At 42.5% G+C, this 113,633-nt stretch overlaps 3 protein-coding genes across 8 annotated transcripts; all 3 read right to left on the bottom strand.

Moving 5' to 3' along the window:
- Positions 1–13,334: 13,334 nt before the first annotated feature.
- On the bottom strand, positions 13,335–21,758 carry PSMA4 (proteasome 20S subunit alpha 4). Of its 3 annotated transcripts, none has more exons than XM_031956783.1 (9): positions 21,671–21,758; positions 20,042–20,067; positions 19,742–19,784; positions 19,309–19,471; positions 17,428–17,505; positions 16,502–16,590; positions 15,997–16,127; positions 15,595–15,718; positions 13,335–13,745 (listed from the first exon to the last, which is right to left on the bottom strand). In XM_031956783.1, the coding sequence occupies exons 2-9, from the start codon at positions 20,042–20,044 to the stop codon at positions 13,591–13,593; spliced, it is 786 nt and encodes a 261-aa protein (XP_031812643.1). In that variant the 5' UTR covers positions 20,045–20,067; positions 21,671–21,758; the 3' UTR covers positions 13,335–13,590. The 3 variants fall into 3 exon arrangements, with proteins under 3 accessions (XP_031812643.1, XP_031812644.1, XP_031812645.1); XM_031956784.1 differs by lacking the exon at positions 21,671–21,758 and adding an exon at positions 21,172–21,433; XM_031956785.1 differs by lacking the exon at positions 21,671–21,758 and adding an exon at positions 20,625–21,119.
- Positions 21,759–23,178: 1,420 nt separating this feature from the next.
- On the bottom strand, positions 23,179–35,417 carry HYKK (hydroxylysine kinase). Of its 4 annotated transcripts, none has more exons than XM_012540559.3 (5): positions 35,138–35,417; positions 32,197–32,556; positions 28,230–28,369; positions 26,012–26,195; positions 23,179–24,434 (listed from the first exon to the last, which is right to left on the bottom strand). In XM_012540559.3, exons 2-5 carry the CDS (start codon positions 32,525–32,527, stop codon positions 23,956–23,958), a joined length of 1,134 nt encoding a protein of 377 aa, XP_012396013.1. In that variant the 5' UTR covers positions 32,528–32,556; positions 35,138–35,417; the 3' UTR covers positions 23,179–23,955. The 4 variants fall into 4 exon arrangements, with proteins under 4 accessions (XP_012396013.1, XP_031812641.1, XP_023350536.1 ...); XM_031956781.1 differs by having other exon boundaries at positions 32,197–33,366; positions 35,138–35,385; XM_023494768.2 differs by having other exon boundaries at positions 23,179–24,413; positions 35,138–35,384.
- A 6,390-nt stretch (positions 35,418–41,807) lies between these two features.
- IREB2 (iron responsive element binding protein 2) lies at positions 41,808–76,665 on the bottom strand. Its single transcript, XM_031956780.1, has 22 exons — positions 76,401–76,665; positions 75,083–75,172; positions 70,148–70,313; positions 68,743–68,880; positions 67,707–67,928; positions 64,401–64,470; positions 63,928–64,111; positions 63,067–63,206; positions 60,888–61,059; positions 58,467–58,567; positions 56,225–56,341; positions 55,542–55,701; positions 54,248–54,383; positions 52,443–52,527; positions 51,108–51,264; positions 50,720–50,844; positions 49,808–49,912; positions 49,566–49,708; positions 48,060–48,207; positions 47,853–47,975; positions 46,658–46,843; positions 41,808–45,048 (listed from the first exon to the last, which is right to left on the bottom strand). Exons 1-22 carry the CDS (start codon positions 76,417–76,419, stop codon positions 44,938–44,940), a joined length of 2,898 nt encoding a protein of 965 aa, XP_031812640.1. The 5' UTR covers positions 76,420–76,665; the 3' UTR covers positions 41,808–44,937.
- Between the last annotated feature and the right edge of the window lie 36,968 nt (positions 76,666–113,633).

Raw genomic sequence — 113,633 nt, 5'->3', positions numbered from 1 at the left:
GCAGTCAGAGCGGAGGAGAGAGAGTCTTCCAGGCATGGAGGATGGCCAGAGTTGGGTGCGGGAAAAGTAGCGGAGGAGTGTCAGGTTGTGAAGAGCTGCCAGCATCAAATAAAAGGCTTTCTATTTAATTCACCGGCCCGGCAAGGTCAGAATCTATCTCCCCCTCTCAGAACTTGGCACGGGGCTTTGTCCACGTGTGCTGGTCCTTCGTCCACCCACCCCACCCCCAAATCTGGCCACTGTCCTCTTCTGCATTTTTTCTGTACTTCTGATGCTTCTGTCTGGCCAGAGGAGCCCAGCTCGCCTTTGTATTCTAGCCCCTTTGTGTTCTAATGTTTTTCTCTATGTGTCTACTTATATTTTGAAACTGCATGGATTTAGAACAGGAGGAGAGCTTAGTGCCCATTTAGTTCAATCCCCTCAGCTGACAGAGGAGCACATTTAGAAATTTTGCATTTAAGATTCTGTAGCTAAACCTGCCTTTGCCTTGATTGATTCATCACGAATTAATAGAATATGAATTAATTTAAACATCAACGTTAACCTCCCTCCTCTCCAGAGAAAGCAGTGGGTTTGGGTTTGGGATTTAAGTGCCGTCTGACACTGTTAATGTGTTGGTCGGTGGTTCCGACTTGTTTTTATACCCTACAAAGGGGTACTCCGTTAGGGTAAAGGGATATATCTAAAAATGAAATTAGGTGCAATCAAAAACAAAAGATCTCAATAGAGAATGAAAAATATAGAAGGGAGTGGAAAGAGTACTAGCTCTAGAGTCAGAAAGATCCTGAGTTGTGATTCCAACTCTGCTACATGCAGACAATTCACTCCAGCCCCAGACTTTTATTTCCTCTCTAAAATGGGAGAGGTGAGTGGATTACATGACCTCTACAGTCCTTTCTACTTCTATTTTTTTATCCCAAATTGACAGAAGTGTTTATTGAATGAATGAATGAAGTCTTCTTACATGCCTCAGTTGAGTGAGATAGTGACCTTTCACTCATGAGGGCTGTGCTAGAGGATCAGAGATTCTAGCAGATCTTAATTTCAGAGTTTCAATGAGAGGTCCCTGGACTGTATCTTTTTGAAGAGACCTAGCCCAGTGAAGGCAACACTTCCATCCTGGAAGAGAAGATTTCTGGCTTTAGCAGCTCATATAGAATACTAAGGAGTAGATCTATAAAAGGAAGGCCAGTTTGATTGGATCAAAGCATATGAGAAAGAGGAAGTGTCCACTGAGTCCGTTGGTTGTGAAGGACTTTAAAAGCTAAAGATAAGAGTATATACTTAATAAGTCACTTAACCTTTCAGTGTCCCACTCTCTAAATTAGAGATGAAATCCATTCATTGACAAGAATCATAAGTTCAGACCAAAAAGTAAAGTTATTACAATCCTGGTGCTTTCCCACAGAGACCTGAGGCAAGTCATTTTCCAAATGGGGCTCAGTTGATCCACTTCCAATGTGGGGATTAGACCAGGTGACCCAAAAGGCCCCTTCCAGCTCTGCCATTCTCTGATATCAGCAGGGATGACACACGGCTCCTTCAGATGAGTAGGTAATCCCAGCATTCTATTATCATCAATTAACATTTATAAATATCACTGACTCCATCTGTCGCCAATGCTTAGCAACTTGGACAGTGATTCTCAGTTGCCAGCTAGAAACCTCTTTCCAAATCTCCATAGGTGGTGGATTCTGCTGCTACTGTTCATAATTGATTAGAAAGGTCTATTTGGCACAAAAGACCTGATAAATTCTCTCTGAACTTCAGTGGTGGAGCATCAACATTCTGAGACAGACTCTTCTTAGTTCTTTTTGGAGGAATAAGGCACAGACTATTGGAAAAGCAAACTTTTGGTTTTTCTGGCTGCAAAGAATCTGAATAACATAGAAAAAACAGTTGCAGTGATCTTGTTCTGAACACAGCCATGAAAATGGAAATAATGGCCAACAGAGTCAATTTTTGCAAATAGCTAGTCATAATAAAGGTCCTATCAAATCCAGAGAACTCCTCCACATCCCTCTCATATGCAAGCCCCAATCCTGAACAATTGTCTATGCATATTGTGCAGCATGCAAAAATATAAATAAATAAAACAAGTTCCCCAGGAAAGGGAAAATTACTTTAAAAGGGGTGGGGGGGGGCAGCATATATGTAGAATGGAGTTCTTGTTTCTGGCCCAAGAGGCAGTATGGTACACTACTCCTCCTACTACTTGTGTGAATTTGAACAAGTCACTTAACTTCTCAGTTTCCTCATTTGTAAAAAGAAAGAGTTGTGATCTCTAAGACATCTTCTACCCCCAAAATCATAGGTTCTTAATCTGATATCCATGAACTTATTTTTAAAAATATTTTGATAGCTGTATTTCAATATAATTGATGTCCTTTGGAATTCTGTGTATTTTTTTTTTTTACTTTTTTATTTTATCTTTTATTTTTCATTTCATTTATTTATTTATTTTATCTTTTACTTTATTGTTCAGTTATTTCATTCTGGTCCAACTCTTTGTGATCCTATTTGAGGTTTTCTTGGCAAAGATATTGAAGCGATTTGCTATTTCCTTTTCCAGCTCATACTAAAGATGAGAAAATTGAGGCAAATAGGGTGAAGTAAGTAAAGTATCCGAGGCTGCATTTGAACTCCAGATTCCGGATCCATCGCTGTATGCACTGCGGCATCACCTAGTGGTGCGTTTTACTCGGTGCCATTGAAAACATGACTCCGAGAAATCGCCGCCAGACTCCCTACGGGGTCCCGGAGACAGAGCACCTTAAGAATCTCTGTTCTAAGATGGGGGGCGTTTGGGGGTAAGGCTTGGGCGTCTCTAATAGATCAACTGTTAAATCTCCTGTGTAAATATTCCCTTCAAGTCGCAATGCTACAAAGCAGGGCTTGGTTTCTTGTTTTATTGAAAGGGATCTTTAACCTTAAAAGTGTGTTCTGTGTATTTTCCCCCCAGAAAACCCCTGATTGGGGGGGGGGGGGTTCTGACCAGGACGCTTCGAAGTTTGTACCGTACGCCCTCTCCCCAGCCCTTCTCCAGCGGCTGGTGATGGGAGTGATGGAGGGGGCTCCTGAAGGCTCGACGAGCCTAGCACCCCTTCCTTTCGTCCGATCGATTTAATTTAGCATCTGTTAAACCTCTGTGCTTTGCACTGGGAGTACGAGCAATGACCACGTAGTCCCTTACGTCCCAGGACCAGCCCGCCCTCAGGGGGCTTCCAGTCTCCCGAGCATCATTCGGTGCAGCGCGGAGGCTGGGATTTGGGACTGATTTGTGTGATCCTGGGCACAGTCTCCCAAAATGGAGGTAATAAAGCGCTTGCCCTACAGATCATCTTGGGGACTGATTACTTGTCATTAATGGCATAAATCAGTGATTCTCAAACTTTTGTTTTCAGTATCTTTATCCTATTAAAAATTATTGAGGATCTCTCCAAAGCGTTTTGGTTTATCTGGGTTATATTTATAGACATTTGCCAGATTGGAAATAAAAACTATTTTTGAATTTGTAGACCCTCTAAAAGGGTTTCAGAGACCCCCAGGATTCTCTAGACCATACTTTGAGAACCACTGGTATCAATGATAGCAATATTATGGCGGAGCAAAGCATTGATTGTTCATTGAAAATTTCCAACGCACAAGTAGAGATGAACAAGAATATCGTTCATCTGAGCGGTTGCTCATGTGAAAAAACAAATGCATGAAGGGAAGAGGGAGGGAACAAGAATACCTTGGAGGACTCTCGCCAGAGGGTGGCTCACCTTGAGGCATTTAACCACCAGGTGGCACTACAGGCCTGTGGTTAACAGCCTTCAGGTAGCCAGTCCACTATTGCAAGTAGAACCGGCGTTGGCCATTGGTAAAACCAGTGGGGAGTGTAGGGATTCATTGGAGAGAGCCAAGAGTGGGTAGGAGCAGGACGGGAACCAACATAAATCAAGGGTCCGGGAGCTCAGAGGGGATAGATATGGCAGAGACGGATGGCGGATATTCTAGACAAGGTGCTAGGGTGTTGGGCCAAGATGGTTAGCGACATGGCAGGAGGGAAAATTATCCCAAGAGGAATCTGCCTCTTGGAGAAGCAGAAGGTCTGCCCTTTCAGGGTCATGTTTATTATTCTCCAGATAGAAGCTAAGGTCCTCAAGGACTGATTCCTCCCCACAAGGTAGGCCTTGGAAGGTAAGTAACCATTCCAGGGTGTAATATAGAAGAAAGGAAGAAAACAAAGAAATATAATAGGGAATAATTTTAAAATTTTTTTATAAATGCAAATATTGCATCTATTTCAACAAGGAGGTCCAAGATAGAAAGGGAGGTTCCACTGGGCACCAAGATATTCAGCAGTACTTTTTTGTGCCAGCAAAGAACTGAAAAGAAAGTCAATTCCCATTAACTGGAGAATGGTTAAACTAATTGTGATGGACTAATATGAAGAATTCAGAGAAGCAAGCAAGACTTTTTTGAACCGATGCAAAGTGAAGTAACCAGGAAAAGAGCATACATAATGACTAAGTAATATGAATGGAAACAACAAGCAGAAGATTGAATTCCAATTATAATGGTCTATTGCTGTCCAGTCATTGTAATTGTGTCCCCAACTCTTTGTGGGGTCTTGGCAAAGATCCTTGGAGTAGTTTGCTGTTTCCTTCTTTAGCTCAATTTACAGATGAGGTAAATGAGATTAAGTGAGTTCACCAGCATCACCCACCCAATAAATGGCTCGAGGTCAGATTTGAATTCAGATCTTCCTGATTCCAAGCCCAGTGCTCTATTCACTGCACCACCTATTGCCTTAGCCTGGGTTACTCATTATAAAGAGGAGATGAAAAAATATCCCCCACATCATTTCTTTGCAGAAGTGGAGGACTAAGAGTGTGGAAACCAGCAAACATTGTCAGACTCACTCACCCTTCCATCGACTAATTTGGGTCAGCACCTCCTTTGCAATTTAGAGTCTTAGAAAATTGCCCAAAGGTTAAGTAACTTGTCAGGATCACAAGCCAAGAAGTGTTAGACAGAGATAGAACTCTGCACCAGGTCTCTCTGGCTTCCAGGTGGGCCTCCAGCCACATTATCCCACAGCCCATTCTCCTGATAGTATCAAAAAGAGTTTGGAGTAAAATAGGGCACATGGGAAGAGAATCAGGCCAGATGACATTACATCCCAAGTCAGAAATAAATGGAGTTCACTGGGAGCGTGCATTGCAGTCTCATGTCATTCACCCAGTGATGCTATTTGCTTTGTGTAATGGGGTCAACTGAGCTAAACTGGGAGGATTGAAGAACTTTGCTACCCCTATTCCTAATGTCTATCTCAAGGTGCTGCTTAAAGAATAAATTCTGTGTGAGGTCAGAGACCTGCAAGAGGAACACCCAATCAAAAGGGTTAATTTAAGGAAAGAATTGTGAATGCTTTTCATGAGATCAGTTTTTCCCCTGTACCACAGACCTTTCTCTCTCTCTCTCTCTCTCTCTCTCTCTCTCTCTCTCTCTCGTCTTTCTCTCTCTGTCTCTCTCTCTGTCTCTCTATCTCTGTCTCTCTCTCAGTAAAAATAACAACAATCTTCTCTTAATGAGGCTGTAAGCAATGTAATACCACTCTTTAAAAAATTCAAAATAAAAGTTACCCAAAGGGTACATAGTGGGCATGAGCTGGCTGCAAGCCAGGATAAGAGCAGTCCAGAGGAAGCAGCATAGAGGCTGTCAGCAGGTACAGAGAAGAGCAGAACAGGGGGGTGGAAGAAGAAGAAAAATCTGTGTGGACACGAAGATGGTATAGGAACAAAAGATAGGGATGAAGGAGGAGAGAGAAAGAGAAGGATTGAGGAGAGGGGGAGGGAGGGATGGGGGAGGGAGGGAAAGAAGAGAAAGAGGGAGAGAGAGAAGAAAGAAGGGGAGAGAGAGAGAGAGAAGGAAAGAGAGAGGAGGAAAGAGAGAGAGACAGACAGAGACAGAGACAGAGAGACAGAGAGAGAGACAGAGAGAGAGAGACAGAGAGAGAGAGAGAAAGAGAGACAGAGAGACAGAGAGGAGGGAAGGAAGGAGGGAGATTGATTGAGAGAACATACTAATGACCAGCCTCTATGTTCCATTACTCCTGATACAATGGTGTGACCTAGAGGAAGGTCTAGAGTATGTTTACAGTTTATGAGTGGACCTTGCCAGTTAAGAGTTCTGAAAGAGGAGAGGGCATAGCTAGGTGACATTCGAGCTCCTGGGAATAAAAGGTGTATACTTACAAAGCAAAAAAAGAAATGTGTTTTTTTCACCAAGCAAAGAAACAAAGAAGTGAATATTTTGAAGAATTTTCAAATCCAAAAGGCCCTATAAAAAGCCCAGTAGAGTTGTTACAATAGGAATGGCCACAGCAATCAAAATGTTAAAGAACTTGCCAATATTTTCATCTGGACAGCTCTAAGAAAGGAAACTAATTTGTTTTTTTTATTAGTTTTCAATAACAAAACCCAGCCCCACAAAATAAGGTTCAATGGCATCTCTGGACAGAGAAGTATATCACCCAGCTGCCCCAGAACCCGTTCATCACACGTGCCATCCCTAAGCCATGCTAGAGCAATAACAACAATCTCTCTTGCAGCAAATGACCAGAAATAAAAACAGGCTCAATCTTTATTGCTGCCAAGTTTCCCATTACAGATCCAGTGATTGCTAGAGAAATCTAATTGTGGGAGGGAAAAAACAAGTAAATCACAAGAGGAGAATAATTTATGCCAAATCCTAGCCAGTAATAAGAAAGCTCAACCCAAGAAACCAAACTTCTTTATTTTGATTTTACAATTTGACCTATTATGAGATTGCTGTTGGACACAGGATGCTGGGACACGGAGCCCACTTTGTCCCTCACTGAGAGCCCCACTTGCTCTGGATCCAGCCTGAGTTCACTCCCAGAGGAACCTGGCCTCTATCTAACAGAGAGGGGCTATTAGTGTGTGCCGGAGCCAGCTCCCAGTAATTTGGGAGAACAGATTGGACAAAGTGACGATGCAGGGGGAACAATGAGAGCAGTTGGGATGTTATTGCCATAGTCCAGGTGGAGGGTGATGGAGAGGAGACAAGTTAAAACGACCAAGTGGGGGGGATAGCACAACCCAGCCAACCTCACGATTACCCCAACATGTTCCCAGAAGAATGCCCTGCATGTGATAGGGAGTGGGAAACTGAAAGAGAAACTAAGGTTTCTTTGCAACCCAAGATCACAAATTCAACCCCTATACAAGTGACCAGGGTTGGAACTGTGAGTAACGGGTGGGCTGGGATCACAGGCTCAGGGCAGGGTGGGGATTCCCATAGCTGACCATAGACAGCCCCAGCCCTGGCCTAAAGGTCTGGAATACAGACTCAGCACTGACTCAGAGGCCCCCAAGGAGGGGTCACCTAGAGCACATCATGGACATTGGTCCTTTATGCAGGAACACAGCAAGCACAAGAAGGTCTCCCAGCTGGGTCACACTCATGGTCTCAGGTCCAAAAGGTCCCCTGGTCAGCAACAGCTGGTTACCCAGACAAGACGTGTGCTTCATGGATGAGAAAAGATAAACTCGCATGAACACGATCCAGAAGAGGAGAATAATTGAAAATTTTACAGGCAAAATCTCAAACAAAAATACATTTTGGTCCTAAAACCAACTAGACTTTTGAGAGGAAATGATGCAAACTTAAAAAAAAATTAAAGGGGTATTATAAAACAAATGAGTATGATAGAGGAAAGAACTGGAATGACAGTGAGAATTCCAGAGGAAAGTTCTGGGAAGGAAAATAACGACTTCACACAAAGATACAAAAGTTTATGCTGAAAATTAGAATGGACCAAACTAAAGTTACTGACTCCTAGAGAGAACAAGAAATATTAAAATAAAATCAAAAGATTAGAAATTAGACCAAAAAATAAGATATCTCATTTCAAAACCAACTGACCTGGAAAACAAATCAAGAAAAGATCATTTAAGAATACCTAAAAACTATGACTATAAAAAGTGTCTGAGGGGCAGCTAGTTGGTGCAGTAGATAGAACACCAGCCCTGAAGTTAGGAAGATATGAGGAGTTCAAATCTGGCCTTAGGCACTTAACACTTCCTACCTGTGTGACCCTGAGTGAGTCACTTAACCCTAATTGCCTCAGCCAAAAAAAAAAGAAAGTGTCTGGATATGATATTTCAAGAAATAATGAAGGAAAACTGCCCAGATTTCTTAGAACCAAAGGGCTAAGTGAAAGTAGAAAGAATTGATTAGTTTCTCAGTGAAAAACCCTAGGGATGTCATAGCCAAAACTCAGAGCTTCCAGGTCAAAGAAAAACTACTATAAACTGCCAAAAAGAAAATCAGGTGGGATCACGCAAGATCTGACAACTATAAAAGTAAAGAAACAGAGAGCATGGAATTCAACATTCCAAAAAGCAGAATTACAATCGGTTTTTCTTACCCAGAAAAACTGAATGTATCTTTCAAGGGAAAAATATTCAACACAGTTATAAATAGAAACATAAGAAAAATAAACACAAGCTAGCAATTGGAAAAAAATTGCTATTTGTGTTTGTATTCTAATCGGGAGGAAGAAGAAATATAAAGTCAGCAGGGGTCATAGAAGAAGTTGTTTACGATGGAGGTCAGGGCTGTTATCTTTGTTAGGTTATAGTTTGTTTTGTTATGATCTGCTAATGTTAAAAGAGGAAAAGAAATGATGGAGAAAGAATAGCTTAGGGAAGGAAAGGGAATGGATGTTGGGAGGAACTTATCCCACATAATTAGGGGACATAGATAGAAATCTATAAAAATGGGGAAAAGATGAAGGGATCAAGCATCACTTGAACTTCACTTTGATATAGAATTAAGTGAGCAGAACCAGGAGAACAATTTATAATATAGCAACAGTATTGTAAAAATTGACAATTTTGAAAGATTTAAGAACTGGATCAACACAGTAGTCATTAATGATTCCACAGGATAATAATACTCTCTGAAGAGAGACTATAGCGGGTAAAAGATGAAATGAGGATATGAAGATTCAAGCTTCTCAGTATATAGATTTATTTAGTAATGCATGGTGATTGCCCAACAAATCAGGACCAGTAACCTTCCTCATCCTTGGCACTGAACCCCAGTACAGGGGGAGACAAACTTTTCTACATTAAAAACAATTAATCAAATAAGAACAATTAATTACAAGGAGACAATTAATCAGGAGAAAAACATTAGGTAATCATTAGGTTTCTTATTGGAGGAGAAGATTAGAGATTTTCCAAGTTGGGAGAGGGAAAGTGAACAAGTACAATTTCCTGAAATCAGAGAAGGTGTTTCCCCACAAACCCCACAAAGAGAAGGATGGAAAGGAGAGGACAATGATAAAAGTTAAATCTTGAAAGAATATTTTACTAATTATTTCACCTCATTGCAGATTCAGCCTCTGTTCATAGGAAATATATAAAAAGCAAGCTTCCAGGAAGAATGAGCACCGTGAAATCACTTTTCCATATCATTCCAGTCTGTCTCAATAGAATAGAAAAAGTCTTTTGGATGAGAAGGGGCTCAGTCTTATAATCCCCTCTACAACTTCCTCGGCCAGTAGTCAAGCATCCTTTGCTTGCATAGTTCTAGGGGTAAAAAGTCACAATCTCACAAAGCTACACTTTCCTATTCTAAATAAAAATCTTCCTTCCTATTTTGACTCTCTGGTTCTAAAAGTACATAAAGAGAAATTTAATTCAACAATACATTTATTAAGCATCTACTAAGTTTTGGTTTTGAGGATATGAAGTTGAATAAGGTTTAATAAATATTTGTGGAACTGAACAGAATACATATACTTTGCCATCAAGGAATTTACAGTCTTGCAGTGACTAAATATACAAAAACTATAATACAACTAAGGGACAAATAGGCGGCACCATAGGGAGACTATTGGAGCTGAAGTCAGCAAGTCACCTGAGTTCAAATTCAACCTTAAACCTTTAACTAGCTGAGTAATCTTGGACAAGTCACTCAATCACTGTCTATCTTAGTTTCTCCATCTGTAAAATGGGCGTAATAATAGCACCTACCTCTCATAATTACTGTGAGGATAAAATTAGATAATATTTTAAAGTGTTTTGAAAGCATTATATCAATGTAACATTAAGAAGAAAGCAAAAAGTAACGAAAGATTGATGAAACATATTTTAAATCTGTCTTATTTCTGAGATGTATTTAAGTTTGTGTAAATCAGGAAACCTGGATGTTCAGTTCTCTGGATATTGGTGTAAACTTTTGACCACTCACAGTGGCTTCAGTACCTCAATTTCTTTCTTTAAAGTGATAATATTATTGGTATAGTCAAAAAATGTTAGTTTCTTTTTTAAAAAAATACAACTTTTTTTTTGTTTTCTTTTGTTTTGTTCCATCATGTCTAACTCTTTCTTTCCCATTTGGGGTTTTCTTGGTGAAGATACTTTTTCTTCTCCTATTTATTTAATATATGCGGAAACTGAGGCAAACGAGATTAAGTGACTTGTCCAGGGTCACACATATAGTACGTATCTGAGGCCCAATTTGAACTGAGGAAGATGAGCTTTCCTGATTCCAAGCTCGTCTCTGTGCACTAGCTCCACCTTGGTGCTAAAATCATGTGGCTCAGCATTATTTCTATATATGTGTACACATAGGTATCTGTGTGTACTTTTCTATTGTACTTTTCACATACATATAGACATACAATATAATACATATACATTGATATATAATGTATTATGTATATCAATGTATATATATTAATGTATATATATAGCATATTGTATGTATATGTATGTGAAAAGTACAATGTAAATATAAGCTTTTATTTATGGCAATCTCAGGGGAAGGACAAAAAAAAAATACATTTACCATAGAAGTTGTCTATCTCCAAATGAGAAAACTTCAGCAAGGAAAATGCAAAGAAATATCTGTATAGTGTCAGCTCCATTCCTTGCTCTTGCTTTGGGGAGAAGCTAGTTTGTTTTAGTAGAACCCAAGCTTCCTTTCTCACTAGGCTGCAATCCAGACTCCTCCATTACCCCAGAATACTCCGGCCTGGAAGATCACTTGGCTCCCATATGCACACCCTGGAAGTATCCTCGGCCACTGGCTCCCTCCAGAACCTCATTAAGGAGGCACCCAGCTCTTCCATCTCTTCCCTTCTCAATCAATCAGGATTCCTCCATCATGTCCCACACCAGGGAACTTTCTTTTCCCCCAACTCTGACCCCTCCTCAGGTTCCTTTTTGGTGTAGACTTTCCCCATGAAAATTTTACGTTCCTTAATTCCAATAGACTTGGGAAAGAAGAGAGAGAACCACAGAGACTGAATGTGGATCAAAGCATTTTCACTGTTTTTGTTGTTTGTTGGCTTAGTTTTCTCTCTCATTTTATCCCCCCTTTGATCTGATTTTTCTTGCACAGCATGACTAATATGGAAATATGTTTAGAAGAATTGCACCCATTTAACCCATATTGGATTATTTGCTGTCTAGGGAGGAGGGGAAGGGAGAGAGAAAAAATTGGAACATAAGGTTTTGCAAAGTGAGTGTTGAAAACTCTGCATCAATTTAGAAAATAAAAAGATAATAAAATATTATTAAATATTAAAATTAAATTAAAATTATATCCTTGGCCTGAAGGAGCTCCATCTGGCCGGAGAGATTGCAAAGACTGGACTTGGAGGCAGAGGTCAGAGGCTTGAACCCGGGGTCTCTGGATGACACTGAGTAAGTGTTCTCACCCGTCTGGGCCGGTGTCATGTATAAAAGGAGAGGCCAGCAGAGGGAAGCAGGGAGACATGGAAGGAGCCAGGGATCTGGAACTGGCCTGGATTCAGGGCCCAGCTCTGCTCGTAGGGACCAGGAAGACCTTGGGTCAAAGCCAGAGAATTGCCCTCTTTGGGTGGGTCCAACGGGACCCCCGAGTCCTGGGGTGGGTGCCGGGTGTGGATGATGCACAGGCCCGAGGGGCGTCCTCTCCAAGCCTTCCTCCACTGATGAGCAGTGTTCACCAGAATGGGCTGTTTCTGTTGATCCCGTTTTTCCCACCTGTAATGTCCTCCCTCCTACTCTCTTTGTCCATCTAACTACCCCGGGAAGCCTAGCTCCAACATCTGGCCAGAAGCCTTCCTTGACCACTGCAGTCCACCCTGAGCTCTCCCATAGCCGGGTGCTCCGGCTGCGTCAGGTTCGCCGTGCTGTCCCCTTGACTGAGGGGCCCCCCAGCCCCTCATTCTCCAACATTTCGGCATTGTGCCTTCCCGCAGATCGCCCCTCAAAGACCTTCCCTCAGGGAATCCCAGGAGTCTTTCACGTCCCAGACAAACAAGCTCTCCCGCCAGGGACCCTTCCCCGTCTCCCCTAGCTTCTAGATAATTTTAATAGATTTTCGACACCAATTATCCTCCTTTGGGCCTCTCTAGGTTAGAACAAAAAGCCCTGGAGGCCAGGCCTTCCTATTCCCAGCATGTCCACAGCAGCCCTTTGAGCTGGTTGAACTAAATGACCCATAACCTCAATGACCTGAGGTTTCTTCTATCTCCAAATCTCCCACCATCTGTGATCAGGGAGGATGCCCCAGACACGGGGAGGTGAGACTTGGGCTGCGCCTCGGGGCAGAACAGGCAGGAGTGCTGAGGACCTTCAGGGCGGCATGGGCTGTACCCCGAGGTACAGGATCCTGGCTGGCCAGGCCAGGTGAGCTGTGTGAGGACCAGCCCCGCACAGTACGAAGAGCCTTCCAAAGGCAGATTTAGGATTCAAGGCAAGTCAGAGATGCAGAGCTGGCCTCAACATATGGGAAAGCTTCCAGCCTCCAGTCAGTGGGACTCTGTTATACAAGATCACCTGGGGGGAGGGGGGTAATGAAGTCACCCCCAAATTAAACATGCTAGGAAAGCCTTGTTAACAGACACAAGGGGCAGGGGAGGGAGGGGAGTCACAGACAACTTCGATATAACAGACAAGAGGAGGTAATGGCGAGCTCCAAGGAACGGATTAAGAGGGACAAGGAAGGAGTCTGGTTTCTAATGGGTTCTACAGCGAAGGTCAGAAACCTGAGAGCTCAGGCCCGGCTCCTTAACTAGCTGGTGGCCGAGCCACCCTGACCCCAGACACGCCTCATTTCCATCTTCAGCCCCACCAGTTCTCCTGGATTCCTGCTGTGACTGCTCTGAAACCGGCCCCTACCCAGATGCACATAACTCTCTGGTTCTTGCTCAGCAACCAGTCGGATATTCTCCTACCACTACACTGTCTCTTCAGAAGGCAGATAGAGAGGTCTCCCTTAATGGCACTCAGCTAAAAGCTGGAATAAACACACAGTTCCCATTGTTTCCAAGTTTTATTCAAAAAGCAGACATAAGATGTCCGTGAGGAATAATCATCATTACAGTAAAGTACTGAGGAGCACAGAAATGACAAGGACCCCATCCAGTAAGTAATGTCCTATTTCCTCACCGAAGATACTAAGAAAAACCTGGCTGAGGCTTCTTCCTTGTGGAATTTTAAGAGCAGCTTTTTAAGCTGAAAAGGAACCCTAAGGTTATTTATTTAAAAAAGAAATCCTGATTTCAGATTCTATTTATTTATCCTTTTCTTTCTGTTCTTTTTCCTTCTTCTCCCGTTCTGCTTTTGCTTCTTCCTCTTCATGTTTCTTAATCAATTGTTCCACTTCTTTCTGTTTTAAAACTCTTATTGTCGTCTTTCCATTTTCTCTTGTTAATGTTGCGATTTCAACTATAAACAAAATAAAAGAATGTTTATCCAAAGCAAGAAAATACCATCAAGACCGCCCTTTCCAAGCAGTTCTCAGTGCTGTAAAGGCTACTTAAGCCCCACTCCCCATGTCTTCTCTACATGTACAAGTAGGGTGCTGGCCACACAAGATCTATGTACTCCAGTCACTTCCCTCCACTCCTCACCCCCCAAGCCTAGGGAGCCCAAGCTCTTGAAGGCAGCCTCCCGTGACCTGGGCCAATCCAGAGTGGACCAGCCACAGTGAGCCCCCCTCAGATCTAGATATTCTGCGATGTGCTGGGCTATAGGGGCCACCAGAACTTCCCTGAGGACCTCAGACTTGGAGCCAGAAGTGACCTAAGACATCATACATGTTTAAGGACTCTTACCTAAGAGCACACACACCTTAGAGCTAAGGAAGGAGGCTCAGTTAACTAGGGCCGGGACTGAAATCCAGGCCTTCTGGTCCCCAATGTAGGCAGGGCTCCTTCCTTGCTCTCTCTCAAGCTGCACTACGGCTTCTCTGGGCCTGTCCATTTTCACATCAAGGCCTTCCTACTCTCATGTACCTTCTTGGGAAGTAAATGAAGGTGGGAATGCACAGTGGGGGGAAGGAGACAAGAATAATACGGCACATTTAACAACTCGAGGCGCTAAATTCTAATCCAATTGAACCATGAAAGTATGAAAAAAGTTGTTTTTTAATTGGTATTTCAAAGAGCCTGTGATTTCACTGAAGGGGCACAATCCCAACTCTTCAGTATGAGGCTTCAAGAGCTGCTCTGGGCAGAAACCCTGTCCCTGGGAAGCAACAAGGCTGGTTCGTAGACAGAAACAGGAACCTTCGAGCTTGAGGGGCCCACCCAAAGTTCTATTTGCTGTGGTTGCTGAGTTATTTCAGCCGTGTCTGACTCTGTGACCCCATTTGGCAGAGAGGCAAGAGTGGCTTGTCATGTTTCTTCTCCAGCTCATTTTACAGATGGGGAAACTGAGGCAGACAGGGTGACATCACTTGTCATGGGTCACAAGGCTAGTCAGTGTCGAAGGCAGGATTTGCATTCAGGAAATTAAATCTTCCTGACTCCAGACCCGGTGCTCTAACCACTGCAGTATCGTACCACCTCACTGCTGTAAAGCTATCTTCTCTCTTTTGTAGTCTTAGGGTTTCTGGGCACCTCCCTGACCCAATGAGATGGTGGTGGTAGATTTTAGTGATGGCTTTGAATCCATAGTAAGTTACATTTAGATCTATGGGCTAATTACTAGAAATAACACTGTCCCCATTTTACAGAACTCCTGCCACCACATCCACATCTCTTTACTGTCCCATTTTCCTTCAAAAGGCTAACAAAAATAACCATAAATGACAAAAGTCCAGGAGGAAAGTCACCCCATTTTCCAAGGAAGTTTTTGCAAGTTTAAAGGCTGAAGCTAAAGCCAACCTTGCCAAAACTCCTTTCTTCACTTATTAAATTCTTATCCAACTCCAATTTTCTGTGAAGCCCCCATCGCCTCAACACAATACTTGATCTTGAGCTTCACATTACCCTTACTTTATGCCTCTCACATAAAATTTTATTTCTAAGAACTAGTTAAGATATGACAATCCTTCAGACTACAGACATGGCAGTACCTAGCCCTGACTGCTGAAACCCTGCTGGGTTTCCTGCTGAGCTGCTGGCCAGCCAGAGGCTCCCTACAACCCCCAGGACTATGGCTCTGCCCAGAACAAGCAGTTTTCCCCTAACTACACAAGAGAATAAACTCATCCAATCCTCTGAACTGAGCTGGGAGCTGTCAGCAGCAGACACTCAGCCTGGAGGACAAGGAGAGGACAAGCACAGGGTACCTTTTTCTGCAGAAAGTTTACTAACATCCATGGTTTTGTTTAACACTTTGATTGCTAATGCAAGGGCCGACTTCAGAGTCATCCCGCCTTCCTTGTAGTCTTGCTTTAACATCGACACTGCTGCCTAGAAGAGACAAAGGAATTGATCACTGCCCAGAATTCCCTGAAGCTTCTGGAGAAAGTTCTTGAAGTGTACACACCAGGTCAGGGGACGAGCACTAGCTCAGGAGAACCTTCCTCCCCATGACCTAGGGATTCATCCCCCACAGAGGAAGCTGAGGTGCACTGACTCCAGACTAAGCCCAGATTACAACAGGGAACAAGAAGGCAAGCTCTCTTTCCACAACTCCCTGCTACCTTCTCCAGGTGGAGTTCTACATTTCCCCAATTAGAAGCACTTACCGCACTATTGTTCCCAATGCAAGTGGCTTTCCAGCCTCCATAATTTCCACTGGGGTCACTCTGATATAGCTGGAACCCATAATGTTTATCCCAGCCAATGTATAGCAGTGAAACACCAAAAGGGCGTTTTCCTATGGAAAATAGATCAGTATTAGCAAAGTAAAGTAGAATCCACATAGTGGTCATTAAACTTATTACCAAACCCTTTTCTGCAAACTAAAATTTTCCTAAACTGTTGATCAGCTCTACCATAAATACTACTTTCTTCCAACTACCTAGTTACAAAACAGAATAATGATACAAAGGCTTGGTTTTAAGTGGCATTATTATGTAAATATAAACTAGAATTCTCTTCCTGCAAGAGGCAGGTTAAAAAGCAAGACTACCTGAGATGTTAATATACATAATTTACAACTTCTTTTACTGTCTAAAAAGTAGTTTCTCCTTCATAAGCTTTTATGTTTTAATATTTTTAGGTAGCTTTCAAGTGATCAATAATCAGTACCTCCAAATTGTGTATAAGCTTGTTTGATATCACACAGTGCTGTAACCAGTTGCTCACAAGGAATAGGTTCTTGATATTGTAATAGGTACCTAGTATGCAAAAAAATGGACATATTAATACTTTAAACAAAACCATTTCGCTCTACTGCACGGAGACATACTACACAAGTCAATGGTCATATGGAGGAATCAAGTCAACAGAGGCATTCCTAACATGTTTCCAAATATTACAATTATATATTAAAGGAAGAAATGGCCAGTGAAGAGAGCTGTAAAGAGATAGAATTATTTACCACTGGGATACACAAACCTGCTATTAGATTAAGGCATGCATATAGGTGGGGTCATGGAGAGAACAGTGGACTCGGGTTCAGGAAGACCTGACTTCAAATACTTTGTCACACACCTGCCACGTGAGCCTGGGGAATTTACTTTGCCTCTCTTTCCTCATCCATAAAATGAGGATTAATAATGTTCCCTAACTTTTAAGGTTGTTGTTAAAAAAAAAAACAAAAAAAAACACAAAAGGCTTTTTAAACCTTAAAGTGCTATATAATGTCAGCCACCATTAACAGGAGAAAAGTTCCAATATATCACACGTATCACAATGCCCCTTTTATGGCATAAATAATACTATTATTTCTTAACACACACATACATACATACACACACAAGCACTGGATTGGCTTTGGTCTATGCATATCTAATGATGAAATTATGAATCTTCTATACAGTTCTGTGATTGTCAATGGTCTGTTTATCTTAATAGATCAGAACTCGGCAAGATCCATAAAGTTTTTAAAGTAGCAGTAACAGCTCTTTTTGGAGGGAAGATCTTTTCAGTGACTTTCAATGACACACACCCACATGGGCCACGGATAAGTTCTCCCTGAGTGTTCTCCTCCTTTAAGGAACCTATGAACCTACCTTTGAGCAATGAGCCTCAGTTCGTTAGTTAAAACATTAGCATCAGAAGTTATGCCTGCCACACTGCAAGCCATATCCCTGAAGGAAAAAACAAAAGAAGGTTTTATCATAGATATTCAGTGAAAATTCCTAGAGAGAATATAGGAAATTATTAAGCACTAAATATTTGTGTATGTGAAAAAATACTGCATTTTAATTTGATGACAAAGTTGATTGCCATCTATTATTTTTCAATGTATTTCTAGCTGTCCAAAATGTGTTTCAGAACATCAACATATAAAAGAAATTACAAAAACTTTATCTTTGTCATGGCAAAAGACTTTGAAACAACATTTCATTTTGGAAAATTCAACCATATTATTCCTGTTCAGTTGAGGGACTCCTTCCCATCTGTCCCAAGTTGGCCAGAGTCCAACATCATTTTTCCCCTTTCTCCACAGTCCATTTTCATGGCCCTCCAGGGCCTTGCGTGCCAACTGGACCAGCCACTCATATCTCTTCAATGGGGAGGGAGTTCCCTACCACAAAAATTCTGGGAAGAGGGAGAAGCAAGATCACTCATCTTGCTGGTGCACTTTCCAAACTCTGGCACTGTCATCTCCCCTCTAATAAGATCCTTTCTATACATGAACTCTTTTATGTATTGTCTCATTTAATTAGAATGTGTGCTCCTTGAGAAGAGAAACTATCTCACATTTCTATTTATATTCCCAACACTTAAGCCCAATGCAGCATTTAAATACTTCTGCATTCCACTGTATGACAAATGCTTTATGTTGAATGGGGGAATACAGGTAACAATAAAACTTATGTTGATGTATGTATGCAAGTTTATGTGGCTATGTATATATGAATAAATTTATAGTCTCAAAGAATATGGGATGAGAGAGAAAAAATGGACTTTATTTTTTTACTTTGTGTAGATTAGTTAAGTACTCTTTGGGGCTGGACATCCTCAATTCTATGTCATTTACTCCTCTTATCATATGAAAGGAAAGTTATCCAACTGGCAACTAGATTCAAGCCACAGACCTGTCATGGGAAGGAACTCCCTTTGGGGTTTTATGGAATATTATAATTGAAAGGGATCTTGGAAATCATGTAAACCATTTTAGAGTGGGAGAATTTTAGGGAAAGGGCCCACGGTGCACCACAGTTAAGCTGGGGTGAGGTCAGAGTACACTTGGCTTTCCTGCTCCTACATCACAGCTATGTCAACATCTGGTAGTAGCCCTTTATCAAGGCCACAGGCAGTTCCACCCCAAGTTTTTCTTCCTTTTCAGGCTGTCACTTGGGGACACATGGGAAAGAGCTGCTTGTAATGTGACAGGGAAAGAGAAAATCTTCATCTCATAAAAGAAAGGCAGTGTGACTATATCGGACCAAGGGCCAAAGACATTGATCAGGTCCTGCCTGAGGCACAAAGTGACTGGATGGCTGTGGATCACACCATGTCTACACGCCCCCATCAACTCTAAGACCGTAAGTTGCCAGCAAGCTACCAATCTGTATTCCACTCCAAGAGATCTTATATGTAAGAAATCAGAGCCTGACCATAAATAAGGGGGCGGGGGGAGGGAGGAAGGGGCTTCTAAAAATTCCTAAGATAGCTTCCCACTGGCTTTTTATCTGATGTGAGAATCGTCATTAAGAACAAATCATTAACAAATATATATTAAGTGCCTGTTAGTGCTGAAGAATGAGCTCAATAGACTAGAACCTGACCTTAACTCTGGATAAAAAATAGTAAGAGCAGTATAAGGAGGTGCCTTAAAGCCTCACTTACTATATATTACTCAACTACATTTTTCCAGGACTTGGAGACTACCCTGTCACAGGCATTCTATACAATGAGCCTTCCTTCTCAGAGATCTCACTTACTCATTGAGTTTGTAAATCTTCTCTGAAAAAAAGACTTCATCCAGAAGCTTGTGAATGTTTCGTCTCTCTGCAGCTAGCAAAACACCATCATTTGCTAAAATTCCCAAGCAGGTGCCTGCGTGTCCAATAGCTTCCATGGCATATTCTACCTGATACAAGCGACCTGTAAAATAGAACCAATAAGGAAACTTTCTTGTCACTGCTGACAAAGAGACACAAAAGAAAGCACAGGGTCAGTAACAACACCAAGTTATGGATGACGCCTTGGCTTTTCTGTGCAGAATATTACATCAATCTGGAAAACATATTACCAGAAAGTTCTATTTCTGACAGGAAGCTTAGCTATTTTTGAGAATGTTAAACAGTTTTAAAAAGAACAGTGAACAGTTCTTCCTCACTATGATTTTAGAAAAGCTAAAGAATTTCTACTTACCTTCTGGTGAAAATATAGTGGTCCTCGAGTCATATCTTCGAGACTGTGAAAGAAATATGCAGTGAAATTTTGCCTTTCCAAAAGCATGTGTATAAATTTGCAAACTCCTCCTAACCCACCCCCACCAAACCTAAGTACTACATGCATACTAAATAAAGTTAATAGTTTAAAAATCTTAGGATTACTTCCCCCAATTGTTTTCTACCCATTTTCGTTTTCCCAAGCTCCAGAGGCATGACAAGCAGTGCTCTTTGTCACCAATACCACCGTGAAGCTAGTACTGGCATGTCCGTAACTTACCATGTTTCCTGTATTTTATATTAGTCCTAGAAAAATAAAACAAGTCTATTACTAAGAGAAAACATTGTGATAACAAATCTATTACTAAGAGAAAACATTGGCAGTTTTCCAGGCATTTAAAAAATGTTACAAGAGCTTTTCTTAATGACAGTAATTGATAACAAATGTCTGTTTTTTTTCCCCACTTAAAAATATTACAGGGCAAAAAAAAAAGCACAGCAGCTTTATCAAACTATTTTACTGACCAAAACTAGAAGAGAGTTTTTAAGAAATTAGCAATGGGAGCAAGGAGAGGAAACATTAACTGACCTACTCCGGACTGTTTCACAAATGCCTCATCTGATCCTCACTACATGCCTGGGAGACAGATGCTGTAATTCTCACTTCACAGTTGGGGATTCTCCGGCAAACAGGGTTAAGGGGCCTGCCCAGGGTCGGGCACACTGCTACTGAGTGTCTGAGACCGAAGCCCTCCGGACTCGGGCCCAGCCCTGTCCCTCTGCCACCGTTCCCTGCCGGGATTCTGCACTCTAATTCTCAGGCTATATTTCCGCGGGCCCTTCGTCCGTCCCCTCCCACTTACGGCGCTTCCAGGAGGAAAAGACCCAGGCCAGCTGCTCCGGGGGAGGGCGAGCGAGGCTCTGCCCCTCAGACGGGGACCCTGCAAGCCCCGCCAAGATCGTTTCCTCCGGCGCAAAAGGAGGGAAAAGCGGCTCCGGGTGCAAGAGCAGGAGCTAGGATTACTGTCTTGTCCCCAACGAGGAAACACCACCCACATCGTTACTTTTGTTGCAACTTTAGCCCTCGTTGCTAGAGCCGGGAGCACCTGCTCTTGCCCCCTCCCCTCGGAGCCGCTCTCGGGGGATGGGCCAACCCCACCTCCACAGCCCCACACGCCGCCCGCCCGGGGGGTAGTCGGGGAAACACTCAGGAGGGCCGGACTCCCAAGATCCCTCGGGCGTGTCAGCCGAACAACAAAGCGAAAGCGAAGGTTCTCAGCGGCCCAGACAGTCAGAGAGGGCCCGGCGCCGCCTGCGCCCGCGGGGAGGCAGGGCGGGGGTCGCGGCGGTCACTGGAACCCCGGCTTGTGCCCTGGGGAGGGGGAGGCCCGGGCCCGTTTCCTCCCTTACCCCCGCGCACCGAACACCGGCGGAGCAGCCGGCGGGCTCTGGGCCCCGCGGAGCTCGGCACGGACGGGGGCGCGAACTTGCCGAGCCCTATCTGACGGACGGGGAAGCTCGGGCTCGGAGAAGACTGGGCGCCGGACCGCTTCCCCTCGGGACGGCGGCGCGTCCCGGCCCAGGAAGGCCTCCGGGGTCCCCCACGCCCGGGCGCTCCGGACGCGAGAAGGTCCCCACGGACCCGCTCGGGACTGTGACAAAGGCTAAGGACACGGCTCCCGCCCGCGACCTCGGGTCCAGGGAGAGCAGCTGCGGGCAGGCCGCCTGGGGTCCCCCTCCCCACAGCGCAGGCCGGACGGTGGCCGCCAAGGGACGCTGACGTCAGGCCCGGGGGCGGCGGCGTCTGCACCGTCATGGTGCCGCGCGCGAGACCCCAGGAAACCAAGTGGGGCCGGGAGGGGCGGAGAGGTCCGGCCGCGCCCGGCCCTGAGGGGCGGCGGACACTCACCGAGGGTGCCGGGGGTCGCCGCGGGTCGCTCCGCCGGGTCGGGGACGTGCCTCAGCGAGCCGCCGGCCGAGTTCCGCCGCTACAAATGGCCGCTCGCGCCTGCGCACTGCCGGCGTAGGGGGCGGGGCCGCGCCTGCGCAGAGTGCCGGGGGCCAATCCGAGGCGGGGAGCACGTGGGGAGCGGCCCGGGACCGGGTCGGACTTCCCGAGGGCAGCCCCGGGACGCCCAGGTGGGCTCTCCCTTCCCTTTCCCTGCTTCGTTAGGTTTGCTTCCTCCGCCTGGTGCGCCTTGTGGCTTTCTGCCTCGTGGCCTTTCCCCAGCGGCAGCAGAGATCCGGCTCGCTTCTTACCGGGGCCCCCAGAGGAAGCAGGGACTGCTCTCCCCGCCCCCCACCCGGAGGCGAGCCCAAGGGGGGGCGCCGTGATACACCTTCCCGCCCCAGGCACGGGCACGTGGCGTGAAGCCGCTGCACGCGGCGCGGGGGAGACCGAGCGCCCCCTCCTCAGGCGCTCCCGTCCCACGCGCGGCGCGGGGACTGCGCCCGGGAGGAGACTGCGGCCCGGCACGCTGTCTCGCGCTTTCGCCCGAGTGGTGGTAACGAGTCCCCTCCTGGGCGCGCTGCAGTCCGGGCGCCTTAGACCCCCGCCGGAGGCGGGTCGGAGGGCGGGCCCTCGGGGCGCTAAGCTCGAGGCCCGGGCCCTGGAAGCCTCCAGGCGGGCCGGAGGGGGGCGTCAGCGCCAGGTTAACTGAGGCTGCGCCACTGGGTCCGAGGTCGCGGTCAGCGGTGTGGCGGGGCCCTCCCCCTGGGCTTCCCGCACGGGGGCGTCGCAGCCCCTTACTCCGGGCGCCCCCGCAGCGCCGCGTCTGTAGTAGCGACCAGTCAGTCAGGGCCGGGAAACTCCTGTGGACACTTTGTGGGGAGTCCGTCGGGGGAAGCGTATAAACTCCCCGAGAGATACCTGGTCAGCGGGAAGAGAAGCCTGCGCCTCTAGAAGAGGCGGGAGGCAGGCTTCCGGGGAAGGGCTTGCAGGGAGCCAAGGAGCCGGGTGGGAGCAGCTCCGTAGCTGCTGGTAGATACCTGTGACGTCCTGAACATGCGTAGGACTGCTTGCCGTGGGGGGAGGGAGGGAGGGGGGAGGGGAAAAGTCGGGACAGAAGCGAGTGCAAGGGACAATGTAAAAACCAACCCAGACGTGGGCTCTGTCGAGAAAAAGTTATAATTTCTAAAAATACATAAAAAATTAAATAAAAGAAAAAATCTAGATCTAAAATCTAAAAAAATTAAAAAATTTAATGAGCATGGTTAGCATTTTCTCCATTACTTTCTTAAGGTCAGATAACAGAATAAACCAAGCCCTGATGTGTAGCGTTTGCGGATTTCTGAGGTCTGAAGGCAAGCACTGAACACTTAATAGTAGCCGTCTCTAACAACATCATGGTCTTTTCCAGTGGACAGGTAGTTGCTGGAACTTTCTTTTCAATCAATCACAGAGACGCAAGTTCTAGATCTTGGAATGGCTTTGTTTATTTTTAGTTTTAATACAGGTAGGATTTATTTAGTGCTTGGGGTTTATAAAGAAATTAATGATGACAGATTTTTTTTAGAGGAAGAAAAATTCATCAAATTTCATTAATATATTGAAGAAATGGATTTTCTGTTCCACGTTCCACACCCAGAGAACAGTATTGTTCCCATCACTGGCACCCCACCTCTGTGATATCTCATATCTTCAGATGAAGATGAAGGGTCTTCTCGTATGTCTCAGCGAAGTATCCTTTGAAGAAAGATGTGGACAAGATTAAAGGGTTGGTTCTTGAAGACAGAAATGGAGAACATGAATGAGCTCTCAGAAGTCCAGCTAGGAAGGGCTTGGAACATCAGGATTTTATCTATGGGTAATGGGGAGCTAATGGAGATTTTTGAATGGGGAAATCTGTGATCAAAGTAGTGTTTTAAGGAGATGCTGCCGCCAGACACCGAGCTCCCTCCGCTTCATCCGATATTTCCTAACATCAGTCTCATGAGAATTGGATTATGTGAGAATTCCATAGATAAGTGTTCACTAGCAGTATTAATCACTTCACCTAGTTCAGTCTCAGTGTATGGAAACAGGAAGTTAGGCTCGGCCTGTTTACACCGTAGAAAAGGGAGCTCTCCTTGTTGGACTAGTGGCAGTGACGGCTCACAAGTGGTCTGAGAAGGCGCCTGCGGAGGCTTTCTGCCGTCCTCCCGTCCCACCGGCTCTCGATCGAACGGTGCGCCCCGCCTGTCCTGCTGGTGTCTCTACAGCGCTCCGGCTCTGTAGGACTTGGCGGTCTCAAACCAGATGTCCTCCACGGCCTTCTGACCGGTTTCAAGCAGGTTCTGCAAGTGTCTCCAGCCTGTTTTGGCAGTGATCATGAGGTAGTCCTTGTTCTCGGGGTAGAGCTGGCACGTGTAGGCAGACATCACAAGTGACTGAGAAAACCGGCTGCTCACCAGTAAGAAGAGGGCCCCCCTCTCTTCGGCTGTCAGTGGGATGACGCTCTCGAAGCCGGCCAGGACGTGGCCCCCCGCAGCCAGGGAGTCCTTGCTCTCCATCATCATATACATGATGGTGATGGCTATCTCGAACACATAGTAGCCGTGGCTCATGTCCTCAAAGTCCAGGATGCCAGACACACGATACGCTGGGTCTCCAGAAGCCTCACCGCTGGCCTCCACCAAGATGTTGTAGCCATTTAGGTCTCCGTGATTTATGCCTGAAAGGAGAGCAGGGAAACCTGTGGAGAGGAGGCAGGGGCAACAGAAAGGGGGTAAAGCCCCCCAGATCACTGGTTTTGTCACCAAGGTCATTCACACCATTTATTGGAAAAGTCAGCAAAAAATGAAATGGCCCCAAACTCTTTAAGGCGCCTCTGCTTCACACAAAAGCACAGGCCTGAATTCTGAAAGAACAGAGGCAGATTTCTCTGCTTTCAGCCTTTGTGAAGCCAAGAGACGGGCACCAGAGGAGTGTGGGTGGTCGGAGCAATCACTGAAAGAGCAAAGGGAAAAATTAACCTGTCACAAAGAGTTGTATTTGAATAAAGAACAGACACTATTTCAACAGAAATTCAAAACCCACAGAGGAAATTAAGATGAGCGATTCATTGATTTTTAATGCCAGAACTTCCTGAGGAGAGAATAGTTTTGATTTCATTTCCAAATCTCATCACTCCTGCCGGGGGCAAAAGGCTGACTGAGAGTGGTAAAGGGAATGGAGGGCCCCTCCATCAGAATCAGAATTGTGCTTTGAGCACAATAAGATGACAAAATCCCCAGGTTCTGGGGGCACTGGACTGCTACTGAAGGACCTCCCTGTGAGTCACAGGCCTTCCACATTACTTGCTTTTACATTATTGAAGGAATAAAAGATATGTCATCTTCCACCCTTCCCAATTACTGCTACATAATAACATAATGTCCTTATAAAACATTATTGAAAAGATGGAAGTGATGGAGGAGCAGGCTGGTCCCAGGACAATGGACAAGAAGTCGGGGGGGGGGGGGGGGCAATGAAGACTCTCACTAACTCCAAACAGGCCCATCACCAGGAGGGTATATTTCTCAGCCAGAGCCTCTCTTCAGAACCATCTCCTCAGTTACTGAGGGGTCTCCATCTGCCCGGAGGAGGTGTGTCCACAATGGCAGATCTTTGCAGGCCTGAAGAAGGAATGCTGCACCTTCCACCTGACCCCCAAAGTCCTACTTCAGTACCTCACCATAACACAGAGATGTCTCTCACTTCTGAAAGGCCTTACTACAAAGCCTCTGTCCTGCCAGCTGCTGCCAAGTGAGAAAGGCTCCCAGGGTGGTCCTGGCAGAGCCTGGCACTGTATCCACGACGGCAGGGAAGCCAAGGGAAATTCATAAAGGCTTGGCTGCAGACGATGGCTCTGGCCACAGTGCCCCGGACCTTTCTAACTCCCTGGGGATGGTGCAGAGGGAGCATCCCAAAGCTGCAGACATTGGCTTTCCTATGGAGGTTTTTGTGTGGGCAGCAAGCGTGTGGGCATGTGCCTGCAGGAACCAGTGATTCCTGGTTGGGAACATCACGTACAGAGGAGGGAGAGGGAAGGAGCTGCACTCTGAACTGGTAGAAGGAGGAAGGATGACCATGAGCCTGCGACCCACAAGGATTTTGGCAAAGAGCAGCTGTTTGGGCAGACCTTGTGTGTTTTGTTTCAGGGCCTCGTCCCCAAACCCAAGAGCTCGTCACAGGTTGTGAGGCAGCCCCTCCCTGCCCTAGACAGTGAGGAGGGTTGTTTCTGCGGGGGGGGAGAGGGAGTAGTCTCCTCTGACAGCAGGGAATACTCACATTCTCGAAAATGGTTTAACTTTGTCACGATCTCATCCTTGAAGCGTAGGAGCACCTGCTCCACCATCTCTCGGTTTTTGCTTGGGTCCAAGGCATGAATATATTTTTCTAGAAGAGGAACATTTCTCAGGTTCCAGATGAAGTCCCCCCGATGCAGGCTGCCTATCTTTGGATGGCGGAATTTCTAAGGAAGAACAAAGGACCAATCATGGAACATAATGAGAAGGCCACGTACCGGCAGTGAAAAAGGGAAGAGAGCACTCCAAGGCCTCAAGGACTTTGCAGTCTCCTCGGGCGGAGGCGGGAAACACTGGGACCCTTGTGTGTGATACAAAGTTGATGGAGATAAAAGAGGTCCATAATTCTCAAGGGAAATTAGAGAGAGAGCTCGCTCTTGGGTCAGGGGGTGCAGGGAAGGTTTTTAAAAGGAGACGTGACCTGAACTGGACCCTAACAAAGAGTAGGATTTTAAGGGCAAGAAGAGGAGAAGGTTGGGAATTTACAGACTCACAGATGTATCCAAGCTCTGAAATGATTGATCTGTGCAGTGGAAACAAAGAGCAGAGCCGGTGCCTGAACCCAGGTCTGCACAGAAGAAGGATGGCTCGTGGGCACCGGCCATAGACTGTGTCCGACTGCACCAAGGCCGACGTCACCACGGTAGTGGGAGGGGGACGGCAGGAAGAGAAAGGGGAGAAGGACACACTGGGGGTCATCGAGCTGGGCCTCCGATGCTGCAGCAGGTGAGAGTGCTGATGGAAGGGGAGGTTGGGGAGGAAACACGCTGTCAGCCGGCAGAGCGGCAGACTCGCAAGCAGCAGGCCTTGGACACATCCTCCCTTAGAGCCTGAGGTTTCCCATATATAAAAATGAGCAAAGCACTATGCACATTTAAGTTATAATTATTTAGAAAGGGAAGCTGCAATCACCAAAAGCCAGAACAGTTTCATCTGTACAAGTCGGACCAGACTGACCTTGTTTGACAGGGAAATTGTGGTCCTTCTGGAGAATGCTACAAATGCAACCACCTAGATTTGCATCTGTTTGTGGGCAAATGCAGAGGTGTGGGCCAGGGATGGCTCCTTAGGTCCGTCTGGAGCCTCCTCAGTGGCTGAACCCAAGGAGAAATTTGTGGTTCAACCTGGAAGGAGGCTTTCCCAGAGTGAGGGGCCGTTGGTCTTGGGCCTTTGGTGACAGTGTTTTTGCCAGTGACTTAGAAAAAGCCTCAGGGGGCGACCAATCTTTCCAGCCTCCCTGGATACCTGTTCCCCTTGGACTCTATGTGGCAGCCAAACTGGCTTCTTTGGTACCCACGTGACCTCGTCGCTGAGCCTTGGACCTGGAATGTCCTTCGTCTGCACCTCTGCTTCCTGCAAGATGCAGCCCAAGGACCACTTTTCTGTCCACCCCATCCCCAACACTGCCCTTTACTTACCTACTTTGTATTGTTTATATTCTGTGTATAGTTATACAGAACATGAATATTAATCTTTAAGCCCCTGGCTAGTAGGGAGTGTTCTGTCCACTGTATCTTCCCCTTCAGCACATAGCACACAATGGGCTAAATATTTGTTACTAAACATTTGTTGTCTGAGTGCTGATTAAAAAGCTAGGAGGGACAGCCAGCCCCCTGATAATATAAAAGCTTGGCAGGCTGGGCTATTGGGCCTAATCTAAAGGGTGAAATGAATGAGGATAAATGAAAAACCTTAAAATGGCCTCAGAAATGAGTCCCACTCGGGTCCCCAGGGAGGCCTCCTATGATGGGGGGGGGGGGGGCAAGTGGTCAGGCAGCCTTTGCGTGAAGAATCCCATTCCCTTTTTGGACAGCTCTGCTGGTTGGGAAGCTCCTCCTCCTTACATCCACATCAGGGCCCTTCTGAAACTTTCTCCTTCAGTGCATGACCCCTCCAAGAGCAGCCAGACCAGACCCAAATATGCCCCAGGTTTTCCAGGCTCGGGGCTTTGGGACCTTCCCTCCTGTGCTCCACCTCCAGCAGGCCCGCCTCGCTGAAGGGGACGGCTCCCACACAGTGCTTCCACTTTCCCGTTACGCCTTGCATTATAACTTCTGCTTATGTGTCTTATCTTTCCTCTAGATGGATGCTCCTGTAGGGGGTCCTGCCCTGGCTAGCTAACAGACAGCAGGGACTTAGATCGTCTGGTGCATGAATAAACAGCCAAGGACAAGCGCCCATCCTTGAGAGCAAGCCCCTACCTCCAGACTTCTGTCCATCTGAGCCGCCAGTTTGCCAACCTCATATAAGAGCTTTGGAGTGACAGGAACCTGGGCTATGGGTCTTCCTGGCAGGTATGTAAACAGCCTCAGCAGGTAACTTTTGGTCTCGGAGCCACTGTCTAGTGCACGGAGAGAAACAGAGGATCAAGACTCTGCCCACAATGGTCACCCAGGTGCCCCGAGCATAAGTCACCAATGCCTACAGTGCTGAGTCTCCTCACCTGAAAAATAGGGAGCGTACACCATCCACCTTTCATTCCCTTCACAAGGAGAATAATTTACACACCAGGAAGCATTATTTAATCATTATCTACTACTTTTCATTAAGACAAAGACTATTCTGCCTGGAAATAATCACTAAAAGCATTTTTTTTTTTATGTGAGTGAAGGAAAAACTAGGAAATCAGGTCAATAAAACCAAAAACCTTGTAATCCCGAGGGAGTGGGGGCTGGGAGAGCGCAGTTCTACCATCAGAACCCCTATGAGATAGACTCAGGTCCAGCTTTGGACTTCCTGTAACAAAAGGCTGCCAAAGCCCATCAGGGGGACATGGTGACACTAGTAATACCCAGCTCATCAAGCTGTTAGGAGGGAAGGCTTATGTTAGCCAGGACTGGGACTGCTAGCTAATGATGCACACAAGGGTGGGAGCTGGGGGAGGGTTCAGAGGACCCAGGCTTGGGGCACCCTGGAGGCACCCATTTCCACGCCAGGCCTTCCTCCACTACTGGTTTTAACCACTAGTGAATGATCTCTTATCAGCTCTCATCCTCATTGGACTCTTAACTAACAATTGAAGGTGGGATATTCTGTCTTTTCAGACCTGGACCACAGGAACTCAGCTTCTCTCTTCCCATGGCCGCCATCCCCTTCCTCCTACACCACCCTCTTGGGGCTGAGGACGGGACACCAGCAAAGTTCTTTCATTCTCAGGGATATGTGCAGAGAGTATAAGTGATGGGGGGAAAAGGCCAGAATATACAGCAATACATCTACTGTCATTCCTGAAAACAAAGACTGATTGTGTGTGCATCCAGGGAAAGTCTAAACCAGCTGCCCCAACACCTGTACCTTCACGGCCCCCAAGGTGGAAAGACAAAATACAGGGAGATGACCGCTGACTATGGCTGTCCCCCAGGCCGCCTCCAGGACCTCCCTCTGCCGGCTCCTGGATGCTCCAGGACAACGGCTCCGTGCCCTGGTTCGGACTAGGCCGGACCACTTTGCTCCTGCTCCCTTCTCTCAAGGATGCTGGTGGAATCTTTATTTCTGCAGGGGAGGAGACCTGTCCATTCTCCGGGGATAAGAGCCTAAGGTAAGCTGCCTCTGTCTCACCAGAGAGCACTGAACAATAAGCATAGAGGCTCTCGCTGTCTCCACCCAGTGGTCACCTGCTGTGAAGATGGCTTTACTGTGGAAACCTGCTCTCCTCTCAGATTTAAGGTGGTGCAGCATGCACGTCAAAGATAGAAGGGAAAGGGGATTGCTGGTGTTCTTTAGATCTAAGCTCCTTTAACTGTGGGTCACGACTCCACACGGAGTCTCGTGACAGTGTTAGGGTAGTGAAATTGTGATTTATATAGTGTTCTTTTCTTTTCGCAAATATGATGGTTCTCTGGGAGCAGGTTTCTCGGGGGGGCTTCTGGAGGCAGCCTTAGTTTCAGTTCAGATCAATAATCACCTCAAATGCAGCCACAAGTTAAATACAGTCCTTTATTGTCTCTTCCAAAATAGCCTGGTAAGCTTTCCTTGGTTCCGACAGCTCTTGTTGCTAGTCCTTTGCCTCTGCTTCTGCCAGCTTCAGCCTCTTCTCTTCCAAATCCCCAGTTCTGCCCGACTGCAGTCTCTAGCTTCTCAATCTCCTCAACTGACTGACTGACTGACTGGCCGAGGCTCTAAGAGCTTCTTATATATGATCTCTAAAAGGTGTGAACCCAAAGGTTGACTCCTCCTCCAAGAGTGGGATTGTGGGAGGTGTAACTTTGTGAATCTCCCGGACTTGTGAACTCTAATGTGTGAACTCTCAAAGGTGTAAACTTAAGCATTGTTTCTATCAATTCTAGTGACTTAACACCTTATAAGGATTCTAACAGATTTATTTTCAGTAAATGCTTGATTTATATATCTGTTTACTTATCTATATATTCAGTCATGTAAAAATTTCTCAGGTGAAAAGGGATTGTAAGTGGAAAAAGTTTAAGAAGTCCTGCTTTAGATTACCCTTTTGGGGGAAGGGGTAATGAATAAATATAATTGATACACTGCCCCTCAATTATTTGGCACCTTTCCTTTTTTGAAAAAAACTTAAAAATGCATCTTTTCAAAACTGCATCTCTGGCCGCACAGAAGGGGACCCGGAAGCAAGTGGCCCTTCCAGCAGACACAGTTTTTAAACCAAAAGTAAATAACTGAGTTTTTCCGTTTCATCTGTGATTGTTTTATCTTGCTATTCCTGCATCAAAATGTCTGCTTCTGTGACAGTTAACTGAGTTTGGAATAGGTCATAAAAAGCATCAGCCAGTCTTCCCGGTACACATTAAGGAGGTCTACAATTGCCCCTGAATTGCGCCTGATGCACGTTCTAACGGAAATGGCCATTGATGAGGAGTGGGAAGCCAGAGAGCCTCCAGGTCCTTATCCCCGCAAGAGGGGGATGGAGGGATGAGGGGAGACTTTGCTGCCTCCCGTGAGCCAAGCTCCCATTTCTCCCCTTCTTTCTTCCCCAGGCCCCCTGGTATCACCTCTCTCTGGCCCCGCCTTCCTCCAGACTCCGACAGTGGGAGGCTGTCAGTCACGCAGCAGCCTCCTGGTTGGGTCTCCGCCCGTTGGGGCTCCCCAAACTCGGGTCTCTCTCCCCCCTGCCATCAGAGTCACTTTCCTTGTGTGTGGCTTTGACCATGTGACTGCCCTGATCTGTCCCCTAGTGGCTTCTGAGCTGGTTAGCAGCACCGGGGGCTCTGGGATGCAGGGGGCTTCCTGCTGGCCCACTTCCTCCTGAAGCCTGGCCTGGGTCTAAGTGAGCCCTAGAAGCAGACGTCCTCACTCCGGGTTGTCCGATGGCCCCTCCCCCCCAGTGTAACCTGACCTCCCCGGTGCCCCCTCCGTGGGGAAGCACCGAAGCACCCTTTGGAAGTAGCAGGGCTGAAAAGACCTTACACAAAAAATGGTCCCACCAGTCACAGAACCCGAGGGAGGCAGGCCTCCGTGTCCCAGCCAGACTAAGGCACCTCCCCCCTCCCCCTCCAAGGACCTATCAGCCTCTTAAATACGAACGGCAAGGGGCTCCCTGTCCTCTTAGGGCACCCACTGCCCACCTCAGCCCGCCCCTCGGCATCTCCCTCCCTTCCTCCACTGCCGCAGCCCTGCCCTTTGAGGCCCGATAGCAGGAGGGCAGCACGGCCCTCTCAGTCTTGGGACAAAGGTTCCCCACCCTCCACCCAGCACTGAGAGCAGGCCCGACTTGTGGGCCAAGGAGGCCCTGACTCCAGAGCCTCCAGCTCCCTCACCGGGTGAAGGCACCATGGTTATAACATCACACAGCCTGACGGCAAGACTGGAAAGCCGGGGAGCAGAGCGGCTCTTAGTTTGACTTCCTGCCATAAAGAGCAGGGCGAGGCAGTCATTTTACACAGCTGCTGGAGAACTACGGGGCGGCAGGTTAGTGGCTGACCAGCAGCAAGGCCCTTTGGGGCCTTCACAGAGTGCTTTGCTCCCAGCGTGGAGAGGCAGCACGCCACCTGGTGCCCACATAGGGGCTTGTTCCTCCCGCCCGACTCTAAGCTCCCTGAGGAACCCACGTCCAGCTGCTCCTCTGACTCCCAGAAAGCACTTCCTGGTCACCAGAATTCCCGGCCCTGACTGAGTCTGAACCACAGGCCTCAGGCCAGAACCCCAGAGCCAGAGCTCCTGCAAGGGGTCCTGACTAGCGCTGGGCCACGGACTCACCGAGGGACATCAGAGAGGTCAGGCTGCCTCCTTTGGTGGGGTGCACAGTGGCTGTGGGAAAGCCCTCCGCCTGCAGGAACATCATGACGCGGCTCTGCACCTCTATCAGGTCTGCGTTCCTGCTGGACTCTGTGTTGTTCACTTTGAGGACATACTCCCGGGGGTCGCCACTCAGAACGTGCAGGTGGAAGTTCTGGTCATCATAGCTGGGCAGAGGCTGGATCTTGGCCACCTTGAGCCCAAACACTGACTCCACCAATGCAGAGGCTTGGAGCTCGCTGAAGGCCGGCTTGGTGAGGGCCTGGGACTGCTCTGGCTCCTGGCCTGACATGGCGCCTGGGAGGCAGACTGAGAAAGAGGCTGAAAGAAGGGGGAGATGATTCACTGTTCTCAAAGCAGACTTTGGCCACCCTTTATCCCAAGCTCTCTGGGGTTTCCTTGCTTCGCAATCTGACCCTTCACTTATACTAAGTTAGGAAAGACTACCATGAGATTACCGGTGGCCTTTCCCAAAGTGATTGATTCCCATTGTCAGGAGTTAAAAACATGAACTGAAAGAAGTGAAGGCCAGCAGGTAGGATTTCGGGGCCAGTTACACGGGTGAGAGAGACCCAGCAGGAACATCAAGGTCTTTCCCACGTGCTCTTGAAATTGCACTGGAGGCATTGTTAAGGATTGTTGATCCATTCGGTTTTCTTTAGCCCTACTAAAAACAGGTTCCTTGTTTACATCTTGACCAGAGGCTTTTCTTTTGTCAGAAATGAGCTAAATAATCTCCCTTTTGGTTAATCCCAAAAGAGAAGAAAGAAGCTTGAGTTGAAGATTAAAATGTTCCTTGCCTTTGAATATGCTAAGGCCTTTCAAATCTTGGCAAATAGTTTAGCCTTCTATCAAATGACAGGCATCGGAAGGGACCAGCGCCAGTTTTCAGAGAATCATACATTTTTTTTTCCTGGAGACATCCTTCAGTTTTCTGATTGTGTCTGAATGAGATTCAAATCTCATTTGGATAGGACCCTCAGAGATCCTCTGGTCCAACATCTCCAAGCTTTGGCCTAAATGCTTCCAGCAACAGGAGCTCGATACCTCATGAAAAAATCCACTGGAATCTGCCACTACGCTTTGTGGACAACTTTCAAACCGCGAAACTATCAGCACTGTGCAGCAGACCTAAAAACCAAATATACACATGGGACGTTTCGGTCTGGTTCCTGTCCTTTTCTGGCAAGCAGACCTAAAACTTTCCTAGATCTTCTGCTGACAGGTGTTGAAAATGAAGATCAAAGATTCCTTTATCGTGAGCCCTCATCTGCTGAAAGCCCCAAGTGCTACCGACCCTGTCCCCCATCCCTGTGCTTGTATGCTTTAGTTAAACTGAATTATTCTCTGGCCCTAACACATGTTGCAAAATCCTTCCTCTGAAGCTTTATAAATCTTCACTTCTGGGACTTCCTCTTCATTTTGGCCTGTTTTTTTAAAGGCCAGGCTGGACACCGCTGACTTCCCAAAATTTCCCTTTCTCGCTCATGTTCCCCTCCAAATTGGGTAAAGATTTCTCCTTTCTCAGACTGCAGATAAGTTTTTTTTTTTTTTAATCTAATAATTATAGTGCAAAATTATACCTATGTGGTATTAGGTATCAAATTCCTGCCAGATTTGAAATTCCACAATGATGAAGACGAATTAAATTGTCTCTCGCTGGGCCCTGAGCACAATACTCTGCCCACATTAGGTGTTTAATAAGTGTTTCTTGGGTTCAGTCAAACGAGGCTGGCTCTGCAGCCCTGGCCTTCCCGGCCCGATAGCAGCTGCTGGCGTCTGTCTGCACTCAGGTGGCGGAGGCTTAGGCGCTTCGGCCCTTCCTGGTAACCTGAGAGCAGCCGGGGACGTCTTTGGTTTGAGGTTACTGAATAATCCCCAAGACAGACTTGGGCCAGGACTCTCAAATACTTCTCCCCCGTCCCCTCCCAAGCAGGAAGCGCTGAGATTTTGGCCAGTTTTCAGTGTGTCCAAACTTTGTACCTTGCCCCAACCTTCTGCTCATTGGGAGGCTGTTTACTGCCTGCCGCCAGGCCAGCTCCGAGGGGCCCAGGTCACTCAGTTCAGCAAATACGTTTAAAAGAGAGGAGAGGGACACAAAGCTTCCTTGGGAGCTGGATCTAGAGGGAGAACTAGGCCCAGGGCCCCCACGGAAACCTGTAATGCAGCAGGGAACAGGAAAACATAAAGGAGGAGTAACGGCCATCCTGCCTGGGAGGGGGGCGGGGGGAGGGATGGAGAAGATGGCATTCTGTGGGGGTTCCATGACCCCGCCAGGATCACATCCTCTGGGCTCAGAGGGAGTGCTAAGCACCGATTAACGGTCCGGGACTGAGGCCTCTGCTAACCCTGGGCCTTATTCTGAATGAACTTCGGGGCTCAGAAGACAAGCCAGGAAATGGGGGGGGGTCAACTCTGCCCCCGCTGACCCAGGAGGGTGGACCTGAGATGGTGGTCTAGAGACCCAAGGTGGACTCCTGATCCTCCCTGGCCAGACAGCCTCTTCTCACCTGTAAAATGGGTGTGGGGGGCGGGGTTTGGGAGGCTCCGGCCGAGGCTCCCGCTCCCCAGCTCAGCTTTCCTCCCTGGGGAATGGGCCCAGGTTCCCTGCCTCCTAAGTGGGATCCATGAGCTGCCGGCCTGTAGGATCCCAGGACCAGGACCCCGGGGGACACTTGACAAGGGAGGAAACTGAGACACAAAGTGAGGATGAGAGCTCATCTGTAAAAGGAGCTGGCAGGTCTCGGAGCTCTCTTGCAGCCTTAGGTGGGGAGGGGAGATGAGGCACCTGACCGAGTTCAATCTTCCCTCAAACCCTAAACTAGCCTCACGATCCAGGGCAAGTCGGCCCCTCCTGCCTCGGCTTCCTCGGGTGTCAAATGAGGCTGAGAAGAGCACTCACCTCCCGGAGCGTGAGAAGGGCGTCGGCGCCCCCAGCTCGGGGGACCCACTGCACCCCCGGCCGCTGGGAGATGGGGACCCTCGGCGGAGCCACGTCGGCACAGCCAGCCTTCCCGCAGCTCTCCGCCCTGGGCCCAGCGCCAAGGAGCGCTGAAAGAGGCTCCGGGGACCCCGGGGCGGGCCGCCAGGCCAGGGGGCGGAGCCCTTCCGGATTCCGCTTCTGGATTGACCCGAGTAAGTCCGAGGGCGGGGCGGAGGAGCAAGAACGTGCCCACGTGCTTAGGCCAACTCCTGATTGGCTACATCCTCTCCTCCCGTATGTGATTTTGTAAGAGAACGAGATTCTGATTGGTCAAGATTCCGTTTCCTTCGGTTCCCAAGGTAGAAGTCACATTTCCCATTGGCCCTTCTGCCTTTTCGCCCCAAATTCTCTCTGGGAGGCCCCGCCCCTAAAGAGAAAGTCGAACGCCCGATTGGCTGGTTTTTGAGAGGGTGTTCCTCCCACCTCCAATCACAGGAAAAAGCGGAGCCTTCCCTGGCTTTGAGTCATTTTCAACCTAGGAGCGCAAGGATGCTCTTTGGGCTCACGTTCCCTGGCACGCAGCCCCTTCCCTACCTGGGCCGGCTCCCAGACTGGCGGCCCTCCCCCGCCCCACCTGGCAGCGCGCTGGGGGCCGGCGGGCAGGCAGCCCCGCACTGGGCCGTCCCTCTGGCTCCGGGTCGGGGCCCGCTCCATGCCCCGTGCCTGACTGAGAAGCCCGGGTCTGGGACTCCCTCCCTAGGACGGACCGCTGGCCGCGGCCAGGAGAAGGCCAAGGGAAGCCACCCCGGCGGCGCTACCCTGCCCGCACCGGGCGCCTGAAGCGCTTCATGCTCTGGCCCCCGGCCCGGCTGGCGCGACTCGCCTTCCCCACGTCCGCGCTGGCCTCGCTGCTCCTCGCAGCTAAACCACCGCCTGGTCTTTTCTGGGTTCCCTTCAGCAGCTCAGTGCCTTCGCCCAGCCTTACCTTACACACACACTCACCCTGACACTCTCACACACGCACACTCACCCTGACACACACGCACACTCACACAGACACACACAGACACATTCACAGGCACTCACACACGCGCATTCACACACTCACCCTGATACACACTCACTCACACTCACACTGACACACACTGACACACTCACTCACACAGACACACACCCTGACACACACGCACACTCACAGACACACTCACAATCACAGGCACTCACACACACGCGTACTCACACACTCACCCTGACACACACACTCACACTGACACACTCATTCACACACACACACACTCACACACACCCTGACACGCACACACACACTCACCCTGACACACGCACACTCACAGACACACACAGACACATTCACAGGCACTCACACACACGCGCATTCACACACTCACCCTGATACACACTCACACTGACACACTCACTCACAGACACACTCTGACACACACGCACACTCACAGACACACTCACAATCACAGGCACTCACACACACGCGTACTCACACTCACCCTGACACTCTCACACACGCACACTCACCCTGACACACACGCACACTCACACAGACACACACAGACACATTCACAGGCACTCACACACGCGCATTCACACACTCACCCTGATACACACTCACTCACACTCACACTGACACACACTGACACACTCACTCACACAGACACACACCCTGACACACACGCACACTCACAGACACACTCACAATCACAGGCACTCACACACACGCGTACTCACACACTCACCCTGACACACACACTCACACTGACACACTCATTCACACACACACACACTCACACACACCCTGACACGCACACACACACTCACCCTGACACACGCACACTCACACACACACACAGACACATTCACAGGCACTCACACACACGCGCATTCACACACTCACCCTGATACACACTCACACTGACACACTCACTCACAGACACACTCTGACACACACGCACACTCACAGACACACTCACAATCACAGGCACTCACACACACGCGTACTCACCCTGACACGCACACACTCACACTGACACACTCATTCACACACACAACACATACACACACACACACACACACACAGTGACACAGACACTGTCTCTTCTAAAAGAACCGTGAGCCAAATTCATCTGGAAGAACAAAAGATCAAGCACAGCCAGGGAGTTCATGAAACAAATGTCGAGGAAGGTGGCCTTGCTGTGCCAGATTTCAAAGTGCGTTATAAAGCGGCAATCATCAAAACTAGTTGGTTTGGGCTAAGAAATAGAGGAGTATGGATCAGTGCAGTAGGTTAGGTACACAAGACACAGCAGTCCGTGACTAGGTGATCTAGTGTTTGAGAAAACCAAAGGTATGAACAAATTTCAGATGAAAATTTCATATACTTATAAAAAACGCTCTAAATTACTATCGATTAGAGAAATGCAAATTAAAACAACTCTGAGATACCCCCTTGCACCTCTCAGATTGGCTAAGATGACAGAAAAGAATAATAAATGTTTGAGATGTGGGGAGACAGGGACACTAATGCATTGTGGGTGGAGTTGTGAAATGATCCATCCACTCTGGAGAGTAGTTTGGAACTCTACCCTAAGGGATATAAAACTGTGCATATCCTTTCATCCAGCAGTGTCTGTGCTGGGTCTGTATCCTGGAGATCATAAAAGAGGGAAAAGTACCCACATGTCCAAAAATGTTTGTGGCAGTGCTTTTTGTAGTGGTAAGAGGCTGGAAACTGAGTGCATGCCCATCAGCTGGAGAATGGCTGAATAAGTTATGAGGTATGGTATCTGAATGTTATGGAATATTGTTGTTCTGTAAGAAATGACCAGGAAGATGATTTCAGAGAGGCCTAGAGAGACTTACAGGAACTGGTGCTGAGTGAAGTGAACAGAACCAAGACAACATTGTACACAGCAATAATGAGATTATATGATGATCAGCTATGATATAGTTCTCAGCAATGCAATGATCCAAGATTATTTCAATAGACTTGGGATAGAAAATGCCATCTGCATTATGGAGAGAGAATTATGGAGATTAAATGAAGACCAAAGAATAGTACTTTTTACCTTTTATTTATTCACTTTTTCCTTCTCATGGTTTTTCCCCTTTTGGTCTGATGTTTTTCTTGCACAATATGACAAGGAAATACGTCTAGAAGGATTGTATATGTTTAACCTATATTGGATTACTTGCTGTTTTAGGTGGGAGGGAGGTGAAAAACATTTGGAACACAATCTTATAGAAGTGAATGTTGAAAACTATCTTTTCATGTATTTGGAAAAATAAAATATTGCTGAGAAAAAAAGAAAAAAAGGGGGGGGGGAAGATCCCATGTACATAAGTATTTATAGCAGCTCTTTTTGTGATGGCAAAGAATTAGAAAATGAGGAGATAGCCTTCAATTGGGGAATGGCTGAATAATCTATGATAAATGAATATAAGGAAATATTTTTGTTCTAAAAGAAACAACGTGGATTTCAGAAAAACCTGGTAAGATTTACATAAACTCATGCAAAATGAAATGAGAAAAACCAGAATATTGTACACAGTAACAACATTATGTGATGATCAATTTTGACATACTGTTTCCAGCAATACAATGATCCAGATACAATGACACAGGTCCAAAAGACTCATGATGGAAAATGCTATCTATATCCTGAGAAAGAACTATAGAGTCTGAATGCAAATCAAAGCATACCATTCCCTCCTTCTCCCCCCACCCCCCCCCTTTTTTCTCCTCATGGTTCTCCCTTTTTGTTATGAATCTTCTTTCACGACTAATGTGGAAATATTTTAACATGATTGGACATGTATAATCTATATCAGATTGCTTACTATCTTGGGGAGGGAGCAGAAAAGGGTAAAGGGAGAAAAATTTAGAGCTTAAAATTTTACAAAGATGAAATGTCAAGAACTATATATGTAATTGGAAAAAATAAAATTCTACTAAGTAAAAAAAAAAAACCCATTAACTACTTGAGGGCAGGGTTTGTTTAATCAGGTTTTATAATCTCAATATAGCGGGCACTGTGATACTTGATTATTTTATGGTGGTTCTCTTAGAATCTGGCATTACTGCATAGGGTCTGTAAGATATTGCTATCTTGAAGGTCTTTGCGAAATTGTTTTTCCCATGAGAAACTTGAGAGTCTCTAGGCAAAACACTAAAAAGCAACTTGCTCAACCTGTTGAAATCAATCATCTGTTAGTATGGAAGCTTTTTCTCAGACTATCCTTCTCCCCACCTCCACCCCCCTAAATCCTAACAATAACTTTATCTTGCATAACTTTACTGGAGATTAATTAAGCTTCCATTTACCTCTTCACCTTATCCCTCCCTCCGCCGAGATGTCTTCTCGAAGTCTGTTCTTGGTCTCACTTGGGAAAAGAAATGACAAGTTTGAGTGTCTCTCCCCTTTTGGTGATATGAACTAAATGTTCTGATTAAAAAAATAATTGCAGAACACTTATTAATGGTTGCTAATCGATTGGGCCATCTGGTGAGAGTGCCTAGGCTGGATTTTGAGTGGTTCTGCAACATTCCTGGACTTGATGACACAAGTTCTACGGCATAAAGGAGCAGCAGCATCTGGAAGAGCCCCCTTCAGTTTGTGCTCTGCTGGGTCCTCTCCGTGGCAGTGTCCCACACTTGGAGAGAACCCTTTATCTGCCGGTTTTATGCAACTACCGAGAGCTTCCTGTTATGCTCGGTACCAGAGAGGGCAGAATCGGGACCAATGGTTGAAGTTGCCGAGCAGAAAATCTTGGCTTGATGTAAGGAAAACTTCCTAACATTAGTTATCCAAAACTGGGCTTGCCTCATGTTACTGGGGGTAATAAAGCAAAGGCCCAATGACCACTTGACACTTCATGTACTGAATAGAATTATTCAGGACCCAGCGGCCTAAAGGTTTGAGTCTGTAGTTTCACTAATGAATGTAGAAGGATTTGGCTTCCCTAAGAACCCGGGGTTCTCTGGGGAAGAGGCTGGCCACATTGTGTGAAGGCTCTAAAACTCCAAGGCCTGGAATGGAGATTCTGGCTCTAGGAGAATCAACCCAAAGTACTTAATAACATCTACTTATTTAAAGTGACATGAATGTAGTGAATATTAGGTGGCATAAAACATGACGTGAAACAAAAAATGAGAGGTAGCAAAGTAGACAAAACCGGCACGAAAGTATATTTCTGTATATTCACTATGTGGCTTCCTAAATCCATATACACCAGCAGAGACCCTGATGGCCTTGAATGGCCCCCATGGGAGATGTCAGAATTTCAGATAGGCCTAAAAGGAGAAAGAACAAAGGCATCTAGGTGATGACTTGCTTGGAATCTGTTTTCATTCTATTCTGTTAAATCTTTTTTCTTCTTGTATTCTAAGTGATTTTGTTAATACTTTAAAAAAAATACATTTTACTTACGTTTCTTTGATCCTTTTATGTCTTCTTGATGAAACACAACAAACCAAAAACATCCCATACAACATCTGCAGACACACAGACCTGTGTGCGTGTGAATGCCAGCATGTGAGAATGTCCATTCTGGTGACTTCCTGCTTTGTCATTATCTGGTCTCCAGAACACGTTTCAGTACGTGCCTTTTATCTGCATTCCCAGCACACAGTGTCTAGTGCACACAGTAGGTGCTGCTGAATCAGTTATATCTGACCGTTAAGTTTTTTGTCTTGTCTCGTTTGACCCTTAGTAATTTTATTTACATCAGTCATTGTGCATGGAGATTTTATCCTCCATTAGTTCAGACACATTCCCTTATTTACTGCATGTATTTCTTAACACACTCCATTCCATTATATGCTTTAGCTTCCTCACTGACTTCCTTGCTGATGATTATCTAAAGAAAAAGCCCAATAGCCAATAGCTTAGGATTTGGAGTGATTGATACCTGGATCTGAATGCCACTTTAGACATTCCCTCTCATTAAAATGAGATATATTTAAAGAGATCTGTAGTACAGATCTCATAGGGTTTATTATCATCATCACACAGGAAATTTGTACTCAGTGCTTCACACACCTTTTTGGTTATTATTAAAGTTTGCAAATTAAAAAAAAAAATAACTGTTCTTGTCCTTGGAGAACTACACATCTTCTCAGTTGGTCAAATAAATGAGTAACGAATAATCATGGCTCTCTGTGGTGTAATGGGAAAAATGCCACTCAGGATCACAATCACAGGAGTTAGAACTCTGAGGGCTCTTCAAGAGCTAAGTGTAATGCTTCTGTTGGTTGGAAGAAGGCCAAGATGTGACAGCTGTTTGCCTAAAACCTTGGTCTGATGACTTCAAAATCAATCCTTTGCAGTGATGGTCACTCACTGCTCCTCAAACCCAAGTCCTGCTACTTCTTTCCAAGTCATCTCTCTGGACTTCAACATCCTTATCTAGAAACTAGATTTAATCTAGTTTCTAGAATCAGATTTAAGACTAAGTGATCTCTCCATATTGTCCTTAGAATCTGAGGATCCTTATGAATAAGTGGATAAAACTACGAAGAAGGCTGTGTAAGAAATCTCCAATCTTAAAGATCTTCTTAGTTTGATTTTATCAAAGTTGGATTTCTTTAAACCTTAAGTATTTTTAAACAGAAAAAACAAAATCAGTGATAATACAATTTTCTTTATTAAAAATAATTTACAACATTGGTAACATTATATGCACAATTGTCATCAATTGAACTTTGCCTCCAGATATATTTCTATACAATACTTAACATTGTTGAACTTAAAACTGTTATACTGTTTTGTTGGCTTTAAACAGTAGACATTGATTTGCAATTATTCAAATGTGATTACTATACATATGGTTCTATAGCCATATACTAGATGTCAAATGGATAGAAACAGCAACACTATCACAATTTGGGGAATAAACATCTCCAAAGCCCAAATAATATCTTTTTTTGTTTTGTTCTCCCAAATCAAACAAACCAAGAAAGGCTCAGAGTGTCCATTTTGTTCCCCCTGCCATCCTCAAAGATAAATTAAATGCCAAAAGAAAAAAGTTGCCTTTTAATTGGGACCACAACTCCCACAGTGGCCAAAAAAATTCTCTCCACCCTACTACAGGCAGGTGCAAATGATGCTGGCAACACTTGGACTGACAAAGTGGAATATCTTCCAGATAGCTTAGGCAGTGGCTGGGCTGTCTGAGCTTCATTTCCATAGGATTGTCCCCCCCTCCTCACTCATCTGGGGGGGGTTTGTAAGGACCATACTCCTCCCTTCAAAGCCCAGGGGATGCAGCTCATTTCCTTCTCTTCAGAAGTCAATCACAGAATAAAACAACTCTAGCTATCAGAGGGTTGGTGAACAAGAGAGACCTTTTTCACCAATTTCATATCAAAGAGCAGCAGAACTGTAAGTCATGAAATTGGGTGTTCCACTTAACATAATTTATTGTCAAAGTTAAAAAAAACAAACAAACAAATACTTTAGGTGATGATGTGCTTTTACAACTGTACTTGAATTCACAAACCCCGAGGTGCTTTTGTGATATATCCACAGGATTTCCTTTCATTAAACAGTTTTATTTCTTCTGGTTTCAGTGTGCAAGAGACATCTTCTATGCATAAAAGGGTGACAAACTAAAGAGACACACAGCAGACTCGGCACTGAATGCCAGGATTCCCCTCTTGTAACAACACTTGGTCAACAGCAGTTCTGAGAAGCCCGAACTAGCCAGCAGCTCCCGGGAAAGAAAATTCTACTTGCAATATACAAACAAGAGCTCAAGGTAACTAGAATTAGACAACACAGTAAGGCTCACTAACCACGACAATGGCTACTGAACCGACTAGACATTAAATGCCTATAAATGTTTTATTCCTGGTGGAGAATTCAAAGTGGCCTCATCAAGGCCAGACAGTTGATCTGTTCATGTTTGCAGCTCTACGCGGAGGCTTCAGATGGCCCCAAGTGGATAAAGGTTTTTTTTTTTTTTTTTTTTTTTTCCAAATGATTTCAAATTATTGAAGTCAAGCATTTCCTTTTGAAAATCACCGTGGCTATTATAACATTTAGAATGAAACAATTCCAGCTCTAACACGTTTCCATGTAAATTAAAAAATACACCAACAAGGATACATAAAAGCATGATAAAGTATTGAAAAACAATATGGTTTAAAGGTGATAGGAAACAAATAATATTAGACAAGAATTTGTTTTTAGTGCACATGATGGGGGGAAGGGAGGGAAAGGGGAAGAAGAGGAAGTCATTTAGCTTCAATCTAGTACATTTTATCATCCTAATATATATTTATGACTTATCTGTAAACTCTCACACTGGGAATTCTGTGCAATAGTTACTCAGTGGTCCCTGTCCACTGGTTTAAATAATTGGTAGGGTTTTATCATTCCTATTATATGCAACGTTAAATTGATTAAAAATTGTAATAATATTTCAAAGTGAATAGTACATTACCTTTCCTTTCACTCACTTTTACTTCTTAAAATGAAATTCCTTAAATTGAAAATAACTTATAAAAGCTTCAGAAATAACCATCTAAGCCCTTGGGTAATAGAAAAGTGGTCCAGCTTCTTTGGGTTATATCAAGGAATTCATTCTGGTAAGCAAAAATGGATGCTTGCAAGAGTGTTCAGAATAGGTTAAACATCGCTGCCCTCACATAGGGATAACACAATTAGCATGAAAACTGACCCAAAGAAATAAAAAGGATGACTCAAAGCACCAGAAAATGTTTTTAAATAATTCTAAATGTGTCCAAAATACTAAAATAAAAACTACCTAGACTGCTCAGCCACTTCACACCTAATCATTTAGACTGAACATCTGATATCATTTCAGGCCATCTCCAAAAGCTTGGAGAAGATCATTTTTAGAGTTGTCTGGTTAAATATACAGTTCCTTGCTCAGATCTTGAACAACAGTAAAAGATGAGTTTTTAGTCAATGATAGTACTTGGAAGTAAGTTTCCCATGAAGGCGAATAACTTCTGTTTCATCTGTGATTCTGTTATCATCCCTTGCAGCTTTACCAGCAACTTACTAACATCTACAGTAACATGTTGGACTGCTCTGGAATAGACTAGTCTGTCTCCCCTTCCTCCTAGATAAAAGCAGGCCCCAGTCTGGAAAGGCCCATCTTCACCTACACAAAACTCTTTTATTTCTCAAGATCACATCCCTTGTATCTCTCTGGCCTCTATTTCCAAACTAAAGCAGACACCTACCTAAGTACACCAGCTTTGCTTACCTCAATTCTAAGGCTACAGAATAAAAGTCCATTCAGACCCCCGTTTCTCAGCTTCCATAATTCGATAATCTGATTTGGCTTCTCCTACGTCAATCTGTTACTCTTAAACCAACAAACAGTAGTACCCAGTTTTAAAGGTGCAAAACTAAAGAAAACAACTGCAGGAAGGCTGCTCTTACATAATAGTCTTCACCACAATTCAAGTTCAAACTCCGCCTTGTTTATTTACAAAATGGTTTGATAAAATATCCCCACCCCCACCCCCCCATACTTACAGCTCTCTTCCACAACACACTTAGGCTGATTTTAGCAATGTTAATAGCACCATTCGTATAGTATTTAAAATCAAGAAAGATCTCATTGTGGTCACTACGATGATTCACAATCATTTACACCCATGGAGGAGATAACTGAGCATACAGCACTGTTTGGAGCTCCATGGTATGGATTCCTGGGTCCATCACACAAGGCATTGGCAGCTACCAATTACGGAAGGGATCCACGTTCAGTAGATACTAGGAGAATTTTCGAGCCACATAGTTTAATAATCCGCCATGTTTGTATAATGTTATTTCCACATCATTTTCAAACGAAGCAATCACGCTGAATACTTTTCCAGTGCTTGTCTTTAAAAGCAAACAAAACAAATGGCAGCCAGTAAGATCATACTGTCATTCCTCCTAAATAAAGCATCTCTGGCTCTTCTCCACCCCCACAGCCTACAAAAAGTGATTCTCTCCCTGGGAGCTGACAACACTCTTGGTCACAATTGACTTCCTATGCACTGTTAGTCTATTCTCCTGCCAGAATAAACCCCACTAGGGCAGGGGCCAGGTGAGTCTGCAGTCTCTGTGATAGAGCTCTGCATGGATCACGGGTCAATTGTCAAGATTGCCGGACAGTGTTTCTTATTGCCTTAACTTTCTCTGCCATCAAATTCTTCTTGCTATCAGACGTCTCCCACAAATCTTTTAATTACAAGTGGGCATGAGGAGCCTTTTCTATTCTAGAAGAGGAGCTACTAAACCCAAGTACAGATGCTTAGTGAAGGCTTCAAGCAGCGTGGAGGTGATCCTGGACTCCCACAGGCCGTGCCATTGCCAAAATGTGTAACGTCTTAGCCAAGATGACAGTTTTGTGGGTATGGATATGGTAACAGACCATGCCATCCGCATAGAGCCAATCTGGCTAACTGTGGGGAAGCTCCATCATGAGAAAGGCGGGCGCCTTTTGGGGAGGACTTGGTTCGGCTGTGGTTGGAATGAAGGAGTCTACTCTGCCTGGTGGGTCCCTGCCATGTGCCCTACCCCCACCCCGAGTTGTAGGACTATAGAACTATGGGAATTTCCTCCTCCATGTAGCACAGAAGATTCTAGCACAGAGGAAGAGGATTTTTGCAAACTTCCAGGGACCTTGTAATGTCAGTTATTGGTATAATCAACTGGAATTTATTATTTACTACAAATGTGCTGGTTAACTTTTATTTTTAGGGAGGAGCTAAAATTGGACCTTCTCCTCAATCCAGTCTCAGGACTAGTAGAGGGATGCACCCACTCTGTAACAAGATGCTCATTTAATGGTGGTATATACACATCTTAAAATTAGAAATAAAGATTTGGAAACTAGGAAACAAGCAGAGTTTGAAAACAGTTAAGAACAAGGGCAAGAAAGCCAGGATTCTTGCCTGTCATCTGACTGTTCACAGATTGGGTTTCCAGGTTTTGTCAAGTTTGTAGACAGACTCTCCTCAGCAAAATGAAGGCAATGGACCAGAGCAGTCTTTAGCAGTCTGGTGAAATTAGCAGAATACCCAAAAGCTTAATGTTTCTGGACGGCCACCAGACAAGTGGTGGGACAGCCAGGCCCTGCTATGCTGTGAGGTCTATCTACTCCTGCCCCTTCTGCGTGTATTAATCAGCTGAGAGCCTTTGAATGAGGCAGGACATCTGAGCTCATCAGAAATGGGCATGAATGATACTGGTTCCAGGACAGCCAGGCTGGCTTTCAGAAGAGTAAAATGCTTCACTCCACAGCATCATTTTTGGCTTGCTTTGCCCCCTTGCTGGCACCTTGGGCATGCTCTATGTAAGTGAGGCTGTCAGAATGTAGCGATGTCACAAGAATTAAGAAAGTAACCCACGATGCCCCTGACAGCCACTAGGGATAAGTGTGGCTATCTGTGAGCAGGGCTCCGCTCTGGAAGGTACACAAACACAGATTTAATCTTGCAGATACCTTTATGTTTAAGGTGACTCCCGGTGACAGATCTTCAGGGAATGAAAAAGAAAACTGCTCTCTGCCAGAGAGGCCCAAGGAACTGGCATTTTCTCCTGGAAGAAACTGCAGTGGAGCGATGCCGATTCCAATCAAGTGGTCTTTGTGAATCTTTTCATAACTCTCAGCTACCACAGCTTTCACACCCTATAATAAACAATTTTTATTTCCTTCAAATTCTAAGAAAAGAGAAATGATATATGGCATGTGCTACAAGAAGATTCTTCAGTGATTTCTCTAAAGCTCCCTAGAAGAGTCTTCTATATTCTGACACGGAGATGAGACAACTTCTCCCCTCCTGGGACTGGCATGGCAAAGGTGTTTTCTAGATGCTCTAAACCATTTTCCCAACACATGAAAATGTTCTTCTCCACGCTACTGAAATTAATTGTAGAAGAGAGTGTGGCAATCAATGGCTTTTACATACACTATGACATTTTTTCCCAGGCCAGACACTAGATGAAACCATGATGGTAGCTAAGTCTACTGATAACCTCTTATTATTCCCTGGGAAAATCTGCATTTAAAAAGTGGATCTATGATTGAAAAAAACCAACAAAGATAGAAGGGACCTAAAAGAACAAAATAGCAATGGCCAAATGAGAGGTACTAAAATCAATCTACCTGAAAACTTGGGCATGGCAGTCAAAATAAAAAAAACAAATAATAAAAAAAAAATAAAAAAGATTTTGGAGCATGATCTCCCAAACTGTCCTCAATGCTGTCCTACCTATGGGTCATCACAAGTTGGGTTTTCTCTAGACACAAAATGAATAAAGATTTGATAATCCTTCTTGAATGTGAAGAGGAAAGCTGATGGGAAGGCATGATAACTGACATGGTTTATCTATCTATCTGTCTGTCTGTCTACTTATTTTTCTTTCCTTCTTTGCTAAAAATAACAAAATCCCTGGCTCCAACTTTATAAATACATTAAGATTAAAAAAAAAAAAAATGCTCCTCTGGTCCTAGTAAGAGAACATTAAAATGTAACCACAATCTTCTAAAAAGTCAAAATGAACAACTAATCAAAGGCAAATATCACAGACAGCATCTAGACAGCATTTCACATTTTAAAAGTTGCAAATGGATTTAAAGTAATTTATACTCCCACCTCTCAATTCTTCAAGAATAGTTGTATAAAAGTATAAAATACCATCAAATATGGTCCTTTGGCAGCCCAGTCTCTTGAATTTCCAGAGCCATATTTCTTCCCTGCTAAAATAATCAATGGAATACCTTCTCTCTGGTATAATTCTGCAGCCTCAAATACATCCAGCTAGAGATTAAAAACAAACAAAAATTAGCCATTAAGTCATCAGGCTAGTAAATAATTGTTAGCTTGGTCTGAATCTATCCTCACCGTTTGACCTGATGGAAAATGGATTGTTTTAGGAGCTGGTTTTCCAATAAACTTATTTAGGAGCTTGATATTTGCAAAGGTTCCTCTCGTCATCACAGCATCATTACCCCTTCGGGCTCCATAAGAATTGAATTCACGAGGTGTAAGGCTATAAAACAAGATACAAATTTCAGATTCCAAACTGGATGGGAAAAAAAAAAAAAAAAAGATACAACCTACTCCTTCCCCTCCAACCCCAACTCCAAGGTTGAGATAAAGGAGAAATCACTATTGATTACTGGGATGTTTACAGTAAACATTTAAGTTGATTTTGCTTTATGTTTTCCCAGCAAAAATCATTTGATCTCCTTGGGCCACAGTTTCCTCATCAATTAGATGAGGTTGAACTATGACTTCCAGTGTTTCTTGAAAAAGAGACTGTAAACTCTAAAGATTAATCTGTCCATCAGACCTTAGGCTAGATACACAAAATTATAACAAGTAAAAATTTAACAAAATTGTTGGTTTTATTTCTACAGTTTAGAGCTGAGAGAAAATGGGATGAAGGCTTTCTCAAAATACTTAGAAATTTTTGACCAGAGTGGAGATCATCCTAAGCATACACAAAATTTTAGTTCTCACTGTTACAATATTAGAAGTCTCCAAAAAAATCCTAAAATTCCTTCATGGAAAGGATCTTAGATTTAAAAGTGTCTATTTTAAAAATATTCACTTATACTTTTCTTTAAAAATTGTTTTTGTAAGACCTAAAAGCAGAAGTATTATAAGAAAAAAGTCTTTTTCTGTGGAAAATGACAATAAAGTGGTCCTTCTATAGAACAGCTATTTACTTTTCACATGGTATTTTCAATAAATTCTTTCAATGGTCACTAAATCCTTCCTAAGCTAAGAAGAGAGCAAAGAGTTCTGTGCATAATTTTCACCCTGGTGCCATGGTAGCTATTAGGTAACCAGGTAACGTCTTATTAATCATTAAAAAGTGAAATAATATCTACCTACCCCCAGATTATTATCTCATGAATTAACAGTTATTTTCACTGTAAATTCCCAAGCATTTATCAGGATGCAGAGGACTATCACCCTTGGATGTCATCTATCCCAGGGTGCCTGTGACCAATTGACTCCAAGTTTGTATGTCATGATCCAAGTAAACACAGTATACAATTCCATGCATTTCTCTTAATGAGCGTGTAATAGGATCTAAATGATCAGTCTTTATTCTGGCAGGGCACACTAAACTAGTCTTCTTAAATGAACAAGATTTAGAAAGAAAAAAAGAGAAAATTGCTATTTTTTTTCCTGAGTAGCTGTCTACTTGAACAAGGGCCCAATGTAAGTGAGCTCCACAGTCAAAGGACTAACTCTACTTTGAGCCAAGTGTACCCACAAGCAGACATGTATGATTTCTCCTGAGAAACAGCATAAATGGGGATGGTCTCGGTAGGAAGCAGCCTCAGGGCTGGTTGGAAAAGTTCCCCTTTAGATCATGCCCTTTCAGATACACACCCTCTGTTTGTCAGATACTTAGCAGCAGCACTACTCCTGGCAATGCTCCCAGCAGGTGAGATATGATCTGTTGTGACAGAGTCTCCCAAATAGAGCAAAACGTGGGCATTTTCAATGGGCTGCAGTGCAACTGGCTCTTTGGCCTATAAAATAAGCAATGAAGATGTTGAATGGTCACAAATGACATAACTCCCACTAGAGAAACAGCACTGCATTTTAAAAGTGTGTAACTGAATACTTACAAGTTTATCAAAAAAGGATGGACATCTGATATAAGTGGATTTTGAATCCCATGGGAATAAAACAGAATCTGGTGCATCTAAGGAATTCCACCGCTTATTTCCCTTCTGTGAAGAAAAAGTACATTAATAAATAGGCAAGTTTATGGAAGGCTTTTCCTAGTGCAGCCCCAAGGATGGTGCCCCAGAAAGCTGGGATGCCATGAGGAGACCAGGCCGCTTCAGCACAAGTCAGATGGAATGGAAAGCTACTGATGGGGCTTCTATTTTTCTGAATGTTTGTCCACGAGGTCAGACGCAAGACAAGGCTGACTTCTGTCTACTATAGAGGCCGTAGCGGGACATACATAACACCTACAAACCTTCAAAGTGAGGAGTATCTTTACCAGATCTTTACCAGGAGATAAGAACAGAGGACTACCTCCCAAGGTAATTATTACAGTCCACCTAAAGCTACTTTCATATAAGCTAATGCCTCCTTCTCTCCTCTCTCTTATTTACTCCAAGTTCATTATATATGGCCCCTGGCAATGCTCAAAAATATCAGGAAAGGATCCAACACCAGGACTTTTGCCCCATGGCCCCAGGCTCCTGGATCTCTCAATCGCCCAGCCCCATCCAAGTTCACGGTACTTTCTTCAATGTAGTAAACTGAGTCTCTCTGTGCCAGTGTTCTTCACACATCCAAATAATAGCAGTTCTTTTCATTAACTAAAGGTGATCAGATTCCTTTCTGAGAGCCTTGAATTATTTTAAAAGGAGTCATAAAAGAGATGAAGTCATGTCAAATCTGACATCGAAAACATTTCATTCCCAATGGACATTTTCTAAGTAAAATGCCTTATGACATTCACAAATCCAGGTGTATGGCAGAACAGTGCAGTTACACTCCACTATTTAAGAATGCATCCTTACCTCCATTTTTTCATTTAATTCTTTAAACATGGAGAATATCACATGCTCTTCTTCTACTTTATGAAGCTCTTCTCGATTAGGCCAAATATCATGTAGGTAGATGTTTTTGCCTTGGGGATCAGTGCCTATTTTAAAATATGTTTAATGTAAGCAAAGAATGATAAAATGCTTATTGCTTTTCAAAGCTATTAATCATTACCCAAGTAAATAATTTACAGATTACTTCAGATCAAGCAATAGAATGTATATACTACAGTATCCGTGTTAATTGATATATAACTAGAAAGAAAATAAGTGTACTAGTCATTTTTATCTCTAATAAAAATGATACTATTTTAGAGAATAAACCCCACTATCAGAAAGACTATATATTAAGAAATTAAGTTACCTAAAGGCTCGGTCTGGAAATCAATATTCACTGTTCCTGCGATGGCATAAGCTACTACTAGAGGTGGTGAGGCAAGGTAGTTGGCACGGACACAGTCACAAAGACGACCTTCAAAATTCTTGTTGCCAGATAACACTCCACAGGCAACTAAGTCACCCTAAAAAAAGGAGGAGGGAACTTCATTTCAAGAAAAGAAAGATCTTATATATATAAGCACAAGTGAGAAAGAACAAGATAACCAAAACAGGTTCTATTACTACGAGCATATAATTACTGCTTAAAAAGGAACCTTGGGAATGGCCACAGAAGGGACCCAGACCATCCTTTCATTTTATAGTTAAAGGAACCAAGGAAAAGAGATCTTCCTTCTACAAATTTCTGGACTCCCAGCCTCCCATTCTCTCTGATCCCAACAAAGCAGATGAAGAGAAGATAGACATTTAAAGTTAGCCCTTATTTCACGGACCCAACACTTCTATGGAACAAGGAAGCAGCAGTAACTAGGATGCTGAGAGGGATGGAAGCCATGACACAAGCAAACCGGTTAAAAGGTGGGAACATTTAAGTGGCAGAAGACAAGGCCTGAGAGCATGGACGACATGATCTCATCACTGTCTTCAAGTTATTTGAAGTTATCTCTCAAGTTATCTGAAGGGCCATTGTGCAAAAAGGGTTATTAAAATAATTCTGCTTGTCCCCAGAGGGCAGAAATTGGAACAACAGGTAGATCTACAAAACAGATTGAGCTCTGATATAAATAAAAAATTTCTGAGAGTAAGGGCTGCTCCAAAGTGGGATGGGCCTGTGAGGATAGCCGAGTTAGCTCTCTACTGGAGACCTTCACGCCAAAGCTGGCTGACCATTCACTGGGGATGTGGAGGAGGGAATTCCTTTCAGGTAGTTTGACAAACTGCAAACTTGAAGACAGATTTCAAGACTCTCTGCAACGCCCTGATTCTGCAGTAATGATTCCAATAGGCTAACTCAGAGGGGAGGCCCCATTACTGAAGATGGACCTCCTGATGAGGTAATCACTTATAAGCCAGGTTAGAGGGGGAATTTCTATTCCAATCAGAGACTGGAGTAAAGTCCCTTCTTGGTCCCTCCTAATTTGGAAATCTGACTTCCCCTACAGGTATCTTTTCACACCTTGCAAAAGCTGTTTACCCTCACTGCCTCCACTTCATCTTGTTTCTATGACAGCAGTGACTCTAAAGAAGATTACAAAATTCTTTCAAGATTGTGAAGTTACTCACAGATTTAATAACTAGGAACTGGTTAAGAAAATTCTAGGAGCATCTTTCAAACTTGTCTTTGCTAATCTATAAACATTACCTCTTTTATTGCATTCAGAACAGCTTCTGGCAAGGGAGCTGTGTTTCCAACACAGGTGGAACATCCATAACCAACTACTTCAAATCTACATTAAAAAAGAGAAAAATTATTATAGAACATTTAATACCAGGAAAGAGTAGATGCATTTCCCTCCTTTTCCCACAACCCCTGCCCCATTATGGATATTTATTAAACAAATTAAATGAAGTCACTTAATCTGCCACACATCAGGCATGGGTTTCATTAGTTTTTTTCCATCTTCATAATCTCACCAAATACCAAACTCAGGAAAGACACTTGAAGACCACAGAAGCCCACAGAATTTCCCATGATTCTTGAGAAAGAGGGAACTCCTTTACTTAGTCCCATTTACCTCTGACTCGTCAGGCACATCATTCTCCAAACTAGCCCTTCCTACCATCCTGCCTTCATCATCTTCATCTTTTCATTGCCAGCTCATTGCCAGCTGCTGACAAACCCATCCAAGTCTCTCAGTCCTTAAAAAGGCCTTTCTTGCCTCTATACTGTGCTCTTAGCTACCACCTATTCACTCCTATTTCTTCCCTCTTCCTTTTTCAACCCTGGCAATTTGGCTTCCAAGTTCCTAACTCCACTGAAACCAGTCTCTGTAAAATGACCAAACAAGTCCAAAGTGCCAAACCTCAAGGTCTTTTCCTTAAGCCTCATCTTTCTTGACCCTTACACAGCACTGGACACTGCTGACCACTCTTACTCCTCCTCTTTGGGCTTTTATTACCCAAATCTATCTGGCTCCTCCTCCGCTATGTCCAAAGGCAGCTTTACCATTATAGTGTCACACTACCCAGTGAAGCTCTGCCTTGGGCTTTCCTCTGCTTCCTCCTCTAGTTCCTCTCACCATCTCTCAAGGGCTTAATGATCTTTATCAAAGTGAGTATCTTGGATCAATCAACCTGTCTGTGTCTGTTCTGCTTTCTGAGTCTTTCTAAAGTAAGTGCCTCAGAGGCATCTCGAGCTCATCATGTCTCATACAGAACACATTCACTTTTCTCCCAAAGGCGCCATTTTCTAAACGTCACTATTTCTGTTAGGGGGACCGCCATCAAGATTCACAACTGTGGATTTGTCCTTCCTTGTTCATGTTCTTCCTCAGGGAAGGGGAAGACTGACCACTTCCTCACCTCCCCCACCCCCAATCACTTGTCAAGTCCACCAGCATAACTGATGTCCCATCTGTCTTCTCTCCATTTCCAGGGACCTAGTTCATAGTAAAACGACTTCCTAACTGGTCTCTGTGTTTCTTAGACCTTTTTCTAACTGATAAAGCAGTAGTCCTACTTCCCAATCCATTCCATCGGCTCCTGTTGCTCCTAGGATCCTGTTGCACATCTAGGATCAAATACAGACTCTTCTGGGTGGTAATGAAAGCTGACTCTCCCCTACCTTCTATCTCGAGAACTCGGATTCAGCCACAATGGCCTTTTTGCTGGATTCTTCCAGCTGTTCCTGCTCCCCTGACATAATGCCTGGGCTTCTGCCTGTGCTTAGCGGTGCCGTCCCCCAAAGGGAATCTCCTGCGGGTGGGGAGTGTTTCATGCTCATTGGTGCATCTCTGTACACCGCCGGCCCAGCATCAGCAGCTCACCCACTGTCCAGCACTGGAACAGGCCAAATCAGAGCTGCCCAAATCTGACAGTCCATGTCAGAGTGTGCAAAGTGCTCTTCTCACTTGTGAGCAAGGCTGGCGTGGGAACCACCGCCTTCCCCTCCCATTCCCTCTCTGGAGGCTGGGCAGCTTACTCTGCACTGCAGTAATTGCCACTTACCCAAGCTTACTGAGATACGGTAACACTCCACTTGAACTGAGGTAATGTGTAACCATCCCACTGCCAGGAGATAAGCTTGTTCTGATATAAGGCTTAACCCGGAGACCAGCTTCAACAGCTTTTTTCGCCAACAGACCTACAAAAAGTCAATATGTTACTTGAACACCAGTTTTCAAATAATAATAAGCCTCAGGACAAAAAAAAAAAGATATTTCAAAACTACATTAATTCTGCCCCAAGACTGGAGTAATAAAATGATCTCTGAAAAGAGATGACAAACGTCTCTTCCTCTTTAAGGGAGAAAGGAGAGGACATGGCAATACCTTTTATTATGTATAAAATGAACCCAAGACTCTTTCCATTTATTGTAGACTTCATCTTCCTCCTCTATTAAAATGCTACTGTTATACTTCATCATGATATGGAAATGACTCTGAGCTTCTGAAAGATACACATGGAAAGCAGCACATGTTCCAACAGGGTCTTCCCCAAGCCAGAAAGGTTTTATACAGCTGCCCATCAAAGACCAGCCTTCCTGAGCTTAGAAAGGCTCATCAGCAGGCTGGCTTTAAGGTAACTTATTTTAGGATGACAGCAACTTTGTTGAAGACTGCCTATCACCAAGTCACAGAAGGACTGAGAGCTGTACTGGCAGAGGGAGTTATCCACACCAATGAAATCATGAAACCTTGAAATACACCAGACCTGCTGCTCTGGAAGGTCAACTTTTTCCACTAAAATAACCTACAATGTGGTAGATTCCTGCCTTCTGCATTTATAACTTAAATATATATGTATAGATATACAAAAACATTTTAAAAAATTCTCAAAAATAATAACTAAAGTTTTACATTCGGTTACACGTAAATATATTCACTAATTGCTTCCTATTTGTTTGGTCTTTTAAACTTCTCGGACACAGACATCATTTCTGATGCTTCTTTTAAACACCTTTATAGCATCAGGGATAGAAAAAAAAGAGGAAGACTCACAACTGATTACCATGATTCTAGACTCAAACATGCAATAGCCTAAGGCTTACATAGTCACCTACTTCTCAACAAATAGATGGAGAATCATCAGAACTCTGTTTCCACATAATGAAACTAAGTCTATTACCAACTGTCCAAAAACATCCTGGATCCTATTAAAACCTGTAAGAAAGCCTCTTGGGTGTGAGGTGCCATGTGAGGGATGAAGTATCTGCTGGTGGTGATGCTTCTGCATCATGTCCCAGGTAGTGATGGGTAGCTGGATGACCAAAGATGGTGCCTGGCCGTAACCTAAGGCATACCTGCAGCAAGCATGACGGATGGATTGCAGTTATTGGTACAACTGATCACTGCAGCAATGACAACAGACCCGTGAGACAATTTATACTCAATTCCTTCATACTGAATAGGCACGACATCATTTTGTTTTTCAGCGGCAATCTGAAAGCCTTTAAATCCAACCTGCACAAAATTGTACAAATCCATTAGCTTCCTCTGCCCTTGTCTGTAACACTTGTCATTTCTCCCCCACTGTCCCCTCACCACTTAACCAACACTAAGATTGCAGGATTGGAAGGAGATATCTTTCTACAAATGAATCAATTTCCAAATTATCCTTGCTAAGCTTACCCAGAACAACTGCCTCCATTTTACTAGACCAAGGGCATAGAAGACCCATAAAAGCCTTCCATTATGGCAATCTCAAAGCAGTCATAAAGACTTAAACAAAAGGAGACTGTGGGGTAGGGCTAGAAAATCATCAGGGACAGGGTACCAAGTGAGCCCCAGTGAACCCACTCTCCCTGTGAGGCCGGGGCAGCTGATCAAAAGAAATGGTTTGGCTGGGTTACTGGAGAAAGAGGCAAGCACTATTTAGCTACTGACAGTCCTATTACACAAAACATTGGTATGCTGAGTTTATTATCTCTTTGTAATAATTACCTCTCCCTAATGAGCACAGAAGGTACAACCTGAAATGATTTACCTTTTCATTTAGGCAAGCTTGGAAATCACTTTTCATATCACTCACAGCTACTCGATCCTGGGGCCTTTTTGGACCACTGACAGATGGAATTATAGAGTTCAAATTAATCTGTATTATCTAGGAGAGGAAAAAGAATTAGTATTCATAGTTTCAGTCTCTAGTGTAGCGTACCATTTATTTCAGCAGTCTGAATCCATCCATATGATCGTTTTTAAAATGCAGGAGCCCAATTTTAATTAATTTTCATAGTGTTAAAGGCAGCCATTAAGAGTCCTACACCATCCCCAGGAGCAGCTATCTAGAGTCAGTACTCCAAAGTTCAGATGTCCCTCTGCTGACAACTCAAAATATTAGCTTCCCCATTTTTGTATAAATGAAACCTTGGATTCAATATGAAAAGTTCCTGAGAACTACTAACTTCGTTGATTTTTCCTTTGGGATAAAATTTTTAAAATGAAAGGATAAATTTAATTTAGCAAAGCCAAAGGTGTCATAAATTAGCCATGGTTTTTACATTGGTATATTGAGAGCAATTTAAAGGTTTCTGGTCACTGATTGTTCTTTGGGTCTATCTAGGGGCCTCCTTCCCTTCATTTCCCTTCCTTTCCACCACAGGATCACAAGTAACTGAAGAGCTACAAAAGATCTGAGAGATCAGACAATCAATCAGGCCATCTAGCACCATTTTCCACCCCATGGAAGAAGTCTCCTCTTCAGATCAACTCTGGCCACTTGAATACATCCAGAGATAAGGTTCTTACCACACAGAGTAGCTCAGGCCATTGTTGCACATCTTTATTATTAAAAAGTTCATCCTTAACACAGCATCAGTCAGAGAAACCATGAAGCTGGGGCTGGAAGGACTGGGTAGTTCTGCCCTTTGGAACTACCCTGACTCTAAACTTCTCATTGACATGACAGCCTTTCAAATGCTGGAAGTCATGTGTCAAGTCCAAGTTTCCTCTTCTTAAGGCTAACTGCCCTCACTTCTTTCAATTGTTCCTCACAAGACATAAGTTTTCCATCCTTTAACAGCCTGGTTACCAGACTCAGTGCCCAGTCATGGTACCCACAACTAAATATACCAGATGTCTGACCAATGCAGAGAACAAAGATAATTTGATGTTTTCCAAATGCATCAGCTTCTTTCAGCACTCACAAATAGCTAACATATAGCTCTGCAGTCAAGAGAACTCCAGGACTTTTTTCCACAGTAATTGCCATCAATCCAAGATACCCTATCTTGTACTCACATAATTGATTTTTTTTTCAACAAATGAATAATATGTGTGACTTAAATTTCTATCATGTTAGTTTTAGCCTATCAAGACCTTTTTGAACCTTAACTCTGGCAATCACTAAACTCAGCTTTATTTAACTATACATATGGTAAACATATCCTTCCAAGTCTTTTTATCAATTGTTGGGAAAAAGTGAACAAGATTGGACAGTGGTCTGTAGAATTCTATTAGGATACACACTTCCAATTAATGTGGAGCCATTAGTCAACATTCTGTTGGTAGGGACACAACTATAATATTCCACTCATGCTTCTTCATCTTGGTCACAAAGATGTTTTACCCTGCTCTCATATGAAAAACAACCACTTTTATTTAAGTCCTGGAATTTCTGCAGGAACTGATTTATTTATTTCCTAATTTGGACTGTATATAACTTATTAGTAGAATGGGAGAAATGAGAATTTTGGAAGCTTTAAGACAAAAGAGAACAGATGACCCAATTGTCCAATTCCTTTATAGTTCTTCAGATACCTAGGATCTTGGCAAAGGGGTGAAGTGAGCCTTCAGAAGAAGCCCCCAGATTGCACTCAATACCATGGCCAAATTATGACACAGTTGACGTAGTTTAATTAAATCTATACCTGCATTAGTTTTGATTTAGGAAAATTAAAGTTGGTTGCTGTCAAAAACCTTTTATATCTCAAAAAAGTAACTTTTCTCCTAATAAATGCTGGTTTTTAAGACAAGAAAGTTGACATATATGACTTCCTACTACCTAACACATAAAAAGAACTAACAAAACTAATAAAAGAAATCATTTCTAATCAAACTTTTTAATCAAATGCAAAAAACTGATATGCCAAGCTACAAAACACACTGGGGAAATGTGAAGTAGGAGGCCCCAAGCAACAAGCACCAAATTCCCTAAGTGCTGTCTTAGTCTCAGGCTTGAGTTTAGTACTGGGGACATCAAACATAAGCCACCAATTGCCTGGGTGTACCTGGGAATACTCGGGCTCCACTGGAGAATCCTGGTCACTTCTAAACAACTTCACAGCTTTAAGGTATGTTTCCATGGACGCAAGCTTGTCTTTGTCAAAACCTGATTAAAAAAAAAAAGTAAGGAATAATATTTTTAGGCCAAGAAGGAGTTAACTTTTAACTAAAATGAAACCGCAACACTGAATTTTCTACAAGTCATTTCTTGACAGAGTCTTGACACTGGATAAAAATTGTGTACTTCACACACGTGTCATCAAAAACACAACAGTATTCTTTCCATTATCCTGCCAGTTCAGAAACATAACAACTAAAACAGGAAAGAAGGCAGTGCTTTATTTGCCAAAGACAATCAGTCCTTGACGGGTCTACAATGAACTCGCTTCCCAGGATTCTCTGCCCCAGGGATGCTGTTGGCTCCTATGAGCTTCAGATCAATCACCCTTAATTACCAAGGGTTCAGCATGTGCTGAGCGCTGGACACCATGCAGAGGGTCAGAGATCAGCCCCCCAGAAGCTGACCTGCTCCCAGGAGAATGCAATACAGGGGGAGGGACAAGAAGAGATGGCCCCTGGAGGCTACAGGAGACGGTACCTAAGTGCTGACTCAAGAGAAGGAAGGTGAGAAGCAAAGGGGATTCCCATTCAGATGTGGCAAGTGGGCTGTGTGAAAACAAGGAGAAAGATGGTGACCACCTTCAATTTTGAGGAAAAGCTCGGCTGGGAGACAGAATTGATGAAGAGAAGAAGAGAAAAGCCTGAATTTGCTTCTGGACAATCAGGCTGAGGAGTCTGTGGGGAAGCTGGAGAGTGACAAGGACAGACTCGTACCTTTGGAAGATGACTGGCAGCTGGGTAGATAAGGTTAGAAGCAAGGAAGTCCATTAAGAAAAAGGGAGATAACAAGCATTGATTAAGCATCTATTATGTGCCAGGCACTGGAATAAGTAGCTTTTGTTTTTTGATTTTTTTACAATTATTACCTCTTTTGATTTGCACAATACCCTGCAAGATAGTTGTTATTCCCATTTTATAGCTGAAGAAACTGAGACAAAAAGGTTAAATGACATGGGCAGGGTCACACAGTGGATATTATTTACAGTCAGATCCTAGGAGATCTTTGTGATCACAGGCCCAAGGCCCTACCCGGTGTGACACTGACCTGCAGCTGCTATTTTAATAGTCTAAGTGGGAAGAAAAAACAGCCAAAAAAAGCTCTACAATGGCCTGAGCTGGGGTGGCAGGGGGAGAGGGCGGGAGCTTCCATGGGAAGGCGATGGCCAAGCAGGCAGGACGGGCACAGAGACCAGAGGTAGCCACCAGGACAGGCAGGCCCAGAGAGCCCTGCCATGGAGGCCACACTGCAGCCTCCAATGCCGAGTGGAGCCCAGGAAGAACACCAATGGGGAGGAGCCCCTGCTGAGGAGCACAGCCAGGACTTGGGGCCACAGGGGCAGCTGGCGGACACCAGTCTCCCCAGAGAGTCGGCAGTGCCATTGCAAAGGGGAGGATGGAAGCAGAGAGAGGGCAAAGGCAACTGTGAGGAATGGTAGGAGAGGCACAAGTGGGTGAGTGGAGGGCAAAAGCCTTAAATCTGGCAAAAAGAAGGACTCCTGGGCCTTTGGGGAGGGGCTGGACTCAGGGGAGCGCACAATGGAAGACTGATTCTCTCAGGACAGAGGAAGGAGAGGGGGCTGGTCACTGGGGCATGAGGAGAAAAGCCAGTTCTTTGGTGAGCATTTATTAAGCGCCTATTGTATGTGTCAGGCCCTGCTCTCAGTACTAGGGGAAAGAGGACGCCGGAGCTGTGGGTCCCAAGGGCTCTGGTGACTGAAGCAAGGATCCCAGGCTGGGGCTCCACGGTCACCTGGAGGGGATGGGGCTAAGATGCCCAAGATGAAATCAGGGAGGCTCCGGGCATGAGGGAGCAGCTGAAGACAGAGGGACCAGGAGGAGGGAGGTGCGGGGGATGTGCCGAGCGTGAGACATCTGTTGGGCAGTGAGGGCCGTGCCGAGCCTTAGAGAGAGGTCCCTGATTGACCAAAGGTTCTCACAGGTGGGATCCTGGACTTCCTCCAGCCTTTTCCCACAGTCCTTTAGACTGAGGTGCTCCCGGTCTGGGCCAGAGCCTTATGTCCCAGAATGGGGTGTCCCATACAGTGTCTTGGTTGCAGTAGGCACTTAATAAATGTGCTCATAAGGGGAGGAAGGGGAGCAGAGAGGAGCAGAAGCACGAGACCCTGGCAGCAGCTCCTATGCCATCCGGCAGGTTGGTGCTCTCCCTCCAGAGTGCGCTGCCTGAGGTCTGGTCCCCCAGGCGTGGGGCTGCAGCTGGCCCTTAGCCTCATCCCCACCCCTTCTCCAGTACTCATCTCAGGCAGTGTCCGCAAAGCACTGGGGAGCTCACCTGCAGACCCTCTTACCTGTGTGTTCTAAGTGCATTAAAGTCACATTATCAACAGGGAAAAAGCTCAGAATAGCACCATATTCCGGACACATATTTGCTATCGTTGTTCGGTCAGTCACAGACAGCTGAGCAACTCCACTCCCAAAGAACTCGACAAACTTTCCGGCCACTCCGGCTTGTCTGAGGTGCTGCATGGAGAAAGGCAGAGATCGGTTACAGCCCTGGCCACTGTGTCTGCCCCAAACCGGTTAGCATCCACAGAGCCATTACTTCAGGCTCCCAGTACCAGGAGACAGGGGCTAGGGTGGGTAACCAACAATGTAAGCGCATTTTAGCCAGCACAGGTTACAAGACCATGAGCACAAAAACATCTTTATAACAGCAGTGATTCAAATCTTAAAGACCCAATTACTTCTTGAGTTACAGAAGTCAATGGAGATAAGCAAAGCAATCATTCCGGTCCTCATCCCAATGACGTAACTGAATTTAACAGCAAGCTTTGACTTTTGTTTGCTAGAAAAGCAGAAGCACACCCCCCGCCCCCCACCTCGCCATTCCTCCAACCCCCCTTTCAGTGAAATTGTCTTTGGGGGAGCCGAGGAAAAAGCACCAGTTACCTGACACTCCCCTACGAGACATACTATTGTTTAAGGCAAGGAGAAATTCCTTACATTTTATTAACTGTAAAGTTTTCTAAAATCTTTCCTAACTAGTCCCGAGTGAGGTGGAGTCTGAGCTACCCACCCCTATCTCACAGATCAGGAGAGGCTGAGGCTTGCCCACCACAGAGGCCCAAATGAACCTTTCCCCAAAGGCCCATTCTCTTTCAACTACTGAATCACTGAAGGCTTAAGAGTCACATTGTCTATTCCTTTCCTCTCCTTTTGTATAAGAGGAAATCTGGAGGCTAGAAGTGAGTTTAGGAAACCAAGTACTTGGAAAAATATTGATTGGCATGCATGATTTCTTCATGTGTCCAATAAAAGAGTTCAAAAGGCCTTCGTGATAAGCAAAAAAGATAATTAATGCTGAAAATCCACTTGGGAAGCAAACAAGAGAAAGATACCAACCAGTAGATCTGATTATCAGAACCAGATAAAAAAAATGCTGCAGAAAAACAAACAATTCTTTTTAGAGTTGGATAAAGAGGAGGGAGGGAAAGGTGAGGAACGGTACCTTAGACCTTCTCTAAAACCTAATGAGTGGATCCCTCCTTTCCTAGGAGAAATGACCTTGTCACAAGGGTCATTTTGGTCTCTATTATCTTTTGAGATCTGGAGCTTTAAGAACATTTCTCTAACTTGTCAACCTCTCAGCTAATTAAGGACCAGAAATTACCCCCAAGGCATTCCCAGGGATGGGAGCAAGGCAGAATTGCCAAACCAGTGCTTTGGGAACCTGCACTTTCAAAGGTTCAGTTAAAAAGGTAATGATAATTGAAAGCTAGAAGGAAGCAACCTCGTCCTATTCATTTATCAATTTTGAATTTATATGGGGAGAGGCAAATGCCCAATGTGAAACACCCACACGTGTCAAAACCCCAAGCTGTGGGCTTTGGTCCGAGTGCAGGGGACCAGCGCTGCCCTGCCTCCTTGGGAGAACTCGAACCAGTTACAGACTTTCTGGTATATAAAAGGAGAGGGCCTTAAAGCCTCTGACATGGGCGAGGCGCTCCCTGTGAGCCATGATGGACTGATTCTGCTCTGTACTGGTCTCAAGAGAGGTCAAATTACCACCAGGGTCACACAGCCAACACATGACAAAGGAGACTTTGACCTAAAGCCAGTTCTACTCATCATTCCCTGCAGCTTCTCTGGCTAAATAACAGGAAATGGAACATTATTAACTTAGGTATTAACCTAATTCAGCCATTTCTCTATAAAGGCATTTACAACTAATAAAGCATTAAAAGTAAGTTAATAACTTTCTCATGGTCCTGAGCTGACAGATACTTACAGGGAGCCTCCTACTCAGACTTTGGCTAAAAAATTCTTCCCTTTGTGACCATTCCAGTGAAGAAGCTATCCCTCAGTCCGTCCCTCGCCATGCCTGACCAGTCAGCAGGACAGGTCAGTTCACATACCACTGGCTTGTCTTTCAAGAACCAAGCTGCCTCCATTGGAAAAGGCATCTGACAAGATTCTTCTAAAAATAAGGTTATTAAGGTCATCTACTGAAATAGGACTTTCACTTACCTTTGTAATACCAAGAACCACATCTATGGATGTGGCCAAAGGACCTGATGACCCAATCAATTCACAGCCAACCACCTCCGGCAGTGTCAGAGAGACTGGGAGACCCAGCATGACCGCCTCGGTCTCAATGCCACCGACTCCTGCCAAAAGGTGAAAGGACCTTTGTCAGCCCGAGGCCCAGAACCCCCAGAGGCTGAGATGTCTCTGGGTCACCTCATACATGGGGTCTTCAGAGATGACTTTCTGTAGGGGGCGCTGGGCAGGTGGGGGCCACGGCCCAGCCCCAAATGCAGCTTCCCCCCAGGCATGCCATGGAGGAGGGGATCAAGGGGCTCGGAATCAGGAGGTGTCATGGGGTCCTCCCTGTCTGCCTGGGGCAGGGATCACGGGGCTATTTGTTCCCTTAACATCAGACATTGATCCAGCAAAACCCGGCGTCATCTAGTTCTCCCCACCTTCAACCTAGACACTGACTTTTAAGACTTCCAACTGGCGTGAGCAGCTAAGGGGTGAAGAGCCGTGAGCGGGGGCCAAACGGTCCGCAACTCTGCAGGTCTCTATAGGAGGACATTTTGGGAAGACCGGGGACAGGTCAGCTGGGGCTTGTGAGGACCGCTAGGACAAAGGCTTTCAAAAGCTGGACAGCCAATTTTACGGCTGCTTCACTACCGGCCAGGCCTGGCCCTGGTGCGTGTTTGCAGACATGGTCCAGATGCTCCTTTGGGATGCTGGGCTCTCACATGACAAAAGGGGCCTTACAGATTAAGTGAGGGAATCCATGTTCACTAAAGAAATGACTTAATAAGAAGTAAGGACAGCCCCGAGGCTAAATGCCAGAAACAGGCCGTGGCCGTCACTTACCCCAGCCCAGGATGCCCAAGCCGTTCACCATGGTGATATGGGAATCTGTTCCCACCACGCTGTCTGGGAAGAATAAATTCTCTCCTTCAAACACCACTCTTGACAAATACTCCAAATTCACTTGATGAGCCATTCCAGTTCCAGGGGGGATTAGAGTCACATTCTTAAAAACTTTTGAACTCCACTATATTGTTTACAAATAAAAAGGGAAAATGTTAGTTCCTATTTATAGCAATTTGTGAATGTTTCAGAATCATGCATAAATGAGCATTTAAAATACTGGAATTAATGCCTTTAGGTCTATGAAAGACTATGAAAATGTTAACTTTACAAAATAAATTTTAAAGAAAAAAAAAAACTTCAAACAGATCACTAGAAAAAGCAAACATTTTTAATATTCCTGCTGTCTGAAATCTTTCGTTACTTTGTAAGTCTCCATGTAAGAGTTTAAATTCCTCCAACGACTTATATACCTTGAAAAATTGTAGCCTCTCTCGATTTCGGCCAAATTCTACTTCTTGGTTTTTTAATACTGTTTCAGGCCTAAAAAAGAAAACATCTAATATTAAATTTACTGATTACACAATGTCATACACAACCCACAAATCCATAGACTTTACTGGATTTCTCAGAATCAGATGATTTTATTTTCCAACATTCTCCTCAAGCCAGACAATGGGGATTTTGTTGCCTTGCAATATCAAATGAGATAGCAAATGTTAAATCCTTTAGCAAACCTACATAAATATTAGCTATTATTGTTATTTGCTCATGTTCTTGCTAGGCCCTCAAAACATAACACTGGGAGAAATTTGGGGAAATCCACCTTTATCTGTTTGTTGTTTTAGATGAAACCAATATAAAAGCATACAAGAATCTTTGGTGGGCTTTGCTTTAGAAAGAAATCAACCAATCAATAAACAAACACTTATTTAATATCTATTGTGTCATTACATTTCCAACCACTTGAACAGGAGTAAAGAAATGGGCTCATCCAAAATGGTTTCTCTTACTGCTCCTCTATCAGCTTTTATGCCACAGGAATTTAAAAATATACTTCAAATAATCATTTCACAGTAACACCAATAAACATATTAGAACTAAATCCTACCATAAAATCTAGCTGGAATAATACTTAGTTCTAGGTAGTGTGTGAATCCCTGGACCTCCAATTAATGATTCCATTATAGCATTTTCACACAACCAATATAATGACTTCAGGCAGGAAATGACTGTATTTTAAATGGTCTAAATAGCATGTTATATAAAAGTGCTAACTTCTCAAGTCCTAACAAAGTAATCGTTAGAAACTATTTTCTTCCCCAGTACTATCATCATTGTAAATATTTTATTTAATGGTTATTATTTGAAGTTATTTCAATCAAGGTGAGATTAGGAAAAAAAATGTATTTTTAGTTGCCAGCAAATAATTAACTAGTGATTAGATCCTTAATGATAAACTATATAATTAAGGTTACAAAAACCATCCTCAAGGCAGCATCAGTTTTTAACAGTCCTTCCCCAACCCGGGTTCTCTAAACAATGCACTGACCAGTAATCACTTGAACCCACACAAGTTTTCAGTATTTCTGGAGCAGTTTCTCTAAGACTACTGAAGAGACTTGTAGGGAATAGACAATCTTCCCAGACACTCAAATTTACAGTGTCTTACTCTGTAATAAATGTGTGAATGAAACCTTTTTTAAAATAGGCAAAAGTGACTATATGTGGTAAGCTCATATTATCATTTTCTTACTATTTGTTTGATTCTACCAAACATCTATATCATATAAATTCATTAACATAAAAAGGGCTGAAATCAAAGAATATCTTGGAGCATTCACGCTACATCAGTTAACATGGCAATTCCTCTTCCCCCAAGATAAAGAAAATAGAGATAGTTAGAAAATTTTTATTCCAAAGTGAAATTGTAAAAAAAAAAATTGTTGTGGCTGACTTCTTATATTCATGAATATACAGGTGATACTATCCCTGCTTTCATGGAACAGTAAGAAAAATCTACTATTTAAAAATAGCAAGCAAATCTCTTCTCATTACTAGAAAAAGATTTCATATTTTGCCAGCTTGAAGAGAATAAATTTAGAGTATTAGCAAAAAAAAATTTAGATTAGCTTCTGTATAGGAAGACATGTTAAATTTCAAAGTTGACTGCCACCTATAGTCAGGATGACAGAGTAGCAAAAACTGGGTGCTACAAAATTAAATTGATGCTAAAAGACTTGAGGTTATGTGGAATTCTGGGAAAGCAGCCTCTTTTGTCATATGCAAACTAGGAAGAAATGTTAACAAATCAAGATGCTATGTATTAAGGCTAGAGGGAAATGCAGAGGTTGGTTGAATCCTCTTGGAATTGTTTTGAAAAACAATAAACTTGAAGACAGTGCGGAGTAAAATTACCTGTAAAGGAATATAAGTCTAACAGTGCTTCTAACATTTCTATTAATCAAAACAATACCCTCTCCTTGGAAGGATTTATGGGGTTGGAATGACGCAATTTTTAGTAGCCTAAAAATTATTTCCCATGAGAACACAAACCAAAGTACTTATAATCAAATGTATGGAAAGCTAAGCCCAAGGAGGATCTTGAGGATGGTGTCCCAGTCCTGAAGCTGGTTTCTAATCCCAGCCCTAGCACCTACTCCTAGGGACCCTGGTCAACTTGATAACTTTGTGCCACTTAGTTTTCTCATCTAATACAATGGTTCTGAAGAAAATGTTTTCTAAAACCAAAGTTCTGTGTTGATGTCCTTGATGGAAGCAAGCTTCCACAATTAAAGCAGAGCCTGTTGCAGCAGCCCACCAGCTCCCAGTGACTGCCCACAAAAAGGGACATCTATTTTGTGCAGTAAATAATAGTTCTTATAATTACTCTAATTCACAAACTGAATTTACACAAAGTGTTTCTTCCAAATTGAGCTCATGCTCACTTCCTGTCTAGAGGGCAATAAGCCATTTCAGTGAGCACATAGAAGTTATTAAAAAATTCTGGAGCTGGTGGGCCCTTGGAGTTATTCTCACGGAAAAATGGGGGAACTACATCTCTAAGGGGGTAAGTAGAGGGCCCAAGATAAGCCAGTTGGTTTTCTTCCCACCAAAGCTTAGTCCCTCCAAATGAATTCTCTAGCTCGCCAACACTATGGCAGCCCCAATTCATTCATATGACTTGCTTAAAAACTGGAAAAGCAAAGAACTGAATGCTTTCCAGCTCTGAGAATGGAGTCCAGACCATTTCCTGGCTGCCTGGACCTCTAGTCCAATCTGGCAACACCAATTGGCAAATACCCTTTAGTTCCCTAACTCCAGGTTGATAGCATCCCTCTGAGACTAGCTGGAGTCTTTTTCTGAACCCCACTGTTTAGGGAAAGTTAATTTTTCACTAAGATTTACATATAGTTTCCAAGTTCTTTAACTATCTTTCCTTAAACATGGGCTAGTGATAGGGAGTGAAACAGTTTGCGCTTCAGTAAAATCAACAGAATAAGTTTCCTTAGAGTTTTAGGTAGTTAACATTGGTTACAAATTTGACTACTTTGATAACAATCAGTTTCCTTGACTCTTTAAACTGTCATCACCAAGAAAAATAAAAATGTTATTGGAAAGTCATTTCAAATATGCAAGATCACTTAATACTATCATCAATGCAGACTAGTAACCTTAATGTTAATTGTATTTTGCTTTGGGAGAAAAAAAGATATAATTTCAACTGGGAAAAAAAAATAATATAGCACTAGTAAATGCCAGTGAGAATCAGTTCATACTCAGGCACTGGTTGTAAATGAAAAGGACACAGGATAGGCGTGTTCTCAATCTGCGCAGAAAATTTTCCTGAGTTGCGGCCCAGTTCTCCACCATCACATGGCCCTCGGCAAGTAGTTTGACCTCTGCAGGAGACTTTTCGAGGCTGGACTTTAAGTGGAGAAAGTTTGCTTGTTGTTTTCTGCAGCTCACCACCTCCAGGATTTGGAGCATTCTGTATTGCACTGTTATTCCAAAAAGAAAAAGAATTCTATAAGGAGAGATCGTTATAAAAGTGGAATAAGTTTAGCTTGCCAAAAAAAACCTTAAAAGACATGCAGTTTAAGAAAAAGACTTCAAAATGGATCCAGGAGCTTTTCTGAAGGGAAATGAAGACGTTATAAATAAAAAAACCCAACATAAAACAAGCAAAGTCCTGACTAACAAAAAACAAACAGGGATTTGATATATAAAATGGAATTACATTTCTAAATAAGCACCCAAATAAAATCATGATTTTCAAGTTATATTCTATTATGCTTAAATGATAAAGTATTTTTTAAATTCTAAAACTGGCCTTTTTCTTATTAAATAATACTAATTTTAAAGCCAGTTCCTTAGCCCTTGCTTTAATCTAGTTTGTAGGATAATAATCTGTTGTTCAGGACAACAGAGATAAACTTTGAATAGACAATCCTTCATCCATCACACCTCCTGCTATATATATATATATGACAAGAACTTTGGAAGAAAAAGGAAATTACAAATGAATTTTTGAGCTTACTTTGACAAGGTAGTTTCCTTAAAAACTTAATATACATATTCTTATGTACAAGTGAATAGCAACATTCAAATCTGAAATACAGAATAAACACTAACAAAATTTTTACCAGAACAAAAATTCACCAGCCTACCAACTTTACTCCTTTTCTTTCAAACAACATATAACTAAAAGAAAACAAAACCTTTCACCACACAATATAAACAGTTTATCTCTCAGAAAGTGGATAACTAGTTATTTGCAAGGTTGTTTTAATGACCACAGCTTTAGATAAATACCATTTACTGAAGTCAATTTGCAAAGAATGGTCAACAGTGAGATCTGTAGGGCAGGCAGGATGGACATTCTTAGGATCTCCCCCAAGAGTCTTCACTGCTTCTCTCATAGCAGCAAAATCCACCATTGCTGGTATCCCCCTTTAAAAAAAAAAAAAAAAAAAAAAAAAAAGATCAAGTCTTCAACTATAGTTAAAATGAATAAAATTCTCAAGAGGAAAATAAAACAATAAGACAGTACAAATTATCAAGCAAAATATCCTGCTATGCTTGAATAAAAATCTTTAAAGTGTGTCTGTTCTTAAAATATCCTTTATTGGGCATTCATTTTGAACCAAAGACTCACTGGTTATACAAAGAGATTTTTTGCTTGGTTCTATGGCATAGTATTGCGCGCACAAGATCTGGAACGAGAAGACCTGGGTTTGAACCACAGTTCTACATCATGTAACCTTAAACAAATTACTTACCCTCCATCTCATCCATCTAACCAGGGGCTGGAAATAGATGTCCCTTCCAGTTAGGATTCTATTCTGTAAGTTGTAGTTTTTCACATCTCAGGATACAAGTCAAACCTCTCACATACCGAAGGCTGGCACTGTCCCTTACACCTCATCCCATTCCTATCTTCCAGTACCTCAGTATCTGATGCCTCCAGAGTTGTTCAGTCAATGACTGTGATACAACATCTTTCATCCCAAATTTCAAAATTATCTCAGAACTCCCAATATTAAAATGTTCTATTCCCTCTAAAATAGGAGAAGGGGCAGGTGATGCAGGGGAGAAAGCGCTGGTCCTGGAGTCAGGAAGACCTGGGATCAAATTCAGCTTCAGACATTTAACACTTACTAGCTGTGAGATGGGGCAAGTCCCTTAACCCCAGCTGCCTCTCAATAACAATAATGATAATGATTACAACAAACCACCATAATGTCATATAGAAGAAAGCTACTGATGCATTAGAACTCAGATGTTATTTTCTGGGGTGGTGGTGGATGTTATACTTAAAATCTCCCTCCAGGAACCTCCAACTTGTAAACTGTAAGGGAAAGAACTGGGCCACCAAGTGACAACCTGTTCCATGAAACCTGTAAGTCAAAGTTTGTTTTGTTTTTGCTACAGATCACCTCATAGTTAACAGTTCTACACATTATCTCAGCATCCTGATACTGTTAATGAATTTGCAATGCTTTCATATTTCCATTCTCAACATGGTAGTACAGAGTATTTATGGCAAAATGCAAGAGGAATAGAACAAAAATCTGACTTTCAAGAAATGTTTCAGTTCAGAAAAATGCAATCTTATTGTTTACAGGTCAAGATAAATCAAGGAAAAAAGGCACATCAATGATTCTAAACAGAATACATTTTCATAATGTATATTAGTGAAGAGTATACAAACACTTACGTAAAATCTTGAAGGAGAACCCGGGCAGGGAGAAAGGGCACTTCAACATTGTTTTGTTTATTTTTCCAATCTAAAATATTCACAACATCTTCCTTTTTTACTACGAAGCCATCACAATTTCGAACAGCAGCTTCCAGCAGTACCCGTATGGAGTAAGGCAGAGCATCTGGGGTGAGAGAAAATCACTCAATTAGCTAAAGAGAGACTATCTTTGTTGCGTTTCTGTTTAGTTTTGTTTTAAAGTAAGAAACCCTGGAAAATATTATCACCCACAGCATGACTGTCTTACTAAAGGAAAATCTTTGTGGCCTCTCTAAAAAGGACACACAAATTCAGCTGCCACAAAAGCCTGGGTTCTGAAGCTTTTAAATTTAATCCTTTTCTATTAAGTTTTTCTCTTGCAACCTCATTAACTAAATTTAACTCATAGTTCTTAAAAAGCTTGGTTATCTGGTTTCTCAACCCACAACTGATTAAAAGTCACAATTCAAAAAGTGTTGATGCTAGAGCTTAAAAGGAAGCCTAATGAAACAACATGAAAATGAAGGTAGAGAACCAAAAACAGAGAACCTTATTACTAAAGAATACAATTAATAGTGTATAATACATGTTCCTAACAATGGCACAGAACAGTTCTTCAAAAAAAAAAAATCAATTTTTACATTCAGCATTTTGTCAAGGAATAGTGTAAGTTTTTTTTTTTAAAGATCAACACCCCCAAATTGATCAAATTAAAAAAAAAATTTTTCTAAAGGCTAAGCTTCAATTAGCTGAACCATTTAGGTGGAACACCTTAGTCACTAGCAATCCAAGAAATGTTAGTATAAGAAGTTTCACTATTTTCAAAAATTAGCTCAAATTTGGGGCACCTAGGTGGCGCAGTGGGTAGAGCACCACCCCTGAAGTCAGGAGGACCTGAGTTCAAATATGACCTCAGACACTTAACACTTCCTAGCTGTGTGACTGTGGGCAAGTCACTTAACCCCAATTGCCTTAGGGGGAAAAAAAGCTCAAATTTGATTAATTTTTATAGTAGATTTTGCTATTTCCCCTTAAATCTCAATCTGTGTATAAATTTTAATAAGAATTTTAGGGAGACCCTGATGGAAGCCAGACACTCAGTACTCTAGGAAGAAAAACCTTGAGTATATTTTGAGCATAGACGAGGTAAAAGAGGAAGAATAAATTATTATATTTAAACAAAAAACAAAGAAGGGAATATATAAACAGCATAGCTCTTCCTCTTCAGGTTTTTGAAGCATAGAGAGATAAGATCCTTTTAAGTTGAGATATCTTCATTGAAAAAGAACTTTAATTACAATATGCTAATGAGGGAGTTTAATACTAAAGCTTATTAAATGGACTAATGCTGCAACCTTATTTCATTTCTTAATACAGTGAATGCTAAAGGTCTGATTGTAATGAATATTGTAAAATACTACCTTTAAACATTTTTTTCCCCTCTGCTCTCCCATTTTTCTTCCATGTCATTTTTTTTTTTCAATTTCCTGTCTTCCATCAACCTCAGAGGTATTCTATTAGCCCTTTCTCAAATTCCCTTCCTTCCTCCCTCATTCCACCTTCAATATCTGGTCCCAACTCCCAGGTGACTGTCAAGTCAAAGATTCAAGATTAATCAAGGAAATCCAAGGCCAATATACATAGGAAGATGCTCCCATGTTCTCAAGCAAGACTTTAACATGTTTGATTTTCAGGGAAGGATGGCTATCTAGAAAGCAATGATGTCAAATGATGTCATTTTACTCCTAGGTTGCCCTTCCTTTCTTTACTCCCCTCCAGCTTGAACTAAAAAAAAAAAAATCAAAAGAAACAGTAAGGACAGTCTAAGTTCTTATCACCTCCCTACCATTCTCAATCTGTTATCACAAGAATAACTGGTATGCATGAGGAATTTCAAAGCCCTTGACTATCTACTTATTACTGGGAAGTAGATGTTAAAGGTAATATTATCTCATTTTGTACGAAAACTGGCTCAAAAAACTTAAGTGTTGAAAGTAAATGCTTCCAGCTTGCAAGAACTGGAAAGTAAGATTTGCATCTAGATCTCTCCTTGACTCAAAGTCCAGCTTCTCCCCCATGCCACAGGCTTTCATCCTTCTTTTCCACATAATATTTCAAACCAGGATATAGACACATGACACATCATCATGGCTGATGACTGAAAGAGCATGGGTTTAAGTCTGAGCTACAGTTCTGCCTAATGAGAGCTAATGTTCCATCTCAGGCAAGTAAGTCATTTCACCAGTTCTGCCGTGTATCCCCTTCTGAAAGGGGGTTCCAAAATAGTGTGCTGAGCTGCCAGACTCTCAGCTGCAAAATTCCCAAGTTCAAACCAAATTAAAATGCAATGGAAAACATTTTAACAAAATAAATATAGAACACAAATACCATTCATTTATGATTTTTTAAGTCAGTGGCGTACAATTTTTTTCCAATTTAACTTTACATGGATTTTCTAACTTAGAAAAAAGTCAGAGCAATAATTCACTTTTATCTGATGGCTTTCAGCTTACAACTTTTTGTTTTTGTTTTTTTAAAAACAACCAATCTGTAAGGCCAACGGTGCTAAGGATTCCTAATCTTACTAGTCCCCACTTCTAACCAAAGTGTTCTGTCCATTCAATCCAGGTTCCTCTTGGCTGCCCTATTCTTTCTTCGCACTTATCTAATTTCCATGCCAAATACTATTCCCCTCATTCATCTGTCCTTTTCTTCATGTTATTTCATAGCAAGGTCTAATAAAGTCTTCCTTACAGCTTAGCTTTGTATATGGAAATTTTCTCCTTCTTAAAGGCTTCTAAATAATCTTTTTGTCTTTATCTAATATAAACTCTATTAAAGAAACTACAATTCCAGTTAGAAAGCTAAAATTCTGCACTTTAATCATTACTTACTGGTTTTTATAAAAATTATTTACTCTATTTGTAAAAAAAAAAGTATATATTTACGTTTTATAAGTTTTGTTGATACCTTGTTCTTCTGATATTAATTTCTAGATACAGACATCCCCATGCTATATCAAATTGAAAGTTCCCTTGTAATTAAGAAAAACTGAGCTATCCACACAATGATAAAATGCAATATTTTGTGAGTCTATCTTTTTCATTGTGGTTTTGGGCAGGTAAACTAAACCATCCCCTCTCACATTTTTTTTAATATGTCTTGGTACCTTTTTAGGGTATTTGAACACACTTACTGATTGATGAATTTATTTAATATCAACTTAGCGTTAATTGACTAATATTTAGATTAAATGTAATATATAGGTACTTGTCCACTGGCAGGTAAGTTACATATCCACAGAGCCAAACAAATCTGATACAAATTCAAAATCATTTATTAACATTCAAAAGCTTTTGAGTCATTGCTTTGGATTTCTGCAATAGATAATTATTGAGTATGTTGCCATGTCTGCTGGTTTTCAATGACACTGAATAATCTCAGGAATGTGCAGACAGACTGTCAATGGGCACATCTTCACATAACTGCAAGAGACAAGCTTTTAACATAGAGAAGAATCAAATGGCTCAAATGATACTCGTTTAATTCGATACATACAGTTTCAAAATACTTGTTAAGATTACACAATTTTGGCTTAAAAAAAAAAAACAACCCAACCCAGCTTTCATACTGAATTCAGTTGCTCATGTACAGGAGAATCAAAAGTCTTTTGTGTTCCCAATCAATTAGAATATTTTGAAAGAAAACCATTCTTCCATTTTCTGGCACAAGTTAAAGTGTTCATAGCAAAGCAGAAAAAAAATTAAAAAATCCAGAGATGCGATGCTATAGATTTTTTGTGTGAAATTTGCTAGTGTCCCTTCACTAAAGATTATTGGGATGAAAATAATACACAAATCAGTACAATTAAGAGTGCAAGATGTGATCCTGTTTGTTTGGTGCAACACTTTACAAATGGATCATGTTAAAATGACAGCTCTGAGGAAAGATCAGAGATGTGGAGGTGAAAGGAGCCTTACAACTTCTTCAATTTACACCTGAGGAAACCAAGGCCCAGGACAGCCTTGTCTGAGACCCCTGACAACCGAACCTTTCTCTGATGCTCTCTCTAAATGGGAGATCTCATAAAATGCCTCAATATTTAAATCCTCTCATAAAGCACAAGAATCCTATGCCAGGATGATGCAGCATTCCTGAATCAATCAGAGTCGGGGGATTTAAATCCAATATAACCTCCAGACAAATCACACAAACGATTCTGTTAATTTAGTTAATCACAAAGAACAAAGGGGAGGGGCATCCCCCGGTGGCCACCTGCCAATGCACCAGAAATCAGGCTCCACACAAACGCAGACGTGGAAATCCTCCCCCTGCCAGGATCTTCCGTCCCTTGCCTAGGAAACTACTCGGTCTCCTGTGACCCAATTAGCTTCGCTGAGTTTTGTGACCACAGATGTACCTGTAACCCTGCCAGGTGCCCTGAAAATGTGATCCCCTGATGACTAGGGGGATTAAGGAAAGGAATGGCGACATCGTCCCCAAACCATGACCCACTAGGGAAAAAGTCTTCAATCAACAGCCATTTATGAAGTGCCTACTGTGTACAAAGGGTTAGGTTAGGCCCTAGGAAAATGGTACAGGTGCCAGGTAACTCTCAGGTAACACAGTGGCTACGGGTGAGAGAGGAAGGGCAGGAAGCTGTCACCGAGGAGGCGGCATCTGAATCAGGCTTTGAAAGACACAGAGAAACGGGGGAGGGAGGGGGGTCACGAGGAGTCAGCAGCGTCATCTTCACACAGAAAGCACCAAAGGACCAAATGTTAAACTGCTTGTCACCGAGAACGTCAAAAATCCGAAAATATAAGCATCCCTACGGGCCGTCCAAACCTCAAGAGCGGCACCCCAGCAGCAAGCAAGAGAGCCCGGGCCGGCCACGACCCGGGGACACATTACCATACTTGGCGCCTCCGAGCTTGGGGAGGTTGAAGAACTGGCCGGCTGGGCTCTCGGGCAGGGCTTCCACGAAGTCCTCAAAGGCGCTTCCTGGGGAAAAATCACCAACACCACACGGACGTTACCCCGGGCCGCGCCTGCAGCCCCGCAAAGGGGCGGTGCCAGGCGGAGCATCCCTGCGCCGGTCCGCACCCAGGCCTCCCCCAGGCCCAGCGCAGAGCGGGCCCCGATCCACCACCGGGGGTCCCACACGCAGGCTGTGTGCCCGGCCCGCTTCGCCCCCGGACGCGCCACCCGCTCCCCCGATCCCCGGGGCAGAGCCCGGCGCCCGGACTCCCCGTGAAGGCCCCCTCCCACCGCTGGGTCAGTCCGGCCCGGGCTCAGGCTCCCGGGAGCCCCTGAAGGAGGCCGAAGCCTTCCTTCGGATGCACAAACATTAGACGCCTACTACATGCACGCCCCCGCCTCCGTGGGGGAGCTAACGGGGTACCGGGGAAACACAGATAAAGGCCTTTCTGGGGGGGCCGCGAGGCTTATGAATGCTGGGGGCTGAGGGGACGGGCTGTTTCTGGCCCCCGCGCGCAGCAGTCGGGGCTTAAGTGGTGAGTGCGACCAAGGGCCACACTGAAGGGGCGCTTGTTGGAGGGAGAGGCAGGGGGAGCTGTCATAGGCTGGCAATTCGGTCTTGGAACCTGCATTTATTAGTCGGCTGCTGTGTGCAGGGACAAGTGGCCGGGGAAGCTCCCGCTCCAAGGAGGCGCTCGGGAAGCCAGAGGAATGGGGAGGAGAGCCGCGCTCCCGGCCTCAGTTTCCCCACACGTTCAGTGGCTAAGGATGGCGAGACGCCCCTGGCGCCCAAGGCCCAGGATAAGGGAGGGCCCACGCACGGCCGCGGGGGGACGGGAGGTAGCTGCTCTCTGTGCGCCCCCTCCTCCCCCGGCTGGTCCAGGAACCCGGCAAACCCTCGGGGCTGTCTAAACACTTGGAGGGGGAGGGGCGGAGGGAGGCCGGAGCCCGGGCTGGCGCGGTGACCTACGCGCCGCCCCGAGGCAGGGCCCGCGTTACCTCCCCGAGGCAGGGCCCGCGTTACCTCCCCGAGGCAGGGCCCGCGTTACCTCCCCGAGGGGCCTCGGCCCGGGGAGGAAGAGCCGGGCCCAGCGCGGCCTGCGAGGCCCCGGAGGCGGAGGGGGCTCCGGCCCCGGCCCGGCTCGCAGAGGGGAGCGCGGCCCGAGGCCGGGGCCCGGGGGCGGCTCGAGGCGGGGCCCGCGCCGGGCAGGGCCTGCCGGAGGATGCGGGGCCGGGGCCGGCGCGGACTGACCTGCACTGGGGGTGTCCATCGCCGGCGACCATATTCTCCCTGCGGGGAGGGGAAGCGAGCGGAGCTGGGGGGAGGGGGGATCCCGGAGGGTAGGGGGAGGGCCGCGCAAACACCGCGAGAGCTGCCGCCACGGCCACAGCCACGGCCACGGCCCCCTCGCGCTCCCCCCTGCGCTCGGCTCCCGCGAGACCCTCCAGACGTGGGAACAAAGAAAGGGAAGCGAGCGGGGGAGCGAAGTGGGAGGGGAAAGCTCGCGAGAAGTGCCGCGGCTGTAATCTCGCGAGCGATCAAAGAAATTGGGAAAGAGCATGCGCTCTTTCGAGGAAGCGTGGCTCCGGGAGCGACCCGTAGCGGAATCCCTCCCCGGCGGCGCCGAAGGCGGTGCCCCGTAAGGGCGGGCTGAGTGCCGTCCCCTCAAGGGCCGCTAGGGGCGGTGCCGCCTGGGGCCCCGCCTCCTTTACAGCTGGGGAAATGGCGGCCGGGAGAGGCGGGCCGGTAACGGGACTCCAGCTTATCCCGGAGCTCCCTTCCGAGACCCAAGGCCACCACTTATAAGCGCCTCCCGTGTGCCAGGCCCCGCGCTAAGTGCGGGAAAAACGTGGAGACAACCCCCGAACGGTGGCTGTTCTCGGGAAAACCCTGTCTGAGAGGGGATGAGAGGACTGGCTGACGCCCGGGGGGGAGGGGCACGGCGCAGGCCTTGGCTAAGGTTCGGGCCGCCGACTGCCCGGGGCTGCTTAGGAAGGGCCTTCATATCCCTCAGAGAGTCCTCGTTTCGGCCTTGGAGGCAGGGGGCGCCAGGACCCAAGGGGGGTGTCGGCTCCCAGAAGGGGGCGTCTCTGGTTCCGGAGAGGAAGGGTGGCTGAGCAGGGCCCCCCAAGGGCTCTGGCGCCCTGCTCACGTTAGATGAGCTCCGTCCTGCATCCTGGCGAAATAAGGGAGAGACCCTCCCCCAAACCTGAAACACTTGTCTCAGGCCGGCTTTGCGCGTGCTGTCCTGGGGGGGGTGGGGTTCCCTCCGGGGGGCGGGGCGGGGAGTGCCCCGAGCGGCAGAAAGGCGCACCTAGAACCACTGCATCATTGCCACAAGGAAAACGCCCCCAACCGGAGAGTCGGGGAAACGGGGACAGGGCCCGACTCTCCTGCGCGCACCCTGCGCTGGGCCGCGCGAGGTGGGAAGTCATCCCCCCCAAGTGAGCTGTGGCTAGTTACTCTGTCCCAGGAGGAGGGAGGGGGGTTCGTAGGGTCGGAACCGTGTTTCCGGCGTAGCCACTGGAACGCTGCTTGGGAGAGTCTGGGACTCGGGAGGCCCGAGCGGGAGGCGGCCGGGAGGGATACCTTGGACAGCTTCCTTCCCCCCGGTCTGATTCATTAAGTCTTCCCATAGACTCCCCGCAGCGCTAGGGGCCTTCCTTTGGATATGCTCCAGGTTTCCTCATCCCTGCGGGGTCGCGGTGCCGCTCTGCCTTTCCTGGGCTGTGGAACCTGCTGCTTTCCTGAATGTCACGTCCCGAGCCCTCGGCTTCTTTAGCGCTTCAGGGTAGTTTTGTTTCTAGCGGCTTGAAATGCTTTCTCCTTGTCCCGGGAGCTCTGGAATGGGGCTGTGCTGTTCTTTTGCATGTGTTCCCCTTTCCCAGCACCTGCTGGGGCGCCGTGACCGAGCCGGTGACCATCTTATGGACGTGCCTCTCACTGGAGCCTGAAATGGAATTATTTTTGTCCCCGCTCTTAACTTACGAGCTTCCTCTGCCCGTCAGTTTTGACTCTCCTCCACCCCATAGAAAAGCAAAAACCTCCTAAATTGAACTTCTGATTATATAATTTATCTAGTAACGCCACAAGATGGACCACTAGGCGGTGAACTGCTATGGCTACGGCTTCTAACAAAGCCATCTGTTTAGCGAAGTGTCTGCCATCTGCATTGACTTTTATTGGCCGGGATAGATCTTTGGACAAGTTTGAAAGGATGTGGACACAAAATGAAAAGACAGGGTTGGAGTACAGGCGGCATGGGGAGGGGAGAGGAAATGCGTATTATTGAAATGACAGAACCAAAATGGGGCATTTATTTCATGTCATGAGATTTTTTTTTTTAGTCGGCAGCTAAGTATTTGTAGTAAAAATTAATTTTTAGTAATAGGACAGTCAAGTAAAATGAGACACAAATTCACTTGTGACCACTGCCTTTCTTAGTCTGTCTTCCTGTTATCATCTTCCTTCCCCACCCTCTTTCTCTTACTCTTTTCCACTCATACTTCCCAGTTGGGTAAAATAGATTTTTACACCCAAGCTCTCAGCTTCTTTGACATGAAAGTTGCTTGACTGTGGCTTCATGATATTTAAACAGTTTTTTCCAAGCGGCTTGAAATATTTTCTCCTTGCCCTTGGGAGCTCTGGAATTTGACTATGATATTCCTAGAAGTTGTTGTTAAGAGATCTCTTTTAGGAGGTGATTGATGAATTCTTTCAATATCTTAATTTGCCCTCTGGATCTAAGATATTGGAGATATTTCCTTAATAATTTCTTGAAATATATTTAGCCTCTTTAAAAAACTTTATTTTCAAAATATATACATAGTTTTTAATCACTCTTTCAAAAACTTTGTTCCAAATGTTTTCCTCCTCTCTTCCCCCTATCCTCTTACCCAGATGGTAAGTAATCCAATAATGGTTTAACATGCACTATTATTCTATACCTATTTCCACAATTATCTTGCTGCACAAGAAAAATGGGATCAAAAAGGAAAAAAAAAAAAAGAGAAAAACAAGTAACAAAAATGGAAATGCTATGTTGTGATGCACGTTCAGTCCCCATAGTCCTCTCTCTGGGTACAGATGGCTCTCTCCATCACAAGTCCATTGGAACTGCCCTGAATCACCTTGCTGTTGAAAAGAGCCTTGTCTGCCAGAACTGATCATTGCATAATCTTGTTATTGTCATGTACAATGATCTCCTGGTTCTGCTCACTTTACTTAGCATCAGTTCACGAAAGTCTCTTCAGACCTCTCTGAAATCAGCCTGCTGTTCATTTCTTATAGAACAATAATATTCCATAACATTCATATACTATAACTTATTCAGTCATTCTCTAATTGATGGGCATCCACTCAGTTTCCAGTTCCTTGTTTCTACAAAAAGGGCTACTACAAACATTTTTCTGCACATGTGAGTCCTTTTCCCCTTTTTTTTTTTTTTTTGATCTATTTGGAATACAGGCCCAATAGAGATACTGCAGGATCAAAGAATATTCAGAGTTTGATACAGGCTTTTTTTTTTTTTTTAACATGGCTTTCAAATAGTTCAATAATTTTAATTATCTCTTTTCAATTTATTTTCCATGACAATTGTTTTTTCAATAAGATATTTCACATTTTATATTATTTCAGGCTTTTTACTTCCACTTTAGCTTCCACTTGTCCAGTTCTGACTTTTAAGGAATTTGACCAACTGGCCAATTCTGTTTTTGAAATAGTTCCTCAATGATTTTCTGTGTCTCTTTTACCATTTGACCAATTATGTTTTTTAAGGTATTAAATATTCTTTTTTTAACCAAGCTGTTTAATTCTCTTTTAATAATTTTTTTGTGTCATTGTCAGTTCTTTCCCATTTTAACTCTACCATTTTCCTCTCTTTAGTTCTTCTAAGAATTCTTTTTTTGGCTTGTATCCAATTTGTACGTTTTTTTTTTTTTTTTTTTTGATGCTTTGCTTGTAACTTTCCACAGTGTAGTCTTTTGAGTTGAGCTGTCTTTTGTGTTGTCTGCCCTATCACCATAGTGGCTTTTATGATCAGGTTTTTGATTTTCCATCTATAATTCTTGGCTTCTGCTCACCTGAGAGAGGGAAGGCACTGTTCTAAGTTTCAGGCATTTTTTTTTTTTTTTTTTTTTGGTGCTGCTGTTTTCAAAGTTAGTTCTGGGGTAATCAAGTTTTTGATACTTCCAAAGGATGGGATTTGAAGACAAATGTGGTCACTCCTCTTCTTTAACTGTGAATGGCTCTTCCTCCCCTGCAGTCACAAGTAATAGTGCTTCTCCCAGCCCTGGAACTGTGATCAGGTCCTCGGTTCTGCAGCAGCAAGTGCCAGTGCTCCTCTTGGACCAGGAGCACTTCTTCCCAAAAATCACCCTCCTTCCTCCTCTCCTTCCTGGAACAGAGACCCCAAGCTGGTCTGGTGTCTGCAGGTACAGCGCCATATTGTCTCTGGCCAGATGTCCAATCCCTTTCTGTCTCCTGGCTGAAAACTGAAGCTGCTGTCACTATGCTTCCGAGGCCCACCACAGATGCTCCCACTGTACCCGAGCCAGCCCCACCCTACAGGCCTCTTACCAACCTCCTCAGTTGTCTTAGGCTGGAAAAAAGCTCTCACTGATCTTTTGTTGGCTCTGCTGCTCCAAAATTTGATTTGCAGTGTTATTTTATGGTTGTGTGGAGGGGAATATTGGGAGAGTTCAACTGAGTTGCTGCCTCTACTCCACCACAGTGGTTCTGCCTCCAGCATAGGAATCCAAAAGTCCATGCCTAGGGAGGGCAGAGCCAATAGGACCCTGAACTCTCAAAGAATAATAGTAAGGGGTCTAGATTTGGGTTTAGATAAAAAAACATTTAAGAAGCACTATTTTCTAAGGATTCTTCCTATATAATTATGAAGACCAAACAGTAAAAGAAAGCTTCATTTTAACAAGCATTTATTAAGCACTTACTATATGCCAAGCACCAAGCTAACTTAAACTTGTATTAGGTAGCAAGTAAGGCTAAAAAATTCATACTCTTTGACCCATAGATTTTACTACAAGTCAATATTCCCTAGGAGGACACTGAGAAGAGAGTCCTCATGCACATACCAGAATAACAGTACTTTTTGTGAGGGCAAAGAGTTGGAAGCAAAATACATGCCCATCTATTGGGAAATGGCTAAAAAAAAATGGTGCTCTCTGAATGTGTGAATGATGTTACTATCTTATACGAAATTATGGATACAGAGAAGCAGAACTACCACAAAAAACTCCAAAGTGAAAGTTGCAAAGCTTTTTCAATGTATTGATATTTTGCTAGGGTTTCTCCCCCCCTTTTTCCTTTTTATTTTTGTCTTTAAAAATACTTTATGTAAGAAGACCCCCAGGGAAGAAAGGGAGAGGGATAGTGGGGAAAAATTTTGTGCTTAAAAAAAAAATGACATTCAAGAAAAAAAGATCCTAAGATAAGTGGCAGTGGAGACAATCTTAGCTTTTTTGTGTGTTGTTTGCCATGACAGCCTCTATGTGGCAGCAAAACATGGCATTGTACCTTCAGGAAATGCAAACTACAAATGAGAAATGTGAACCATGGACAGGCACTGAATATCAGTGGTTAATAACATTTTTTTAAAATATTATTTATAGCTTTTTATTCACAAATTTTTTTTTGTAATTTTTCAGCACTGACTATTGCAAAACCTTTTGTTCCAATTTTCCCCCTCCTCCTATTCATTACTGCTCTATTGGAACTGATTTGGTTCTTCTCATTGTTGAAGAGGGACACGTCCATCAGAATTGATCATCATATAGTATTGTTGTGTAAGTATATAATGATCTCCTGGTCCTGCTAGGTTAATAACATTGTTAATGACATTAGAAACAGTGGCCCAGATTTAACTTTGTAGCTACATGAGATGTAATTATAAAATGATGAAACTGGTTTCTTTATGAATATACCAGGACCAAAACATTCAACTTATATAGTCTTTCATGGTTATCTCAGAAGGTCACATGCACCTATTTCAACCTTGCTACTACTATCATTTTTAGCATTTTTCCTTTTTCTGTATTCTTCAAGCACTCATGTATTATTCTGCATGATCGTAATTTGTAATATTTCTCTACTATGTCATGAACTTTTTTTGAGTGGGATTGCTACACTTAAATATTGTTATCCTCCTCAAGCAAACGCGTTTTGCTTACAGTAGGACTTTACTAAACATTTGTTAACTCAAAGTCTGAAACTCCTTTTTGGTAATTGTGTCCAGGATCTATAGCACATTCTGTTGAAAAGCTGTAGTAGTTGGCAGTCATCCTCAGAAGGTGGAATTAATTTTTGGAAGAAACCAAAAGTTTATTCAGAGCCAAGTTTGAGCAAGCAGATGGGTGATCAAGTTGGGGTGTATTGTTTCAGGTTAAGTGTGGCATGACTACAGTAATGAGGTGGATTATTTTGGGTAGCAGCTCATTTACTGGCTCTCAATGAAGTTCCAAGGGAGGAGTTATACAAATATTTTGAGCAGTGGTAATAATAGTAGAATAAGTGCTCAGTCTCTCAAGGAGGACAGCTTTTAAAGATATCCCTTGTGTCATTGCACAAGTGCTGGTACATCTGCTAAGAAATCCTATTACCTATAGTTATACTTTGTGTGTGGAAGAAAACCTCCGTATTTCTTTTTTGTTTCTGCTCTCTCTGAAGATTTTTCCTTTTATTTTTTAAATCTTCTTTAGCCTCTCTTCTAATGTTTGCCTCAATTTCCTCATCTGTAAAAAAGAGTTGGAGAAGAAAATGGCAAACCATTCCAGTATCTTTGCCAAGAAAACCCCAAATGAGATCATGACGAGTCAGACATGATTGAAATAACTGAACAAATATGTACACACAAATATTATATGTGTAGGCATATGTACATATATACATACACACAGACATTCATTTCAGTTTGTCACATACACACATCTATATGAATACTTGTATATGTGTTATTTTTTGACATGAATACGCTTTATTTTCTCCTGTTATTCAAATGGGGAAGAGGCATATAAGTCAGGAAGGAGGGAGCAGACATCTCTGTGCTGGCTACACACAAACTTATAGTTTGTGAGTTGGAAAGAACACTGGGCTTGGAATCTGGAGACCACCATTTGAATACCAGCTCTGACATTTCCTAGCTGTTCCAGGAGCTAAATCACTTAATCTCTCTAAGGCTCCAAAAATCTAGAGCTCCACGGGCCCTTGAGAACAATAGACCAATCACCTCATCTTACAGAGATGGAAACTGAGACCCATAGAGGTTAAAGTAATTGGCAAGTGTCATATTAATAGGAAGTGACAATGTAGGGACTCAAACCAGCTCATTCTAGTTCACCACACTCTATCTTTGGCACGAAGGAGAAATAATACCATATTGGAAGATCTCATTGATCCTGAGGGAAAGCAGATATTATTTCTGTTCACAGTTGAATATTTCTACCACTAGAGTTCAGGCCAAAATACTGTATCCTAGGAATAATTTAAATCCTGTAAGTGCTCTCTACACATCTCACTTTGGCACTTCCTGCTGGGCTACAAGACTGATTTTGAACTAACAGATGCAGATGTTACAGAAAAGACTAAAGTTTTCCAGAAACTGTCACCTTGGATCAGGTTTATTCTGAGGCATTTCTCTGCCAATGGAGTTGTTGACTATGAATGGGGCGGAAAGATGCCCAGAGGTCTTCTTAGCAACTTGAGAGTGAAGTTTCTCAGTCAGCTCCAAACATAACTGGGGGCTTAGCTGAAGTATTAGCAGGATGCTGGTAAGCTCATGTGCTTAAGTAAATGCAATGTGTTCTGCCAGGAAATACCACCATCGGATGTACCAACTGAGGTTCATCATGTAATCATAGGCTCTAAAAGCTAGAAGGGAACGTCAGGGTTGTCTTGTCCAAGGAGTACCCCCTCCAGCCTCCTCCTGAACAGTGGCCAGCAATAGGGAGCCCCTTATCCACTGAGATCTCCAGTTCTGCTGTAGATGAGCTACCATTGTTGGAAAGTTCTTCCTTCAGTCATGGAGATCGCAGGATTATCTGTTTAGAGCTGCAAGGAGCCTTAGACTTGTATGTGATCTAATCCCTGCGTTTTTGTTGTTGCCCAGATTGATGAAGTAACTATCAATCAACAAGCATTTACTAAGGATCAAATATTTTAAGGATCCAAACTTATACACGAATATATAATTAGTGGCAAGTACATGGCAAAGTTAAGAACTCATTCATCCAGTTAGGCGATATGGTGTTGAACATAAAAACAGAGTAACATTAATACATATAGTATTTTTTAAGGTTTTAAAAGGTTTTTTTTACTGAAGCTTTTTTAGTTTTCAAAACATATGCATGGACAATTCTTTAACATCAGCCCTTGCAAAACCTTGTGTTCTAATTTTCCCTCCCTTCCCCCATGCCCTCCTCTAGATGGCAAATATACATATAGTATTACTAAGACAAAAATCTCTTACTGTTTACTTGCCTGATAATAAAAATTTGCTGTGAAAGAAAAAGGAGGAACATGGTTATGACAATATCAAGAACAGCCCCTCAAAAGCATAGACTGATTTAAGCCATAACTCCCTTATCTCTGATTTCAGGTAAGAGTCATAGTTAACAGTCAAGCATTTAGCAAAGTTCATTTTCACAGATATCATAGCTAAGCTCAAAATAAACCAGGTGGGAAAAATATCTTGATCAAAAAGGAAATAGCACAATAGCACAATGGGAAACTGATTCAAGAGGATCCTACCTTTGACCTATGAAAGAGCACCCTCTTAACTTTCCTAGACACAGACATCCACCTATAGCAGTTCTCAAACTGTACTCCCTTTGGACTGCACATGGTATTCCCTTGAATGGTGGACTTTTGGTTGAATGGCACTCAATACATGAAATCAAAACAGAATAATATCAAATTATAGTTCCATGAGATTTACCTCAAAGAGCAACATTTCACTAATCATAGCTTAGAACAAGGTTATTATCATTTCCTCCTTATGCTTCAATAACAGTTAACAGTGAACACACATATAAGGGCATCTTATTCTTCATTTATCATTTAGGAACAATTATATACTAGAGTTCCATACATACGATGAATATATGGTAGTTGATTGATTCCAAACCACAGAAAAATACTGACTATAGTAAGCTTCCAATTTGTATTGCCTCTTCACCCTTGAGGCAGGATTAAAATCTATGAATCCGTGGTCTATTAATACTAAGTTGGTACCAAAATGTAAATATATAGATGTTGATATAGATTATCCACGGGTACAATTTCATGATCTTCACAAGTGATGGTCAGACAATAGATGGAACTTACTTTTTACTATAAGGAAACTTGTAAATATTCCCAAGTTGTCTGGGAGAGGTCCTAGTTTCTCAAACTTCATTACTTTCAAATTTCATCACAGTATGCCAGCAGAGATGATAAGAATCTCACTTTGTCCAAGTAGAAAGTTCCAAGGAATCTGATAGATAGGAATAACTTAAAGAAAACTTTGCTACTTTTCTCTCAACATTAATTTGCCATTACCCACTTTAAAGCAAAAATAAACACCATCAAATATTTAGAAGTTTTTCTACATTTTTACCACATTCTTTAAATAGTTTAATTCATAACCCAACAACATTTGGCTTTTGTCTTGCCACTGAACTCCAGTGACTCTGGAAGAGAAAGTGAGACTGATGACTAAACATGACTCTGCCTCCTTTAAATCCAATTCATGAGCAAGTTCACAGCAGTAGCCTGTGATGGCATTGATCCTCTTTGAGAACAAAAACACAAGAGCCCAACAATGAAGTGTTCTGCATGAGATCTCTACATAGGGAGAAGGGCTTCCAGAGCAGACATTGTGAGTTAAACCTTTATCACACTTATTCCTTCTTACATGTGTGTCTCACTACTCTTATGGTGTAAGTTTAAGCTTACTTTTCCCATGGATATTGTGCATACTTGTGTAATGGAGTGAACCAGGTTTTTAGGAGATTATTTTTATATTAGCAATCCCTACAATGGTAATTAAGCAAATAACTTTAGTAAAAACTAATCGATTAGTCATCAAGGACTATCAAACTAAAGCTGGGACAATTTACTTTTTATTCTTTGCAGTTCTTATTTATGATTTCTTGAAATATAGCTCTTAGAAAACAAGGCTTTTAAAAAGTCTACTGTGTTTCAAATGAAATTATTGGACTATCCTTTAAGCCCAAATCACTCAAGCTTTCATTGAATGGCCAATGATAGCCCCCAATCTAAACCTCTATGACTCATTATTTAGATTTTGATGGCCTAGAATGGATGTAAATAGCAATTCCTATTCCTATTCCTACCCTATTCTATCCTATCCTGTAGTCAGAAACTTTGAGGATCTTCCTTTCCCAGAAAGATACTTTTGTGTGGTAAATTAGGCCATCTTTGGTCTCAGTTCTTACCCAGCCCTGCTCATTGAATGGGTTTTGCCTCAGACAAACAGACCTTGGGAAAGACCTTAATTTGTAAAGGCCAAAGCCACCCACTTCATCTTGGGCCATTGTCAGTGACCTTGACTTTGTCTTTGGGCCTTGAAGACTTGTCATAGCAATGCCTCATTTAAATCCAATTTACAAGCAAGTCAAGACTTCAGGCTTCAAGACCCATGTCATGGGTCCTCTTTGGAATGATGGATGAATAAGAACAATATAGTAATCTAACAGCATCCAAATAAAAGAGAAGTTATTTTTTCTAACACCATTTCTAATATAATTGTTTCCCAGATTTCACAATATAAGAGAGAATTTTGGAAACACCATAATAACACACATGATTTCATGTATTTAAAACATGAAAGAAAACCTATGACTGGTCAAGTAGCATCAATTCAGCCAAATGCTTTTCCAAAACAAGTTACCTAGAAAATAACTTATTTGATCACTTTTGGCGTTTTATACTGGTTGTTCAAGATAAACACAGAGTATTTCCATTTGCTAACATTTTTGTAGAGCTTACAATGTGCACTGTGCTAAGCACTTTACAATCACACCATCCTCACAACAACCCTGGGAGGTAGGTGAGGAAAACAGAGATGAAATAACTTGCTTAAAATCACAAAACTAATAAATTTCCGAGAATGCATTTTAATTTGGGTTTACTTATTCATGTACTTTCCTCCATATTACTTTTAATGCCAGATGGCAAATGTGATTTGTATTAAGCTCTGATTTACCACAATTATCCTAATAGGAAAACATATCTCACTATAAATGAGACCTCTTTATGGTTTAGTTTCAGAACAAAATATCAACCAAATAAAATCTGGATTTATAGTCACTAATGGTAACATTTAAAATTTTGATTTTCCCAAGGGGCATAAGCTGGTAGAGCTTCAAATTTCAGGGCCCACTGTTTTCAGTTAGCTCAAATTCAAAAAAAATTTATTTGGCACGTCTAGTCCTCCAAAACTTTTAAAAAACCACCAAAAGGGCCAAATCAATTCCTTTTGTTTTCTCAATCTAATGCCACTAGATAACTTAAGAAGGTAAAGAAAGGACACATTTCTCTTACCCTGAAGCTTGTAATTTATAACCTGGGAAAAGCCACTTTTTAAATGTTTATCTATCTTACAAAAATCTTTAGTATGACTATTTGTGGTTCAGTCTAGCAAAGATATTGATGTGATTTACCATTTCCTTCTCTATTAGATTAAGATAAATAGTGGTAACATGACTTGCCTAAAGTCTCTCTGCCAATAAGTATCTGAGGCTGGATTTGAACTCAGGTCTTTCTGTCTTCTTTTTATATTCCTCCAGTGCCTCCTCCAATTTTGAAACTAATCTTTCATTTTATACTCTGATTAATTTTCTTTGTCTTTACCCTGAGTCTGTCTTATCTTATGCTCCCAATCCCAATCTAACCTAATATTCTTCTGTATCTCTACAAATTTCTTTGTAAAATGTCATTTTACTGCTTTATTTTTACAAAGTTTCAAACAAATTCTATAGAGTGGTATCTCAAATTTCACTAAGATATTTCAGAATTTATGTTATTTAGTTGTTTCAGTCATGTTCAATTTTGTGACCCTTTTTGAAATTTTCTTATCAAAGAAATTGTGTGGTTTGCCATTTCCTTCTCCAGCTCCTTTTATAAATGAGGAACTGAAACTAACAGGGTTAAGTGACTTACCCAATGTCAAACAACTTGTAAAGGTTTGAGGACAGATTGGAACTCAGGAAGATGAATCTTCCTGACTGAGCCATTGTGCCAAAATGAATGTTCAATGACAGAATTCAGCATGTATAACAAACATTTAGCCTACAATTTGGACATTTACAGTAAAGAACTTACTTTTTAGTCACAAATTTAACCTCTAATTTACAATTCCATAAGTTCTTCCAGAATTGGGGAGGGTTACCTTTTATGAACTTTTCCTCTCTAATCTACCTCCCTCACTTGCCCAGAATTAGAAAGAAAGGGAGGGAGAGACTTTCTGAAGACTATGAACAGTTTTAATTTTTTGTACTTTTTTCCCCTTTAATAAGGTCACAAGAAAACGTTTGATTTATTAAGACAAAAAACACAAATACTGTGACAAAACAGACACACAAAAGCAGACAAGTCAGTGGGCACAATTTTCTAAAATTTTAAAATCTTAATTTTTGCAGTAATTGAAAGTCCCTTCTTCATACCAAATTTGGAAGCCATTGAGATTATGATTCATCTTAGACCAGTCTTTGTATTATTCAAAAACTCTATTCTTAGCTATCCCCGTTTTATTAGGGAGTTTCCCCTATTTGGGAACTAATAAGAACATCACTAAGGGAGTGTGAATCTGCTTACTACAGCTCGCTCCCATGATACACTCATCAGGGAATCCCTCACCTCTAAGGAAGTCTATTTGGATGTGGTTTGGAAGGATATGGAGGCCCTATAATGCTCCTTTGGTGAAGGTCCAGGTATCACAGGGAGACATTTGGTGTCTCATTGCTTTGTTGGTCACCAGAACAGTTAAGATGAAAAAAAGAAAATGAATTTTACTCAATTTATTCAGTAATGCCTTTGGTTGCAGAAACAAATCAGATCCAAGGCTTTGGTAGCCAAGGACCAAGATCTTGATTTCTACACAATTAATATACAACTTTGAGGGAGTAAATAAAATAAAACAACTCAAGATTATAGGAATTGATATATCTGGTTTCTTACTGGTTGGAAGACACTAGGGTAAGAAGGAGAGGGGTAGTCTTGTGACATTTCTTAAATTGGATGATCTTTGCTGGGGTGGGGGGAGTAGTAATCTTATAACTTCTCCAAAAGCAGGTGATTTACAAACAGCTGAAACTTAGTTTCACAAAATAATGGAATAAAATAGTGAATAAAAGCAAAATGGAGTCACTAATATTTTTAATATCACAACTGCCTGTCAGTTTCAGAGATGTGATTCCCCCTATCAATCTCCAAGCAAGTTCTTTTAACTCCAAATTCCATTTCAATAAACATTGAATTAGTCACTACTGCATTGGACATTGGAGACACAAAGATGGAAAATGCCATGGCCCCTGACACAAGGAACCTACTATGGAGGAGGGAGGAGGAGTTGCAATTTGTGAGTGAACGAATATGCTACAGGGGAGCACTCTTTCCATTATGCCCTGTTGTCTCTCTAATGAAGTGACCCCATAAGGGAGCAACCTTTCTTCAAAACTGGTGCCAGGCAGTGCTCAAACTTCTGCGATCAGATTTAAGTCTCCTGGGAATAGAGAAGCACAAAAGGACAGCTGTCTATGGACTGTGATAAAAGAAAAGGATGGAAGCTCATTTATCATCTCACAGGGAGTGGAGATTACATGAAGAGTGTTTCAGCCAAAGCTAAAACTCAGCCGTATTCAATAATACAGTCTTTCTCTTTCCCCCAGGCTACCCAGAGCCCATGGAAACCAATTAACTCAAAACTTAATAACTCAAAACTTATGAGATACGTTTTGCCCACTTGGTCACCAGAGGGAGTCTAGATTTAGTGTTTTTTTAAAAAAGGAACTTTAGCTAGAATCTTCCCTGGAAGACTTTATATTTGTAGGACATGGAGTTGTTTTTTTTTCTTTCCTCAGTGATCTTGGACTATCTTGTCACCATTTATCCCATTAATTGAAACAGTATGTTAGTGATAGAAGCAGGTGGGAAGTCTTATTATTGTGGTCCTCCCATCCCTGTCTGTGCAAGGGCACTGAGAGGTACCAAGACTTCCAAAATTCTGGTCATTTAAAAAAAAAAACTATTTTAGTAGTTATAGTTAGTAGAATAGTAGTAACTATTCACAGGATATGAAATATTATTGTTAGTGGTTATAAAAGCCCCAAATCAATTACTGAATGCTTTGTTTCTTCCACAAAGAAGATGAGTTAAAAGAAGGAACTGGAAATCTTTAACCTGAAGAAGACTAGGGAATGGGGCGGGGAGGGCGGAATATCCTGGTTTGGGGCTAGAGAGTTGGTATTGAGAGGATTTGATCTTAGTCTTCAGAGTTGTCTCCAGGGAGAAAGATTAGATTTTCCGTGCTTCACCCCAAAGGACAGAATTAACTAGAAATAGTGACTGGAGGTTACAGAGAGACAAGATTCAGGCTTAAGAAAAACTACTTAGCAATGAGAACTACCCAGTGCGGTAATGAGCTGCTTTGGGAAACAGTGGCTCCCTCCTCACTGGAAATCTTCAAGCAAAACCAGGATGTCCACTTGGGGAGTCTTGCTCAGATATGGATTGGACAGGATCACCTCTGAAGTCTACCTTCCTCTAGATTTTGTGAAGGAGAATTAAGAATAAAAATTTATCCTCATTTCAATGACCCATGATCTCCCTAGTAATCTGTTCATGGATTAACTGTCACAAGAACCAGAATTCATTCACTTGTTTGTCCATAAGCATTACTAAATGCCCATTATGTGGTCTGTGCTGGATGCTGTGGTAGATGTAAAGAAGGATAAAACGTCTCCTCCTCTCTGGAGTGCAGGGCAAAGGATGGAGCGACCGCAAAAAGCTGCCTACAAAGCAGGAATGTGCGAAAACTGCTTAAAAGTGGCCCAAACAAGTGTTGGAGGACCAGAACAGGGAGTGGTCATCCATGTTGGGGCCAAAGGAGAAGTCTTTCTGAAAGAGATGGGACTGGACATCTGTCTTGAAGGACGGAGGGTCTGAGAGGTGGAGATGAGGAGAAAGGACACTCCAGGAAGAGGAACTGAGAGGGACCAAGATGCAGAGGCAGTTCCAAGGAAGGCTCAGGGTGCCAGAGCTCACACACGATTCTTTGATAGGACTCAGACTGTATTTTGACATTGTGGTTTCCAGCAAACAAAGAGACCTGGACTGGCAGGTCAAACCACAAAAGATGCTCTATGTGCTGTCCTATTCTCATTGCCCAAATCTCATCCTTATCCTTGGGTTCCGGTTTATGTCCCTGAGTGGAGGGAGAAAGACAGAGACAGAGACAGAGAAACAAAGAGACAGACAGAGGCAGAGAGAGACAGAGAAAGACAAAGAGAGACAGAGACAGAGACAAAGATAGAGAAACAGAGACAGATAGAGGCAGGGAGAGACACAGAGAAACAGAGGTGGAGATAGAGAGACAGAGAGGCAGAAAGACAGAGACAGAGAGATAGAGAAAGACAGAGGTAGGGAAAGAGAGAGAAACAGAAACAAAGAGACAGAGATAGAAAGGCAGAGACAGAGAGAGACAAAGAGATAGAGATTGAAAGGCAGAGACAGAGACAAAGGTAGAGAAACAGAAACAGACAGACAAAAGTCAGGAAGAGATACAGAGAGAGAGGTGGAGATAGACAGAGAGGTAGAGACAGAGACGGAAGCAGGGACAAAGAGAAAGAGAAACAAGGACAGAGAAGTAGAAAGAGACAGAGGCAGGGAAAAACAGAGAGAAACAGAGACACAGAGACAGAAACACACAAAGAAAAACAGAGAGGGACCTTGGATCTTTCCTTTCTGGATATGAGTGATTCCATCTTTAAACTGACCTCCATTTCAGTGTAAAATAAACAGCCCTATCCACTGCACCTGTGTTTATGAAACCATGTTTTGTTTTTACCATTTCCCCTGATAACTAGGCATAGAATGAAAAGGATTATCTTGCTCTGCTCTTTAAAATCAATGAAACACTGGTAAGCATTGTAAATCCAGGGTGTCTAAAACAGAATTCGTTATTTTTGTCCTGGGACATTACAATAATCTTCTAATTGTGCTCTTTGCCTCAATGGTCCGGCCCATTTTTCCTTTCAGTTGCCAAAGTGATCTTCCCAAAGTGAAAGTCTGACTATGTTACCCACCCCTCAATAAACTCAAACTTTCCTTATTACCTATAGGACCCTCTGTTTGATAAACAGAAAAGCCTCCATTGATTTTTGCAGCCCTTCCTTGCCTGGCCCCTTCCTGCCTTTCCAGTCTTGTGCTGCCGTATTCCCCTCCGCACATTCTGAGGTCCGGTATCCCCGGCTCTCTTCCTGCTCTTTCCAGAATCTTTCCATTCTCTTAACTCCATGCATTTTCACTGGCTGAAATTCCACAGCTGGAATGTTCTCTCTTCTCTCCCCCAGACCCTACTCTCCAAGTCTCAATTAAATCTCATTTTTAGAAACCTTTCTTAGACTTCTTCAGTGCTGGCTCCTTGGAGATCCCTTCCAATTTACCCGGTGTATGTCTTATATGAACATAGTTGTTTCCATATTAGCCCTCAATTTAGATAGTGAACTTCTTGAGGGCAGAGACCGTCTTGTGCCTTTCTTTGTATCCTTAGCATTTACCACAGTCCTGACAAACAGTAGGTGCTTAATAAATGTGTGTCAGCTTGACCACATGACAAAAATCATTTGGCTTCATTGACTTTGTGACTGTGAAATGAGGTTATTACCTGCCTTAGGAGGTTGTAATGAAAGTAAATACTTAAAATATGTTGTTTTTATTATTTTTTAGCCTGAGAAAACTTTCTCCCTCCATCAAAGCAGATTATTTAGTCTATAACATAATAATTTTTGAGGAATTTCTCATCTAAAGTGTATGAATTTTTATAAATTTTTTTGATAATTTTATGTCAATAAAAATTGCTTTCATTAGTAATCAAGTATATTTCATTTTATGCACTTAAAACCATTATTTTGAGAAAGGGTCTATGGGCTTCACCAGACTGCCAAAAAAATCTACTATAAAGATCCATATATATAAAAATGATATAACTATTAAGTATAATTATTTAAAGAGGCTTGGCAATTATATGTATTTATATGAATAAATGTTATGCATAAAATGGCATAACTTTTCAGTACCACCCTGAAAAGATAATTTCAGATCCACCCTCTGGATGTATTGAATTATATCCAATATAAGACAAGTTAAGAACCCTTGTCTTAGACAGTAGCTTAGGACACTGAAAGACTAAATGATTTTCTAACGGCCACAGAGAGACAGAAAACATAGATTTTCCTGTGCTTTGAGAGTCCAGACATGACATGATACATCCTTCTTTCTTGTCCTTTTTCATCACTTTTTTCTTGGTGTGAAGATGACCCAAAGTTCTTGGAGACTTTTTGTCAGTAGAAAATAAGAACTAGCAGGTAGTCCCAAGCTGGACAGCCTACGCTCACCAGCCTATATGTCTGGTATTCAATATCCAACACAGATTCAAAGAGCTAGTCATCAATAATGGCCTTTTTCTTACTACAGCAAATTTCACATGTCTACTAAGACATGCAGGGGTAACAAACTGCCTTAGTGAAGGAAGCCCCCAAACTGATGAAATTTTGAGTCTTTTTCTTTGTGTCACTGTGCCTGGCACATAACAGATATTTAATAAATTGATGTTGAATGTGAATGCTATAATTTGGTCTTGATAAAGCCATCTATCTGGATTCGAAATTGTCACCTTTACTTCCTTAATTGGATGCATTATGAAGGAAAAGAAAAGACAGAGAATGAGACAGAAAATGAAAAAAGCTATCAGGAGTGGAGGAATAACAGTCTTCATGGAATTTCCCTTGAGAGGGAAAAGAAAGAGATGTGCCTGGGGGAAAAAATGGAAATAAAAAGGGAGATAGGAAAAAAAACCTTGGGAAAGTGACCTAGTTACTGATGGAAATATATCCTAGGAAGTGAATCAAAAGCTCTTTTTTTCAAATAATCAATTCAAATTACATATAGTTACACTATATATAATTGTTCCCTACAAAAACAAAACAACAAAAAATGTAGAAGCAACCTAAATGTCCAGTAATAGAGAATGATTGAATGAATAGCAATAAATTGATGGAAAGATAATAATAGCAAACATTTATTTAGTGTCTACTATATACCATGCACTATATTAAGTGTTTTGCAATGATTACAATTACAATTTGATTCTCTCAAAAATCTTGAGATATTGGTGCTATTATTGGCCCTATTTTATAGCTGGGGAAACTGAGGCAGACTTGCCAGAAGTCACACAGTGGATAAGTATCTGTTGCTAAATTTAAACTAGGTGTTTCTGAATCCAGGCTCAGTACTCTAACTATATCTAACTTAATGCCTGGTTCATTAAGGCTGACAAATATAAAGAATAAAAAGAAATCTGGAAATATTTGTGTGAAATAATGCAGAGATAAGGGGGGGAAAATCAGCAGGATCAGAAAAATAGATTACACTTTATGAGCATGTAAGAGGAAAAGAGAGGTAGGATAAATGGACAAAGAACCCAGATGGTGATTCTGAAATCATCTTTTCAGGGTGGGACTGAAGTGTTATGATATTTTATGCATGAAATTTATTCATATAAATACATATAATTGCCAAGCCTCTTTAAATAATTATACTTAATGATACATAATTACATATGTATAATATATTTATTATATAATATATAATGTGTAATTATTTTTTATAGTTCAATACAAGTGGCTGGAGAAGCATAGGGTGAAAGGGATAAGCAGCAAGTCTCAATGTGCAGTTGTGGTCTAGAACAATTATCTGGGCTCTTCACACAACACTGCCTTGAACAGGACCCAAAGGGCATTCCCATTCCCGGTGACAAAGATAGATGGCTGCCATTAAAAGCTTTTCAGACAACAACTGCTAAGCTGATGATGTAGTATCATTGCCGCCAGGCAAAAATGATTGCTACTCATCATTTTGTCACAGACAAAATGGTTCATCGTTTGAAGGATTGTTTTTGTTGTTGTCATTATTTATTTGTTTGGGGTTTTCCAGAAAATGCTTTTCCTGAATGATGAATTGTTCAGGAAAGCAATCCCATCTCTCAGATAGCCAGGGTGGGAGGAGAGGGACCAGGTCTCCATCTTCAAAATCTGCCGAAGTGCTGAGAAAATAGGCATGCTCAGTTTCACCGCCTGAACGGAGGAACTGATTAGTTTAAGCAAGCCACTGATGGATTGCTTTTACTCAATCAATCAAGCCAATGCTTGCCATCAGTTCAAGGAAGGCAGTGGAACGAAGGGATATTTCATTTTTTCGTTGTTGGTGTTAGCCCCATGGCCAGGGGAAACAGAAGAACGTTACAGTGAGACTAACAGAAGGCACACGTTACTCCTGTACTCCCCTTTCATTCAAGGGTGACATGTAGGTGGGACACTTAATGAGAAGAAAGTAGGTGGGGAGGAGGGCGATTTCTGCAGGTACAGAATAGGCTGGCTCAGGATGATCGCCGTTAGGTATGATGGATTGTTTGAAGAGCAAAGAATCAGACCCAGGTAATGTTTTGGAGAGCTGCGAAGGGTTGTGTGGCTCAGGTCTGATGAGATGCTTTCCTGACACAGGTCTGTCCCTGTGTATCTCTCCAACATGTGGGAGTCAACGGGAAGGAAGCTGAGGAAGAAGTATGAAGTGTCGTATTTCTACCCATGCAAGTCTTATGTATCGTTACTGGGTTTCTTAAGTGATTCCCTGTCACCAAAGAAAGTGTCTGGTAAGATGAGTCTGTGATGACAGCCTTACCTGACTGAATTTCTGGTACAGTAGATGCTTGGAGAGTCCATACATGACACAATACATATTTTGACTTTGTAAACGCACAAGCAAAATCATTCTCCTGACACAAGTCTACTTCATTCGGTCAGGATGCAGGCTGGAGGAGTTGGAGGTCTTGATTTGTGCTCCAGGTGGTTCTATTAACTTGGAGGAGAGCAAACTCTATTCTGCTCCCACAGATTGTACTCCTAACTTTGCCAGCCACAGATTCTGGACCCTTAGAATCACTAAGGTTATCAGAGAAAGGTGTACGTAGGAATAAGCTCAGTGCAACCTTTCCCATGGCTAGAAAAACCTGTCCAGTTGTGTTTCCCACTTTAGTGGCTCAATAATGTGTGTGTGTATGTGTGTGTGTGTGTGTGTGTGTGTGTGTGTGTGTATGTGTGTGTAATTAAAGTTCAGTTCCATAGCCTTAGTAGCCATATGTAAAGAAAAGACGGTAAATCACCAGGAATGTAGTCACATTGGAGTATTGCCCCACTGGGGACACTCTTGCCCCAGCTTCTATCCCCCCTTACTCCTTCAAGTCCTTATAAATGTAGGGAAGGAGACTCGAATCCACAGTCGAAGGATTTCTTTATGGCACCGATTCTGAACCATTGGACTGCAGCCCAGGACCACCATCCATCAGGAACAGCAAGAGGGAGGGGATTTGGAAGAACTCTGTCTGGCTTGTCCTTTCATTGGCTGATTGAGTTGTCAATCAGTGTTAAACTAAAAAGTGACCTTATTTGTGGAAATGAAAACCATATTTAACCAGTCTGATTCTAACTAACACTTCAGCCCGGTAACAACGCAGACAGAAAAGGGGAAAAGGTATGGTCTGGTCCCCTTCCATTTTTGTGTCCCCTCTGACTCTTTAAGAAGCTCTATTTCTTTGACCTGATCACAACCTAAATTAAAGTTTTCAGAACAATCTAAATAGAAAGCCACAAAAGTAAAATGGGGCCACTCTGTATGAGACATGCTTTGGAGGCTGAGAAAGCTCCCACTCCCCTAGATGTTCCCTCCCCACTATTCTAGACTTGGAATTCCAGTCTCTGAGGGACTGCCATCCTTTTATCCAAAAGTTTTGCTCATTGTTATAACGCATAAGGCTGTGGAAGGAGCAACAAAAAGCCTTTCTCCATTGCTGACACCTCTGTGTGAATAAGGGATCTGAGAATGACGAGAGGAGGCTACTGACACCCATGCTAGGCTAAAGAGAGCAGAACGAAGAAGAATGGAGCTAAGAAAAAGGCCGCCGGAGGAGGAGCAGCAGAGGACCGGAGGTCTGGCTGGAAGAGACCCTGGGAGCGGGATCCCAGTGGAATGAGTGCCAGTCCCTTGGGTTCAGAAGCTGGTTCTGCTTTTTTACCATCTTCAAGTCCCTTAACGTCTCTGTAGCTCAGCTTCCTCATCAATAAAATGATTGCACCGGACAAGAAGATGTAAGGCTCCTTCCAGCTCTGGCTCTGGAACATCCTCACTGTTTTGCCAAGGGCTGGTCCTGTCTCTATGTAAAGGTTTTTACACTGAGATCTAGTGTAGCAAATTAAAGCTGCAGAAAGCATCTTAGCACCATGGCAGAGATGATGGATTTGGAATCAATAAACCTGGTTCTCCGTCCAGGATTCGCCATGTAACCAATTTTGCTACCTTGCACCCATAGCTCCCCTTCTCCAAGACTCAATTTCCTGTCTAAAAATTGGGCCCCTTTTACCTCAGTCAGTGGGGTGTAGGAAGGCAAGCCCTTTGTAGACACCCAAGCCACACAGCAGCAGAAGCTATTATGATATGAGCTTTTGGCCATCTTTTTTTTGGTAAGTATTTGAGTGTACACATGTGGCAGGAAATGATTCAACACATACCTGGGTAGAAACCAGGACTACCCCCAAATCCATAGGCTTTCCAAGTCCTGCTAGAGTAATGCATTTTTATAAGGAGTGACAAGCAGAGAAAAATAGAAATGACATAAACCCCCCTAAAAAGGCAGTGAGAGTTTAGTCTGATCCTAGAGCTGGCACTCAGTGGTAGGGGCAGGGTGGGGAAGATCCAGATGTAGAACATTTGTCAAACACATGCAGTAAGCTGAGAAGGTCAGCTTGGCCCAAGCAGGAATCTTTCCATGGCTCAGGAACACATGTGCAAAGGCAGGTGGTACTAGTTATCTGGGCTGGGAGGGTCAGTGAGTGCCCTAGAACTTGCTCAGAGGCCCCAGGCTCTGGGTGGAAGATGATGAGAATGAACATAGACTTTACAGAATCATGGGACAGACTCCACTGAGGGCTGCTAGAATTTTAGGGCTGGAAAAATGTTTTGTTTTCTTTTCTTTTTGAGGAATAAGCTGAGCTCAGAGAAATTAAGGAATTTATCAAGATTAAAAAGTCATTGATAGAGGAATTGAGATTTAGACCCAGGTCCTTTGACTACAAATACAAATCTTTCCCCACTGACCCAAAATCTAGAGAAGGGAAGGGTTTTCCTCAAGATCACAGAGTGAAATTATTGTCAGAGTAATAACTTCTTCTCCCTTCTTCTCTCCCTCCATCCCTTATACCTCTGTCTCTCCCTCCTCTCATACTTCCCTCCCTCCTTTCATATTTCCCTCCCTCTCTCCCCTTCCTTCCTTCCTTCCTTCCTTCCTTCCTTCCTTCCTTCCTTCCTTCCTTCCTTCCTTCCTTCCTTCCTTCCTGAGTTGTTCTGAGGATCAAATGAGATAATATTTATAAAGTGTTCTGAAAACATTAAAGTGCTAGCTATCGTAGTTATTGTTTCTCTATTTTACAGATAAGAAAATGTTTCCATTTTCTTTTTTCTTCCATTTTTCTTTTCTTCCATTTCCCAGCTCTCCTGAAACAAAACCTCATCTTTTTTAGCACCACATTCTCCTGGTGTACTATGTTTGCAAATTATCATTTGTAGTCACTCAGTTGAGAGTCTTCCAAAGGGCAGTAGTGTGGTACATGACTCACAAGTGAGTTGACTGTAGCCTATGACAAATAAGGAAATATGCAGGAAAAGCTGGGTAAAGGATGGCATCAAAGATCAGGAAAAAAATGAGTCAGTCACATGGAAAGAGCAAGAGATAGCCCATGGTTAACCCTCATTTTTTGCTGACATCTACATGATGTCAAGATGCCATGGGAGTACATAAATGAGACTGCACAGGTTGATTGAGGATAAATTGACCTTCATTGGAATGGAAATCCCCTGTCAGTGAGATCATAGATCTATTGGAATACTGTCGCACAGATGAAGAAACTGATCCTGAGACATACTTAGAGGGTTCACATGGGTAGGAAGTAGGAGAGCTCTAGAACCCAGAACTCCCATATTCCAATTTAGTGTTCTTTCCTCCATCTGGTCTGATGCTCCCTCTGAGACCCTGGTATGATTTTCAGGAGTTTCTTACACTGAATGACTCACTATCATAAACAGATAAATACACACACCCATACAAAACACTAATAGTTCTCACTGACATGGAGATTTAAAGGATGCCAAGTGCTTTTCTCATAATACTCTCCCTTCCCCAAGGGGTGCAAATTTTCTTTATGGTTAGAGAAACTGGTACAAATTTAGGTTCTTTCTCAGAAAAAAATTTCTTTTTAAATTTTTTTCAATTATATAAAGACATTTTCAGCATTCATTTCTTAAAATTTTGAGTTTCCATATTCTCTCCCTTTCTCCTGTCCTTACTATTTCCTGGGAAATTAAGCAATCTGATATAGATTATATATGTGCAATCATGCAAAATATATTTCCATATTAGTCATGTTGTAAAAGAAGATGCAGAATAAAACAAACCAACCCCAAATAAAGTTAAAAATAACACACATCAATCTGTATTTAGAATCCATAGCTTTCTTTGGATGTGGATATTTTTTATCATTAATTTTTTGTAATTGTCTTTGCTTGTTGTATTGCTGAGAATAACTAAGTCATTCACAGTTGATCATTATACAATGTTGCTGTTACTTTCTACAGTGTTTTCCTGGTACTGCCCATCTCACTCTGCATCAGTTCCTGTAAGTCTTTCCAGGTTTTTCTGAAATCACCTCAGAAAAACCTTTCTAATAATTGGAGCTCTCTAAAAGTGGAATGGCCTGCCTTGAGAGGTAGTGCATTCTCCCTCCTTAGAGAAGACAACAGTCCATTCCCTGGAGGTCTTTAAGCAGAAGGATAAATGGTTACTTGTTAGGTACTAATTATGTTCAGATATTGATATATGTTTGCCTGGATGGCCACCAAGGACCCTTCCAATTTCCCAAACTTCTGCTCTGTGATTCTATGAGGCTGTGAGAATTAAGGAGCTTCTCTTTATTGATGGTCACCTAGCTGGACTCCTGACTTCGGGTCTGGTAGAATTTTTACTCTATCTCTTTTAATTTCTCTAGTAGCTCCATTGTGTTAAATATTAAAAGCAGGATACTGATGCAGGTAGGCATTAAAATCATATCAAAAGTGGAGACTAATGTCCCCAAATCTTGGAGAATAAAGGAAGCATGGTGCTGTCAAATGGTTCATATCAGAAATGGAAATGCTTGGCTAATAGAGAAATATGTTTTTCATGATTTTACATTATAACCAATATAACCTTGCTTGTCTTCTCAAGGGGGAGGGCAGAAGCAGAAAGGAGGAAGAGAATTTGGAATTCAACATTTTAAAAAATGATAGTCAAAAATGTTTTTACATGTAATTGGGAAATATATAACAAAATAAACAAAAATATTTTGAAAAGACAAAAAAAGAACAAATGGATGTAATTGTATCCATGGAAATGACATTAAGCAAGAATTACCATCAGCTTTGCCTTTGCACTCTAAGGATAATGGCACCTTTGTTTCTGACTTGCATCCAAAATCTTTTGTGTTGTTTCCCATGAGAAGATGAACACCTTATGAGCACACTCTGTGTTTCTATTTTTATTGTCAGGGCTTAGCAGTGTTTTGAACATAGCAAATACTTATTGAATATCTTTTCCTTCATTCATTTAAAGAAGTGAAGAGGAAGAGAGAATGGAGGCCAGTCTATACAACCACTGGAATAAATTAGTTTCCATACCACCTTTGGCTTACATAAGATAGGCTGTTAACTCATGGGATAAATGATGCTCTATAAGACCAGGTATATTTGGCTTTGGACAAATACTTCACTGAGGACTGGAAGTTAGAACAACAGTATAAATAGCTCCTCGTAGCAAATCACATTAGCTTGGGGAATATGAATCACTTCATGACAACCCAGTGTGCCTTCCAAATTAGTCATTAAAGGAGCATTAAGTTCTTGGGATCACAGAGTTTGGGAGCAGGGAAGAACTTTAGAGGTTATTTAATCTAAAAACCTCATTTGACTGAAGGACAAACCAAGGGAGATTAAAATGCTCATCTAGAGTAGAATATATGGTTCTTTTAGTTGTTTCCCCTAAGGGGGAAGGAAAAGATATTGCCTAAGCTAGGTCAAAATTCTCATGTTATCAGAGTTACCCTTCTTATGAACTGACCCCCAGATTCTATGACAAGTCTCAGATACAATTTCAGTCTCTAAGACAGCTGGGGAGATCCAGATACATCCCAGTCGTCTCAGTTCCCACCTGGGCTATTTGGTTGCCTTCTTAGCAAATCAGTGTTCTGTGTGTGCTACACTGTAATACCAAAGGGAATCATGGTGCCAGGTTACCTACCCAGCTACAGATGTGCCCATCTCTCTGCCCTGAAAGCTCACCTGGATCGCTTTCTCTCTCTGTTGGAATATAAATATGCCCAGTTTTCTAGCTGACCTAACTACCCCGTCCATAATCCTAAATATCTATTCTCTTGAACTTCTCTGCTTAAATACTGCTCTAGTACTTGGAAAATTGGCTTTCAGTTGCTCTAGAAGTAGCTTCCCTTCATCTCTGTGGTTCCCCTAGCTGCCCTGTTAATATAAGGTCACATTTAGCAACTCATATTTTGGGGGGCAGCTCTGGGTTTATAAAATGAGAGAATCAGGATTATTGATGCTCCCTCCTGGGGATGTGTCTGAAAAGTGATAAAAATTAATGGTAATCAACAGGAACTCACAAAAGAGCTTTCCTGGGAAAGATGGGATGGTCCAAGACTAGAAAAAGGAACCAGTGCTGAATTAAGTCAACTCACTGGAGTACCAATCATGAGAGATCAGGTAGAGGCATGGACTGGAGGTGGCAGTCACAGTACCAAAACCAAGCTCTAAACCAGTTATCATGGGATCACAGAACTAAAGTTGCTCTTTTCCTTTCTTTCGTTATCTAATCTTGAACTTCAATAATACCTTAGCCAAAATCTTCCACTGTACCAGGGCCATCCCCTGGAGTCCTGATTTGTGTCTTGTCCATGGACCCAGACTACTCCAGGGGAGAAAGTGAGGTGAGTGACTTTGCTCCCTCACTTAAATCACTAGTTCACTAGCAAGTCATGGCATCCCCTGCCTGAAGTCGTGGTCCAAGAATGAAGGACAAACCTATAAAAGCAAAAGGGGACATTATTGCGACGAAGCCATTTTTATAGAAATTGTGGTGAGTACCATAAAACCCTCCCTGGCCAGTCTCCCTTAGAAACTTCATCCTGTCTCTGTATTCCCACATCCCCCAAAGACAGTTACAATTCCCCAGTTTTTCTTATGCATGGTTGGACACGCTCTACCTGGACTCCAACATAATGATGGCACTTTGGTGGTCTTCAAGTACAAAGGACCACCACCATCATCTACCTTTCATCTTTCTCTCTCAGGACATGGGTGACATGCTCTGCCATCTTTGCTCTGGAGTCCATGGTCGATAATTGCATTGATCAGTGTCCTTAAGACTTTCAGAGAAAAAAGACTTTAAGAGCTATTTTTCCTTTACATTGTTATTATATAAATTATTCTCCTGGTTCTGCTCACTTAAATCCGCATCAGTTCATTCCAGTCTCCCCAGGATTTTCTGAAACTATTAATTATAACAATGAACATTTACATAGCAATCTAGGATTCATTAAGTGCTTTACATATTATCTCATTACATTCAAACGCCATAATTTGTTTAGTCATTTCCCTAATTAATAGTGAAACGCCCTTTTTTCCAGTTCTTTCTGCAGCCAAAAAAAAAAAGAAAAAAAGCTGCTATAAATACTTTCATACCTATGGGACTTTTAATGGATCTAATATTGAATGACACTAACAGGTTAAAGGGTAGGTACAGTTTAGTGATTTGGGAGAGAGTCTGTTTCCAAATTGCTTTCTGGAAAGACTGAATCAATTCACAGCTCCACCAACAATGCATTTATGGCCCTGTCTTCCACTAATAATGGCCATTTCTCTTATTCTCTCTAATTATTAGTCATTGAAACATTTTTCTATGATTGTCGATTACTTTAATGAGTATTTCTTAAGCACATGTTCCAGCTACTGTGATAAGGACTGGGAATACAAAGACAGAAGTAAGAATACAAATTGTACAGTTAAGTAGATATGAGCAGCACTAAAAAAAAAAAAATTCAGGGCGAAGGACCAGGATTGTCATCCTAAAGGAGATGTCAATTCAGCTCAGCCTTAAAGGAAGGCTAGAATTCTTAGAAACAGAAGTCTCCAAGGGAGGCAGTTTGTGAAAATTCACAAAGAAAGTGGGAGAAAATATGGAGCACAAGGAGCAATTGGGTAAGTGAAATAAATCTAGAAAGGATGAGTAAGATGTTGCAGGATCTTCTATACCAGAGTAGGCTTTTCATTGTAGAATAAGGAGCCACTGAAGACATTTGAGGAAGAGATTATTTGGCATCTGTGTTGAGCATAGGTTGGGAAGAGGAGAGAGAATGGAAGCAGAGAGACTAATAGAGTCTCATAATATCCAGGAACGAGGTGGCTAAGAGGGGACAAAGGGAGGGATTCAGGAAATATTTTGGATAGAGGCTCCATCAACTTGGCATTTGATTGGACATGGGGATTATAAACCTGAGCAACTAGGAAGAGGCTAAATCTTTTTTTAAAGTTGGGATTTGGAGAAGAAGGTGGTTCTAGGAAAAGATGATCAGTTGTGTTTTGGAGATTTTGAGATGTCCAGGTGGGCAGGTGGAGTTATGAGTACATATGCTGTCAGAGGCAGTTACTCTCATAGATCTCATAGCTCTAGAAGAGTCCTCGGTGCCATCTGGTCCATCCCTTTCACTTTACTGCTAAGGAAGCTGAGACCTAGAGAGGTAACATTGCTTATCTGAGGTTAAACTAGGAGTAAGCATCAGATTCCCTGTATCTAGAGACAGCATTCTTTCCTCTTTTATTTTGTTTTACTTATTTTTTTTTTCTTTGTTACCAAGAAAGGTTCATTCTGGGTGTGTGTGTGTGTGTGTGTGTGTGTGTGTGTGTGTGTGTATGTGTGTGTGTGTGAGAGAGAGAGAGAGAGAGAGAGAGAGAGAGAGAAACAGAGAGACAGAGACAGAGACAGAGAGACAGACAGAAACAGAGACAGAAAGAGAAAGGAGAGAGAGACAGAGAGACAGAGAGACAGAGAGACGGGGATGGGGGGAGAAGGAGAGGAAGCACACTTGTGAAAGTTTATATCCAGAAATTGTTGTAGTATCAAAACAAAGACATCAATAAAATCTGTTACATGAAAAAAATCATTGTCTTTGTCTTTGGTTTCTCCTCATTTTATATAGGACTAAATGACCTTTTGAGTCCAGCTCCCAATGCTTCTCGGTTAGTGCTAATCTTCAGCAGACCCTCCCCCCCTTCAAGATCTGCTCCCATGCAATACAAACCCAGAGATGCCCTGTAGCTCCCTGATGATAGGGAGCACCAAGCTTTCGGTGCAGCCAGCGTGTGCAGAGTTTCCCAGACTGAGTAGGTGGTCCCTGCCTAGCAGGTCTGTAATCTTCCCGGGGATTCGGAACTCTCATCAGCGTTGCCGGCCAAACACCACTTAGCTGCCCCAGAACTGCTCATCCAGGGGACTGACTCTCATACTTAACCCCTGGATTACACTGCAATGATTCCCCTTGGGTTGGGTTAGGCTGGGGGAGGGAGGAAGGGGAGCTTGGGACCTCAGCCGGAGATGCTGTTATTTTTGGCCCCCTTGTTTCTTCTCTGAAGGAGGTTCAGTCAAATATTTGTATTATCTAGCACATGTTGATTTCAGCTGGATATGGGTTGTACTGAAGGACCCTTGCAGACCCAAGTTCTGCAGTCTGATTTAATCCAGTTCTACTCGTGAAGTATTCATTAAGCACCAACTATATCCCTGGCACTCTGCTAAGCACTGGGGATGCAAAGACAAATACATACATACATACATATGTATATATGTATGTATTTGTGTATATATATATATACATATATACACACACACAATTGCATGTATATATAATGTGTATATATATATATATATATATATGTGTATGTATCTATAGTTACATCCCAATCCTTGCCCTTAAAACTACATGTATCCCCAAATTAAATATATATGAAATATAAATATATGTAAAATCATATGTAGTAATTTCTAAGACAGTGAGAAATAGAAATATGTATATTATATATGTATGTATACACACAAACATATACATATATATACACACATATATAAAATTTCCAGGAGAGTAGGAAATATATATATATATATATAATATGTATATGTATATATATACACACACACAAATACAAACATATACATATATATACATATACACATATAAAATTTCTAGGATAATGGAAACAGAAATAAATACAAAAGTTATATATACACAATGTGCATATGTATATAAACGCACACATGTATACACACAAACATGTATATATGTGTGTGTGTATACATACACATATATAAATTTCCAGGAGGGTAGGAAATATATATATGTGTGTGTGTATACCTATATATATATATATATATATATATATATACACACACACATATATAAAACTTCTAGGAGAGTGGGAAATAGAAATAAATACAAAATTTATATATATATATAATATACATATACACACATACATTTAAACACACATATATTTATATACAATACATACAACATACACATATATAAATTTCCAGGAGGGAGGAAGGTCACTGCTATGAGGTGGGGGTGCTGATAGGAGGGATACACCTTCATCTAGGAGATGGAACTGCAGCTGAGCCCAAAAGGCAGCTAGGGGTTCCAAAAGCAGGAGGCAGGGGAGGAGGGAGCGTCAGGGAGAACGGCCCCTGCAAACATGTGGGGGGAGGAGATGATCATCTGATGCTTGCATTTCCAATAGGAGGGACTAGTCCAAAAGATCTGGGGAGTTGGGGTGGGGGTGGGGACACCCTCTAATCCAAGGAACATTCTTTTTTATTGTTGAATTGTGCACCACATGAAAAATGAGATTCCAGTCGCCTGAATTGAGGCAGCTCCTTTTTCCCACCAGAGCTCAGTTTCTTATATTTTAATCAAAGAATTTCTGCTCCTCCACCGCCCGCCCCTTTTGAAGGGTTTGAAGATGGAGGTCCATAAGGTTCTAGTTAGGGACAGCTTTCCCCCATAAGCTGAGCATCTGTGTTCCCTGGAACGCTTGTTGTCGTGAAGGGCCCCTAACATTTCAAAGCCCCTTCTCGGCCGTTATTCTAGTGCATTCTCCCTGTAATGCTGGAAATAGACCGTGATGCTCTTAGGCAGCCAGAACAGGGATTATCGGAGAATCACGGAATTTTGGAGCTGGAAGATGCCTTTGAGGTCATTGAGGGACCTGGAGGACGTCCAGTCCGACCTTTAGTTTATAGATAAGAAGGAGCCAAGAGTGACTAAGGAGCTGTCCAGATGCTCAAAGGTGGGATCTGGACCTGAGTCTCTGGACCCAACCAAGCTGCCCCCTCTTAAGTAATTCAGCTAGACTTTCAACCCAAGGAGTACCACCAAGTGCCGGCCTGGCTGCCAAGGGGCCGGGGCTGAGGATATCAAATGTTTACACCAATGCCTCGTTTACAGATGTGGAGAATGGCAAGTCCCAATAGCTGTCTCTGCTGCCAGAGCATTGATTCCCCTTGGGGTCTCAGTTCCTCTACCTATAAAATGAGAGGTTTTGCCCTAGTTCTTAAACTAAAGGCCAAAAGACTCCCAAGGGGATTGTGGATTGATTTCAGGGGTCTGTGAATCCAAGTGAGGAAATGCATCCCTATTTTCACTAACTTCCAATTGAAATTTAGCAGTTCTTTTAATTATTTTTTAAAAATATATTATTCTGAGACAATATCCCTAGACAGCATCTTTCCTCTCCAGTGATTTCATATATATTGTATGTTTACCTTTTTATGTTTTTGGTGTTTTCCTTTTAAAACATAAACTCCTTGAGAGCAGAGACTTTTAATTTTTTTTTTGGCGTGTGTGTGTGTGAGTGTGGGTGTGTCTTTCAGTGCTGGGTCTGGAATCAGGAAAATAGATCTCCCTGAGTTAAAATCTGACCTTAGATATTTATTAACTGTTTAATCCTGCCTGGATAAGTCACTTTATCCTGTTTGCCTCAGCTATCTCATCTGTAAAATGGGGGGAAGGAAATGACAAATCACCCATTATCTGCTAAGAAAACCCTAAGTGGGATCACAAAAAGTCAGACAGGACTAAAATGACTGAAACACAACAAATAAAAAGATTACAGTCATAAAAGTGTTGCTTATGGGCTTGAGTGGGGAGAGTCACTGATATTTTAGGTGTAGATGGAAAAAAATATTGCTTCCTATCTTTTAGTTAATGGGGAATTCCTTAAGGTGTTTAACCTAGAGAATGAACTGATACAAAATAAAATAAAATTGGTAAGAGCTAGGGGACTCCCTTTAATATATATATGTATACACACATATATATGTATATACATACATGTATATACATTTATATTCTCTCTATCCTTAGAACTCCATTAGAAGTTAACTTGTAGTCAAAAAATGCAAGTTTTATTATTCACTGTACTATTTGTCAGTGTGTGATCTTGTGTAAATAATTTTTAGGTGCTTAAAAATGAAATAAAAATAACTCATGTTTCCATAGTGCTTTAAGGTTTATAAAGGTTCAAGATTTATCATCCATCAAACTGACAGAGTTGATCAAAAAAAGGAAAATAACAAATGCTGGAGGGGCTGTGGGAAAACAAGAATATTAATGCATTGTTGGCAGAGCGGTGAATTGGTCCAGCCATTACAGAAAGAATTTTGTATTTTTAATGTTTTTTTATTTTTCCAAATACATGCAAAGATAATCCAAGTTTTCTTCCTCCCTCCCCTTTCCTCTCTCCCTGAGATAGCAAGCAATCCAATAAAAGTTAAATGTGCAATTATTCTAAACATATTTCCATATTTGTCATGCTGTGCAAGAAAAATCAGATCAAAAGGAAAAACAAAACCATGAGAAAGAAAAAAAAAGGAAACAACAAACAAAAAATGTGAAAATACTATGCTTTGATACACTTTCAGCCTCCATAGTTCTGTCTCTGATTTCAGAAGGCTCTCTCCAGCCCAAATCTATCGGAATTGCTTTGAATGACCTCATTGTTGAAAATAGTCAAGTCAATCACAGTTGTTCATCACATAATCTTGTTGCTGTATACTTTTGGTTCTGCTCACTTTACTCACCATCAGTTCATGTAAGTCTTTCCAAGGTTTTCTGCTTATCATTTCTTATAGAACAATATATTCCATTACATGATTTATCATAACTTATTCAGCCATTTCCCAACTGGTGAGCACCCACTCAAGTTTTTTGGAAACATTAGAAATTATATCCTCAAAGTTACTAAAATGTGCCCCAGTGATACCAATGCAAAGAATAACATGTTCCAATGGCCATGAAAGTGCTGAAGCAGGCACTGGGAGTGCTTAAAGTGTGGCTACACATAGGGGCTCCAAGGGCACCCACTTCATCCTGGTCTTGCCACTGGACTTCAATGACTCTGGAAGAAAGGGGGAGGCTGAAGACTTTATGCAATCTGCCTCCCTTAAATCCAATTCTTGCAAGAGTCAAGACATTCCCCCTGGGTCATTGGTCCTGTTCAAAAATGAAGGACAAATAACAGTAACAATCAATACAAGTACCAAACAATATTGTTGTTGTTTGTCCTTCCTTCTTAAGAGGACCTTGACTTTAGGGAGCAGATGCCATGACATGCAAGTGAATTGGAATAAAGAAAGAGGAAATGGGTCTGAATATTAAAAGAAAGAAAGAAGAAGGGGAGATGATTCTGGGAAGATGGTGGAGATCAGAAAACTCTGGGCTCTCAAAATTTTCGAGAGAGAGAGAGAGACAGACAGACAGACAGAGAGAGACAGACAGACAGAGATAGAAAGACAGACAGAGAGAGAGAGGAGACAGACAGAGAGAGAGAGAGAGACAGAGAGAGAGAGGAGACAGAGAGAGAGAAGAGACAGAGAGAGAGAGAGAGACAGAGAGAGAGAGAGAGACAGAGAGAGAGAGAGAGAGAGAGAGAGAGAGAGAGAGAGAGAGAGAACATTGTCTCAGAGATGTTAGGAGTGGAAGGGAGAGCCCTATGTCAGGCCCTGAAAAAGATTTCAGTAAAAAGTATCTGGGTCTTGGGGTATCATTCCCCATACCTCAGGACAAAATCTTGATTACACCATAGTTGCTAAAAAATAAAATAAAGGAAAAAAATCAATAAATAAAAATGAGTAAATGAAGGAGAAAGAATCCAATCACAGATAGTAACTATGGGGATAGAGAATATCTGGGTTTATATTCAGAGGAAGATAATGGGGCTTTTAAAAAAACACTCCTTTTTCAAATGGTGAATATCAAATGGTTCCCAAAACTAAAAGAGTTCTTCCAGAAGAAGAACTCAGAGAGCACTTTAAAAATCAAATAAGAGAGACTGACGAAAAATTAGGAGAAAAAGAGCAATGTGAGGAAATTTTGAAAAGAAAGTCAGACAACTTTAAATAAAGAAATGAAAAAATTGAGAAAGAAAATAATTCCTTGAAAACTAGAATTGGCTAATGTTTTAAGAAACCAAAAAATCATAAAACAAAACCAAAAGAATAAAAAAGAGAGGAGAATATGAAATATCTCATCAGAAAAACAACTGATCTGGAGAATAGATGGAGGAGAAATAATAAATAATATATTAATATATAATATAAATAATAAAACTCCTTCAAAATTATGATAAAAAAGTATTTTGATCCAATATTACAAGAAATTATAAAGGAAAATTGCCCTGAAGTTCTAGAACAAGAGAGTAAAGAAGAAATAGAAAAAAATCCTCCAAATAGCTCCCAAGTAAAGGAGAAAATATTGGAAGCAACAAGAAAAAAAAAAAAAACAATTTAAATGTCAAGGAACTACAAAAAGGATTACACAAGACTAGCAAGCTATTATAACGAGGACCATAGACTATAGTGAGAAAGTTAAGGAATAGGAGGGGGCAAGTTAGGCAGATAAAAACAAACCAGAGGGGTAAGGAAAGATAGAGTAAATAAGATGATAAGGATAATGGCGAAAAATAGGAAAGAAGAAAATGCACAACAAATAATTGTAGCTTAGAATGGGAATGGGACAAATTTACTCATAAAACAGAAATGAATAGCAGATTAAACTTTTGAATTCAACAATATGTTGCTTTCAGGAAACATTATAAAAATTAAAGATAAACATAAAGATAAATAAAGATAAACATAAAGAGCAAGAGTAGACTTTGTTATGTAAAAAAAAAGCACGGATAGTAATCATGATAGTAATTAAAATTAAAATAGATTTACTCAAAAATGAAAAAATAGATACTATATATCAGAAATATTATTCAATATAGTTTTAGACCATTTAAAATACCCTAGATAGTATAAAATATCTGGGTATATATCTACCAAAACAAACACAAGAAGTATATGAACATAAACATAAAACATTTTTCTACAAATACACTCAGATCGAAATGATTGAAGTTATATGTATTGTTTATGGGCAGGTAAAGCCAACATAATCTTTAAGATAACAGTTTTACCTAACTGATCTATTTAGTTAACATCATCACAATTAAATTATTAAAAAAAATTTTAAGTAGAAAAAACATTAACAAAATTCATTTAAAAGAACAAAAGATCAGGACTTCAAAGAAATCAGGAAAAAAAGATGTAATGGAAGTAGCAATATCAGACTTTAAATTTTATTATAAGGGAGAGTATTGTTGAAGTATAAAAAGGATATTTTCTATTATTTTAAATGAAAACATTCTTGTATAAATAAAAAGAATAGAAGGAATGCAGAAAATTGAAGAAAACTTCTATAGACAATCTCTCAGATAGGATGTGAATGAGTTTTTATAATGTAAAAATGCTGAACTGGTTGATTTAGAAAAACATGGAAAGACTTGGTCATAAGAAGGAAGATGCCATACACTTTCAGAGAAACAGATGACAGGTGAAAATAAGCATAATATAGTCCTATAAATATGTGTGCAAGTGTATATGTATGTGTTTATAGATTTCTATGTATACACATATGTAAACATATATGTTCATATGTACCTATATACACATCTATGCTTAATTGTATCCTTCTTTGGAAGGAAGGAAGAGGAGGGAAAGAGGGGAAAAAAATAAAGTAAAAAGTACACAACAGAGAACAAAAAAACCTCAACAAGGAAGCAAAAAAGATGGGCAGCTTTAAAAACAACATGTAGTATTTATTATTTAGAATTGCTTAAAATAGAAAATTATTGTTTTATATTGACTCCTCTCTTATTGTCTGCTGTATAGATGGCAATGCTGTTTTTCTTTTCTCATTTTTTATTTAAATTTAAAATAATAATTTTTTAAAAATGATGAAAGGCATGGTTTTCAGGGAAGTCTTAAAAGACTTAACATGAACTGATGCATTATGAACAATTTATATAATAACAAACCAGAACAATTTATAGCAACATCATAAAGACAAACAACTTTGAAAAACAGGTTTTTCACAATGACCAAACACAATTACATAATGAAACACATTTACCCCCTTCCTGAGAAAGAGGTGAAACACCTAAAGTACCAATTGAGAAATATATTTTAGACACACTTCTTTTAGTTGACTACTCAAAGATTTAAGAGGAAAAAAAATCAATTCTTTGTCATTGTAAAAAAAATATGTTTTTTTTAGAAAACCAAAGCATTATTCTTTTGACAGGTCTGTGAGGTAGGGAGTGAGAGTACCATTAATCTTTATTTTACAGATGAGGAAATTCAGTCTCCCAGAAATGAGAGGACTTTACCCATGGGAAAGCATAGAGTTGGACTGGACTACCTAACATGATACAGGAGAAAAAAAATCACTCACTAAACTTAGAATCAGCTTGAGTTTGAATCCTACCTTAGATGAATACTAGCTGTGTGAGCCTGCAAGTCGGTTTCCCTATCTGTAAAATGGAGGTTCTACTTCTTGCACCATCTATCTCTTGGGATTGTTGTGATGGGGAGGCTTTATAAAATTTGACTGACCAGAGTTAGGAGCGTCTTTTAAGGAGTATCTTCCAGGTGTGAGCTCTGTGGTCTTAGAGGAAGTTCTAGAATTGGAAGGGATGTTCTAAGTTTGGAAGGAAAGTAAAATCAGGCCCTGCCTTCCTCCAAGGGCAAAGTCCATCAGTGTAACAGGAAGCCTGGGGAGAAGGGACAGGTACCTGCCTGGGTCAGTTAACAGGAAAGTCACTGTTGCTGAAGAAGGCAGGGAATTTGTGGCCTGCTGAGTCATTCCCCATTAAGCAGATGTGAATTGGTGGCAGGGATAATGCATTTCAGAGAAGAGCACAAGGTTTAATCGTGGAGGAGTCCTTAGACATCACCAATCCCCCAAGCCACACTTCTCATCTTACCAAGGAGGGAGCCTTGCTAGAGAAAGGGATTTGCCCAATGGCAGAGCCAAGATGTTAAGCCCCATGTTTTGGTTAGACATCGGTTGTTCTTTTTTAAAAATTAAAATTTTTCTTATTTTGTTAGTGTTTTTAATAATAATAATAACTAGTATTTATGTCATACCTTAAGGTTTATGGAGACTTTTCCATGTTATCTCATTTGACTCTCAAGATAACCTTGAGAAGAAGGTGCCATGATTACCCCCATTTTATAGATGAGGCAATTGAAATAAACAGAGGTTAAATATTTACCTAGAGTCACACAGCTAGAGGGGATCTAATGTAGCATATGATCTGAAATCTTCCTGATTCCAAGTCCCATGCTTACTCTCCATTTAGTCCAACCTTGATTCGGAACATGGAATATCCTTAACAAATGATTGGCTCATGCTCAAACAACACTAGCATTTCCCTCCTTCCTACACGGGCAATTATTCTTTTTTTCCCATTCTCAAAACCTCTTAATTATAAAGAATCCCCAAAGGATTTTTGTTAATAAGAGTGATCTCTATCAATATCTACCCATTAGAATTAAAATGGCAGTACTATTCATGAAAATGATTTAGACCTCACAGACTCCCCCTTGAAAAGGTTTTGAGTCTTGGATCTTGCCACTGGACCCAGATGTCTCTGGAGGGGAAA

This window comes from Sarcophilus harrisii, chromosome 2 (genome assembly GCF_902635505.1).
Source record: "Sarcophilus harrisii chromosome 2, mSarHar1.11, whole genome shotgun sequence".
NCBI classification, from domain to species: Eukaryota; Metazoa; Chordata; class Mammalia; order Dasyuromorphia; family Dasyuridae; genus Sarcophilus; species Sarcophilus harrisii.
Note: the sequence above shows the minus strand (reverse complement) of the source record. Positions and strands in the feature narration are given on the sequence as shown.

Bases quoted from the DNA above. Each gene is read 5' to 3' on its own strand.
- IREB2 (XM_031956780.1), bottom strand. The intron at 58,568-60,887 runs GTAAGAGGGTCT...TTTTTTAATCAG, and splicing joins AATGCACTTAGAACACACAG to GTTTTGACAAAGACAAGCTT. The intron at 45,049-46,657 runs GTATCTGCAAGA...TTGCTTTTAAAG, and splicing joins GAGTCACCTTAAACATAAAG to ACAAGCACTGGAAAAGTATT.
- HYKK (XM_012540559.3), bottom strand. From the start codon at position 32,527: ATGTCAGGCCAGGAGCCAGAGCAGTCCCAGGCCCTCACCAAGCCGGCC. The intron at 28,370-32,196 runs GTGAGTCCGTGG...TCCGTGCACTAG, and splicing joins GACCTCTCTGATGTCCCTCG to ACAGTGGCTCCGAGACCAAA. The intron at 24,435-26,011 runs GTGAGTATTCCC...TCCTCTCCACAG, and splicing joins GTTAAACCATTTTCGAGAAT to GTTTCCCTGCTCTCCTTTCA.
- PSMA4 (XM_031956783.1), bottom strand. The intron at 19,472-19,741 runs GTAAGTAGAAAT...TCTATTTTACAG, and splicing joins CACTATATTTTCACCAGAAG to GTCGCTTGTATCAGGTAGAA. The intron at 16,591-17,427 runs GTAGGTTCATAG...TTTGCATACTAG, and splicing joins CTGAGGCTCATTGCTCAAAG to GTACCTATTACAATATCAAG.